General features: G+C 48.1%; 5 protein-coding genes across 9 annotated transcripts; 3 read left to right on the top strand and 2 right to left on the bottom strand.

Annotated features, from left to right (window-relative positions):
* Positions 1-26,266: 26,266 nt before the first annotated feature.
* KEL (Kell metallo-endopeptidase (Kell blood group)) lies at positions 26,267-64,272 on the top strand. The gene is given in 21 exon segments (XM_029233890.1): positions 26,267-26,336; positions 26,339-26,404; positions 39,570-39,649; positions 39,872-40,016; positions 40,310-40,486; positions 42,300-42,424; positions 42,724-42,870; positions 45,753-45,812; positions 45,906-46,094; positions 46,326-46,474; positions 48,085-48,214; positions 55,415-55,525; positions 56,635-56,733; positions 56,977-57,054; positions 57,497-57,597; positions 57,759-57,869; positions 58,003-58,070; positions 58,296-58,465; positions 58,819-58,914; positions 59,632-60,043; positions 64,260-64,272. Coding segments are annotated over 20 exon segments (2,319 nt in total). The 5' UTR covers positions 26,267-26,281; the 3' UTR covers positions 59,794-60,043; positions 64,260-64,272.
* LLCFC1 (LLLL and CFNLAS motif containing 1) lies at positions 60,468-61,330 on the bottom strand. The gene is made up of 2 exons (XM_029233077.1): positions 61,189-61,330; positions 60,468-60,646 (listed from the first exon to the last, which is right to left on the bottom strand). Exons 1-2 carry the CDS (start codon positions 61,328-61,330, stop codon positions 60,468-60,470), a joined length of 321 nt encoding a protein of 106 aa, XP_029088910.1.
* Positions 64,273-65,519: 1,247 nt separating the features above from the next.
* On the top strand, positions 65,520-92,789 carry LOC114901688 (transient receptor potential cation channel subfamily V member 5-like). The gene is made up of 15 exons (XM_029233754.1): positions 65,520-65,649; positions 67,635-67,732; positions 67,873-67,995; positions 68,466-68,603; positions 68,891-68,989; positions 69,141-69,316; positions 69,693-69,839; positions 71,765-71,977; positions 83,474-83,560; positions 83,672-83,748; positions 83,997-84,162; positions 84,366-84,432; positions 86,165-86,433; positions 90,809-90,915; positions 91,692-92,789. The coding sequence occupies exons 1-15, from the start codon at positions 65,522-65,524 to the stop codon at positions 91,990-91,992; spliced, it is 2,196 nt and encodes a 731-aa protein (XP_029089587.1). The 5' UTR covers positions 65,520-65,521; the 3' UTR covers positions 91,993-92,789.
* An 8,960-nt stretch (positions 92,790-101,749) lies between these two features.
* Positions 101,750-120,136, top strand: LOC114902043 (transient receptor potential cation channel subfamily V member 6-like). 2 transcript variants are annotated; one of them, XM_029234396.1, is made up of 15 exons: positions 101,750-101,955; positions 113,667-113,764; positions 113,926-114,048; positions 114,382-114,519; positions 114,807-114,905; positions 115,055-115,230; positions 115,716-115,862; positions 115,974-116,186; positions 116,490-116,576; positions 116,678-116,754; positions 117,001-117,166; positions 117,530-117,596; positions 117,947-118,215; positions 119,244-119,350; positions 119,657-120,136. In XM_029234396.1, the coding sequence occupies exons 1-15, from the start codon at positions 101,750-101,752 to the stop codon at positions 119,916-119,918; spliced, it is 2,235 nt and encodes a 744-aa protein (XP_029090229.1). In that variant the 3' UTR covers positions 119,919-120,136. The 2 variants fall into 2 exon arrangements, with proteins under 2 accessions (XP_029090229.1, XP_029090230.1); XM_029234397.1 differs by lacking the exon at positions 101,750-101,955 and adding an exon at positions 106,179-106,491 and having other exon boundaries at positions 119,657-119,926.
* Positions 120,137-120,347: 211 nt separating this feature from the next.
* On the bottom strand, positions 120,348-135,964 carry EPHB6 (EPH receptor B6). 4 transcript variants are annotated; one of them, XM_029234392.1, is made up of 19 exons: positions 134,814-134,958; positions 129,161-129,263; positions 127,859-127,931; positions 127,382-127,580; positions 126,903-126,967; positions 125,927-126,680; positions 125,123-125,278; positions 124,413-124,751; positions 124,194-124,318; positions 123,847-124,009; positions 123,509-123,623; positions 123,218-123,270; positions 122,912-123,031; positions 122,547-122,794; positions 122,124-122,297; positions 121,518-121,667; positions 121,104-121,309; positions 120,825-120,980; positions 120,348-120,707 (listed from the first exon to the last, which is right to left on the bottom strand). In XM_029234392.1, the coding sequence occupies exons 4-19, from the start codon at positions 127,479-127,481 to the stop codon at positions 120,599-120,601; spliced, it is 3,033 nt and encodes a 1,010-aa protein (XP_029090225.1). In that variant the 5' UTR covers positions 127,482-127,580; positions 127,859-127,931; positions 129,161-129,263; positions 134,814-134,958; the 3' UTR covers positions 120,348-120,598. The 4 variants fall into 4 exon arrangements, with proteins under 4 accessions (XP_029090225.1, XP_029090228.1, XP_029090226.1 ...); XM_029234395.1 differs by lacking the exons at positions 129,161-129,263; positions 134,814-134,958 and adding an exon at positions 135,796-135,964; XM_029234393.1 differs by lacking the exon at positions 129,161-129,263 and having other exon boundaries at positions 134,814-134,959.
* Between the last annotated feature and the right edge of the window lie 4,427 nt (positions 135,965-140,391).

Genomic DNA, 140,391 nt, shown 5'->3' with positions numbered 1-140,391 from the left:
ATTACACCAGGTTGAATTTCAAATGGGTCAAAGGTTTAAATGCAAAAAATAAACCATAAACTTAGCATAAGAAATAAAAGAATGTTTATAGGAATGGACAAGACTTTTCTAAGTGTGACATAAAATGAAGTAAAAAAAAGAAAAGATTGACAAATCTGACTTATTAAGGATTTAAAAAAATATGGTTAGTACCACTCAAAACAAAGTAAATAGACAATGACAAACCAAGAAGTATATCTGCAACTCATATCATAGAAGGTTAATTTGCCTAATATATAAAGAACTCCTACAAATCAATAAGAAGAAAAACAGTAATCTACTAGAAAAAATAGGCACAAGATAAGAACATGCAAGAAAAACCTCATCTTTACTCATAAAGGTGTAATGCAAATTAAAACTACTTTGAGATACCGTTTCCACTTATTAAATTGGCACATATCAAAGTTTTATAACACACTGTGGGAATATAGGTAATGTAAAATGAAATAACCTGCATACAGGACAATTTTGTAATATCTGTCAAAGTTAAAAATCTACCCTTGACCTAGCAATTCCTCTTCTAGGAATTGTCATTCACATATTCTGGCATGAGGACATGACGTCTGTATTTGATTATTAAATGCATCATTGGTTGTAAAAGCAATGATTGAAAACAAATATTGATCAGTAGGGAAACAGTAAAATAAACAATGGCACATCCATATGGTGGGATAATCCGGAGCCACTGAAAAAGGAAAAGGAGAAAGAGGGATTCCTCATGTATGGATATGTGATAATCTGCAAGATATGTAGCCAGGCATAGGGCATGTGTTTAATATACTGCCATTTGCACAAAAAAGAAAAATGTGTTTGTATGTATTTGCATATATGTGCTTAAAATACTTCTATACATGTGCACTAGAACACTGATAACATTGGCTGCCTGTGAGGGAGAGGGAATCAAGTGGTTGGGGACAGATGGGGAGAAAAATGTTTCAAAATATTTTTTGAATTTTGAACCATGTGAATATATTCTACTTTGATGCTTTAATATTTGAATATGGTTATATCTTCCTTTGATATTCTGGCACTTAAAAAATGCTGTGTTTGGGATATTCTAGAGTCCTAGTTCTCTATGTGCTAATTTATATGTATAGTAAAATCTTATTCATCCAAAATTTAACTGTAGAATCACCTCCCCTTTCTAGATTCTGGCTGCGATCAGGAAATAGCAAAAATAAGCCATCGAGCAGGCAAAATAGATGTCCAAGTCCACGTACAAAATAAAGTTTAGGCACGTCCCTCACCAGAAATCTGTTAGGATTCCTTCATTCTATTTATTTAACTTATTTCTTGGAGACAGTTATATCAAGCTTGATCACATGATTTACTCATGCAAAGTAGATAGGAAGGGGCAGGGTCTACTGAACGCACCGAGAGTGTGTCAGCTCACATTCTGAGATGCATGTTGGGAGGAAAAAACTCTACAAAGCCAATCCCAGGATTTAAGACAGCAACATATGGGTTCATTCTGTACAGGAACAACCTCAGAGATCATATCTGTATGACTGTGACCTTCTAATGGTGGTCATGAGGGGCCGAATCACATTCAGGTATGCTCAGTAGGATGTGTTGAGACTGGTTTTCATACCTGATATTTAAATGAAATAGAAAAGCTTTCAATGATAAAGAGTTTAAAACTTAGGCTCTCTGGAAAATAAAATGATAATTTTCAGACCGGTGGTGTTTTGGAGTATATTGTTTAAAATGCCTAACTGAAGATGTCATCAAAATGGCAGAATAACCAGTCAGAGATTCCTTTTTCTAATGAACACAAGAGAATTCCAACACAAAGTCTCAACAAATGAAAACATCGATATCTAAAATTCACAGTGGATAGGCAAAAATGAGTCAAGAACAGTATTCTAGCACCATAAAACAGTTGCATAATACATGAGAGCCCAGAAGAAATTCTAACTTCTCTGTAATGGAATGACTTCAAAAATCATGAACAAAATACAAAGAATGGAAACTTGTTAGCAAAGAAATGAGAGGAGTTGTAGCAGTTGTGAAACCAGGGCAGGTTAGAGTAAAAGAAGCAGTAACATAATGATTAACTATCATAGGATAATTAAGAATGTTACTTTGACCCAGCTATCCCTTTTTAGGAATTGTTCTTCTAGATATACTTAGACATGGGTGCAGAGATATATACACAAGGATTTGTGTACCCTTGTTGGAAACATATGTTTCCTTTGCTTTGAACTAATGAAACTAGAAGGAACTTAACCACTAACTGAAAAGGGACAGGTTAAATAAATTATGTTTTATCTACACAATAAAATTCTATGTAGTCATTAAACAGGGAATACTATATGTACTGATGTATAAAATTGAGCACTTTAAAATAAAAAGGCAAGTTGCAGAATATTATGTAAAGCATTATTATGTTAAAAATATTTTCTCTGTGTGTGTGTGTGTATCCTTGTACTTGTGTGTTAGGATATGAATGGGAAAAAGGCTTAGAAAGATACATACCACACTGTTATAGCAGTTGATTGGAGATTTGGGAGGGATGGGCAACAGGCCAGAAACTTTTACATTTTATGTTGCACATGGCAATATTATTTGATTTTTTAAAATTATTTTTTAAGTGTTTAGAAAGAAGAATGTTGTTAACTCTTAAAAGTCCAACTGATGGCATAGACGAAGAAATTAAACCCAAACTGTAATTGGATTAAGATGAAGTAATAAACAGTGACTGAACTTGAGAATGGTATATAATGGTATATAATGGTATATAATGATTTGTCTTGCGTTAAAAGGAATTCCTGAATAGGTGGTTTTAAATCAGTAAAAGTTGTTATCATGAATGTTATCATGTTATCATGTTATCATGTTATCATGTTATCATGAATAGGGATTGTTTTGTCTGCCTACAACTCCTCCCTCGTTTTTCTGAGGCAGCACCTCTTTCTCGTGGGAAATACTTTCCCCTTTGCAAAAAACATTTGGCTTAAAGAATATTCAATTTTCTTTCCAACTCCATGCTCCCCACCACAATATATAGGCCAAAAGGCAGATATCAAACCCCAACTGAACCAATCATATAACCACCACCTCACCCCAATTATAATTGATCATGCATGTATCTACCTGACTCAGGCAAAACCAATCACAGCTCTTTCTCATCATTTTTCAAACTGGACTTGGAGGAGAAGAGTCATTCCTGCTTTGACGGTGGGAATTAAGGGACATGCATCCTTGGAACAGTAACTACCCCTGTGGAGGAGGCCAGGCTGCAGTAGTAGATCATGGAGCCAATATTAGAAAGAAGCTATGAAGAGAGATGGAGAGGAAAGTAATCCAGCTATAACAACTGCCCTGCATTCCTTCTTGCCGTCATGTGGGGAAAAAATTCTCCTTTTTGATAAGTTGGTTCAAGTTGGGTTTCTGTCTTTCACAACCAAAAACGTACTGGCTAATAGAAAAAAAAAAAGATGAACCAACTAATACATTTATTTGCTTCCACCTTCATTTCAATGACAGTGTAAAGATACGTGAATCTAAAAAGGAGCTGATTCATATTCAAAAGATTACAGATTAGGATAAGTATAACTTTTAGAATCTAAATCATAAAATCCTGGCATAGGGCAGTATTTATAAATTCTTAAAGAATATTCCTCCAAAGGCCATTTTTCTAGTTGAGTGATCAATCATTCGAGAAAAAAAATGTAGAATGAATATTCACAGGTTCAAAGACTAGAGAGAGATTTTGTGTCCACGTCTCATCTCTAAATAAATTTAGAAGTTATTTTCAGCAGCTTACTGTGTGAGAAAACCGTGTTGAAAGAGTTAATTGAAAACTCTGACAACTGCTAGGTGAATATTATGATCAGGATAATGCTGGACTCAAAAGAATATATGAGATCAAAAAGCGGAATGAACGAAACACACATTTAGACACGGCGAAATTAGTGCAAAGCTTCATGTCAGAGAACAGAGTCCAAAGTTCCTGTTTCCGGTGTTTAATATGAATAGAGATAAGAATGTTTTTGTTACTTAACCTTGTAGAATTGAGTTAAATAAAACTATCTTCAACCCATTTTAGAAAATAGTACATATAAATGCTGTCTATGTATAAAAAGGCATAATTGTTAAAGCAAAACAGAATAACAAGTAGGGAACGGAGAAGAACAATTCAGTAGAGTGGATTTCAAACTTAACTACTATTTCTCAAAAAGATAAAATTCACTTCTCAAGAAAAATCTCATTCTATATTTAAAAACAAAGCCAATTTATAAAGTTTAAAAATAGAAGATGAACTAAGACATCACTACTAAATTATGGGGAAAGTATAAATGGCATTTCGATATACTAGAAGACAATGGATACATTATTAATCATAATAGTCACTGTATAACATAATGAAAATGCACAATAAAAAAAGAACACTTAATTTTACATTCAGTCGAGGTAGCATTAAAACATATGAATGAAAACTTGTTTATTTTTTAATTTAATTGATTAATTTTTGGCTTCATTGGGTCTTTATTGCTGCACACGGGCTTTCTTTAGTTGTGGCGAGCGGGGTCTACTGTTCGTTGTGGTGCGCGGGCTTCTCATTGCGGTGGCTTCTCTTGTTGCGGAGCACGGGCTCTAGGCATGCAGGCTTCAGTAGTTGTGGCATGTGGGCTCAGTAGTTGTGGCGCACGGGCTTAGTTACTCCGCAGCATATGGGATCTTCTGGGACCAGGAGATCCTGGACCAGGGATCAAACCTGTACCCCTGCCTTGGCAGGCAGATTCTTAACCACTGCGCCACCAGGAAAGTGCCTGAGAACTTGTTGAAAATGGAGGAAAGTATGGCAGCTGTCAGAACTCTCCTTGCAGCCCTACAAGTCCATGGACTACTTGAGGAGAGCTCCAGCTGCTGGGCTGTGAAATCCATCCCTGTGGGAGGCTATGCCACCCACAGGCTGCTCCCATGGGATCTAAGGCACACCCATCCCTGGAGACAAGGGATTTCTCTGACTGACACTTCAGCTTGAGGACTCCCCAGTGATTTCCCAAGCCTCCTTAGTCTCTTGTGGCACCCACCCTATCTCCTTCTTCCCTTCACTCCAGGTCAGACTTGCATTGTGCTCGATGGAGTCTCCCAGCCTTCTCTGGCTCCCTTCCCATATTCTCTCCCAGGCATTTCCCCGATAAACATTTGCCTAGTTAATCTGCTTCTCTGCTAGCCCAGACTAACCCAGAGAGAGTGACAAAATAATGCATTTGTGGTGAGAGTGTACAGTGTCAGGACGAGAGTGACCTCAGCAAGTTCAGGTAGCAGGCATGCTGGAACCTTCACATGTTAGTTGTGGCAAGAGAAGGAAGCGAGGATTAGATTTAACGGTCTAGTGACTTTCCAAGGTGGGTAGATCCCAGGGGCAAACATGGATTCTGGGGAGGCAGAGTTCAGTACTTTGAGAAGGTCCCAAATAGGGCCTCAAATGCAGGAAGTGTCAGCACCAGGCAGTAACCAGGGACACATAAGTGTGGTTGGCTCGTCTGTTCATGGAGAGCTGAGGGTTCAGGGAACAGAATCAAGCTTCCCAGGGAACAGCAGTGGTTGAGGTGGAGCTGAGATCCAGTCCTAGTGGAGATTACAACCAGAAATGGATACAGAAGTTCTTTGGCACCAGTCATTGTAGAGGTCACAGTAGGAAAGTGTTGACCCAGGAGGCTCATCCAGCCACCACAGATCAGCTGTTAAGGAGCACTCATCACACTCTCATCAAACTCTCGTACTCATAGTACAAGGACCTGTATGTAGTTCTTGTTGGTTAGTATTACCTCAAAGAGTGGTGATTCTTAGGGGTGGGAAAGGCAGGGATGGACAACACCAACATGGTAAAATAATAAATGAAAATATTGAAGACTTGGATGATCCAATTATTCAGGCAACTTAAATGCTTATGAAATTAGGTGAGAAAAATGCAAACTATACTTGTATATACTGTCACCCCCCCAAAATCATAATTATAAGTCATAGAGGTGTTTTTATTTTTTTATTATTTATTTTTAAACATCTTTATCGGGGTATAATTGCTTTACAATGTTGTGTTAGTTTCTGCTTTATAACAAAGTGAATCAGCTATACATATACATATGTTCCCATATCTCTTCCCTCTTACGTCTCCCTCCCACCCTCCCGATGCCACCCCTCTAGGTGGTCACAAATCACTGAGCTGATCTCCCTGTGCTATGCGGCTGCTTCCCACTAGCTATCTATTTTACATTTGGTAGTGTATATATGTCCATGCCACTCTCTCACTTCGTCCCAGCCCACCCCTCCCCTTCCCACTGTCCTCAAGTCCATTCTCTACGTCTGCATCTTTATTCCTGTCCTGCCCCTAGGTTCTTCAGAACTTTTTTTTTTTTAGGTTCCATATATATGTGTTAGCATACGGTATTTGTTTTTCTCTTTCTGACTTACTTCACTCTGTATGACAGACTCTATATAGAGGTGTTTTTAAAATACCAGCCACCAACCTTCTAACAGCAGGAATTCTGCTAACACATTCTGTAACTATAACCCATTTGAAGAAGAAATGAATAATAAAAATATTAACAAGTTGTTTAATTTCTTGGTATATGAAAAATACTTTTTAAAAAATTGGCTTAGGAAAGAAATTAAGAATGCAATAAAAAACTATTTTAAAGTAATAATAAACATAGTTCTGCATATCAAAATGTTTTGGGATGTGGCCAGAACAGTGTTTAGAAGAAAATGTACTCATTTAAATGTCTTTAATAAGAAATTAAAAAAAAAAAGATATTAATGAAAAAACTGCTACATTGCAAAATTCTAGAATAGAACAAAGTATTCATTTAAAGCAAAATAGGAAAATAATGTAAAAGTGTAAATGAATAATATGAAAAATAACTGGTATAAATCATTCATAAAATTAAGAGCTGGTTGTTTGAAGAGGAGAAGAAAATTAATAGACATCTGATAAATGTAATTAAAAAGACATAGAATAATTCTGGTGCATAAAGGGATCTGGATAGATATCCATACATCTCCCGTTGCATCTCTTGGATTATCCGCAACATCTGCCGGTTAAAAACATCGAAGTACACACACATACACATGCACACACAGATGCAAAATCCCGACGTTCCCCCAATTGATCTTCTTTGCTGGCTTCTTCTTTTTCTGGCCATCAAATATTAGAGAGGCCCGTGCTCTGACCTCTTAGATTGATGCCTAGGTGATGTCCTCTGGTCTCTTGGCTTTAAAGATAGCCTTTTTTTTTTTTTAGATTCTACAATGAACATTTTACTTGTTTTATAACATATCCAACTATCCATCCTTCTACCTATGCAACAATCCATTTTCTTTTTGGATGTGTTTCAGAGCAAATTTTAGACATTTGCATAGTTACCCCCTATATTCTTCAGCAAACTTATCATTATGAAGGTAGTCTTTTTAAATTCAAACTTCCAGTTTGTTATCTCTATCCTTGAGCTTTCCGTTGATCTCTAGATGTTTATATTTAGTTTCCTACTCAACATCTCGACTTCAGTGCCTAATAAGATTTCTACATGCACCCACCCACGGTTTGTTTCTCCCTCAGTGTTCTTTCCCTTAGGAAATGACACCATGATTCATCAAGCTATTCAGGTATCAAACTTAGGCATTATGCTTGATACGTCTCTCTCTCTCATCTCATCACACATGGAATCCATCAACTCGTTTTGTTGGCACTATCTTAGAATACATCTCGATTTCAACTGCTTCTTACCGCCTTCATTGCTATCACTTTAATCCGTATCTTCATCATCTCTTAATCTGGATTTTGCAATGATTCTAACAGTCTCCTGCTTCTGTTCAACACCACCTCCCCCAGGAGACTGGGTGATTCTTTAAAAACTTTCTAGTGTCTTCCCATCACACATAAAGGAAAGTTCAAAGTCTTCCCTCCAGTTGTACAGCTGACTCCTTGACTCCTCTGCTCGAACGCCAGATTACATTATCAAAAATGGAACTTCATCACCACCACCCTCCATCTCTCTCCACCCCCGTTCCTGTTTTATTTTTCCTCACAGTTACAGCTACCTAAAACAGCTATAGCAGTTATAGCTACCTAAAACTGCAGCATTTATTTGTGTATTATTGTTCATGGTCTGCCAGTCTCTCCCTCTGGGTGCCAGAACACTGCACATACCCTTGCCCTGCCCCACCTTTATTACTTTTTTTTTTTTTTAATCTAGAAACAGCAATTTCCCAAAACAGGCAGAAAGGTGGAGTGGAAATCCAGAAGGTAGTGCATGTTCTGAGGCTGTGAGAAGCCCATGTGTCATGGTCAGAGGCAGGTACAATGAGCACAGTAGTTTCACCGTGCGCTAATGATTAGAGTTTTAACGCAAAATTGAGAAGCTATGACCTCAGTTGAAAACAGGCGTAATAATGAATACCTGGTAGAGATATAGACAAGGCCTGGAAGTGCTACATGCTATCCATAAATATGAGAATTGGAGTTGAAGGTCCCTGGACTTGGATTTTCTTTCTAGTTGCTGGGTGGTGCTAAGAATGGATACTTTATTTCTCTAAGTGCATCTTAAGGTATCAGCAAAGCATGCTAGCTTTAATCCACCTTTCAGGGAAGAAGCTTATATCAAAGAAAGAATTAAAGAGTTATGACTTCTCACTACTCCAGGGACAGTGTATGGAAGTGCTGGGAGAGAAGTTTGGGGATCATCTTGACAGTCTGTGAGACCTCAAGGAAATTGGCTGCACTTTTAAGTGGATGTCAGGAAGCTCGGGAGTAGTAGCCTGGACAGAGGTCACCCAGAGACATCCACAGTCAAGTAGGCTCTGGATCATCTCTTTTCAGGAGAACCACAAGGTGTGGTTCTGACCTTATCAAGAATGGTTGGCCATTCCAGGCTCAGTTAACTCACTAGTCTTTTAAATATAGATTGTAAAAATCCAGTAACACTCTTACATTTCAAACATAGCATTGGCACCAAAAGCTAAACTGCTGTACTAAAATCAAGTTACATCCGCCAGTTCTATATTTATGGACCACAGGCTTTAGAAAATGTAGAGGACAATCTGGAAAGCAAAGTAAGAAAATTTCATTTCAGAATAGCACTTGGTTGGGAGACTCCAGTCCCCAAGAAAGAATTGTCCTGGAGACCCCTTACCAAGATAGTCACGCAAGTAGATCTAGAGCATGGTTGGAGGCAAAATACACATTTTATTATTGTCATATGATAAATCTGAAAACCTTTTTTGTTCAGTTAAGAAGGAAAAACCACCTGGGACTAGACTTACAAGAATCTGGTGTTAGGAATGCAAATGATGGGATGAAGATATTTTTCTCTCTCCACTTTTAACTCCATCTCCTGAATATAAGCTCTATTTCCACATAGGCTTCCTGCAGCTCTACAGCTAAATACCTTCTCCTTTACACTAGGCAGACCTGGATGGTAGTAGAAGGAAGAGAACTTCTAACAAACATGAGTCTTGGGTTTCTTAAAACTGGACCAAAATAGGTCCTATGCCCACTCTTGGACCAATCTTTGGCCAGAAGGATGCCTGGCACTGTTTGATTATAACTGAACTAATTACCTTGATGAGGCATTGGAGAGAGAGAGAGACAGAGACAGAGAGAGAGAGAGAGAGAGAGAGAGAGAGAGAGAGAGAGTGTGTGTGTGTGTGTGTGTGTGTGTGTGTGTGTGTGTGTGTGTGAAATTATTCTGATTGCCTTAGGTCAAATAGTATGGTGGTGGAGTCAATTTCACCTAAACTGCATTTACCCTGGGATACGAGTAGAATAGGTATTGGGGAATTCATTGGGGTTATTACTGGATCCTAGATTTCAAAAGAGTTTTGTCGTTTTTGTGCTTTTTTGGTTTTCACATTGGCTGTAATGAACATGTATTTTGTAATAAAAAAGAAATAAAAAATAAAATTAGAAATAAAGAGAATCTATAGCAATGGAGAAAGTGTTGAAAGTTTAGTCACACTGAATACAATTGAAAAGGTCAGTGAAATGAATGACTTGTTAATAAAAATACAATATATCAATACTGAATCAAGAAATAAGGAATAAGAAGAACTGAAGGGGACAATGAGAAAGTTATCAAAGAGGCACCCTTCCTTCCTTCACCTCCCCTGTTCACCAGAATTTGAAAATTTTCAAAAAGTAAATAATCCCTTTTGGCAAAACATGGTATTATAACTGTGGTGGACATTTGCCATGTTTGTGCCTGACAAGTATGTTTTGAACACCTTCCTATCTTGGGGGAGTTTCCCATAGTATAAATCCCTCTTTTCCAGGGTAGAACTTGGACCATGCTCTCTCAGACTCTCCTGCAGTCAGGCACAGGCTATGATCTTGACTTTGCCAATCAGAGACACCTGCACCAGATATCGGTTGTAAAGTGAATTAATAGGAGAAAGTACGGAGTGTGGATCAACTTTGGGCAAATGTAGTGTCAGAGCTTCTGCTGTCTGTTCCCCAGAATCACTCATGGGGGCTACAGGGTCTGGGCAGCAGGAGGGGTACTTTGGCCAGAGCATGATGTGATTCTAGTGTTTTTGCTGCATAGGCTCTGATTCTATCTCTCTGCCTATCTCAGATATCCAAATTCTTTGAATCGATTCCCTTTCTGACTACACTGTCTAAAACAGATTCTGTTGCTTGTAATAAAGAAGCAAACTGTTTATTCTATGGGACAATTTTGGACCTATCTTACAACTTGACAATCATTTTAATGTTAAATTTTATATTTTAAGATACCCGAAGATTCACAATCAGTTGTATGAAATAATATTGAGAAATCCATGTACCCTTTACTCAGTTTCCCCCAGTGGTAATGTCTTGCAAAACTATAGTACAATTTCACAGTCAAGATATTGACATTGGTATGACATTGATACAGTCAACATACAGAACACATCCATCACCACGAGCATCCTTCATGTTCCCCTTTTATAGCTATGCCCACTTCCATTCTACCCCTACCCTCCTTAACCCCTGGCAACCACTAATTTTTTCTTTTCTATAATTTTGGCATGTAAAGTATGTTACATAAATGGAATAATATAGTATATAATCTTTTGGGATTGACTTTTTCTCACTCAGCATAATCCTTTGGAGATTTATCCAGAATGCTGTATGTATTGATAGTTTGTTACTTTTTATTGCTGAGTAGCATTCCATGGTATAGGTCACTATAGTTTGTTTCATCATCCACCAATTGAAGGACATCGGAGTTGTTTCCAGTTTGTCTGTTATGAGTAAAGCAGCTACAGATATTTGTGTACAGGTTTTGTGTGAGTGTAAGCTTTTATTTCTTTGGGATACATGCCCAGGAGTGCAAGTGGTGTGTCGTATAGTAGTTGCATATTTAGTTTTTTAAGAAATTGCCAATTGTTACCTAGAATAGCTATACTATTTTACATTCCCATGAGCAATGTATGAATGATTCAATTTCTCTGCATACTCGCTAGATTTAGGTTGCCACTGTATGTTTTAGCCATTCTGATATGTAGTAGTGATAGCTCATTTAAGTTTTAATTTGCATTTCTCAAATGACTGATGATGTTGAACATTTTTCAGTGTGTTTATTTGTCATCTTTGTATCCTCTTTGGAGAAGTACCCCTCCATGTCTACTGCCCATTTTCTAATTGGCTTGTTTATTTTTATAGTGTTGAGTTTTGAGAGGTTTTTAAATACGTATGTGTATATATATATACACACACGTATGTATTTTTTTAGATGCTAGTCTTTTGCTAGATATGTGGTTTGCAAATATTTTTTCCCAGTCTGTAGGCTGTCTTTCTTTAAATGTTTTTTTAATATAAATTTATTTATTTATGGCTGCATTGGGTCTTCGTTGCTTTGCGTGGGCTTTCTCTAGTTGTGGCGAGCGGGAGCTACTCTTCATTGAGGTGCCTGGGCTTCTCACTGCAATGGCTTCTCTTGTTTTGGAGCACGGGCTCTAGGCGTGCGGGCTTCAGTAGTTGCAGCGCGTGGGCTCAGTAGTTGTGGCTTGTGGGCTCTAGAGCGCAGGCTCAGTAGTTGTGGCGCATGGGCTTAGTTGCTCCGTGGCATGTGGGATCTTCCCGGGCCAGGGCTCGAACCCATGTCCTCTGAATTGGCAGGCGGATTCTTAACCACTGCACCACCAGGGAAGTCCCTGTAAGCTGTCTTTCCATCGTCTTAACAAGGTTTGTCGAACAGCAAAAATTTTAAATTTTGATGAAGTCAAATTCATTAATTCTTCCTTTTATGGATTGTGCTTTTGATCCGAAGGGCTGAGAACCAGGAGTGCCAGTGTGTCTAAGGGCAGGAGAAGATCGATGTCCCAGCTCAAGCAAAGACAGCAAATTTGCCCTTCCTCCACCTTTGTGTTCTATTTGGGCATACAGCAGATTAGATGATACCCGCACTCTTTGGTGAGGGTAATCTTTATTTCCCTCCAGCTTCATTAAAATATAATTAACATATAACATTGTGTAAGTTTAAGGTGTACAATGTGATGATTTGATATACATATATAAAAGTGAAATGAGTACCACGTAAGGTTAATTAACACAACCCTCACCTCATATAACTATTTTGTTTTGTAGTAAGAATGTTTAAATCTACTCTCAGCAACTTTCAAGTATATAATATCGCATTGTTAGCTATAGTCACCGTGCTGTATATTAGATGCCCCACATTTATTCCTATTATAACTGGAAATTTTTACCCTTTGACCAACATCTCCCCATTTCTCCCACCCCTCGTCACTGGCAACCACCATTCTGATCTCTGTTTCTATTAGTTCAGCTTTTTGTTTAGAATCCACATATAAGTGAAATCATACAGTATTTGTATTTCTTTGACTTACTGCACTTAGCATAATACCATCAAGGTCTGTCCATATTCTCACAAATGGCAGGATTTCCCTATTTTTCATAGCAGTATAGTATTCCATATACATTATACCACATTAATATATATTATATATATAACATATATAATTATATATGTGTGTATATACATATACGTGTGTGTGTATGTACATATATATATATATATCACAGTTTCTTTATCCATTCATCCATTGATGGACATTTATGTTGTTTCCATATCTCGGCTATTGTGAATAATGCTGCAAAAGGACGTTGGGGTGCAGGTATCTCTTTGAGATCCTGATTAACATTTCCTTTGGGTATACACCCAGAAATGGGATTGATAGTTCTATTTTTAATTTTTTGAGGAACCTCCATACTGTTTTCCATAGTGGCTGTACCAATTTGCATTCCCACTAACAGTGTACAAGGGGTCCCTTTTCTTTACATCCTTGCCAGCACTTTCCTCTTGTCCTTTTGGTAACAGCCATTCTAATGGGTGTGAGGTGATATCTCACTGTGGTTTTGAATTTCATTTCCCCAATGCTTACTGGTGTAGAGCATCTTCTCATGTACCTGTTGTCCTTTTGTATGACTTCTTTGGAAAAATGTCTATTCCATTCCTCTGCCCATTTTTTAATCAAATTATATATTTCCTTGGTATTAAGCCATATGAGTTCCTTATATATATGGCATCTTAACCCCTATCTGATATACGACTTGAAAACATTTCACCCATTCTGTAGGTTGTCTTTCCTTTCTTTAAAAAAATTAATTAATTAATTAATTAATTTGTTTTTGGCTGCGTTGGGTTTTCATTACTGTGCGTGGGCTTTCTCTAGTTGCGACGAGTGGGGACTACTCTTCGTTGTGGTGCACGGGCTTCTCATTGCAGTGGCTTCTTTTGTTGCAGAGCATGGGCTCTAGGCGCCTGGACTTCAGTAGTTGTGGCACATGGGCTCAGTAGTTGTGGCTCGTGGGCTCTAGAGCACAGGCTCAGTAGCTGTGGCGCATGGGCTTAGTTGCTCCGGGGCATGTGGGATCTTCCCGGACCAGGGCTCGAACCTGTGTCCCCTCATTGGCAGGTGGATTCTTAACCACTGCGCCACCAGGGAAGTCCCTGTCTTTCCATTTTATTGTTTCTGTTGCTGTGCAGAAGCATTTTTGGTTGATACACTCCCACTTGTTTATTTTTTATTTTGTTCCCTGTGTTTTTGGTGAAATACCCACAAAATCATTGCTGAGACCAATGTTAAGAAACTTCTAACCTATATTTTCTTCTGGGAGTTTCACTGTTTCAGGTCACACATTTAAATTTTTAATCCATTTTGAGTTGATTTTTGTGTGTGGTGTGAGATAAGGGTCTAAGTTCATTCTTTTGCATGTGGATATCCCATTTGTTGAAGAGACTATCCTTTCCCCATTATGAATTCTAGGCTCCATTGTCAACGACCAGTTGACTATATATGTGTGGGTTTATTTCTGTGTTCTCTGTTCTGGCCCATTGGTCTTTATGTCTGTCTCTATGCCAGTATCATACTGTTTTTTTGGGGTTTTTTTTTTAAGATTTTATTTTGTGAGAGCAGCTTTAGTTTTAGGTTCACAGCAAAATGGAAAGGAAAGTACAGAGATTTCCCATACGTTCCCTGCCCGCCACTAGCATAGCCTCCTCCATCCTCAACATCCCCCAGCAGAGGGATATGTTACCACTGATGGGTCCACATTGACACATAATCACCCAAAGTCTGTAGTTTCCAAGGGTTCACTCGTTGTACATTATATGCGTTTGGACAAATGTATAATGACATATATTCTCCAGGGTAGTTTCCCTGTCCCCAGATTCCTCTTTGCTCCACCTATTAATCCCACCCTCCTCTCCTGAAATCCCTGGCGACCACTGATCTTTTTACCATCTCCATAGTTTTGCCTTTTCCAGAATGTCATATACCTGGAATCATACAGAATGTAGCCTTTTCAGATAGACTTCTTTCACTTAGTAGTATGCATTTAAGGTTTCTCTATGTCTTTTTGTGACTTGATAGCTCATTTCTTTTTGGCAGTGAATAATAGTCCATTGACTGGATGTACCACAGTTTATCTGTTCTCCTACTGAAGAACATCTTGGTTGCTTCCATGCTTTGGCAATTATGAATAAAGCTGTTATAAATATATGTGTGCAGGTTTCTGTGTGGACATAAGTTTTCAGCTCCTTTGAGTAAATACCAAAGAGCACAATTGCTAGATCATGTAGTAAGAGTAAGTTTAGTTTTATAAGAAACTGACAAACTGTCTCCCAGAGGGACTGCACCATTTTGCATTCCCACCAGCAATGAATGAGAGTTCCTGCTGCTTCACATCCTCACGAGCATTTGGTGTGGTCAGTGTTCTGGGTTTTGGCAATTCTAATAGGCGTGTATTGGTATCTCAGTGTTGTTTTAATTTGCATTTCCCTAATGACATATGATGTGAAGTATCTTTTCAAATGCTTCTTTCCCATTTGTCTATCTTCTATGGTGAAGTATCTTTTAAGATCTTTGAACCATATTTTAATCAGGTTGTTTGTTTTCTTACTGTTGAGTTGTAAGAGTTCTTTGTGTATTTTGGATAACGGTTCTTTGTTGGATGTGTCTTTTGCAAATATTTGCTCCCAGTGTTTAGCCTATCTTTTCATCCCATTGACATTGTCTTGTACAGAAAAGAAGTTTTAAATTTTAATGAAGTCAAGTTTATCAACTGTTTCTCTCATGGATCATGCCTTTGATGTTTTATCTAAAAAGTCATTGTAAGGTCATAGTCTAGGTCATCTAGGTTTTCTCCTATGTTATCTTCTAGGAGTTTTCTAGTTTTTATTTTATTTTATTTCATTTTAATTTATTTTATTTTATATTATTATTTTTTAATAGATCTTTATTGGAGTATAATTGCTTCACAATGTTAGTTTCTGTTGCACAACAAAGCGAATCAGCCATACGCACACACATGTCCCCATATCGCCTCCCTCTTGAGCCTCCCTCCCACCCTCCCCATCGCACCCCTCTAGGTTATCGCAAAGCACCAAACCGATCTCCCTGTGCTATGCGGCTGCTTCCCACCAGCCAACTATTTTACATTCGGTGGTGTATATATGTTGATGCTACTCTCACTTCGCCCTAGCTTTGCCCTCCCACCCCATATCGTCAAGTCCATTCTCTATGCCTACCTCTTTATTCCTGCCCTGCAACTAGGTTCATCAGTACCATTTTTTTTTTTTTTTTAGATTCCATATATATGCATTAGCATACGGTATTTGTTTTTCTCTTTCTGACTTACTTCACTCTCTATGACAGACTCTAGGTCCATCCATCTCACTACAGATAATTCAATTTCATTTCTTTTTAAGGCTGAGTAATATTCCATTGTATATATGTGCCACATCTTCTTTATTCATTCATCTGTCAGTGGACATTTAGGTTGCTTCCATGTCCTGGCTGTTGTACATAGAGCTGCAGTGAACATTGTGGTGCATGTCTCTTTTTGAATTATGGTTTTCTCAGGGTATATGCCCAGTAGTGGGATTGCTGGGTCACAAGGTAGTTCTATTTTTAGTTTTTTAAGGAACCTCCATACTGTTTTCCATAGTGGTTGTATCAATTTACATTCCCACCAACAGTGTAGGAGGGTTCCCTTTTCACCACACCCTTTCCAGAAATTATTGTTTCTGGCTTTTTTGACAATGGCCATTCTGACCGGTGTGAGGTGATACCTCATTGCAGTTTTGATTTGCATTTCTCTAATAATTAGTGATGTTGAGAGTCTTTTCACTTGCCTCTTGGCCATCTGTATATCTTCTTTGGTGAAATGTCTATTTAGGTCTTCTGCCCATGTTTTACCTGGATTGTTTGTTTTTTTGATATTGAGCTCCATGAGCTGTTTGTAAATTTTGGAGATTAATCCTTTGTCAGTTGCTTCTTTTGCAAATATTTTCTCCCATTCTGAGGGTTGTCTTTTCATCTTCTTTATCGTTTCCTTTGCTATGCAAGAGCTTTAAAGTTTCATTAGGTCCCATTTGCTTATTTTTGTTTTTATTTCCATTTCTCTAGGAGCTGGGTCAAAACGGATCTTGCTGTGATTTATGTCAAAGAGTGTTCTTCCCATGTTTTCCTCTAAGAGTTTTATAGTGTCTGGCCTTATATTTAGGTCTCTAATCCATTTTGAGTTTATTTTTGTGTATGGTGTTAGGAAGTGTTCTAATTTCATTCTGTTACATGTAGCTGTCCGGTTTTTCCAGCATCACTTATTGAAGAGGCTGTCTTTTCTCCATTGTATGTTCTTGCCTCCTTTGTTGTAAATTAGGTGCCCATATGTGTGTGGGTTTATCTCTGGGCATTCTATCCTGTACCACTGATCTATATTTCTGTTTTTGTGCTAGTACTGTACTGTCTTGATTACTGTAGCTTTGTGGTATAGTTTGAAGTCAGGGAGCCTGATTCCTCCAACTCCATTTTTCTTTCTCAAGATTGCTTTGGCTATTTGGGGTCGTTTGTGTTTTCATACGAATTGTAAGATTTTTTGTTCTAATTCTGTGAAGAATGCCATTGGTAGTTTGATAGGGATTGCATTGAATTTGTAGATTGCTCTGGGTAGTATAGTCATTTTCACAATATTGATTCTTCCAATCCAAGAACATGGTATATTTCTCTTTTTTATGTCACCTTTGATTTCTTTCATCAGTGTTTTATAGTTTTCTGACTACAAGTCTTTCGCCTCCTTAGGCAGGTTTATTCCTAGGTATTTTATTCTTTTTGTTGCAGTGGTAAATGGGAGTGTTTCCTTAATCTTTCTTTCTGATCTTTCATTGTTGGTGTATAGGAATGCCAGAGATTTCTGTGCATTAATTTTGTATCCTGCAGCCTTACCAAATTCATTGATTAGTTCTAGTAGTTTTCTGGTGGCATCTTTAGGATTGTCTATGTATAGTATCATGTCATCGGAAAATAGTGACAGTTTTACTTCTTCTTTTCCAATTTGTATTCATTTTTATTTCTTTTTCTTCTCTGATTGATGTGGCTAGGACTTCCAAAACTATGTTGAATGAGAGTGGCAAGAGTGGACATCCTTGTCTTGTTCCTGATCCTAGTGGAAATGCTTTCAGTTTTTCACCACTGAGTATGATGCTTGCTGTGTGTTTGTCATATGTGGCCTTTATTATGTTCAGGTAGATTCCCTCTATTCCCATTTTCTGGAGAGTTTTTATCATAAATGGGTGTTGAATTTTGTCAAAAGCTTTTTCTGCATCTATTGAGATGATCATATGGTTTTTATTCCTTAATTTGTTAATGTGGTATATCACATTGATTGATTTGCATATATTGAAGAATCCTTGCATCCCTGGGATAAATCCCACTTAATCATGTTGTATGATCCTTTTAATGTGCTGTTGGATTCTGTTTGCTAGTATTTTGTTCAGGATTTTTGCATCTATGTTCATCAGTGATATTGGTATATAATTTTCTTTTTTTGTGATATCTTTTTCTGGTTTTGGTATCAGGGTCATGGTGGCTTTGTAGCATGAATTTGGGAGTTTTTCTCCCCCTGCAGTCTTTTGGAAGAGTTTGAAAAGTATCGGTGTTAGCTCTTCTCTAAATGTTTGATAGAATTCACCTGTGAAGCCATCTGGTCCTGGACTTTTGTTTGTTGGAAGATTTTTCATTACGGTTTCAATTTCATTACTTGTGATAGGTCTGTTTATATTTTCTAATTCTTCCTGGTTCAGTCTTAGAAAATTGTACCTTTCCAAGAATTTGTCCATTTCTTCGTGGTTGTTAATTTTATTGGCATATAGTTGTTTGTAGTAGTCTTTTATAATCCTTTGTATTTCTGCAGTGTCAGTTGTGATTTCTCCTTTTTCATTTCTAATTTTATTGATTTGCATCCTCTCCCTTTTTTCTTGATGAGTCTGGCTACGGGTTTATTAATTTTGTTTATTTTCTCAAAGAACCAGCTTTTAGTTTTATTGATCTTTGCTATTGTTTTGTTTCTATTTCATTTATTTCTGCTCTGATCTTTATGATTTCTTTCCTTCTACTGACTTTAGGTTTTCTTTGTTCTTTTTTCTCTAGTTGTTTTAAGTGTAGGGTTAGATTGTTTATTTGAAATTTTTCTTGTTTCTTGAGGTGAGATTGAATTGCTATAAGCTTCTCTCTTAGAACTGATTTTGCTGCATCCCATAAGTTTTGGGTCATTGTGCTTTCGTTGTCATTTGTTTCTATGTATTTTTTAATTTCTTCTTTGATTTCTTCAGTGATCTCTTGGTTATTTAGTAGCACAATGTTTAGCTTCCATGTATTTGTGTTTTTTTACAGTTTTTTTCCTGTAATTGATTTCCAGTCTCGTAGCATTGTGGTCAGAAAAGATGCTTGATACGATTTCAATTTTCTTAAATTTTCTGAGGCTTGATTTGTCACCCAAGATGTGATCTATCCAGGAGAATGTTCCATGTGCACTTGAGAAGAAAGTGTATTCTGCCACTTTTGGGTGGAATGTTCTATAAATATCAATTAGATCTATCTGGTCTGTTCTGTCATTTAAAGCTTGTGTTTCCTTGTTTATTTTCTGTTTGGGTGATCTGTCCATTGGTGTAAGTGGGGTGCTAAAGTCCCCTACTATTATTGTGTTACTGTTGATTTCTCCTTTCATGGTTGTTAGTGTTTGCCTTATGTATTGAGGTATTCCTATGTTGGGTACATAAACATTTATAATTATTGTATCTTCTTCTTGCATCGATCCCTTGATAATTATGTAGTGTCCTTCTTTGTCTCTTGTAATTGTCTTTATTTTAAAGTCTATTTTGTCTGGTATGAGAATTGCTACTCCAGCTTTCTTTTGGCTTCCACTGGCATGGAATATCTTTTTCCATCCCCTCACTTTCAGTCTGTATGTGTCTCTAGGTCTGAAGTTGGTCTCTTGTAGACAGCACATATATGGGTCTTGTTTTTGTATCCATTCAGCCAGTCTATGTCTTTTGTTTGGGACATTTAATCCATTTACATTCAAGGTTATTATCGATACGTATGTTCCTATTACCATTTTCTTAATTGTTTTGTGTTTGTGTTTGTGTGTCTTTTTCTTCTCTTGTGTTTCTCCCTTAGAGAAGTTTCTTTAGCCTTTGTTGTAAAGCTGGTTTGGTGCTGCTGAATTCTCTTAGCTTTTGTTTGTCTGAAAAGCTTTTGACTTCTCCATCAAATCTGAATGAGATCCTTGCTGGGTAGAGTAATCTTGGCTGTAGGTTTTTCTCTTTCATCACTTTAAGCATATCCTGACACTCCCTTCTGGCCTGCAGAGTTTCCACTGAAAAATCAGCTGATAACCTTATGGGGATTCCTTTGTATGTTATTTTTTGTTTTTCCCTTGCTGCTTTTAATATTTTTTCTTTGAATTTAATTTTTGTTAGTTTGATTAATATGTGTCTTGGTGCGTTTTTCCTAGGGTTTATCCTCTACGGGACTCTCTGTGCTTCCTGGACTTGGGTGACTATTTCCTTCCCCATGTTAGGGAAGTTTTGACTATAATCTCTTCAGATATTTTCTCAGACCCTTTCTTTTTCTCTTCTTCTTCTGGGACCCCTATAATTCAAATATTGGTGTGTATACTGTTGTCCCAGAGGTCTCTGAGATTGTCTTCAGTTCTTTTCATTCTTTTTTTCTTTATTCTGTTTCTCGGCAGTTATTTCCACCATTTTGTCTTCCAGCTCACTTATTTGTTCTTCTGCCTCTGTTATTCTGTTATTGATTCCTTCTAGTGTATTTTTCATTTCAGTTATTGTGTTGTTCATCTCTGTTTGTTTGTTCTTCAGTTCTTCTAGATCTTTGTTAAACATTTCTTGTATTTTCTCAGTCCGTGTTTTTCCATTCTATTTCTGAGATTCTGGATCATCTTTACTATCATTACTCTGAATTCTTTTTCAGGTAGATTGCCTATTTCCTCTTCATTTATTTAGTCCTGTAGGTTTTTACCTTGCTCCTTCATCTGTGACATATTTTTTTGCAGTCTCATTTTTTATTTTTTTTACGAGTGGTATTGTTTTCCTGTTTTCCTGGTTGTTTGGCATGGTGCTTCCAACGCTGGAGTTTGTAGGCTATTGGGTAGAGCTGGGTCTTAGTGCTGAGATGAGGAACTCTGTGAGACCTCACTCCGATGAATATTCCCTGGGGTCTGAGGTTCTCTGTTAGTCCAGTGGTTTGGACTTGGAGCTCCCACCTCAGGAGCTTCCACTGAACCCTAGGCTCACAAATCAAGATCCCGCAAGCCGCGTGGGGTGGCCAAAAAAAAAAAAGGTAAAAAATAAAATTAGACTACGAAACTAACAGATATGTTAGAAAGAATGTAAAAATAAAAATATAGATGATCAACAACTGGAAGGTACATCAGTACCACAGTAGTAAAAAAGAGGAGGGAAAAAGAAAAAAAATAAAAATGGTGGCAGGGGGAAGGCCTTGGCTGTGGAGAGTTGGGCCTAAGCAAGGGCGAGGTTTGGGTGGTGGGCGGGGCCAATGCTCAGGACCCAGTAGGATGGAAAAGGCCCTGGGGGCTGTGGAGGGTGGGGCTTAGACTCAAGGAACAGAAGGGGCCCAGGCATGCCCCCCACCCCTGGTCTCAGAGGGCAGGGGCCCTCACCTCGGAGCCTAGCAGGCTTCCTGGGCTCAAATGGGTGGGGCAAATGCCCTCTCCTGCTCTCCTGCTCCTCCAGTCTTGGGTCTCGGAGGCCCCCTCCCGCCTGCCTCTCCTGATCTCCCCGGCCTCCCTACTATGCCTCCAAGACCAATGTGACCAGAGGGGGATGGGGAAGGGGAGGCCTTGGAGGGCAGGGAACTGGTGTGGGAGTTCAGCAGGCTCCCCGTGCCCGAGTGGAAGGGGCAATCACCCTCTGTTCCTCTCCCACTCCTCCCAGAGGGCCCCTCCCGCCTGCATCTCCTGATCTCCCCGGCCTCAGGGGCCCCGATCTTCTCTGGCCTCTACTTCTCCTCCCCCCTCGGTCCCCCTGTGTCCTACTGGTTCACTCTGGGGTTCCTCCCATTTCCTTGGGGGTTAGAGTCTTCCACCAGTGGCCGGCAGGCGCCCTAGTTGTGGGGAGATCCTAACTCCACGTCTTCCCACACTGCCATCTTAGTTTTATAGTTTTAAGTTCTATATTTGGGTCTGTGATCAATTTGAGGTAAGCTTTTGTGAAGAGTATAAGGTCTACATCTAGATTTTTTTTTTTTTCGCATCTGGATATACACTAGTTCCAACATGATTTGTTGAAAAGACTTTCTACTATATAGCACAGGGAACTCTGCTTAATATTCTGTAATAACCTAAATGGGAAAAGAATTTGAAAAAGAACAGATACTTGTACACGTATAACTGAATCACTTTGCTGTACACCTGAAACTAACACAACACTGTTAATCAACTATATTCCAATATAAAATAAAAATTAAAAAAAAGAAAAGAGTCTCTTGCTACATTCTGTTGCCTTTGCTCCTTTGTCAAAAATCAATTGATTATATTTATGTGAGTCTATTTCTGGGCTGTTTTCTGTTCCATTGATTTGTCTGTTGTTTCCCCAATATCACATAGTCTTAATTATTGTATCAGTATAGTAAATCTTGAAATTGAATTGTGTCAACCCTCTAACTTTGTTCTTTTCCTTCAATATCGTGTTCATGAGTCTTTTGCTTCTCCATATAAATTTAAAATCAGTTTGTCAATCCACAAATAACTTGCTGGAATTTCGATTGAAATTGCACTGAATCTATGGATCAGTTGGAAAGAAATGACATCTTGACAATTTTGAGATTTCCTATCCATGAACAATAAATATTTTTCCATTTATTTTGTTTGATTTTGTTCATCAAAGTTTTGTAGTTTCCCTCATATAGATCTTATACATATTTTGTTCTGTTTATACCTAGGTATTTATTTTGGGGGGGTACTGATGTAAATGTTATAGTGTTTTTAATTCCAAATTCCACTTGTCCATTGATAGAGTTCGATGCTGGTTTGATTACTGTAGCTTTGCAATATATTTTGAAATCAGGAAGCATGATGCCTCTAGCTTAGTTGTTCTTTCTCAAGATTGCTGTGGTATTCTGGGTCTTTTGTAGTTCCATATGAAATTTAGGATTGTTTGTTCTATTTCTGTAAAAATTGTCTTTGGAATTTTGATAGAGATTGTATCTAATCTGTAGATTGCAGACTATCATGAGAATAGCCATGTTCATTCCAAGGATGCTGTTTCTGGATGAAGAAAAACATCTAATTCTCAAGATGCTCTTGAGATTTGTATAAGAGAAGATAGAGTTTTCTTCCCAGCTTTGAGTCACCATTGATTATCTGGACCTTGAAGCAGCAGTACATGTGCCCAGAGCCTTGCAAAGACAAATACTCTTAAAATCACTTGTTTGTTTGCAGATCAGTTACCTGACCTCTTCTGCCATGCTCTGTATCATAAGAATCTAAGTTTCCCAAGGCCCCCTCCTCTGTGAATTCTAGGAAAATTCAGCCAAGAGGAAGAGGGTGGAAGTGGAGATAAAGCCAGGGTATTTATCCTTCTCTGTCTGCTTCAGCTGGCACTTCAGTGCCACCTGTATCTCCTCTGTGGCTACAGCTCCCCCTGGACAGCTCTGTCTCCTATGGTCCAAGCTTGCTGAGCAGATCCAATATGGCTCCATCTTTGCTGGGTGGCCCCAACTCCAGGTCTCTGGTAACATTCTATCCTTTGTTCCCCCAGCCTTAAGGATTGTAGTAGCTTCTTGATGGTAATTTTGGGGTGGTCTCATTGTCCCCCCACCCATTCTCAATTCTTCCATCATCTGTGTATCCAATTACATGTATCATATTTCCTCTGTCTGAAATATCTACAGTGGTTTCTGTTTTCCTGGGAGGACTCCAACTCTTAAAGGCTCTCATAAAAATAATGCCAAGTTGAACAGTTTGAACAAGGACACCTAGGTCTCTGGGTGAAACAGAAAGCAGTATAGGAATAACATAAGAGATATAAAATCTACTTCCTCTTTTCACATTATGTTAGTTGTTAAGTATAGGGTTGCCCTGTGACACAACCATATGGAAAACCATTCACATTCTAGTCCATGTAATTGGCAGTCCTTAGAGTTGTGCAGTTCACAACATGGTCATCTGTACCTAACAAACTTCGGTGGGTAGATATTGCCCAAAGCTCATTTTTATTGGTTAGTGACATCTAGTTATTTGTAGGACTGGAGTCAACTCTAAGACATAGAAAGAAAGAAAAAACAACAACCCACAGTAGCCTAAATAAAACAGTAATTTTCTCACATATAAAAGTCTGTAGGGATGTAGTTCAGGGCTGGTATAGATGCTCATCTCCACAAAGTCCCTAGCCACCTAGACACTGGATTCCTTCTAGCTCACCAATCTGCCATCTCTCAAGTGTGAACCTCATTCTTATTATCCGTGAGGCATATGCCTTCCAGACAGCAGAATGGAAGAAAGGGCCCAAAAAAGTAGGGGGGAGGGGGCACAGGTAGGCAATGGGAAAATGCCAGATATCCCCTAAGGAGGATTTCAAATAGGTACCACATGTCACTTCTACATAGATACCTTTGGCCAGAACTTTCAGAAGTGAGGGTTGGGTGGACCTAGGTTTTTCCTTCTCTGTTCTCTGCTTATCTTTAAGGGGCAAACAGAGAAACAGTTCCCATAAGTTGATGCTGATGCTCTGGCCTTAAGTCTATAGCGACTTCTAAGGCCCCCAGAGAAGGAAGAAATAGAGACTAAATCAGAAACCTAGACTCACAGGCTTTGAGTACTAGATTTTACAGATATGGGAAATTAGGTAAAAATCACATAACTAGTTAATGAGAAATGTAGGACTGAAAGCCAGGTCTTCTGATTCCTAGTTCAGTGATCTTTTCATGATATGTCATCTCTTGGGGAAGACTGTTCTTTCTTTTCCCTGTGGCATATTACATAGCTGCAAATTCTTGGCAGTTCCTCTCCTCAGGTGATGGAGTTTATTTTTCTATTCCTTGAGTCTGGTCTGGCTTTGAGACTTGCATTGATCAAGAGAATATGGCAGAAGTGATGTTGTATGAATTTCAAGCCTAGGTCTCCAGAGATTTGCAGCTTCCACTCTTGCTTTCTTGGAATCCAGTTGCCATTGGAATGAGCCTGAGCTAGCCTCTGGAGGGGCCCCATGAATGAGATGCCCTGGCTAACAATCCCAGCCAACCACCAAACAGGGAGGGAGGCCATCCTGGACTAGGCAGCCCTGAGCTGCCATTTGAAACCAAACATATAAACGAGTGCAGCTGACACTCCCAACTACCTAATTTGCCAAGCCATAGAATGGAGAGCCAATCCATTTTTTTTTAAGGTACCAGATTTGGGGGTTGTTTATTATAGAGCAATACTGGTATACTTCCTAATAGGTCAATCATATTTTTTGTGTTTTTTAAGGGTTTCACAAAGGGAGACCACACAATGTGTTCCATTCTCTTGTTTTCTGTTCTTCCAAATGGGGAAATTATTGTTCACCAATCCTTTATGCAAAACAGAATACTTACTGAACATTAAACAGGACCAATCCATGCTAAATGTTTTATAACATTAGTATTTTTAAGATAGACTTACTTGAAATAATGCAAAGTATAATTCTCTCAATTTTCACATGATGAGAAAAGTCAAGTTCCTTATCCTTGGTCATGCAGTTAACGCAGTTGGTTTAATAACGGAACTAGACTCAGCAAGGCACGAGCAAAATTGTCTTTATTCTTTCTTACAACTATTCCCACAAAACCTGCTCCAGGAGCTTATTCATCACCACTGGGTGAAATCTTTCACCTCTGGGTGAAATCTTGGGGAAGTCCAGTAGCTTTCCAGTTACTTTAGGTAGTAACAGAATCTCCAATCATTTCTAGGTAATAACGAGGGCGGTCTGATCTACCACCAAAACTCTGAATTTTTGTTGCTTTCAAAATTTTTCCCCTTCCCCAATTTGCACTTGTCTCAGGCTTGACGGCTGCAATAGGAAATGCAGGTCATGGTCAGCATCTCTCCTTCTCCACCGATCTCCTTTCTAACTTGCAACTGCAGTTTTGGTTCCTTCCAGGTTGATGCTTGGGAACGGAGGAGAAGTAAGAGATGGAAAAGGATTCACTTTTAATCTGATTCGGAGCCCTCTAGATGAGGCTGATATCCAAAGTTGTCTCTCTTATGGATTCTTTTGTGGGCTCTTCAGAGTTATTCTCACTAGAAACATCTGCCTCAAGACCTCCAAATGGAATTACGCTTCTCCTGGCTTGCCCTTCATAAATTTGCCTTCATTTTTTCTTCCATAGGCACGTGTCCAGCCTCTTCCTTCTGGGTGGCCTCTCTTCCGGTAGGAAGCCCTGCAGCATGTACATTTCACGTCAGCTCCTGGCCAGCTCCTTTCCACGGGATCCACAGAGCACCGAGTACTGAATGCGCGCATCTGTAGCGGTGCATCTTGTGTCTACGGCAGCGTGCTTTGCTGTGCAGGTACCCAGCCACACTCTCTTGTCTTTATAATTTTCAGGCATAAGTCATTTGCTACTTCCTGGTATCTCAAGTTCTCCAAATCATTCTCTTGAACCTCCTTATTAGGCTCAAAGTGAGTGGTAAACATGATTCATGGTGAGGTGTGAGGGAAAGGAAAACCCACGCTCTCCCCAAACTCTTTTTAAAGAAGACATTCTCCAGTGTACTCAACCTCTCAGCAAATTCTTAGCCTTGTCTGATATTCCATCGAGATCTGAGACAAACTAAAAGTAGAAAAACCAGGTTCAGAATCATTTATTCTTTACTGCACAGATGAACTGATACTATTGTATTGCTTTTGGAAACTCTGAAACAATATAAACAAACACATGCAAGTGATGATAGCTATCATTTGTTCTTGGCCTACAATTTGCAAGGCAGTGTACAAAACACGGCTTCCTTTACTAAGTCCTTATGCTAATCTGTCATAGAAGGTATGATGATTTTGTTTTATAGAAATTAGCAGTACGGGTTCATTAAGAGATTTTCCCCAACATCACATGACTGTATTTGGTAGAACCCAGATTCAAATTAACTCCAGCCTGTCTAGAGCTAAAATGTCTGCTTTATGCTAGATCACATCATTTCTATTGGAAAATATACTGAATATATTTACTGAGGCTATCAGATGAAGAATGGTAGAACCAAGACTGAAAAAGGTGGGTGGAGGAGGTTGGACCACAGGAAAGATGTGGCCCATTGAGATGTCAACCCCACTGATTGCCCTGCTGCTGGGAAGGAAAAAGGGAGAGAAGACCAAAACACTCTGTCTTAATAGTTCCAGGAAAAGGTAGACCTTTGAAAATAAAGGATACAGAAAATTACAATCCAGGAAACGATATTTCCGAGATGATGCTCTATGTGTGCGTATGTGCATGTGTTTAAATAGAAGTAAGCGAATGAATTGAATTTTAGGGGGAAAAAAAGGAAAAGAAAGAGTAAATGGAATAGCATCCCAGGTGGAGATATGACTGTGATTCTCAATTCCAATGCAGAGTAAACTTCCCCTGTTGGGTGACAATACAATTAATCAACAGCTAATGAATGATATGGGTAGCAGATGCTCTAACTTAAGAATCAGGGCATCAGGAAAAAAGATGTGGTATATATGTACACAATTGGGTATTGCTCAGCCATAAAAAAAGAATGAAATCTTGCCATTTGTGACAATATGGATGGACCTACAGCGTATTATGCTGGGTGAAATAAATTCGACAGAGAAAGACAAATACTGTATGATGTCACCTATATGTGGGATCTAAAAAACAAAACAAATGAACAAACATTATGAAACTGAAACAGAGTTATAGATACAGAGAATAAACAGGTGGTTGCCTGAGGGGAGGGGGATGGGAGGAGGAAAAAGATAGGTGAGGGAGATTAAAACGTACAAACTTCCAGTTGCAAAATAAATGAGTCATGCATATGAAATGTACAGTGTGGGGATATAGTCAATAACTATGTAATGTGTTTGCACAGTGACAGATGGGAACTAGACTTATCGTGGTGATCATTTTGAAATGTATAGAAATATTGAATCACTATGTTGTAGAACAGGAACTAACATAGTGTTGTAGGTCAGTTATACTTCAAAAACAAAGTCATTTAAAAAGAGATTGCAGGAGGAGCTTCAAGATGGCAGAAGAGTAAGACGCAGAGATCACCTTCCTCCCCACAGATACATCAGAAATACATCTACATGTGGAACAGCTCCTACAGAACACCTCCTGAACGCCGGCAGAAGACCTCAGACCTCCCAAAGGGCAAGAAACTCCCCACGTACCTGGGTAGGGCAAAAGAAAAAAGAATAAACAGAGACAAAAGAATAGAGACAGGACCTGCACCACTGGGAGGGAGCTGTGAAGGAGGAAAGGTTTCCACACACTAGAAGCCCCTTCGCGGGCAGAGATGGGGGGTGGTAGAGGGGGAAGCTTTGGAACCACAGAGGAGAGCACAGCAACAGGGGTGCGGACGGCAAAGCGGAGACATTCCCGCACAGAGAATCGGTGCCGACCGGCACTCACCAGCCTGAGAGGCTTGTCTGCTCACCCGCCGGGGCAGGCAGGGCTGGGAGCTGAGGCTCGGGCTTCGGTCTTAATCTTAAATGTAAATGGATTAAATGCTCCAACCAAAAGACATAGACTGGCTGAATGGATACAAAAACAAGACCCATATATATGCTGTCTACAAGAGACCTACTTCAGACTTAGGGACACATACAGACTGAAAGTGAGGGGAAGGAAAAAGAAATTGCATGCAAATGGAAACCAAAAGAAAGATGGAGTAGCAATTCTCATATCAGACAAAAAAGACTTTAAAATAAAAACTATTACAAGAGACAAAGAAGGACACTACATAATGATCAAGGGATCAATACAAGAAGAATGTATAACAATTGTAGATAATTATGCACCCAACATAGGAGCACCTCAGTATAAAAGGCAAATGCTAACAACCATAAAACGGGAGAGTAACAGGAACATGGTAATAGTGGGGGACTTTAACACCCCACTTTCACAAATGGATAGATTATCCAAAATGAAAATAAATAAGGAAACACAAGCTTTAAATGATACATTAAACAAGATGGACTTAATTGATGTTTATAGGACATTCCATCCACAAACAACAGAATACACTTTCTTCTCAAGTGCTCATGGAACATATCTTGGGTAACAAATCAAGCCTTGGTATATTTGAGAAAATTGAAATCATATCAAGTATCTTTTCTGGCCACAACGCTATGACACTAGATATCAATTACAGGAAAAAAATCTGTAAAAACTACAAACACATGGAAGCTAAACAATACATTACTTAATAACCATGAGATCACTGAAGAAATCCAAGAAGAAATTAAAAAATACATAGAAACAAATGACAATGAAAACACGACAACCGAAAACCTATGGGGTGCGGCAAAAGCAGTTCTAAGCAGGAAGTTTAGAGCAATACAATCCTACCTTAAGAAGTAAGAAACATCTCAAATAAACCAGCTAACCTTACAGCTAAAACAATTAGAGAAGGAAGAACAAAAAAACCCCAAAGTTAGCAGAAGGAAAGAAATCATAAAGATCAGATCAGAAGTAAATGAAAATGAAATGAAGGAAACGATAGCAAAGATCAATAAAACTAAAAGCTTGTTCTTTGAGATGATAAACAAAATTGATAAACCATTAGCCAGAGTCATCAAGAAAAAAAGGGAGAAAACTCAAATCAATAGAATTAGAAATGAAAAAAGGAGAAGTAACAAATGACACTGCAGAAATACAAAGAATCATGAGAGATTACTACAAGCAACTCTGTGCCAATAAAATGGACAACCTGGAAGAAATGGACAAATTCTTAGGAAAGCACAACCTTCCAAGACTAAACCAGGAAGAAATAGAAAATATGAACAGACCAATCACAAGCACTGAACTTGAAACTGTGATTAAAAATCTTCCAACAAACAAAATCCCAGGACCAGCTGGCTTCACAGGCGAATTCTATCAAACATTTAGAGAAGAGATAACACCTATCCTTCTCAAACTCTTCCAGAATATAGCAGAGGGAGGAACACTCCCAAACTCATTCTACAAGGCCACCATCTCCCTCATACCAAAACCAGACAAAGATGTCACAAAAAAACAAAACTACAGACCAATATCTGTGATGAACATAGATGCAAAAATCCTCAACATAATACTAGCAAACAAAATCCGACAGGAAATTAAAAGAATCATACACCATGATCAAGTGGAGTTTATCCCAGGAATGCAAGGTTTCTTCAGTATATGCAAATCAATCAGTGTGATGCACCATATTAACAAATTGTAGGAGAAAAACCATATGATCATCTCAATAGATGCAGAGAAAGCTTTTGACAAAATTCAGCACCCATTTATGATAAAAAACCCTCCAGAAAGTAGGCATAGAGGGAACTTACCTCAACATAATAAAGGCCATATATGACAAACCCACAGCCAACATCATCCTCAATCGTGAACAACTGAAACCATTTCCACTAAGATCAGGAAGAAGACAAGGTTGCCCACTCTCACCACTATTATTCAACATAGTTTTGAAAGTTTTAGCCACAGCAATCAGAGAAGAAAAAGAAATAAAAGGAATCCAAATCGGAAAAGCAGAAGTAAAGCTGTCACTGTTTGCAGATGACATGATACTATACATAGAGAATCCTAAAGATGCTACCAGAAAACTACTAGAGCTAATCAATGAATTTGGTAAAGTAGCAGGATACAAAATTAATGCACAGAAATCTCTTGCATTCCTATACACTAATAATGAAAAATCTGAAAGTGAAATTAAGAAAACACTCCCATTTACCACTGCAACAAAAAGAATAAAATACCTAGGAATAAACCTACCTAAGGAGACAAAAGACCTGTATGCAGAAAATTATAAGACACTGATAAAAGAAATTAAAGATGATACAAATAGATGGAGAGATATACCATGTTCTTGGATTGGAAGAATCAATATTGTGAAAATGACTCTACTACCCAAAGCAATCTACAGATTTAATGCAATCCCTATCAAACTACCACTGGCATTTTTCACAGAACTAGAACAAAAAATTTCACAATTTGTATGAAAACACAAAAGACCCCTAATAGCCAAAGCAATCTTGAGAAAGAAAAACAGAGCTGGAGGAATCAGGCTCCTGGACTTCAGACTATACTACAAAGCTACAGTAATCAAGACAGTATGGTACTGGCACAAAACCAGAAATATAGATCAATGGAACAGGATAGAAAGCCCAGAGATAAACCCATGCACATATGGTCACCTTATCTTTGATAAAGGAGGCAAGAATATACAGTGGAGAAAACACAGCCTCTTCAATAAGTGGTGCTGGGAATACTGGACAGCTACATGTAAAAGAAAGAAATTAGAACACTCCCTAACACCATACACAAAAATAAACTCAAAATGGATTAGAGACCTAAATATAAGGCCAGACACTATCAAACTCTTAGAGGAAAACATAGGCAAAATACTGTATGACATAAATCACAGCAAGATCCTTTTTGACCCAGCTCCTAGAGAAATGGAAATAAAAAAAAAAACAAAAACAAATGGGACCTAATGAAACTTAAAAGCTTTTGCACAGCAAAGGAAACCATAAACAAGACGAAAAGACAACCCTCAGAATGGAAGAAAATATTTGCAAATGAAGCAACTGACAAAGGATTAATCTTCAAAATGTACAAGCAGCTCAGGCAGCTCAATATCAAAAAAACAAACAACCCAATCCAAAAATGGGCAGAAGACCTAAATAGACATTTCTCCAAAGAAGAGATACAGATTGCCAACAAGCACATGAAAGAATGCTCAACATCACTAATCATTAGAGAAATGCAAATGAAAACTACGCGATATCATCTCACAGCGGTCAGAATGGCCGTCATCAAAAAATCTACAAACAGTAAATGCTGGAGAGGGTGTGGAGAAAAGGGAACCCTCGTACACTGTTGGTGGGAATGTAAATTGATACAGCCACTATGGAGAACAGTATGGAGGTTCCTTAAAAAACTAAAAATAGAACTACCATATGACCCAGCAATCCCACTACTGGGCATATACCCTGAGAAAACCATAATTCAAATAGAGTCATGTACCACAATGTTCATTGCAGCTCTACTTACAACAGCCAGGACATGGAAGCAAGCTAATTGTCTATCGAGAGATGAATGGATAAGGAAGATGTGGCACATATATACAATGGAATATTACTCAGCCATAAAAAGAAACGAAATTGAGTTGTTTGCAGTGAGGTGGATAGACCTAGAGTCTGTCATACAGTGTGAAGTAAGTCAGAGGAAATGCTAACACATATATATGGAATCTAAAAAATAAAAGGTCATGAAGAACCTAGGGGCAAGACGGGAATAAAGACGCAGACCTACTAGACAATGGACTTGAGGACATGGGGAGGGGGAAGGGTAAGCTGGGACAAAGTGAGACAGTGGCATAGACATATATTCACTACCAAATGTAAAATAGGTAGCTAGTAGGAGGCAGTCGCATAGCACAGGGAGATCAGCTCGGTGCTTTGTGACCACCTAGAGGGGTGGGATAGGGAGGGTGGGAGGGAGACGCAAGAGGGAAGAGATATGAGAATATATGTATATGTATAGCTGATTCACTTTGTTATAAAGCAGAAACTAACACACCATTGTAAAGCAATTATACTCCAATAAAGATGTTAAGAAAGAAAAAAAGAGATTGGGTTTGTGGTTACCAGAGGCGGGGGTGGGGGCGTGGGGGAGGGAAAATTGGAGGAAGGCAGTCAAAAGGTAAAAACTTCCAGTTATAAGATAACTAGGGATGTGATGTACAACACGATAAATATGATTAACACTGTTGTATATTACATAAAATGCAATATTTGAAAGTTGTTGGGAGAATCAATCCTGACAGTTCTCATCACAAGGAAAAATTTTGTTTCCGTATTTCTTTAATTTTGTATCTATATGAGATACAAAATTAAAGAAATAAGATACTAAACTTACTGTGATAATCGTTTCATGATGTATTTCAGTCAAATCATTACGCCGTACACCCTAAACTTGTATAGTGTTGTATGTCAGTTATATCTCAATAAAACTGGAAGAAAAACAAAAGAAAACAAAACTGAATCCGGGCATCAGGCCAGGCAAAGGTGATTCTTTGGACACCAAAGAGAACACACACAGCTAGCTGATTGCTATCTATGCAGATTTCCCCAGGCTCTGAAGTTAGATATTCTTTTGTGTTGTCCCAGCCTATCAATAAGTAATGTTGTGGTTGGACCAGCTCTTGTGGTTCTTATTATGATGTAATAATGTTTAGCATCTTTATTGCTAAAGATGGCCTTTAGCAATAACCATCAGGAAGCTCTGAAAAACATAACGTTTTATTACTTACAAGACCTGGAAATTGCACAGCACACCCAGGGCTACACAGCAAGGTCGAGGCTAGAGAGAGAGAACGCAAGGCCCTGGGGTTCTGCTTTTATTGGGGTTGAGGGTGAGGACCTAGGGTTTTGTGGCTCGCTCTTTGTTGGTGAATTTAAAACATAAGAGCAGGAATTTAAAGCACGGGAAGAGGAAAAAAACAAGTAGCCCAAATGGTGGGTTACTGAAATCAACCAGGATCTCTAATACAAAGCAGCCTCAGTGGGGGAGGCAGCCTGGCCCTTTATCTATGGCTGGTGATATTTGGCTTTGAAGTGGACGTCTCTTTGAAATGGACACCTAGGCGATCTAAGCTTAAGTCAGGCACCTGCATTACAAAAAAAGAAAAAAAACCAAAAACCACCTGTCAGGGCTTACCTACGGATACTCTTTTCTGGAGCCTAGTTTCCTTGCCAACCCCTGGCGGCTTCATTCTATCTCTAGTTCTTGAACTCAACACATCTTACCAATGACTTAGCCTTGATTTTGGAGTTTTTCTATTCATGGTTTCCAAAGGACTTCCACCACCTGTAATCCCCATTTATGGTCCACCTGGGGTATTATCCAGCCAGTGTCGGAGATTGAGAATAAACTCTGAGGGGTGGAGCTGGATTATAGGACCTTTCCTGATTCTGCAGGGAATTGAAGTTCCAAGGCATGAGTGTAAGCCAAAATCCTCACAGTGTGTACAAACTTAAATCTGCGTAAAGAAGCTCAGGCGTCAACTGTGAAGGATGTGTGCTAGGCCTAAAAGAGGGGACAGAGCCGAGAGTCAGCAGGAGAACCAGGAAGAAGTTAAGTGGTCAAGTTCAATATTAAATTGGTAAGAGTTTTGGAAAAATTTTTTTCTGCAAAAGTAGGGTGGCGTTATGACATTTGCATGAGTGGACAGGCTGGTGTAAAGGTTCATAGATGAGGGGATGCTGTAAGGTCCGCTGGCCCGGGTGAAATTAGGCCCGGGGCGTAAGAGAAAACATCGACCAGTATGAGGTAGGAGAGGCATTGGGACGTAACGACCTCACCTGTTCTGGGAAGAGACTCTAACTTCCTGTCCAGAAAACAATGGGGCTGACGGGAAGGGAAAATGGGCTTACGCCCCACAACAGACCAACCAACGCCTGGCCCTGCTGTATCCTCACCAAATAAGGAATTACCCTGTATAGCAAACCACCCCCTCCCCTTGCAAGCCGCCTTCTGCTTTTACCCCAATAAAAATTCCCCTCATCCAGTACTGGACGCGACTTCTCTGGCCCCTTTCTCTCGGACCAGTGAACCTCGCCCGGGACCGCTCCCTAATAAAGCTCACTTGAAGCTTTCCTTTGTTTCGCGGTGCCGTTTTGTTAAGATCCGACCTTACAGATGCCACATTGCCACATGTCCTGAGATGCCCTGCAGTGCCTGAGGGCAGATGAAACAAAGGCCACCATTTGTGTGACGTAAAGATCTGTGGGGTTTCCTCACATAGAAGGCTGAACCATTTGGGTTCCTGCCATTTCTTTTCTGTGTAGATTTTTGCTGGTCTCACCTAGGGTGCTAATATTTCTGCTACCACACAGGTGAACCAAACCCCTCACACTAGCTGGAGAGTATGTAAGGTTTTCAGTGAAGTAGGTGCGATGGTTTGGATTCATTATTTAGCAAATAATCACTACTCTTCCCCTCCTATGAGGAAAGTATTCTTTTCCTGGTCCATTGATGTTGGCTTCGGCCATGTGATTAACTTTGACCGATGGAACACTGGTAAACATGGTTAAAAACTGAGTCTTAATTACTTGCATGGTTTGGCTTCAGTCTTGCCCTCTGGTGATTCTTTATGGGAAAACATGACTTGCTTAGCTTCTGCCCCTTCAGCCTGGGCCCTGGAAGAAACACACATGCGACAGACCTGCAGGAACCTAATGCCTAGATCCACGCCCACCCAGATGCAGCCCAAAGCACAAACGAACACAGCTTACATCAGTGGAACAGCTGGCAACACACAGATCTTTGATCATGAGAATAAATGCTCGTTTTTGCAACCACTGAGTTTTGAGTGATGCGTTACAAGGCGTTATTATGGCATTATTTGACGAAGACAGTAGACTTAGCAAGAGCTTATGCAAATTCTTTTTGAGGACACATACATTGAATTGATACCTGTGTCCATTAGAGTCTCTTGCTTCCAGAGTATTGCCCTGGACACCTGTTGGATTGGGAAGAAGAGAGTGGTGGCTTGGAAAAAGAATACTAAGAAAAGTAAAGAACAAGTATCCTCCTTTTGAGACGTGTTGATGTACACATTTGAAACTTCAGTCTTTGGGGCATTACTTTCAAGTTTTTGCCATATTCAATACCAACCGAACTATTGCTGTTAAATATATTTTTGGTTGATTTACTAATTTAATTGAACAGGGATTGTGTATTTTAGTCTTATATCTATAAAAGAAAAAGTATATATGCAAATTAAAATATTGAGAGCTTTCCATCACTTGCAGCTGAAACTGTTTCAAAAGTCATAAATTATTCTTTCTCAAGCGTGATCCCCACCTCTCAATATGGCTTCTTTTGAAAGAGCAGTTAGAATGCCCCCAGACTGACCCAGGAATCTCTTTCTTCCTCATCTTGTCAATCCCCAGCATTGCCTGTGACACCAAGGCCTCCTCTGGCTCATTCAGAACCATGTTTATTGCCCTTAGGAGGTAGCTTCTTAGTTGTTGCCACCGAAGTCAAGTGATCTTAGATGTATACACCTGAGAGTACCACCATATGTAGATAAACGGCCCATTCTTGATTTTGATACCTTAACCAGCTGTAGATGGTAGCTGATTGTGGACAGACAACAAAGGCCACATCTTCAAAAGGGGAAATTAGATGTTTGAGTGTTTGGAGAATAACAGCCCCCAAGGCAGTCACAGAACAAGGTCAAGCCATGAAAGATAGTTTAAAGAGTTTAGACAAAGGAAGACTAACTAGGAAGAGACTTCCAGAAACTGAATCTTAATGACCAAGAGGTCCAATTGGTAAGGCTGTGGTTCCATTCCCAGCTCTGATCGATACTGGCTTTATAACTTTGGGTAGGTTTACTGCACTTCCATGTAGCTCAGTTTTCTCCTCTGTAAACTGGGGAAAATAGATCTTATCTCCTTCATAGAATTACCGTGAAGACTGAATGGAAAAATATAGGTAAACAAAGCATTTATTGTAGTCCCTGCACCATAGGAAGTAGTCAGTAAAAATGTTGTTGTAAATATTGCTCTTGTTATTTGGACATCATTATGGTATCAGACAGAAGGTCCTGGGATTAGAATGGACTGGACAGGACAGCGAGAGCAACCAGGAGGCAGTGTCTGCGAAGATAAGTGTGTGTCTGCTCCCTGAGCCTGGGGTTGATTGTGAGCTGAGGCTGCCTCGGGGCTGCGTGGAGGTGCTTGGTGGGACTGGGAATGGCTGCGGTGGTGGAGATGACGCTGCAGACCAGGACGGGGGAGATAAGGGGCCTCCTACTCCAGAGGCAGCAACCGGAACAGAGGTTACTCTGCCTTTAGGTGGCAGCAGGGTAGGGAGGGGTGGCCTGGCGGCTGTATCTCCACGGTTGGCTCAGAGCCTAAGCCCAGGCCAGGGGGGCTGTTTACAGGGCTGATGTCCCACAGCGCACTTGTGCCTCAACCTGCTCTTATCCAATCTGAATTGGCCCTGTTATCATTTTCCTAGAGAAACTTCAGCCCAGAGGACTTGGTTGGTGGAAAAGGAGTGGGGAAGGGGAGTGGCTGTGAAGGAAGCTAGAAGTCCATGGGTAGAGGGCTGGACTTTTGGAGAAGGGAATAGAGAAGGTACGATGGATTTGTATCCAAACAGACCGGAAACCTCTAAAATCCTGAATCATCATTTTGCTCTCAGCCCTTAACCAACTGGCGTCACTATTCTCCTGGACATCCAGAAATAAACTCGGAAGCTCATTTGTGGCGGATAGACACTGTTATACACCACCCCCCTTCAATCGGTTTCCATGATTTTATTTTCCTCTATAAGTGTTTTCTTTCCATATATTCCCCTCCCTCTGCCCTCACCCTGGGCCAAGCAGCACTTCATCACTCCTGTACCACCGAAGCAGCACCGTTTCTCTTGTCTTCTATCTAATCAATCCAGATCCCCAGGACCACACCAGCCTTTTGCAGATATTATTTTCATTATGTCACACTCTTCCTCAAATCCCTCAGTCCCTTTTTATTCTAACGTGTGAAGTTGTGCCGTTTCTTCACCGACTCTCACGATGCTTTACTATATGCCGCCCATCAGCACAGGAACTTTATTCCTCTTCTCCAGCCGCAGAGCCGTCCTTACCCCATCCCAGCAAGTGCACCATAGCACAGGGCTGATGGGGAAATACTGTCAAGGTATCGTTAGTGTGACTATCCTAGTAAGTTCCATTTCGCCTGAGATGGGGAAACAAGGGACAGAGGTGAAATACTTTCTTTCGGAGATGTGCTAAGACCCCAGGTGAGGACTCAGTATGATGTGGGAAAGAGAATCTCTGGCTGGGAATGCAGTTCATTCCTACAAGTGTTTATGAAACATCTTAGGTGGGTGTGAAGGAAAAAGGGACATTGTCCCTGCTACCAGAGAGTTTGCAGTCAACAGGGAGATGAAGATACAAGCCACCTGAGTAATAGAACTAGAGGGTCAGTCATGCCTCTGTCGACTGAAAAAAAAATGCACAACCTACAAGTTGAGAATTATGTTTTACTTAATGGACTTAGTGAGGACTTAAGCCCGGGTTACAGCCTCTCAGCTCTCAGGGGCTGTTCCAAAGAGGTAAGGGAGGAGCCAGGATATATAGGAGTTTTACTGCTAATTAAAGAAAAACCAGACATCTCAAGTTAATGAGTTTAGTGCCTTTCTGTGTACGGAAGATGCAAGAGCCTGGACTTATAGAAATTATTCCTTTCATATGCACTTTACTATCTAGGACCAGGATCCTGGTTTTCCCCATCCTGAGTCCTCTCAGCATGCACCATTGGGGCGGCTACAGTAGCTAATGGCTTTATGGCTGTAACATCCTTTGTTTACTAAGATGACAGGCAACGTTCTTTGTCCACACTTTATTCTTTGTAGAAGGTATGAGACCCTGTGAGATATTCAAAGGCAAATTCCATCCTCATTTTCCAAACCACAAAACTTACCTGCCTGAGAGTTTAAGTGGCTTGTTCATTGTCACAGGGCTAGTCATTAGCAGATCTCCTGGTTTGTTGGGCTTTTTCGTGGACTGCTCTGCCTGCAACCAGCAGGGCTCTGACACACCAGGGAAGACATCAGGCATGCTTGGGAGCAGGGGGAATGGGCGTGGAGCAGGGAGACCTCCCAGGGAAGGTGGCATTTGACCTGAGAATTGAAGGACTCAAGAGGTTTCAATCATAGAAGAAAGGAGAGAAGAAAGAATATTTCAGAAATAAAGCAGCTCTGTGAGCAGAGGCACAGAGCAGGGCCAGAGGAGCCACCCAGGGCAAGACTGCCTGGGGAGTGAAGTCTCCCTCCCTCCGTCTCCTCTGAGAGGCTGAGATAAAGGAGGAGGAGAGGCTGGGGTGTCTCCTGACTGATAAACAGGCTCCACCCAGAGGCCAATAGCTTGTGAGTGGGCACAGGGGCGCCAGGTGGCAGAAGCGCCCTTTCTCCAGGGAAAAGGAACTGGGGTGGGGTAGGAGGGAGGCCGTTTCCTGAATCCCCGTCCTCAGACTCAGCACCTAGAGCAGGACCAGGAAGGATTCTGGGAGCCAGAGAAAAGGCCAGACAGACGGCAAGTCCCCTGGAGAAAGCCATTCCCTTTTGGAGTCAGATGCCTAGGGTGGGAGGTGCGGCTGGATGGTGTGTGTGAGTGCCCTGCCTGCCCCTGGAGAGGAGGGATGTGAGGCTTGGAGGACAGGACCGGTGAAGGAGAGGGAGGTGACGGGCGAGGGAGGGAGGGAGGTTAGGGATACCTTTAGGGGAGAGGTTCCTTCTGAAGCACTTCTGGGAGCACTGCCCTGGCATGCAGACACACAAGTGTGTGTGTGTGTGTGTGTGTGTGTGTGTGTGTGTGTGTGTGTGTGCGTGCGCGTGTGTGCATGGGGGAGTAGGTGGGCAGGGGGAGGTGTCCAAATGGCCTGATATAACTCTCTTTAATGTCCCCCCTTCCTGAACCAGCTTCTCTGTCCTCCCTCCTCCTCATTCAGTTCAGGAGGGTGGAGACGAGTTGGGGAGAGCCATGGGGTCTGAGCCAGCGAGCGGAGCGGGGACCCGCAGGAGACGGGAGGTAAGTGACCTCTGTGACCTGTGCGGGGCAGATTTATGACAACCCTGCCAGCTCCCAGGGGTCCAAAGAGGGCTGGGTTTGGGATAATGAGGGGTGTTATCTCCATACAAAGGGGCCCTAGCACTAACTGTCCCTTCTTTCTCCTCTCCCCTCCCTTTCCCCACCCCTCTCCCAATATCCTCTCTCCATCTTGTGGTTTTCACCTCCTGGCTCTCTGCGCAGAGATCTCCAGAAGAGGGGCTGCCCGCTGTACACAGCAGACAGTGGGCGATGGCCAGGCGAGCGCTAATGACAGTCCTGCTTTTCAGTCTAATCCTTGGTGGTTCTCTGCTGCTTTGGGGCTACGTTTTCCAGGGCTGTGGTCCTGGTAAGCGAGATCCTAGGTCTCCCACGACCCACTCAGCCCTCCCTCATTCTTGGACCCCATCCATCCATCCATCACCCTGAGGCTCTGTGTCCATTAACTGACACTCATCCCGACCCTCCGGGGCCCCGGGTTCCCGACCTCTTCCCCCCTGAATCACGCTCCTGGCCGCCAGTCAGACCATTTCCTCCTCACCAGGGTCTCTGTCCCTTTCCCTCCCCAGACATTCCTTTGCTTAGCCCCTTGGGGGAGCCCTCATCACTTTCTCTTTCCCAGCTCTGAGCTTTTCCCCACAGCCCACTGTGAGACGCCTGTGTGTCGGGACCTCCTGAGTCTTTACCTGGCCTCTGGAAACACCAGTGTGGCCCCCTGCACTGATTTCTTTAGCTTTGCCTGTGGAAACACCAACAGGACCACTAGTTCTTTTCAGGCTCTTGCAAAGGAGAACAAGCGCCGACTTCAGAGAATACTGGGTAAGGAAATCAGGGTGGAAGATTCTCTTGCCATGGGTGCCACTGAGCCTAGAATGATCACAACTGTTCCAAGCCTGTGTGCCTGTGGAACACCTGGCTTGCACCATCCTCCATTGGCTCTCAGGGAACTGTTAGGTTTGCTTCTCCATCACCGTACATTTCACCGCAGGTACCACCTCTCTTCCATCTCTTCTTGTCCCTCCCTTCATCTTTTCTTTACCTAATCCCTATCCTCTCTCCTTTCCCATTTATCCACGATTGCTCCATTCTCTCCAAGTTCTCCCTTTCACCAAGTTCCATCTTCTGTGTTATCTCCCTTAAATTTTCAATTTCTACCCTATGCCAGGTGTCTTCCCGCACTGGCATCTCCTCAACACCTGTTGCACTTTAATCTTTCTCTCCATCACTCTCATTGTCCAGCCCTCAGACCCTTCTTGTCTCCTAATGCGCCCTTGTCAGTGTTATCCTCTCCCTCCCATCACTTCCCAGACCCCCCTCTTTTCACCATTATCTCCTGTTCTCCCTGAAACCTTGGACCATGGTGTGCAAGTTGAACTGGAAGAAGCTGAACTGGGATGATGGAGATGACTGATTGGAGATGATGGTGGGAGGAAAGAAGTGGCGTAGTGGGTGAGAAGTGACGGAGGGGTCTTTATTGGGTTGTGTGTAAGGGAATGAATATAGATGGGCACAAAAGAGATGCTGGAGGGAGAGGAGGACCAAGTTAAAAAGGCTGGAGGTAAGAAGATTCCTGTAGATGGTGGCTGTGTTGAAAAGAACTGAGAGGAAAACTGTGAGGGAGGAACCAAGGCCACATAGGAAGTAGGAAGTTGGTCCCAGGAAGTTGGTGGATGGTGGCGAGGATTTGGGAGTAAGCATGTAACAAAAGGAATGCATTTCCTGCATATGGGAACCCAGAGAACCTGTTGACGGTATCAATTGGAATCTGGAAGAAATAAATGTATCCCTTTGCCCTCCTTCTTTTGATGGGAAAAAAGTGGAGGTGGGTATTCCCTGCATGGTAGAGGGGTACGCTTTCACTTAAGGTATGGAGATGAAAAGAAAAAATACACTTCGGACAAATTCTGCTGCCCATAATAGAATGAAAGGATGCCAGGGGGACTGAGGGAGAGGTGTTAGATATTAGAAGGTGGAGGATTCAAGTGGGTTTGTGTTTGGGTTATTGTCCTGTGTTTGTTTGTTTGTTTCCTGGGATCAAAGAGGGGAGAGTCCAGACGAGGGGAGCCTGCCCCTATGTTTTCTCTTTGCTAAACATTTCCTCATGCACTTTCCTCTCTCTGATCCCTCAGAAGTCCTCTGATTTCCCCAATATTTCTAATTCCTTCATTCATCTCCCTCCTGCCTCTCATTTCTACTTTCTCCTTTTTCCATACTCTACTTATTCCATTTCTTTTTTCCTCCCCCGTCTTTTCGTCTTTATTTCCTTTCTCACCTTTCTTCCTTTTTTTTTGGCCGCGCTGCTCAGCTTGTGGGATGTGGGATCTCAGTTCCCCGACCAGGGATGGAACCCGGGCCCTCGGCAGTGAGAGTGTGGAATCCTAACCACTGGCCCGCCAGGGAATTCCCTCACCTCTCCTTTATCCTCCTCGTTGTCTTGTCCGTGCTCCCGTTCCCAGCTCTTTTTCTTCCATCAAGTTGATCCAGCTCATCCCATCTTCCCAGTTTTCCTCATCCCTCTCTTTCTCCCCTTCCCTCCTTATCCCTGGAAGTCTTCCCTTTCCTATAACCTTTCTGTCTCCCACCTTCCCGGCTGGTGCCCCACTCCTTTAATTCTCCCACACTTCCTTTCTAGAAGCCCCAGGTTCCTGGCGCCTGGACTCGGGGGAGGAGAAAGCCTTCCAGTTCTACAGCTCGTGCATGGACACAGGTGCCATTGAGGGTGCAGGGGCTGGTCCCCTCAGACAAGTTATTGAGGAGGTGAGACCCGGGGCATCAACCTTTCTGGATGCATAACACGCAAGACCAACATATGCTCGAGGCTGCCGTGTTTTCCCCCTAGAGGATGGGTCTCTTTCCTAGGGATTTGGGAGGGAGATGGAAATGGCAATGGCCTGTGGATGTATTAGGACCTTGGGTGAGGGTAGGGAAAGAGGGATAGAGGTGGAGCCCTAAAGGGGTTAAGGGACTCAGAGTAGAGGTCAGGAAGTAGCAATGGCGGTGGTGGGGTTGGTCTCGGAGACTGTCCCTGTGCTGAGCCCTCTCTCTCTCCTTCCCAGCTTGGAGGCTGGCCAGTCTCCGGTGATTGGACTCCCTTAGACTTTAACCGAACTCTGAGCCTTCTAATGAGTCAACATGGTCACTTCCCATTCTTCAGAGCCTATTTGCGACCTCTTCCCACCCCTCCGTACACGCCGGTCATCCAGGTGAGGGAGGCACTGGCAGAAAATGTAGTAAAACCTGGGCCTGGCTCACATTTCCTCGGAGAGGAAAAATGTGCAATCCAGGGAAGAGACTTATCTTTAGGGAAATTATTGATGTGAGAACCAGGGACTTTAGGTGAGATTAGGGAAAGGAGCAGCAGGGCAGTTCTGGGAAGACAGAAGTAGTCTTGGTCTTCCTTGTAGCTTCTTGGAATCACCCCCAGGGTCTCTCAACTAGTTCCCCTGTCTCCAGTATTGCCCTCCTATGATTTAGCTTTCATTTTCCCCAGAGGGACCTTTCTAAACCAAGAGCTAATTATGCTGTTGTCTCTGTTTAAATGCCTTAAATGGCTCACTAGGTCATCAGGATCTGGTTCTTAACCCTTAGCAAAGCCTTGCAAGTATGACCCTTACAAACTCCTCCAGCCTTATCTCCTCCTTACACCCCAAGCCATGCTCCCTCGCTTACAGCTCCAAGGATATTCGGTTCTTTGCATACATGGCTTCCTTTGCCTGCAACGCTACACCTCAGTTCGCACACTCAGCCTGGAAAACCCATACATAGTTTTCAACTTTTGGCCTTGATTACTATCCCTTCCAGGAAATCTTCACTGAAACCCCGGCTGAGATGTAGGTGAACCCCTCTGTTCTCCCATTTCCTGTCATCTCAGCATTTAGTGCTGTGTTGAAGACTGAGCCTCTTGAGAACAGGCCCACGGTTTATTCAGCTCAGGTCCTCGGGACCTAGCACAGGGCCAGGCATCTAGAGGCCCACACCAGGTGTTTGCTGAGCAGGTAAAAAAAAAATTAAAGCCTTGGACGCATCGGTATTGTGGTAGGCCATGTGACCCTATATATTTGGCCCCTACTCTGAAAAATGCCACGAAATTATATGAGGATGAATATACAAGACCTGATAATGCACATGAGGCATTCTCAAATCCATTTCTAAAGGGTGTGCTGAGGAGTTTAACTGGTGTGGCCTTTGGAAATTGGTTAAGACCTGAAATGGTTAAGGAGAAGCTCAAAGGAGGGAGAGTGTGGGCTGAGTCCTGAAGCCTGGTTGATTCGTACAGCTGACGGTGAAGCTAAAGGGCCTTATAAGGGCTGCGGGGCAGTCCTGAGCTAAGGGAAGAGCCTGGAATGGTGTGACACCTCTGTGGGGTCAGCAAGGAGGCTGGTCTGTTGAACAGAGGATTCGCGGGTAGGGGTGGGGTGCAGAGGAAGGTAAAAGTAACGCTGAAGACGTGAAGTCGAGACTGATTATTCCCGGCCTACGACACTGGACTGAGGTGATAACTTTTGACATAATAGAAAACAATGAGCTACAAAGGCCTTTCAAATATGATGGTTGTACATAGAGCCCAAGTACAGTCAGTGGTTTTCGAGGTCAGCCTAGAGGTGCTCAGGCAGCTAGATGAGCCACGTTGATTCTGAACTAAGATGATTGTGGCAGAAATGGAAAGTGAGGCCAGGCATGAGGATGTAGGCAGCTACCTACATCCTCATCCTAGTGGTGATGGATGGTCCATGGTGATTCGACTGGTGACTGACCGAATATCAATAAGAGAAATGGAGAAACTAGACAATGACTCCACAGTGTTGGTTTGGTGTGAATGGGAGGAGGGTGGTTCCCATCACCTTGAGACTGAATGGTCTCTAAGGGGAAATACAGGTAGAGAGAGTGAACTACAGAGGGAGCACCCCAATGAGGTGGTGCTGGAGAAGAGTAAGAACGGTCAGGAGGTGGGGGTCAGACCAGCTCAGCTGAGCCACAAAGCACAGGGGAGAGACCAGCTCAGGAGGGAGGGGTTATCTTTGATTCCAGAGACTTCTGAGCTTAGAAAATAAGGAATGAAAAGACACCATTGGAAACCTTCTAGACATAGCATCAAAATGGTCATGGAGATGGACTCCGATTTTATGGAGTTAGGAGGAAGGTAAGGAAGTTGAAGCAAAGGCATAGATGACTTTTAGTTCTTTAAAGTTTGGACAGAAAATGTGACAAAGGAGTCAAGTGAAAGCTTTATTCAAGATAGCAGAAAAGTATATAGCTCCAGGGGGGAGTAGGATATTGAAGTCGGAGAAGTAAAACAAAAAACGTGGGAGCAAAGATCTTCGGGATAGAAACAAGGACACATCGATGTCAGAAGTAGGGTGAAGCACGTGAGGGTAGTGGGCTACTTGCCTGGGGCGCAGAATTTAAGAGGGTACCCAAACTCACTAATCAAGATAAATAGTATTTCAATAAATATTTTTTTAAATGTCAAAATCAACGCAAAAATCCATGATGAACAAAATATCAAATTTTTGTTCATCGTGGATTTTTTTTTTTTGAAAAAACAATGGATCAAAACTCTATTGTGGACTTTTGGGGAAACATCTACAATTCAAAAAAAATGATCAAAAATACATTGTGGATTTTTGGGGAAAATACATGATGAGCAAAGTTTTGCTATTTTATTCTGTGGGGATTTTTAGCGTTAATTTAGATTTTTTAAATTTCAGTTAAGATATTATCGATCTTGATTACTGAGTTTTCAGTACCTCTCAACTTTTGCACTTGAGATGGGTATCTCACTCCCTTTACCCTAGACCTGGCCCTGGCACAGACAATGATTCCCTACAGGACATGGGTTATTATGCTTCTCTCTTGCTGAGCACCCCCAAACTAGTTGAAGTACCTTCTTTGCACATTTGCACATCTGTACTCTTCCCCCATGTCCCTCGCCCCCAGTACCTGGCTTTCCTTGCTCTCTGGCTCCTCCTCTGTGCCCCCTTTAGTCCATCTCCTGGGGCCATCTTCCTGGTAAATCCCCATCTCCCCACACCTGTCCTCTCCTTCCTCCACATTCCCCACTTCTCTCAGTCTCTCTTGTGTCCAGATAGACCAGCCAGAGTTTGACGTTCCCCTCAAGCAAAAGCAGGAGATGAACTATGCCCAGGTAAGATGGCACTGGGGACCAAGGTCCTGACCTCTTGTGCTAGAGAAAGGCAGAGGCTGACGGTGGCTGTGACTGAGGTTGCGTCTCCCCCAGATCCTGCGGGAATACCTGACTTACCTGAATCGCCTGGGAACCTTGCTGGGAGGAGACCCAAACAAGGTGGGAGAACACGCCTCCTTTTCCATCTCCATTAACTCACAGCTGTACCAGTTTCTGAGGCCCCCGGAGCAGCAGCAGGCACAGGGAAAGCTCTTCCAGATGGTCACGATTGACCAACTGCAGGTACCTTGAACCAGGGACTGGATGAAGATGGGCCTGAGGGTCTCGCTCCCAAACTTTCTTGACCTTCTTGTCTTCTTCCTCCTTATTTCCTTAATTCCATTCCATCCCTAACTTTCCTGGCTCCATCCTTTCCCTCAACACCCCCACCCACACTCCCTTTCCTACCTGAGGGAGGGGATGCCCCCTCTCCTCCTTTCCTGTCCCCCCAAGCCTCCGTATCCCTCCTTTAAGGAAATGGCCCCTGCCATCGATTGGTTGTCCTGCTTGCAAGCGACATTCGCACCAGTGTCCCTGAGCCCCTCTCATCCCGTCGCAGTCCATGACCTGGAGTATTTGAAAAACATGTCGCAACTGGTTGAAAAGCAGCTGTCGAAGCACAGGTTTGCCCCACGTGGGAGGGTGATGGAAAGAGGGTCCGAGGACCGGAGGTCTCAGGGACAAAGAAGACTGGAGAATGCAGGCTAGTAAGGGCCTCGCAGAAAGATGGGAGGGATCTGGGGCCATATGGGGGCAGAGAGGGGGTGGGATGGACGGCCCAGGAGGACATGGTGGAAACAGGAAGAGGGGCTCGGGGGGCATGGGGTAGGGAAACACACACGAAATGAGGGATCCAGGTATCTGACAAGACATGGGGTTTGCTGGGAGTAGCACCCAGCCTGTGAAGAAACTCTGAGCTGTGGGAGATGCTCCAAGGCCAGTTGCTGGGGACAGCTGGGCATTTATGTCTTGTCAGCAGCTGAGGGGTGTGGGTGGGAGGAGAAGGTACGTGGGATGAGTAGATGGAGGAGGTGAAGGCTGGGAAGAACCTGGGGGAGAGGCTGTTTCTCATCTGTAGTGAGAGGATTCTGGGGCCCTTGTGGGAAAGATCAGGGCGTCGAGGAAGGTGGGAGGAGGGAGGGTGAGGCTCTGTGTTGGGCTCACTGCTGTCCCTGATACTGTGTGGCCACCACTTGAAGGCAGTGGCTTCCTTCCAGGGCCTTGGGCTCAAATCCCATCTTCATGGTAACTCAGTGGCAGCAACGTCTAGAAATTCTTTCAGGGAGAAGCAAACAACCAATCACGCAGGTGCGATTTGTATCCTATGTAAGGATACAAATCAAACCCGGTGAGAGAGTTGCCAGCCAGGCAGAGAAAGGTCCTGGATCCCAGCTTTGTTGCTCTTAGAAGATGCATCTTAAGATGAGCTGAGGTTTCTTGGTTGTGGAAGTAGCTCAATCTGTTTGGTTGAATCTAAGTCCAGCCTTCATCTAGCCCAGATCCTTCCCCCACCCCCACCCCCGCTGTGACTTGAGAGGTCCGCCTCTTCATCTGGTTCTTTCTTCTATCATTCTCCACCCCAGCCCAACCCACATCAAGAAAAGCCTTCTTAAAACAGACAAAAGTTTTGAACGGTGGTTGCCAGGGGCTGAAGGGTGGGGAAGTAGGGAGAGGTTGGGGAAAGGGTACCAGCCTTCTGTTGTAAGGTGAACAAAGTCTCAGGATCTAATGTACAACATGGTGACTCTAGTTGATAACATTTAATTTTGCGTCCGCTGTATTTTACTTTGTAGAGATTGTGGTTTTTTACAAGTGAAAGGTTTGGGGCAACCCCGTGTCAAGCGAGTCTGTGGGCACCATTTTTCCAATAGCATTTGCTCACTTCATGTCTCTGGGTCATATCTGGGTGATTCTCGCAACATTTCACCCTTTTTCAGTATTATTTTAATTGTTAAAGTGATCTGTGATCAGTGAACTTTGATGATACTTTAATCGTTTTGGAATTTTTTTAGCAATAAAGTATTTTTAAACTAGGGTAAAAAAAAAAAGATAGAAAAGCCTTTTTTTTTTTTGAAAAGCCCTTCTTGACATGTTCACACGTGAAGCAGTTATTCTCTATTAATACAGAGAAGGGCTTCCCCGAGAGTATCAAGGTGACCTATCCAAGGGGAAGCTTTTCTGGTGTTTTCCCCAGAGCCCGGGGGTATATTGTGGGTCTCTTTTCTCTCCACAGGGACTTTCTGCAGAGCCACATGATCTTGGGTCTGGTGGGGACCCTTTCTCCAGCCCTGGACAGTAAATTCCAAGAGGCACGTAGACTGCTGAGCCAGAAACTGGGGGAGCTGACGGGACGACCACCCACGGTGAGGAGGGGAGGGGAGGAATTCTCCCGGATGGGGGGCTAAAGGAGCATCTGTCATTTGGGGGGATAAACGTGGGCATAGCCCCCTCAGGGAGGGGCATGAAGATAGATGCCCCAGGGTCTGGCTCTCCTGGAGGCACTCAGGGCTTACACTGAGAGCTGAGGCACCAGGGACCAGACCCTTAGGCACACGTCTGGCTACCTCCAGGGCCTTTTGCTGATTGTTAAAGTCTAGATCTAAAGCTCTAAAGTGATCAAGGCCTGCTTTTCTTTTGTCATGACCCCTAGACTATTTGCCTGGTTATCCTGAGCGCTGTGATTTGAGGGGCCGGACATACAGCCTAGGGTTCACTGGAGTAAGAGGCAGGGACCTTCCCTTTGTCTCGGTGACTCCAGTGTTCCATGTCCAAAGGTGCTTCACGAGGAGCTCATCTCTGACATCCCGAGGGTTCTGTCGGCCACACCGTGGGCTTCGTGGTGCAGATCCCAACATATCAGAGGAGGGAGCTGTACCAAACGTGCTCTACTAACCAAAGTCTACTCTGTCCATACTCAGTTACTGAGAACTTTGAAATCCTAGGTCGACACATCCAATCCCAAGAGGAGGCGTCTAGAACATAAGATGCCCTCCATCCTCAGGCAAGCCCTCAGGGTAGTCTTGAAAATCACTGGGTTTCTTTTCTTAGTAATTTGTGGACCATTTCTCTGCCTTGGAGAAACTCATGGCTTTGGCAACCTGAAATATCTGTGGAATTCAGAGAAGGGAATTGTAAACGCAGGGACTGGAATGTAGTTATTGCCTATTGAGACTTTCAAATGTGCTAGATATTTTTCTAAGCCCTTCAGATACATGAGCTGATTTGATCCTCACAACAATTCCGTGAGATGGGCAGACCGTTCTGTCCCTGTTTTATTGATGGGTAAATTGAGACCCAAAGGTTAAGGGGCTTGCTCGGGGTAATATACCTAGTAAGTTGTGAGAGCTGGGATTCGAACTCTGGAAGTCTGGCTCCAGAGTCTGTGTGCTTAATCATTGTTTAAAAAAAAAAAAGAAAGAAAGAAAACCCAAAAAACTTTCTGGAATTTTCACTCAGGTAGGCTAGTCCCCAAGAACCTGTGGCTCAGCCTTTCCCTTGACTCAGATGAGACAGAGCCCCAACCCCTCTTAGTTAGGGTTGCTACAAAATCCCTGGCACCAGACAGCCTCCGGGAAATCCCAGAACCATGGCCTGGTGGCGCTTCTTGAAAGGTGTAAGAATGCCAACATTGAAATTCACACTTAAAAAACTTAGAAGGCTTATGAATTGCTAAAGTCACCACCCTTTATACACATATATATCCTTTATATACATATCATAAACAGCGTTATGTATCTAATAGGATATATAATTGTCCTTGGGCTTAAAAGCTGAATCAAACCCTACCAACAAATAGTTCTGTGACTTGGTGAAGCCCTTTCACCTGTCTGGAACAGTACCAGGTATGACACATATTAATAATAAAAGCTGAAATACATGGAGTAGTTACTCTGTGTCAGGCATTGCTTATTTTATTTACTACTCCCAGAACCACTCTGAGGTCCTCAGAAAGGACATGTAATGTTCCCAAGACCACACAGCTCCTAAGTGAAGGAACACACTCCAAAACAGGTCTGTCTGACCCGGGAGGCCATATTTTTAACCACAAACTGTGCAGGATTGAGAAATAGTGGGTGGTAACAAAAAATGCTTTGGCAAATTCTTTCTATAAAGGTCAAGATAGTAAATATTTTTGGCTTTGTGGTCTATGTGATCTGTGTTGCAACCACTCAACTCTGTCCTTGTAACACAAAAGCAGTCATACGCTAAGTAAATGAATGGGTGTCACTGGGTTCTGAGAAAACTCTGGTTTAGATACTCTTGGAATTCCTAAGAGGGAGAGATGAGGGTGGGTTTAAATGATCAGTGGGATATCTGAACGGGAGGTAGGACGGAAGCAGTGTCTAGGGAGAAGAACGGGTTTTCCGGCGGAGACAGGGATATCGTTTCATTGCAACAAGGCATGGGGCAGGCTGGCTAAGGCTTGGTGCAGTGTGAGGGATCCTCCTGGTGGCTTTGGCTGAGTAGAGGTGATGGGGCTTGCAGGCAAGGCTGTCCTACTGCTGCTGGAGCCTGGCCTGGGGGGTTTGAGAATCAGCCTGGGAGCCAGCACACCTGGAACAGAGAAAGCAAATAGGATAAGAGTAGGGAGGAAATCAGAGAGGGGAGGAGGGGATTTTCCTGGGCCTGGTAGGTCACTGTAAGGACCTGGGTTTTTCTCTGCATGTAACAGGGGCCTATAGAAGGAGTTATCTGTTTTATGTTTTAAAAGATCATATTCTGAAGGTAAGCAGCAGTGTTTCCTGACGGGTGTGTGGTGTGAGAGTGAAAGTGGAGTCAAAGATACCACCAAGGTTTTGGCCTTGATTTGATCAAAATTTGTATTTCTATCCAATGGTTGTTAATTACAGATGTCTAACCATATTCTTCTGAACGAATTCTAATGGATAATGCCCTTATTCAGAAGGACTGTTAGGTCTCATTATCTGACCATATTTTATTTATGACTTTTGAATATATCGTCAATGAACCTGGCTGTTAAGCCAGGTCTTCCTCTTATTAAACTTGAGAAGTTGAGTTTGGGGAATTAAAAGCAGAACCTCACATTTTTGCCCGTTAAATGTGAACTGTTTACATTCAGCGCAACATCCCAATTTATTCAGGTAATTTTAGCCTTTGTTTCAATGATCTGTTATTTCTGCCTCAGGTCATTCATGGTTTTATTTATTGCATCTTCATCTAGATTACTGGTAAAATTCTGCAGAGGGAAGAGCATTGGGTCAGGTTATTGAAGACCTAGCGTAGAGTCGTCAGTTCATTTATGCACCAAATGTTAATTGAGTCCCTATTATATGCCAGACACTTCTCTAGGCCCTTGGGAATCTTCATGAACAAAATAGACAAAAATCCTTGCCCTCAAACACTTATATTCTAATGGAGGCAGAATGACAGTAAGCTGAAAAAAACATATTGGATGGTATTAAGTGTTATGAAAAAATAAAACAGGAAAGGGAGAGAGGCATACTAGGTGAGGACGTGCTACGATGTCCAGCGGGGTGGTCGGGGAAGCTCATACTAACTTGGAGTCAGTAATCACTGATGTTCCCTTATGGACCAGTCAGTCAGAATCCACTCAAGTCACACTGTCATTTAACGTGGATTTCTCCATCGATTTCACAAAGATGTAAGTTTTGGTTTTACCAACTGCTATCTTGAAATCAAAATCATGCCAACAGAGTGGGGCAGAACTTTAGAATTTACAGAGCACGTTCCACGTAGTGTTTCCCCTGCTCTCCCAAGTAGCTTTGTGAGGAAAACGGAACAGGAAGGCAGAACAGGCATTAGGCTCATTTTTATAGCTGGCGTAACTGAAGTATGAGGGTTTAAGTTAATAATCCACAGTTAGTAAATACTGAATTCTCTGTACAGAGGGAGCACTGCGGTGGTCCTTGAGGCTGAATCTGGCCCATAGGTGTGTGTTGTTGGCCTTTGAAGCTTTTTATAAACTGTTAGGTGATGGCACAGCAAGACTCAGAGTTCCAGCCTTTTTTGTTGTTGTCAATGTGAAGCTCTGGCAACACAGAGCTAGCCGTCTCCAGGGGCGACAAATGACTGGAACTGAGTGATGCAGCCAGCAGGGCTGCGTCCCTCTCTCCAGTCTGCCGTACCCCTTGTCCTGGGGCTCTGACGTTGGACTGCTGCTCTCACTTAGGTTACCTCATGGCCCCTGTTTGAGTTTGTGACTCCAGATCTACTGTTTATCCTAATTTAATGATCCTTTAAAAGTGATGACATTTCAAAAGGGTTTTGATATTATTCGTCCTCAGTGGTGCTATGCTGGCCCTCAGGAGTTACACATTATTTTCCAAGTGTTCAAAAATAGTCGGTTTAATGATTCATTCTAGAATTTTGTTTAGAAATTAACATTAAGGATTCCTGACTCACCTGTAATCTCTAAAATCTACCTTCCCCTTACTGAAAATTGTGCAAAAATTTGCTTCTCTCCAGACTCTTGGAATTTTTCCTGATTTTTATCATGTCTGTCATTACTCATGGTTCTAAGCTTGTATCTGCAACTTTTTTTCTTTCTTTTTTAAAAGATTTTTTTCTTCAAGTATAGTTGATTTAGAGTGTTGTGTTAACTTCTGCTGTGTAGCAAAGCGATTCAGTTATACATATATATCCATTCTTTTTCATATCCTTTTCCATTATGGTTTATCACAGGGTTTTTTGGGTTTTTAAAATTTATTTATTTATTTATTTATTTATTTATTTTTGGCTGTGTTGGGTCTTCGTTTCTGTGCGAGGGCTTTCTCTAGTTGCGGCGAGCGGGGACCACTCTTCATTGCGGTGCACGGGCCTCTCACTATCGCGGCCTCTCTTGTTGTGGAGCACAGGCTCCAGAAGCGCAGGCTCAGTAGTTGTGGCTCACGGGCCCAATTGCTCCACGGCATGTGGGATCTTCCCAGACCAGGGCTCGAACCCGTGTCCCCTGCATTGGCAGGCAGATTCTCAACCACTGCGCCACCAGGGAAGCCCCTATCACAGGGCTTTGAATATAGTTCCCTGCGCTCTACGGTAGGACCTTGTTGTTTATCCATCCTGTATATAATAGTTTGCATCTGCTAATCCCACACTCCCACTCCATCCCTCCCACATTCCCACTCCCGCAACATTTTTCTGTTCCTTAAAATTAATCTTTTGAGCCTCATTATCCTGGGTTTGAAGTATTTCTTCTATCCTTTATATTTTAGCAATGATTTTTTTTCTTTTTCTCTATTTTCAATCAATGTGGTATACTCTGTCACTCCACGTCTTGAGAGACAGCTCAGATACTCATAACCCCCAGCAGGTGAATAGACAACCTGCCAACCTCCACTCCTGAGACTTATGTTCATTTATAGATTCTGGAAGTTATTTTCCCGCACATAGAACATATGACTCAGCACAAGTGTGACCAAAAGAATCCCAGAGTGGCACAGGGTGAGCAGTGGGTGGTCCGAGGTGGTGTCCACACTCTCCAGGAACCAGGTCAGGGCCTGCCGTGGCCTGGGCTATGGGCAACAGCATGGAACAGGCAAAGGCTTTTGGAGAGAAGGGCAGGCACCAGCCAAAGGGATCAGGAAACAACTCAAGAACCAGGAGGTGTAGAAAGGGCAGGCAGGTCCACACTACCAAGCTCAAGGCTGATGTGTTTGCTCCTGTCCTGGGTGCAGCCCTCCACCCCCGGCAGCAGTCTGATGAAAGGCAGCCTCAGAGCCGAGCTTGTCATCGGGGGCCTGCAGCACCTGCCCTTGACCCAGGCATTGCTATCAGACCGAGGTTGCCTTTCTATTTGTATTTCACATTTGTGAGTTTCAGAGCTCCAAGTAATACACTATGGAAAGTGTCTGAGTCCCTTCTCCTCAAGAGGAGAAGGTCCTTAATAGGTCTCATGGTGAGGGGACAGACAAGAACGCACAGATGTGGGCACCCGGGTCTGGAGCAACCTCCAAAATGATAAACATTCTAATAGGCAGGCCTGGGAGTGTCTTCGATGACAGAAGTGCTGGCCTTCCTTTCTCTTTCCTCATTTGTCGGAAGCCCCATAAACTCTCTCCAGCCTTAGGACCGGAATGCGTGGTGGCAGCCTAACTGCCTGACCTGCCAGGACGTCTGGGGAAATAAATAAGTTACAGGAATGAAGTCTTATGACTTCAGCCCACTCAGCCCAAATTAGCATGTTAGCCGGTTTTTCCTAAGTCACAGCTCAGCTTTCCCTTAGGCCAGCTTCCTGAATTTGTTTCTCACCTGCCCTGCGTCATCTCTGGGCCTATGCTTGGTCGTCTCTTCAAAGCCATCCACCCCAACGTCTTTCTTTTATGTTTCTTAGTCTTTCCATCCTGCTGTTAACACATTATTTGACCGGGGGATTTTTGCAGAAACTAACGCCTGTGGCAGTAATATGTGTCTGGTCAAACATGTGTTAAAAAACACCCCAGTTGCCAAGGCCCTCTTTGAGTTTTTATTTTTTTTATTTTTTAATAAATTTATGTATTTATTTTTGGCCACGTGGGGTCTTCATTGCTGCATGCGGGCTTTCTCTAGTTGCGGTGAGCGGGGGCTGCTCTTCGTTGTGGTGCGCGGGCTTCTCATTGCCGTGGCTTCTCTTGTTGCGGAGCACGGGCTCTAGGTGCACGGGCTTCAGTAGTTGCGGCACGCGGACTCGGTAGTTGTGGCTCACGGGCTCTAGAGCACAGGCTCAGTAGTTGTGGTGCACAGGCTTAGTTGCTCCGTGGCATGTGGGATCTTCCCGGACCAGGGCTCGAACCTGTGTCCCCTGCATTGGCAGGCGGATTCTTAACCACTGTGCCACCAGGGAAGTCCCCTCTTTTGATTTTTTGTCTAACCGTTTCTCTGCCTTTGAAGTTGAAGACGTCCATCCTCTCATCCTATATCCTTTTCCCTGATTTGGCAGAAAGTGTCTTAGTGCTCTGAATTCGTATATTTAGTCTTTTCTTTTTTCCTCTTCTCCCACCAAACAATATGGTATCTAAAACCCAATTTTACTCTGATAACTTCCTTCTTTATAAGACAAGGTCTTACCATATGATCCTCAATAACCATTTGGAGAGTGGGGTAGGAAGGCAGGAGGTAGGGAGACTCTTCCTTCTTCAATTTCTTTTTTAAGTAAAGAAGCTTGGGAGGATGGGAGTCTCCGCCGGGCTCTGTGCGTGGTGGGTGGGGACAGGGTGGCAGGCGTGGTGGGCGGGGACAGGGTGGCAGGCAGACCTGCTAAAGTGAGAGGGTTGGCTCTAGTCCTGTCCTTCCCAGGAGCCTTTCAGTCATCCAGAAGGATGCCTCGCAGTGGCCTGGCTTTCAAATTCAATAGGCAATAAACAAGGAGAGTTTGCCCAACCCAGGCTCATGAGACTAATCCCGGAGGAGACGTGAGCCCCTCTTTGCTAAGCAGCATGACCCCATGTGTGTCACCAAAAGGGGTTATAGAGTAAAGGGAGACAAACCCAGAAAGTCCAGCAAAGAGAGCGTGCTCTGGGGGTGAAGGTCTAGGTGAGACTGGCCTGGGAAAGTGGATGAGGAAGACGCCTTGGCGGGAGCCATTCATTCCAGCTTTGTCTCTGTAGCCTGCCCACCCTCGCTGGATGACGTGTGTGGAGAAGACAGCAGCCTTCTTCAAGCCTACGCTGGCAGCCTTGTTTGTCCGTGAGGCCTTCGGCCCCAGCACCCGAAGTGCTGTACGTGAGGGCCCTTCCCCAGCCCACGTCCTTCCGCCCCTTCCCCGCCAACCCACCCTCTCCTAGTTCTAGCGACTTTGCTCTTCTCAATGGTCTCTGTGGTCAGAGAACCAGCCAGTTAGAGAACCCAGAGAGGGACACACTGCATCCCTAGGGTCTGCATGGTTTAGCTCTGAGACACGAAGTCCGCACGACACACACTGACCTGGGCAAGTCGCCCAGCTTTCCTGCTCATGTGTTTCTTCAACCATAAAATGAGAAAATTGAACTGCATGACCTCTAAGCCTACCCCTTGTTTACCTATGATTTTTTTTAACAACACGTGAAATGACATCAGAATGGAATGCTGTCATCTTCGGAAGTGCCAATAAATAACTACTGAACACTTTTCAGTGCCTACCATGTGCCTGATACTCTTATAAGCACTTTGCACCAACTACTTTAATTCCTACTATTATTATAATTTTAAAGCAGAGAGAACTGAAGCACAGAGGGGTTAAGAAACTTGCCCAAGATCACACAGCTACCAAATAGCAGAGTTAGGATTTGAACTCAGGCTCCCAGTGTCGTCATCCATTTTCCTCCATTAAGAAAGGAAATACACACGGTGGTAGATGGCTGAGGAAGCAGTCAGTACACAGTCAGGGTGTGAAGCTGGGCAGGCTTCAGCTTGTTGCGAAGCTGAGGAACCCTGGAAGATGGAGAGAGGAAAAGCAGGCTGTAAGAAACAGGCTGTGAGGACGAGGGCCCTCGAGAGCAGAGAAGGGGATGGTGGTCCACCTCCTCCCGCCACTTTCTGAGACGATTGCCTGGCCGAGAGAAAGGACAGTGTCACGGAAAGGAGCTGTCTACCCCGTCAAGTGTCAGGAGTGACCAGTTCCCGCCTTCCCCTCCTGTGCTTGGTACCTCCTTCACATCCCCACAGCTCTCCGTACCCTGAGTTTTTGGTCACCTAGTAGGTAGCACTTTCCACTTTCTCTGTCTGAGACCTTCCTCCTTCTGGCAGCCCCTCAGGGTCGAGGCCCCTTCCTAGACGCCCAGTGGGCAGGGCCCAGCACTGAGGATGAACTTGATCCTGTTTCTTTCTCCCTGCTCCGTCCTGCCCACAGGCAATGGAATTATTCACTGCAATCAAGGATGCCCTCATCGCTCGCTTCCAAGTGCTTCCTTGGATGGATGAAGAGACCCGGGCAAAGGTCCAGGACAAGGTAAGGCCAGGAGAAGGAGACAGTGTGGGAACGTGTAGTAGGTGTGAACTGAGTGTTGGATCAAGAGATCACAGGGCCTGGAGGAGCGTGCTCAAGGCCAAGGGCACAAGTATAAACACCAATATGCCGCACACACATCTTGGGGGCACTACCAGAGGAAGGGACGGGGCAGTGAGCAGGAGAGATTCCTTCTGATAACACTTGGGGCAGCTAGGTTCCTTCCACCTTTGTGTCTCTTCCCAGGTCACCCAGCTGCAGGTGAAGATGGGGGCCCCGGAATGGGCCTTGAAGCCAGACCCAGCCAGACAAGAATACAACGATGTGGGTTCCTGCCCTTGCCAGTTACTCTTTAACCCTCAACTTCTTCACCCACCCTGATCCACCAGAGTGGCAGACAGTCATTTTCCCTAGTTGATCCTAAGAAACCCCTTCCCTGCCCTGGTGCTGCTGGGGCCTGATGGGTGGATAGCCGCACTATGGATCTTGCCAACAGAAGAGTAGAATCTTTGCAGGTCACGTTGAGCGTGTGTGTGCACTTGCATCCATGCATTTGTGTGACTTGCCTGAGTATTTGTGTGCTGGTACGTGTGAAGCCTGTTTGTACCACGCAGGCACTGGTGTCATGGCGCTGGTTTTCCACCATTCCGGGGATGTCCGTGCATCAGGGCTTATCTCTCTGGGTTCAGATGTCCGCATCAGGGTATATCAGTGTGCATCTACATTTGTCTCCGTGTATTCGAGTTGCCTCCTGCCTCCCCCCCAGATACAACTTGGACCCAGCTTCCTGCAGTCCTTCCTGAGCTGTGTCCGATCCCGCCGAGCTAGAATCATCCGGAGTTTCCTGCAGCCTTTCCCCAACCACAGGTATGAGGGAGAGGGAGACACAGACACCGCATCCCAAAGATAGCCGTCCAAAATTAGCAGGAAAGAAAGCCAGAGGCTCAGGGGAACAGGAACAGTGACAGTATTTGGGAAGGACGGCATGTAAATGATAGAGCTGGTATTCATATGTACTCTTTCCACAGGTGGCAGGTGCTCCCCTGGGGCGTAAATGCCTACTATTCAATACCTGACCATGTGGTGGTCTTCCCAGCCGGACTCCTCCAACCCCCGTTTTTCCACCCTGGCTACCCCAGGTATGGGCCATTCTAAGTTTCCCAAGAGCAATGGACCAATGTTATGATGAATGATGGATGCGACTTATGGTTGGAGAATTGGGGCCAAAAACTTGGAAGGATTCTGAGGGTAAGACAAGCCCTTGCTCCCTAGAGCTGTGAACTTTGGCGCTGCCGGCAGCGTTATGGCCCATGAGCTGCTGCACATCTTCTACCAGCTCCGTGAGTAACAGCGGGCCATTGGGAGATGGGGCCATCGGGAACCCAGGTGAAGGCCCCAAAGGCATCCTAGAGGGGGAGAAGGGAGGCTGTGCGAGGGTTCCGGGGGTGGGTGCAGTTCTGAAGCCTTTGCAGTGCTCCTGGGAGCCAGCCCAGTTTGTGGTACCCCCATGTCTTCAGCCCTGCATCACGCCTCACCGTTTCATTCCCTTGCCCCATTTTCAACAGTATTCCCTGGGGGCTGCCCAGCCTGTGACACCCATGCCCTACAGGGGGCGCTAGTGTGCCTGGAGCGCCACTATGCTGCCTTTCCATTACCCAACGGGACCTTCTTCAATGGCTCCCGCACATTCCTGGAGGATGCTGCAGACATGGGGGGACTGGCCATTGCACTGCAGGTAACTCACATCCCAAGGGCTGCGATCTATTTTTACCAGCAGAATAGACAGCCTGTCCCCAGTTTTTCCTTCCACCATCCCTCAGGCAAACATAGCAAAACTTTCTGCCCTTCACATCCCCACTGAACAGGTGGCAACTTGAGGACCCCCTCCGACTCCATAGAGCCCTCTTTTCTAGATCCATAGATCTCACGGCAAGTACCTTTTCTCCTGGCTCAGAGCAGTGTGTCAGTGCAGAACTTGGAAAGAAGGACCATGAACTGGTTTTGGATATTGCGTGTAGGGCATCAGATTTCCAGATGGCCACGGGTCTAGAGCCTAAGGGTGACTCTCCATCCCACTCCCATATCCAGGCATACAGCAAGAGGCTATTATGGTACCGTGGGGAGACCACCCTGCCCAACCTGAACCTCAGCCCCTGGCAACTCTTCTTCCGAAGCTATGCCCAGGTAGGCAGCCGACACCTCCCACCAGGGCTTAGTCCATGTCAGATGAACACCCTATTGTTAACACTCAGATACTGTTAAGCATCTTCCCCCAATGCCACCAACCCTCTGTTGCACAAATCCCCGATGTCATCCTTTCACACATGTCCCCTTGGGACCATCCCTTCATCCTGCTATAAATTCTTCTACCAAATTCAGCAGTGCCTTCAAAAAAAGGAAAACAACTCTATTCCCAAATCCCTCCTTGAGATGAGCCCAACTTTTAGCTTCTCTCATTTCTTCTGGAAACACAGATCCCTTCAAAAAGAGCCTTAACAGACTATCTGTAGACCACATTCCTCCTCGGAGACCTCGCCACGCAGTGGGGTCCCCACCTGACATAAGCCCCGCTAAGTGCCATCTTCTCCCTCGGCAGAGAGTACCCCCAATTCCTCAGGATACTTAAAGACCCACACAGTGTTCTTACAGCAGACCCACCTCTAGGGCACTTACAAATGGTATGATTGCACAGACCAGCCCTCCCCAGATACCCACTGCCAGATTACATGACCCGCAAATGGCAAATATCTTCCTTTCTCCATGTGGCCCTCGGAGCATTGCTATCCCTGCTTTTATCTTTGCTGTCCCTAGTTACCACCTGGTCACCAGGTCTGCCGTGTCCTGCTGGCCCTGATACCCTGCTTTTCTCCTTACCCTGTATGGACCTCTCTTTCTCCCCAGGTGATGTGTAGGGACCCCAGCACCCAGGATCCTCAGGACACTCACAGCCCTCCTACCCTTCGAATCCACGGGCCCCTAAGCAACAGCCCAGCCTTCGCCAGACACTTCCACTGTCCCCATGGCACCCTCATGAACCCCTCCAGCCGCTGCCAACTCTGGTAACCCAGCTGGCTCCCAAAGAGACCTCAGTACAGGTGTATCAGCATCTCCCTGCCCCATCCCTGGAATCAGGACAATACCTCCTCTCCCCTTCTGTTCCAAAAATAAAAGCCGGCCCTTGGCTTCTGCCTGTCACTTAAGAACACTTTCCTGCTATGTCCGATGCCTAGAAGTCAGAAAAAATCAGAGGAGAAACCGCCAAGCAGAGTTCCAAGGACGTGAGACAAGGAAAGAACCAGTGAATGAGCTAAAGGTCGGTGGAAACCGATTAGAGACAAAATTAAGCTGCCCCCACTTGTTTCCAGGATTTGATTGTTATTACTTTCATTGTTGCTGCCTCCCTACCCCTAATCTGTTGTCCTGAGCAAAGCCAGGAGAGGCTGGGGGAGAGAGAAGGGCAGGGGTCCGGTGTCTCCGCTCTTGGAGATGGCCCTCAGAGGGTGGGGAGGGAGGTGGGCAGGGGCCATGGGCCGCTGAGAGGCCAGCACGGGGTCTCTCTGATGCTGCGTCCCGAGGGGGAGCGTCGTGGGCAAGAGCCAGGAAGCCGCATGTACGTCACCCTCGGGAGAAGCGCTCCGGAGCCCCACGGGGAGGCGGTCAGTAAGCTACCGTGAAGCGGAGGCAGATGTCCAGGTCCTCGTCCAGGAATCAGGCCACCGCCTCCGCCTCCAGGTCCCTCATAGGAAAACCACGGTGCCGGCCAGGTTAAAGCAGAAGGCGAGGTCGAGCAGGCGGCCACGGCTTGCCACCGCCTCTGACGTCTGCTCGTCCTCTTGCTGGGTCATGTCCACTGCCTGCCACAGCTCGCCCACCGAGGAGGCCACAAAGTGCTCTGCAAACTGTTCTCCATCTTGGTCTGAAACAGGGGACGGGGGACAGCATGAAAGGACTGTTTCTGATGCCCCCCCCCCGGCCCCTGCCCCTGGCCCGCCTTGGAAAGAGGAAGGCATTGGGGAACCTGGGAGCCCAACTGCCCACACCCTTTTCCTTGACCACAGAGGCGATGCTCCATCTGGGGGGTCTCTTCTGGTCTGTGTGCAGCCATAGCCCCAGCTCAAGGGCACACACTCCCCACTGCCAATTCAAACTGCCTCCTCCAAGGTGTTACCTCATTTGGGGAGTGAGGGACCAACGTAGAGAAGGGTGAACTTCCAAGACCCTCTTCCCGTATTCACAGGGTCCCATGCACATCAGCTGGCCCCGGCACACCCTGAGTATGGCCCTGGCGAGGAACCATGGCTCTAGGCCCTTTACAGGGCACTCACACTGCAGTAGTAGGGCCTGGGGTGACCGCCCGTAACCCAGACCTATCTCAGCTTTCCCTCTGGCCTGACCAGTGATCTGACTCCAAAGAGATCTGGTCCCCGGCTTCAGGCATCGTCCCCCTTCTTCACCTACCTGTAGAGGGTATTTTCTCTTTCTGACTCCTCTCGTCCAGGTCTGGGCTCCCTTTCTGAGGCTTCATCCCCTTGACCCACAGCAGCAGCAGGATGGATGCCAGGAATGTTGCCCTGCAGAGCTGGGAGCCCAGGGAAGTCATGGGCCTTCCCTAGTCCCCAGTGCCCGGCAGGACCCCCTCCTCCCTCCCCTGTCCGTTGTCCTGGCGCTTACCCCTTCCCAGCACCGTTTTCTCCCCTTCCCTTCCGTAAGACCTCTGATGTCATGAGCTCTGTGACATCACAGTCGTGGGCCTGACCCTCATCCCGTCCTCTTGGAGAGTTCCGTTGGCAGGCAAGAGCGTGGAGAGTGGCTAGCAGGGGGCAACTGAGGCGTCCAGGATGACCACAGTGGGCCATTCTGTGCAGAGCCACAGCAATGACTTAAGAGTTTGTGGGGTCCTTTCATGTCCATTATATCATTAGATCCACATAGTAACCAGGACTCAAAGTCACGGTATTGCCATACCCATTATATAGATGAGGAAACTGAGGTTCACAAAAGAAATGATTCGCCCACTGAAGATCACACAGATAATAAGGTGCAGAGCAGGGCTCTTGGCTGATTCTTTAGATTCTAAATATCACACCTTCCCACTCCTCTGTACAGCCTTTCTCAAAGGAAAGCGACTTGCATAAACTGAGACCCAGACCGGATGTCGAAATGGGGATCTTCAAGTCCTGGGCTGTGCGTGAAACTCAGCTCCGTCAGAAATGAAGGAGGGGGAGGGCGTAGGTGGAGGAGGGGATGGGTACCTGCTCTGGGTGTGAGAGAGACAGAGAGCAGAGTGCCTTGGACCCAAGTGGAAACCTTTCTCTCACTCATCGTCCTCTCCCGGACTTCCCTCTATCCTAGCCATTGCCGTCTTGTACTGGTAGACTGAACACCGTCTTCCCTCATTCCACATCCTCCTGTACTCAGACACAGAGGAAAAGTTGTTAGAGACCCAGTGTCTAAACTCCATCTCTAAAGGGTGGGAGGAGTTACAGTCTTCAGAGAAAAATCAGTGTGGCAGACAGAGGCAAGGATCCCAAGTAACGGATCTCAAGAGACCTGCCTTCACGTCCCAGTGCCTGCCCCTGCCCATGACCCTGGTGAGCACAGACCTTTTGGTAATGGGCTGTGGCTTATTAGCTTCTGCTTCCTGGAGCAGAGAGATGGGGAGACAGGATGAAGCCCCACCCTGAAAAACCAGAGACAGATACTGGCCATGAGTGACAGGAGGGGGTGCCAGGACAGGTGGGAGGGGGGTCTTAGACACGCTGGAACTATCACCACCAGCTCACACCGCTCCTGGCGTCCATGTACCCCGCACCTGAAGGAACCGCCAAGTGCAGGGGTGAGGATGTGCGCAGAAACACGTACCCTTCCTGAAAGAGGGGATTGCAGAAATGGAAGGGCCCGTGGAGCTTCCCTCCCACGGATGCCGCCCACACCGTCAGACAGGCTTATCGGGAGACTGTCCCAGACAGCCGACACAGCCTCCTGTTTACTTCCTGGTGATCCAAGCCAGGTGACAGGGTGACTGGGGAGCGGTACAGGAGGTCACTTGATGATGGGAGAGGCAAGATTCAAGTAAGCAGGTGACCCTGTTCACCTGTCCCTTGCACTCATTGACCTGCAGGTTCAGGAAATGATGCTTGAATGGAAAAAAATCACTAACAACCTCCTGGCTATTTGGGGGAGGAGCCTCTTGGTTCAAGGCTAAATGAGAAGCCATCTCCGGCTCTGTGAGTTTGCCTGGGGAGGGTAGTTGGGCGTCGGGGTGTCTTACGGGGGCGGCTGGAGAGGAAAGAACCGGGTGGCACCGCTACCACTGCCCCCATTCCCTCACCACCCGCCTGCCTGATGCCCTGTGCTGAGGAGATAAATCCTTGTAGGAAACCAGGAACCCCTTCACATTTTTTTCTTATTACAAAAGTATGTTAAAAAATTATGAAAAATGAAAAAGGCAAATAATTCCACCATCCAATGACAATTCCTCTTCATCTTTTAAAGGATGGTATTCAGATTCTTCCCCTACATGGCTGTGGGCAGGTGGGGTGGGAGGGTATGACCTAAACATTGAAATCTGGGTTTATATGTTTTCCTCCTTCTCATCCCATCAGAAAAAGAGATCTGGCTCCCTTGGCACCAAGGGTCTCTGGGATAAGACAGGGAAGTCGGGGCCCTGGACCAGCTCTTACATACTCGTGCTAGACCCCGAGGCATCATCTTGCAGGGGAGCTGCTACCTGAGGGAGAGAGCTTGTAGGACTCCTTGCCTGCAGAAAGCTGCCAGAGAATGAGGACGGATGAGAGGAGAGAAGGGAGAAGAGGGTGGCGATGCAGGACGTGACAAAGGGTATGGGGGGATGGGGAGGGAAGCCAGAGGACAGAAGAGGAGAGAACTCCTTAAAGATGAGGAAGGCCATTTCTGAATCTCAATCCTACCAGGTAGGACAGGAGGGACAGCTTGGTCCCCTTCAGGCAGCTTGTTCCTGCCCCTCTTGTTGGAGAGGACAGTGCAGGCAAAGGAGCGCAAGTGGGAGGGGGAGACCCAGAGGTGGAGGCCCGCGCATGGAGGGGGCCCCCCTTTCCTCCTCCGGGACCCGAGGACCATGCCCTTGGTGGCCAGCCCTGCACACCTGCTCTGTGCGGCTCTGACCGGGCCCTCCCGCCTCCACTCCCTCCAGGACTAGCATTAGGGCTTGAGTGTTTCCCGGGCAGGTGTTCCTTTCCTCTGCCGGCCTCTTATCAGCACATCTACACCCCCAGCTCACCCTTATCGCTCCCTCCATCTCCTTAGACTGCAAGTCCCAAGGCTTCAGAGGTCATTGCAATCCCACACTGCTCCAACCCCCAGCAAAGCAGAAAATGTCCCACAAGGTGACCCCTCCCCCTTCCCAGCCGGCATCTCCCCCCTTCTTGAGGGAGAGCGTGCTTCCTCGTCTTGGGCACCTCCTTTTCTTATTTTCCTTTCAATTTTCGTCCCTCTCCAAAGGTAATTTTGTCCATCCTTCAGTCTCTAGAGACGTGCTCTCTTTCTTACAGCAAAAGAAAGGAGAGGTCCCTGTTCCTGAAGACCTCCAAGGTGGAGGGTCCCCGGCCTGTCTCCACCCAAGCCTCTCATCTTTATAGGCAGAAGGCTCCCAAGAAGCCACGAGGTCTGATGGGTGATTGGGACCTAAGGTTCCACCCTGCAAGCCAGCTCCAGCTTTGCCACCAGCCGTGGGTAATCACACGCACATCTCCCTGCTCTGTCTTCTCATTTAGGAAACAGAGAACCTTCAGCCTGTTCCCAGGTACCTCGCAGACCTACTGAATGACTGCAATTCAATAACGTGGATATACCTCTTGGAAAACAACAGGAAGAAAAGTGGAAACTGTCGTACCATAAAATAATTGAACACTGTCTTGTCTTTATACGCATACTCCTCCTGTTGACTTACTCCCGGAGAGAGTCCCAAGATTTCCTCCAAGTTCCTGCTGTTCCGCCTCTGCGGGGGTGCAGGGCTCTCTGGGGTCTCCTCTGACTGGAAGGGAGGAGCTGGGAGGGAAGAGGGGTCATGGGGCTGTGCCAGGAGGGGGCTGAGCCAGGAAACCTCCTTTGAGGCAGGGCTGCAGGGCTGCAGGGTAGAGGGCAGAGGTGACCGCAGCTCAGACAAGCAGGTCTGGGGGCTTTTGAGCTTATCTATGGAAGAAGAATCAACTGTCCTTGAGCTGTTATGATTGTGCTTTACAGACACTTCCATGAGAGCATGTAAGTGTTACCCGATTTTCCAGATTAGAAGGTTAGAAGACTGAGGCTCACCTAACTGCTTTGCAAGGACTCAGAGCCAGCATTCAAACCTGGACCTGCCTGATTGCGGAGCTGGAGGGCTTTGCTTCTGTACTCTCTTGCACCCAAGGTAATTGCTCACTGGCTTGTGGGACCCACCTTTAGGCTCCCAGTCCAGATTCCTGGGCCACACCCCTCTCCTGTCCCGGTCTCAGCCGCCCTAGCCCACTGATAGGAACAAAGTCCTTCCCCCTCCCCTCCCAGCTCTGGGGCAGGCTCTGTGCCCCAGGGCTCTCTCTAGAAAGAGCTCCTCCCCTCCAGGTAAAGCCTCTCTCTCTCCCAGCAGGGCCCCCAGTCCCCTCAGTGCACGTGCACACATCCCCACAGCCCACAGCGCACACAGGACACCCTGGAGATACACTCGCTCTCCATCCCAGCCCCTGCCTGCTCGCCCCCACTTCAGCTGCTACTGAGTCCTAGACCCGCTCCCTTGAACCACATCCCCGTAACTTGCTGGTGCCCGAAAGGAGAAAACATGGGGCCCCCTCCACCCAAGGCCAGGGGACTCTGGATCCAACTCCAGAAACTTCTGACCTCCTGGCTGGCGGGACAGCAAGACTGGGACCAGCATCTGGACGAGGCCTACATGCTGCAACAGAAGAGGTAGGCTGCCCCTCCTCTCCCTGAGCCTCAAACCCTCTGCCCACTTAGGTCTGTCTCCCCGCCAGAGCACTCCAGAGTTCAGTGCCAGCCACCGGGATGGGCCCAGCGCACCTGTCACCAAAGCCCGACTCCTCTGTCAGTGCCGGCGGGGTGTGTGGCATTGGGCCACAGGCAAGAGGGGGCGGAATGATGCCAGGGCTCTCGCCTGGTGGAGAAGGGGAGCGGGGGACCTAGAGGGACCAGGCAGGAGAAACCAGGAGGTATGGCAGGTGGGTGCGGACTGGTGGGGAGCAAGGTGCTGGGGAAGCGCCGAGATCCTGTAGGTTTTAGGACACTTGTTGGTTGAAGAGAGAGTGCGGAATTACTGCTAACGGGAAGGAGAGGTGATGACGTGCGAACAGGGGAGGAGAGCTCTGGTCTGTGTAACACCTGGAGCTGGCCAGCTACCGGGGAAACCCAGGTGACACTGGGGAGGCCCAGAGGGGACTCAGAGTCCATCCATCTTTTACTGAGTCTCCTGGGTGCAGGGCTGTGCTAGGTCCCGAGGAGACAGAGATCGAATAAGGCCTGGGCCTGTTCCTAGAGCAGTTCAGGCAGGACTGGTGCCCCGAGGGCCAGAGCATTTCATGGCCAGCCCTGAGGTCCAGATCCTGGAAGACTAGCCGGGGCAGGGACCCATCTTGAAGGCAGGCCTCTGCCTCGGGGTGTTCGGGGGACTTGTCTCTCGTCGGAGAGTCACCGTTAGCAGATCTGGGGGCAGCCAGGGCTGGACTCACGGGCAGTGGCTTCTCCAGGCCAGAGGCCTGAGCACCAAGGCTGTGAGCAGAGCTCTCAGCACAGGGGTGGACCCTGCAGTCCTGGCCCTGGTCGCTCTGAGCTGGACACGCTCACACAGAGGGTCTAGGTGAGATGGTGGAGGGAGCTGGCCCTCACTGCCGGGTCCCCCTGGAGAGCACTTCCCCGAGGGGCAGAGCTGAGCTCTACCTTGAAATCAAAACTTCTCCTTCCAATAAAAAGCTTCTTTCCCCTGGCTCCTGGGACCATTGGAAGAGAGGAACTGGGGGCTGGGGGACATCACAGGAACCACCGGTCAGTCTGTTTTCCTGCCCTTCACCTCTCCCTGCCCGACCCTCTACCTACCATCCTGTGTTCACCTTCAGAGCCAACACATACTTGCCCAGCAGGAATCGGCTTCAGCTTTATCTCTTGTTTGGCTCACCCAGGTGGGGGAGAAACAAAGATTAACCGGCAGAGGTACCACAGGATGGATATCTCCACAGGCTCCTCCCACCCACCCCGAGATGCACATGCTCAGAGAAGCTCACAGCTGCGCCCTTCTTCAGTTACAAGCAGCGTGTTTAGATGCTTGTGTCTAAGCGTAACCATAGGAGGGATAGATCCTTCATAGCCCACCTCAAAACTCTCCCTCCCCGCAGCAAGAGTGTGTATCCAAACAGCCCCCAGGAGAGTCAGAACTTCGGCAGCTCCCAAGGCTCCTAGCTCTAAGAGCTGGCCTGTCTCTCAGCCCCCTTCTGGTCTCTCAAACTCCCCTTGGCTAAAGAGAGCTGCTTCAGCAGGCCTGGGAGCAGGGATGAAATCGGGCAGAAATTCCCTTTCCCCCACCTGCTCTAGATCCCCAAGTTCCCGAAACGTTTACTCAGCTTAGACCAACTTGGCCAAGCCCACCAGGACCACTCCTTCCGTGGCCCGAGCCCTCCTCCCTCAGCCACGCCACCCCTCTTTCAGCTGAGCCACGAGGCCCCCCACGTGGGAAGAAGTGGCACGATGTGACCACACGGGGACCCTGAGACAGGCTTTTGCCCCAGGCTGACCCTCAGCTAGAGTCCAGGAAGCAACGCTGCAATGGGTCACTGCACGTGTTGTGGGACCCGTGTCTGTCCTAGGCACACACTGTCTCTGTTCCTCTCTGCCCTTGACCTCTCTGCCATTCTGTCTCTTCCTGACTCTTGTTCTTCCTCTCCCAGGATTCGAGAGTCTCCTCTGCTTCGGGCAGCCAAGGACAACGACCTGTGTGTCCTGAAGAAACTTCTGCTGGACCGAACGTGTGACTTTCGGCAACGAGGTGGGATGAGAGTTTGATGTGATGGCGATGGGGCAGAAGCCCCTGCCCCTCCCCTACCCAGGGCTCTGAGGGTCCCTGCAAAGGGGCCTTGGAGCGTGTCTCTGGGAAGTGTTTGATGCTCGTGTTTCCCTCCACTCTAGGAGCCCTGGGGGAGACGGCGCTGCATGTGGCGGCCCTCTATGACAACCTGGAGGCCGCCATGGTGCTGATGGAGGCTGCCCCGGAGCTGGTCAAGGAGCCCACCATCTGTGAGCCGTTTGTAGGTGAGGAGCCTGAATGGGTTTTCAAGGTGGACACAGGTAGGAGAAGGTCTGAAGTCATCTCTTAAAATGAGCCTCAGAGGGTAGGTCGGGGAAGGAGTGATGGAGGTTCAGGAAGGTCTCCCTTGAGTTGGAAGGAAGGCAAAGGTCCTGGTCTTGGCTTTGGGTATCCGTGACCTTCTTGAGCCATTTATTATTTCCCTTCATCTCCTTTCATGTTCCCTGAAGGACAGAACTCTCTTTCTTTCATAGCAGCACAGTGATTACCTTTATATGCCACCCCCAGTAGTCAAGGTGGGGACAGCTAAGTGAACTGCTGGAGGGATGACTTGTTCTCAGTCTCACACCACTCTGCTGAGTCGAGGGCAGAAATCCATGCAAGGATCTGTCAGGGATCTCCTGTAAGCCAGGTGGATGCTGTGTCTCCAAGAGATCCGGGAACAGACCCCATGACTGAGGGCTCTCTTGTCCAGGTCAGACGGCACTGCACATAGCCGTCATGAACCAGAATGTGAACTTGGTGAAAGCCCTGCTCGCCCACGGGGCCAGCGTCTCTGCAAGGGCGGTAGGCTCAGCCTTCTGCCTCAGTCCCCACAACCTCCTCTACTTTGGTGAGAGCGAGGGCCAGGGCTGGGAGGGTGGGGAGGGGGCCAATAGCAAAGGGAGGGCAGGCTGAGGGGGCTCCATGCCGGGGGAAGCTGGGAGGGGTCCACCCTCCTCAGGCTGAAGGCCAGAGCCAACCCCCGACGCAGGGCCCCCTGCACCGTCCCCGCCTCTGGTTCTGCTGACAAGCGTCCCCAGGCCCAGAGCTGAGACGTGGGGAGGGAGAGGCAGTCCCCTGGAGAGACTGCCCATCCCAGCCTGCACCCTCAAGCCACGGGGCCCTCTGCACCCCCAGGGGAGCACCCTTTGTCCTTTGCGGCCTGCATGGGCAGCGAGGAGACCGTGAGGCTGCTCATTGAGCACGGCGCTGACATCCGGGCCCAGGACTCCCTGGGTGAGAGCCGGGCTGGAGGGGGAGCTGGGTTGCAGAGGAGGGGCCGGGACAGCCCGCAGGTCCACCCGGGCGCGGGAGGGGGGGGTGGGTCATGGGGAGCATCAGGGACTCTAGTCCCGGTGGCCACGTGACAGCCCGTGTCCTCCCCCAGGAAACACAGTGTTGCACATCCTCGTCCTCCAGCCCAGCAAAACCTTTGCCTGCCACATGTACAGCCTGCTGCTGTCCTACGACGGGCGCGGGGACCACCTGCAGTCCCTGGACCTCGTGCCCAATCACCAGGGCCTCACCCCCTTCAAGCTGGCTGGAGTGGAGGGCAACACCACGGTGAGGGACCCGCCCCCAATCCCCCCGTGTCCTTCTCATGACCCTTTTTCCAAAACTCTCCAGAAGGGTGGTGGTCCCTCACCTCCCAACACCGTCCTCAGCCTCAGAAATTCCTGACTCAGGAGGATTCGAGAATCTTACTTGAGAGGATCTGCTGCGGGAACCCAGAGTTCTCCTCCCCTCGCCTGTTCTCTTCTTTCAGATCTTCATAGGGTTTCTGGGAAGGAAAGGGAGCCAAAAAATGACAAGGTTCATGTCAACAGAGCCTTGTCAGTTCTCCCCTGTCCATCAGTCCCAAGGAGTAAGCGACCATGCTGTTGCCCTCGACCTGCTCCTTATACGCTGACCCCCCCACCTCACCCCTGTGTCCACACAGATGTTCCAGCACCTGATGCAGAAGCGGAAGCACATCCAGTGGACGTGCGGGCCGCTGACCTCCACTCTCTACGACCTCACGGAGATCGACTCCTGGGGAGAGGACGTGTCATTTCTAGAGCTTGTGGTCTCCTCCAAGAAGCGAGAGGTATGGATACCATGGAAGATCAGGAGCTGTCGGGTGTCCGTGCAGAGCCTGTCCGTTTGCTGAGATCCTGGGCTCCAGACACTTCCCTGCCCTGTAATAGATGGGGATGAGGACGGACTCCTGGGACCTTTGGGAGGAAATGCCAATCGACACCCCTTTCCTAACTGCACTCTCCCTCTGCTTAGCTCTGGTCCCTTCCACTTACCTTTCTCCTACTAACGTTGCATATGAGGAACTCACCAAATGGAAATTGCTTCCTGTCATTCATTCATTCATTCATTCATTCATCCTTTCGGCATATTGAGCTTCTTGCTGTGTCCCAGCCACTGTACCAGGAATTAAGAATACAGAAATAAATAAAACACAGTTCCTTTCAATCAACTTTGTCAATTGCCCATCCCCGTCCTCAGTAATTGTAATAGGGTACAACATAGAGCATCGTAAGGGTCTGTACCGTGCACAGTGGCAGCAGAATGGAGGTTGGTTTATCTTGGCTTGGATAGACCAGAGAAGATGTCACAGAGGATGTGCTTGAGCTGGGGCTTCATGGAGGAGTTGGGAATCACCAGGAAGATGAAGAAAAAGAGAGCTTTCCAGAGAGGGAAAAACACGTGGGTCATTCAGACAGTACTGGATTGAGTGATATGAGGGAAAGGAAAGTTTGTTGAAGACTTATAGGGGGGAGAAAAATCGTTTGTGTTTTCTGGAACCTCCAAGATGGTGGCAAAATGTAGTTCCCCTTGTGTATCTGCCACCTGACAGTTTCCTAGGAACCTTCTAGAGCCCAACTCAGGTGATCGCTGGTACTGCTGAGCAGAGGAAAAGGTGAGTGGCTGGTTGGTATGAACTTCCTCAGGGCAGGATTTCTTAGGAATTGGAACCCCAGTCCGTCTGGTGGATTGTGCCAACACAAATCCTTGGTCTCTGATTTCAGCTGGTTCTCAATGTTCTGCTACAGGTTTTATTCTTGTCTTGGTCAGCTATTCTATTCCCTCAAAATTCCTTTCTATATAGCCCCTTCTATATCCCTCACTGCCTTCACCTTCAGTTCTATGAGGAGACCCAGATTCGTTCATTATGATGCAAATAGAGGCTCTCTGGCTGGAGCTTCTTCAACTTCCTGCCTTGTCCTGCCCAACAGATCTGGAAACTGCCCACTGTCTCTCTCCTTCCCTCTAGGCTCCATGGAAAAGGTATTCTTTCTGCTAGTGAATACTCCCGCCAGCTACGCTCTGACTTTGCCTTCTCCTACTTACTCAGATGTGTCGTGCTGTCCATCATCCTCTCTCAGAGCATCTGTAACATCTCACTGCCTACTTACATCCGAGCACTAGCCCACCTGGCTGAGATTATGGCCACTCCCCACTCTTTGTGTCCTCTCTTGCTCCTCTCGGGTCCACAATACTTGTAGAGCAAATCTGACTGCCTCCTTGCTTGAACCTTGCAATTGCTTTCCGTTGCATTCAGAAAACAAAGTCCAACTCCTTACTTTGGCATTCACGAGGTGCCGTGATCTGGCCCTTAGCTGCTTCACCCGTGATAACCCCTGCCCACCCCTCCAACAGGTTCTGCCATATCCCCAGCCACACCTCATCTGTCAATGTCTTCTCGCACCTTCCTGCCTTGGCAACTGCTGCTACTTTATGGAATGACCTTGCCTAACTGTCCCTTCACTCAACCATTTACGGCTCACCCTTCAGAGCCTCTGTGGTGCTATAGGTCCTGGTGTTTACTTCTGTCATGGTTTATCTACAGCACTACCATGAGGCCTAGCATACAGTAGAAGCTGACTGGTTGTCCGTAAAAGAAATGACAGACGAACTGAATGCGTGATCATGACCCTGCCCATCTGGGACGCAGTGGGAAACCCGGCGCTGCTTCTCGCTACGGTGGTCACCCCCAGCTGCACTCTTCTTCCATGGCAGGCTCGCCAGATCCTGGAACAGACCCCAGTGAAACAGCTGGTGAGCTTCAAGTGGAGGAAGTATGGGCGGCCATACTTCTGCATCGTGGGGGCCTTGTACGTGCTCTATATGATCTGTTTCACCATGTGCTGCATCCATCGCCCTCTCAAGCCCCGTAGTGGCAACCGCACAAGCTCCCGAGACATCACCATCCTCCAGCAGAAGCTGCTCCAGGTGACTCTTCTCTAAAGGGGATGAAGGGAGCTGGTAGCATGGGGTGATGGCGCTGGGAACCAGAAGCAGCTACCTGGGAAAGATACCACTCACTTGGCTGTGGCAGGGGCAGGTTCCTGATCACCCAGACAGAAATTAGGAGGGAGAGAAGGGGACCAGAGTGGGGGCTCGATGAGTCAGAGTGGGCTTGTCCAGGGAGCGATGGCTTTCTTGTGAACTTTGAAAGAATGCTTGGTATTAAAAACGTCATACTTCTGTAAAATTCCTTGTCATTTACAAAGAGGACCAGACGTTTGTAAGTGTGACCTTCAGCAGAAACCGTGCTGTTGTAAAGGGAAGAAAACTGTGCTCCAGGTCCATTTCTGAGTCTGTTTCTGGTCTGTTAGGGCAACACAGGCATCTTTCTGGCCTGCATTCTCTTCTGAGCACTGTCAGTAGGAGCACACTGGCAACGATGTATCAGCTGTCTGGCCACCTGTCAGGTGTGCTGCAGAAGGATGCCTGGACTGGGTAGCAGGTGGAAGTACATAGTCTCTAGGGTCCCCTCTGCTCTTGTGGGCTTGCCATTCTGTGGGTCACCCTCAGAGACCTGGGGTGAGGATGACTGAGATGTGGAGTAGATGTCAGGCTCTGCTGTTGGAGAGCAAACCCCTTGGCATGACAGAAAGAGCAGACTCTTGTGCATACTTCCGGGCATATCCATTCAGCACTGGGTTCATTTAACAGGTAACCGAAATTCTTGTCCTAGTGACCTGAAAATAGCGGAAAGGGAGTGAAGGCATGTGGGCAGAAAGCAAAAGACAGAGGAGGAAGAATTTCGCCAGGCGAGTAAGAGCTTGATGAGTGGAGACTTACGCCCAGTGCAGGATGGGCCAGCCACAGGTATAGCTCAACCTGGACTTGGAAGAGGGGTAGCTTGGGATAGTTAAGGAGCAAAGAACCTGAGTCAAGTTAGACCAAAGAGAGTGGATGCACAGAGAGAGAACAGGGCGAAGAGCCTCACCGAATCCTCCGGTAGGTCGAGACACTCCATGCTTCTACAATTTCCTCTCGGTAGGTATACAGTGTGCTGTCGTATCCAGAGCCTCTGTCTCTCACAAAGCAGGGTTTGCTGCCTGGAGAAGACAGGCCTGAGTCGGGTGGGGCTGCCTTGTTAGAGGCGGGCAGAGGCGTGCTCAGGGGAGGTTGCGTTCCATGCATCTCAAACTAGACATGAAGGTTGTCCCTGGTGTGGAGACCACACAACAGGAAGTAAGGACATTTAGGAGGGGGCCAGCTGAGACAGGCGAGTGACTAGCAATGGAGGGGATGGGTAAACATGGGGGTGGCTGGACTTTTCCAGCCTTCTTGGTTCTATTTCCTCAGATGCATTCTTTTCCACCCTTCCTTTGTTTCAGACTTACTTGGGGGATTTTCTGGATCTAGAATGTAGGCAGCCTTCTAGCCTAAGAGCTGGGTGATGCTGACCAACTGATCACCACTGAGTCTTCTTCCTATGCGTCTCTTTCTCTTTGGGGCAGGACTAATTATGTACAGACCTGTTCCTTTGACCCAGATAGTCTAAATTATTATTAGGAGATCCCTCCCCTTGCCTCAGGACCAGGTGAAGCATAATTACAGCTAAGTGCACGAACTTTCCTTCTGTTTGCTCTCCTGTTCCTTCCTTGTCCCCTTTGGCATTTTTACCCTTTTGCCTTCCACTTCGATTAAAGCCACTTTGGCCCAAATGGAAGACTCCTGACTTTCAAATATTCTTTTCCTGCTAGGGGAGTGGACTTAAGAATGCTGCCCTAAGAGGTTTGAATAGCAAAGAACATCAGTGAAGGTCTGTGTCTTTTGACGTTACCCCTTGAGCCTTGGTCCTGAGTTGATGGAACCCCTGAGCTGAGCTTCTCTTATTCAGTCGGAAGTCAGTCGGGATGAGATCGGGGGCTCCCAAACACATCACCGCGACTTGAAAGATTCTGCTTTCGTGATGTGCCACGTTTGTTAAATAATGGGAAATTCTTTTTTTCTACATTTTTATTACTTGAAAGTCTTAGAAAAATGAAAATGTACCAATACAGGGTCTTGGCTTGATGAGTGCAGTTGTCGCCACATTAATTAGCCCATGGAGCTTTTTCTTAGTTAAATGAATACTTTTCTATCCAATTATATTAATAAACCTGGACATATGGAACTCTCGGTCACTGTAGGATTTCCTCTTTGGGTCTCGTGGGATCTAGAAAAGTCGCCGGGCTCCACGAGAGTAGCCCAGAACACCATCTCAAGACAGTTGAAATGAAAGAAAATACTCCTTTATTTATATGAGGTGGCACAAGGTACACGAAAGCGGACATATATGAGGGTAAAGTCAGTTTATCTCTGTGCAGTTTTGGAGATAATCTCAGTGTCTTCACTCTTAAGATGCCTCATTGTTCAGCCATAAGAGTTATGCTTTTCCAGGGTTTCCCAAGAACTGTATAATTACTTATTCATTTTCTGTCTCCATTCAGTGTCTCCACTCGGTTTAGGCAGGACACCGTGCTCTGTGGTCCTGGCTTTCTTAGGTTTCCAGGTGAGCAGAAAGTTCAAAGTCTGGGATTAGGCAGTTTAGGTTTGAGTCCTAACTCTGAAACCAAATAGCTGTTTGACCTTGGGCAGATCCTATCTCTTGCTAGATCAGTAGTTTTTAACCAAGACTACACATTAGAAACATGGGAGGCTGGTAAAAGTACGGGTTCCTAAGCTGCCCCACACCTGACACATTAGAAAGACTGAAGCTGAGGTCCAGGCAATGGTACTTTTAAGAAATTCTTTGAGTGATTCTCATTCTTAGCTCGGACTGAGAGCTTCTACTCAGCTTTCCAGTGTGAAGTCGGTCACTCTGAGCATTTAGAGCCCTGATTTGCTGTTCAGCAAGAGGGCGTTGATCTCCCATCATCAGATTTCCTTTTTGTGTCTTGAAGATTCCCTTTATCTCTCCGCTGCCCTTTTCCCAAAATCGCTTTGCTAATTCATTCACTACACAAGTAATTACCAAGAGCCTAGTGGGGCCTGAGCATTGCTGTAGGTGTTGGAAATTCAACCTGGTCTGAGCAAAACGCAAGTAACCTCTGCCCCTTGGGAGCTTACAGACTGGTTGACGTTAATTAAATGAATAGATATCGCAACCTGTGATGGCTACAATTCACATGATTTTTTCCTATGATGAGAAAACAGACAGGGTGCTGAGAGAGCTTATAACGGGCCTGGGCACTCTGGGAGGTCAGAGAAGGCTCCCCTGAGGAAGGTAACTGAGCTAAGATGTGGGTATGAATTAAAGGTGGAAAGTGAGTTCTAGGCAGAGAGGATGCATATACAAAGGCCCTGAGGCAGGAAGACCCTTGCCAGTGTCTAGGAACTGAAGGAAGAGTGGCTAGAGTAGAGGGAGCTGGGGCAGGGGCCTCCAGATGAGGTAGTCCTGGCAGATCTTTCCCCAAACTTTCCCAAATCATACAGGACCTTGCAGGCCATACTGAGGATTTTACTCTTTATCCTAAAGGTAGTGAAAGGCTCAGAAAGATTTTAAACAGGGGAGATGCTTGATAACACTTTTGTTTCAGAAGAATGTCTCTGTTTGTAGGGTGGAGGACAGGTTTGAGGGGGCCTGGGGAGATGTGGGGAGACCAGTTAAGAGACTATTACAGTTCAGCGAGCAAAGATAATGGTGGATTGGCCTCAGGATGTGATGGGGGGACGGAGAGAAGGGGTTGGCATCAGGGGACTTAACAAAGGTAAAATCATCACTACTGCACAGTGGATGGGATGTAGATAGGGAGAGGACGTGGCAGGAGTGACTCATAGGTTCCATTTATTTTAAATCATCCTCTACCTGTCACGGTCAGTGGGTTTGCTTTTTCTACACATGACAATTCCTCATAAGCTCTCGACAGTCCAAGGCACTACTGCTATTTGAAAACCCAGTTGATCTCCAACTCTATACTGCTTTACTCAGGGGTCCTAACCAACTCACTTTGGAAAAAGCACGGCAAATTAAAGACAAGACAGAGGTGAGGAGAAGCAGGGAGCCTGGTAGATAAAAATAACATCTACTGGGTGTTTGTTTTGCACACTTGATGTGCACTTACCAGTGCCTCTGAGATCTTATTAAAATGCAGATTCTAAGAATAAGGCTGGCGTGGGCCCTGAGATTCTGCATTTCTGACTCACGGCTGGGTGATGCTGACATTGTGATGCTGTGGACCACATTTCAGATGACAAAGCATTACACCATTTGATCCTCATAGATACCTTAGTAAGTAAATACAATTATTATTACCATTTTAAAGATGGTGACTCTGAGGTCAAGAGAGGTTTAGTACTTCGGTAAAGACACTCAGCTAGTAAGGGCGGCGCTGGGGTAGGGGTTCTGGTCTGCGTCACTTCAGAACCTTTAATACGAAGCCAGGCATTTCTCCCTCCAGAGTGATGTGCTCAGTTCCAGGCTTCTTCTTTGGAGGATTCACTGCGTGAGGAACTCATGTCTCCAGGCTTTGAGAGCTAGCCAGGGCCTGGCACACTCACCTGTACCTGGGCACACCTGATAGTTCCCTGCCAAGATAAGGAATGCTGACAAGCAGGAGTGGGGATCCAGATCTGGGATTGTCTCCAACCTCTAGCTCCTGAGCTACTGTCTGGGCTCTAGTTCTGACATTAGGCCACGGTTTTGATGTGATTGGCTTTTTGGTGGATAGGGTGCATCCTGCTTCTGTGGGAATGGGTAAAGACTCCTCAGGAACAAGCAGACCTTTCCCAAGTTCATCGTCCTGAGACAACACAGGGGCTAGGACATGGAATAAGCCCTTGGAAAGTAGACTTAGATGGAAACCAGGAGATCTTGCTCTCTTTTTGGCCCAGTGGTTCTCAAGTGGGGGTATGTAGCAGAAACATTTACATCTAAAAAAGGAGATGCTGGGTCCCTGCTCCAAACGAATTGAATTAGAGTCCTCAGGGTTGGCATGGACAAGTGTGTTGTAACAAAGCTTCCCAGCTAATTCTGATGGGTGGCCTGGTTAGGAGCCCCTGCACAATTTAGAGGATGAGAATAACTCTTCATTAGGAACCAGCAGGTCTCTTTCTGGGAGCTTAATTCCTCTGTAAGAATCTTGAGGAAAAAAGAGGGTCCAGGATGGGGTTTGACAATTGTTTCCGGTGCGTTCCCCCTTCCTTGTGGTTACACTTGCTTCCCACCCTTCCCCACAGTGGTACCCAGGCTCAGCTAGGCCCAACCCCTCTCTGGACATTTCCTTCAAGACAGTGAGCTGAGTCAGCTGGTAAGTGAAAACACTCTCTTTTGGCCAATTCTCAGCAAAGTAGGACCTGTCAGCCTCCACAGGGGATCTGGCTGTGGACAACTCCTAAAATCCTAAGAGGTAAAGGATTCCAGTCATTGCTGAATGACATTTATTTATTTATTTATTTATTTTTGCGGTACGCGGGCCTCTCACTGATGCGGCCTCTCCCGTTGCGGAGCACAGGCTCCGGACGCGCAGGCTCAGCGGCCATGGCTCACGGGCCCAGCCGCTCCGCGGCACGTGGGATCTTCCTGGACCGGGGCACGGACCCGTGTCCCCTGCATCGGCAGGCGGACTCTCAACCACTGCGCCACCAGGGAAGCCCTGACATTTATTTTTTAAAGGGGCTGAGGGGAGTATTTTCTCAGTGCATTATTAGCTGAGCCTGCTTACGCAACCTTGAGCTAGGAATCTGGAAATTCCAGACAAGCCCACTTCATTGTCATCCTTTCCGCCATTTGCCTCCTGGCTCCCACCTCCCGATTCCCTTTTACCTCCCTTCTGCAACTCTTGGATCATGCTCAGCGTGCACCTGTCTGTTCACCTGCTCCCTTGTCTCCTTCCTTCTTTCCTTTCTTATGAATGCAGCATATGCTGTGTGTGCATTGTGGACAAAAAAAGAAGTTAGAGGTCCCTGCTCTCAGGAAGCTCTAAGATTCCTGGTGAGACATGGAATGTCCAGACGACTGCAGTGTGCTGGGGAAGGGCTGTAACCAGAGACCGGCACCGTGATCCTGCAGGGGAGACACCTGACCTGGCCTTGGAGGGGCAGGAAAGGAGACCCAGGAGGAATGCTGTGACCTGGGTCTTGAGGTTGAGGGTGAACCAGAAAAACGTGGTGGAGGCAGGCATTCTAAGAAAAGGTCACGGTCCACACGAAGACCTGACTTAACAACGATAATTCAACGTGGCCAGCGCTCACACAGAGCACGGGGACCTAGGGCAGGAGCCAGACCAGCAAGGGTTCTGTATGTCATGCTCAGTAGTCTGAGTCTTATTTTTTATTCTTATCTCACAATGCACACTTCTAAGTAAAAGAACACATGTGCAACCAGCAAGGGCTCTGTACATCACGCTTGGTAGTCTGAGTCTTATCTTTTATTCCTATCTCACTATGAGCACTTCGGAGTAAAAGAATACACGCCCATGATTTAAAAATCAAACGGCAGGTATAATGAGGATCAAGAGTGCGCTGGCTCGCCGGCCTCACCCGTGCCTTACTTCCTGGAGGCAACCAGTGTTTACATCTTTTAAGTTCTTCACCCCTGTTGTCGCCTCTGCACTGCTGAATAATGCGCTTCTATCTCTATTCATTAATTAAATTTAGACATCAGCTATCGAATTTCTACTCTGATAAGGATTTAGAGAATACCCATCACTCCCATCTCCCCCTCATGTTTATTCCAAAGACATGGTGGAACTAGGAAAGGCATTAAACAGAGAAGCCATGGGGTGATATTTGCATTTGAGAAAGGTTAGTCCAAAAGCGAGGTGAGGGGGGATTGGGTGCAGGGTGCTATGGGTTTGCATTAAGGCAGTGGTGCTATGGATTGAGGGCCAGGGCAGCATTTGAAAGAACTGGGAGGCTAAATGAACGGGACCTTGAAAATGAGTGCCTCTGTTAATTCACTTTGTTAAATATACCCTTGATCACGAAACCTTTTCATAAGAACCACAAATCTAGAAAGCTGCAGATCAGTCTCTCCCTGTAGACAGGAAATCTTGAATACAATCCCCAAAGAGTAAACTTCTAAAAAATTCAAAGAAAAACTCATTACCACTTTGAGTTTAGGGTTTAATTCTAGAGGGGCAAGGGTGGTTGATGAAGAGGGCATTCTTATTATCAGTTCAACAGACATAGAAAGTCATTTGTTAAAATTCAATACCCCTGTCCATTTTAATTTTATTTTTGTATTATTTTATTTATTGATTTGGCTGCATTGGGTCTTTGTTTCTGTGCGCGGAATTTCTCTAGTTGCGGCGAGCGGGGACTACTCTTTGTTGCGGTGCATGGGCTTCTCATCGCCGTGGCTTCTCGTTGCAGAGCACGGGCTCTAGGTGTGTGGACTTCCGTAGTTGTAGCACGCTGGTTCAGTAGTTGTGGCTCGCAGGCTTTAGAGTGCAGGCTCAGTAGTTGTGGTGCACGGACTTAGTTGCTCTGCGGCATGTGGGATCTTCCTGGACCAGGGCTCGAACCCGTGTCCCCTGCATTGCAGGCAGATTCTTAACCACTGCGCCACCAGGGAATCCTGCCCCTGTCCATTTTTAACAACACTAAACTCTTTCTCAACTTTGAAAAGAGTATCTATTCCAAATGAGAGCCAACATTACATATGAGTGTGAACTGCTAGAATTCCCCTTGAAATCAAAGAAAAGAAAAATGTTTTAAAAGCCCACTACTATCATTATTTTTTCAGCTTTAATGAGGTGTAATTGACAAATGAAATTGTAAGATGTTTAAAGTGTTCATCGCAGTGATTTGATACAGGTATAAATTGTGGAGGGATTCCTATCTAGTTAATTAACACATCCATCACCTCACATATATACCTTTTTTGTTTTTGGTGAGAATAAGTTCTGCTCTCTTAGCAAATTTCAATTGTATAATACCGTGTAATTAACTATAGTCACCTTGTTTTACCACTAGCTCCTCAGACCTTAGTCGTCTTATAGGTGAAATTTTGTACCCTTTTACCAATCTCTCCTTATTTTGTCCATACCCCCCCATGCCCTGGCAACCACTTTTCTACCCTCTTTTTCTAGGAGTTTGCCCTTTTTTTTTTTTTTTTTTGATTCCACATGTAAGTGATACCATGAGGTATTTGTCTTAATCTGATGGGCTTATTTCACTTAAAATAATGCCCTCAAGCTCCATCCATATTGTTACAAATGACAGGATTTCCTCTTTTCTCATGGCTGAATAATATTCCGTTTTATACATATGTGTGTGTATATATATGTATATCACATCTTCTTTATCCATTATCCATTGATGAACACTTAGGTTGTTCCCATATCTTTGCTACCGTGACTAATGTTACAATTTACATGGGAATGCAGGTGTCTCTTCCGGATTCTGTTTTCATTTCCTTTGGCTGTATACCCAGAAGTGGAATTGCGGGATCATGTGGTAGTCCCATTTTTAATTTTTTGCGGACCCTCTGTTCTGTTTTCTGTAGTGGGTGCACCAGTTTACATTCCCACCAATAGTGTACAGTGATTCCTTTTTCTCTACATCCTTGCCAACACTTGTTATTTCTTGTCTTTTTGATTATAGCCATCCTAATAGGTCTGAGATGATACCTCACTGTGGTTTTGATTTGCATTTCCCTGATGATTAGTGACATTAAGTGCCTTTTCCGTACCTGTCAGCCATCTGTATGTCTTCTTTGGAAAAATGTCTATATTCAGGTCCTCTGCCCATTTTTTAATCGGATTGTTTGGGGTTTTTTTGCTACTGAATTGTATGAACTACGATTATTTTCATTGCAACTTTTGCACATGTATATTACCTTTTGTTTTCCAGAGAGCAATTAAAAAAAAAATAAAACCCTACTAAAGGGTCTGTGTCTTGGAGAGCAGCAAGGAAGGGGGCTCGCAAGAGACTGTGGCGCTCGGCATTCTGCTTTTAAATAGAGGACCTTTGGGGACAGAGTGGCAGAGGCAGCTACTTTAGGGCAGTCAGATCCCAGGTGGAGCAGAGGCAAAAGCCTGGGGTCTCTGGACACCTCTGTTACTCACTGGTGAACTTGAGCAGGGGAACTCCTACTCGTAAAGGAACACGTTGAACAACAAAGGGGTGCTGGTGAGGGGCCGCCCCAGAAGGAGATTACGGTAACCAAAACTGTCCCCAATATTCTCCATTAGTTAGGGTTTTGCCTTTTCGTCTCCTGAGGGAGAAAGCTGATGCCACTCTCTCGCTTTCCTCTAGGGGCACTGTGGTTCCCACAACTCTCCTGGCCAACTAGTGCAGTCCTTTTCTTCTTAGTTGAGTCAAGGAAAAAGGTTGGGGGCAGTTTTCCAGACGTATGCAACCAAGGTCCAAAGTTTTTTTAAAGTTTAAAAATTTTGTACAGACACATATATGGCACAGATGCCGTTATTTTATTTCTATATTTAATGTTATTTTGTTCCTATAGTTAATGAACTTATTATTTATACTACTACCTGATTCTCAAAAGGAGTTGGCCTGTTTTACAGTGAAAGACGGATGCTATAGGAACATTAAGATCACCAGACCCATGATCTGAATTTTAGGATGGAGGAGAGGGGATGCAAAGATAGTTGTTTGAGCTGGGGATAAAAAAAAAAAAAAAAAAAAAAAAAAGAGAGAGAGAGAACTCTGAGCTTCCTTGGAAGCAAGGCAAAAGGGAAACGTCCCACTATATGATAAAATAAAATTTGCCAGTTTCTCAAGAGAGATAAACGTCAGAGAAGTTTACAGAACATCAGTTCTTTAAACAACAACAGCAAAGGAATTGATATCTAGTCACAGATTGTTAGATCATATTGTTTACTAGATACGTAGTCACCAACTCCTTTTCTGGTCTTCCCTGGTCCCATATGATTTACCTGAAACATTTCCACCACCTGTTGGTAAGTCTGGTCCTGTTCTTCCCTAAAGACGGTATCCTTGGCTTCTTCTGAGCTGACACACACCCTCTGAGAGACCACAGGATGCTTGGTGGGTGCCTTCTTTATACCATAGATCACCTTCCACTACATAGCATCTCTTCCTGTTTCAAAAGCTATGCCTCTCACTGGACCAGGGTGTACACTGCTGAAGTAGCCTGCAGAAGGATGCTGAGAGGTTCCAGTTTATCGGCAGGACAGAGATGATTAGCATTTCTCATGCTTAATGAGGGATCACGTCCTTCCCAGCTTAGATCATCCTCAGGGACTGTCAACTCCTGTCTTCGGTGCACAATTCAGAGATGTGACCGTGGAGAATAGAGTTCCCAAAAGTCTAAGGGGTACTCGAATGGGTTGAAGTTGTCTGTATAGTTTCACATGAGAATTACGTACATATGAGCACAGTTTTCTGGAAAGAGGATCTGTGATCTTTATGATATTCTCAGATGGGCTCATAACTTCAAAAAAGTTAAGGAGCATTATTGTAGAATTCTATTGCTGTATCTGGGTAATACTGCAAGCCTTTTCCTGTGAAGTAACATGTGCAGAAGGAGGATGGTTTTTATTCCATCTTGACCTTAGGACTGTACCTTCTACTCCTACTGTCCCGGATAAGGCAGGGCCCTTGCTCAGAACTGAAATCCATATATTGTCTTTAGCCCTTTGCTATATTGCCCAATCATAATAAGACCACAATGAATATATCTACAGCGCTCTGTGGTTTATAAAATACATCCAAATACATCTCATTTGGTCTTCACGAAAACCCTGGGAGGTAAGCATTATAGTTTCCATTTTACAGATGAGAAACCCCAAGCTCAGGGAGTTTAGTGACTGATTCAAGGTTTCACTGGAGCTAACAGGTGCTGGGTCCACACGGGAACCTGAATTCTGTGATGTGTTTATAGTCTACTTGCTGGGAACCGCAACGAGATTGGAAAAGCTGGCCTTTCAGCATAGCTGAAATCAGCCCAAACCACTAATACCTCTTCCTGTTGGTTTAGCCTTCTTAACTTGATGCTGTGAAATGTGACCTCAGCCCCTCAGTACGCACATCATCGTAAATAAATGCTCACAACGTATATATAAGAGGTGACTTACTAGGCGGTTACTCAAGTCGTTAGCATGTGCAACAATGTATATTAAGCCTTGGTTACTTAATACCCTGGTCACACACTGAGCCACAATGGCAGGGCGGGTGTTGATGGTGTTGGTAAGGGGAGCTTTTCATCACCTTGGGTAGAGTTGAGCTGCTTTAGACCACTTACTCAAAAGGACTTGACTCTCAGACCATCAGAAAGCACTTCTTTTGTGTGTGTGTGTGGTACGCGGGCCTCTCACTGCTGTGGCCTCTCCCGCTGCGGAGCACAGGCTCCGGACGCGCAGGCTCAGCGGCCATGGCTCACGGGCCCAGCCGTTCCGCGGCACGTGGGATCCTCCCGGACCGGGGCACGAACCCGCGTCCCCTGCATCGGCAGGCGGACTCTCAACCACTGCGCCACCAGGGAAGCCCCAGAAAACACTTCTTATCCTGAATTTCTCACCGCAGGAGGCCTATGTGACTCAGCAGGATAAAATCCGGCTGGTGGGGGAGCTGATGACGGTCTTCGGGGCTGTGATCATCCTATTCCTAGAGGTGAGGTGCAGCTGTGCTCAGGCGGAGGCCACCCACCTGAGGCCTCAGATTGAACTGAAGTCTATATCGATCATTGTTTTGTTTTGTTTTGTTTTCCTGGCCTTTTCCCAGATCCCGGATATCTTCAGGGTTGGTTTCTCTCGCTATTTTGGACAGACTGTCCTCGGAGGGCCGTTCCATGTCATCACGTGAGTGTCCTTCCTTCCAGCCCCCTGCCTTCCCTTGCCAGAAGTGTCCCAGGTCTCCCAATCCCTCTCCGGGGCCCTCACTTCCAGGGATTTTTCTCTAGCGGTCTTGTGTGTGTGACGGTGTATGTGTTTAGGTATGAAGACTGAGCCTGAGTGTTTGGGTCCCATGTAAGTCAGTGCCATGCTGAAGGGGACCTAGCATATTTCCAGCCCTCCTCTCACTTCCCCCCTCTCTGCTCTCCCCCCAGCATCACCTATGCCTCGCTGGTGCTGGTGACCATGGTGATGCGGCTTTCCAACACCAACGGGGAGGTGGTGCCTATGTCGTTCGCCCTGGTGCTGGGCTGGTGCAGTGTTATGTACTTTGCTCGAGGATTCCAGATGCTGGGTCCCTTCACCATCATGATCCAGAAGGTCAGTGCTTTCCCCAGAGTTTCCTCTGGCTTCAGACATTGGGCCTTTCCCAGACAGAGGGAGGGAGTGGGAGCAGAAAGGAAAATGCTGCTCGGAGTGGACCTGGTGGAACTCCGGTGACTTCCAATCTATCAGAAGTAGCTGCAGAGAGGCAGGTGGAGAAAGGATCCCTCCACCCTCCCTCCCCTCTCTGTTTTCTGTAGATGATTTTCGGAGACCTGTTGCGTTTCTGCTGGCTGATGGCTGTGGTTATTGTGGGATTTGCCTCAGGTAAGAGCATCACTCTCTCCTCCATCAGATCATCGGATTCAGTTCCCCAGAAAGTTCTCTCTTACTCTTGCTCTCAGTTATTTCTCCTTTGCAATCCCTTTTGCTTTTTTCCCCCCTGGTGGAAGGTGATTCAAAAAACACACTTGCATTCTTAGGATCTGGGTCACTCAGGTTGGCCTAGAGAGTAGACTCATGGGCTCTGAATTTCTGGGCCAGTAACATTCATGTTGACTAACTGCCCTGCAAGATCTTTAAAGGAGAGATAGAAAAAGGGCTTTGGAGAGAGAAGAATATTAAACAAGAAAGACTGGCCAGTCGTGAAAGGTGCCATAGGCAAAAAGTCTGGTATTTAACTCTACTATGTTTACACTTCAGAAGAAGAAACGAAAAGCATTCACTAACACGTACGGTGCCCTTTTTTCCCCTATGTGTGGTCAGAGTTGAAAGAAAAGAAAGGGATTTGAAAAAGGAGGTACAGAAAAAGGGTTTGGAGATTGTGAAGAATGAGAAAGGAAAGCAGAAGAGCTGTGAAGAGAGGCTGGAAGAAGAATGCCCAGTGGGGACCCAGTCACGGACCAAGACACAGGGGGAGGGTGCCAGAGAGAGGAGAGGAAACATCCGGAACAGAGCAGACAGAGCAGAGGGAGGGAGAGCACAAACGAATGAGTGGAAGACAGTTCTTAGGGAAAGGAAGGAAGAGGAAGGAAGCACAAAAGGCAACAAGGCTCACCCAGTCCTCCATGTCTGCAGCTGAGCCTCCAGAAGGCAGGTGGATGTACCTGATGACACGTGAAGACCTACAGCCCTAAAGACAACGACTTTCAGTACAAAGGACGCCACGCCTGTCCTGGGCATTCCCCTGCTTAATGGGGGTTCCCACGAAACAGTAGACTGAAAAACTACACCAAGATCTGAACTCTGAGAGGGTCAAACTTTGATAGGCTGCCTGTTTGGAGGATTCCTCATGTACCCTTCCTCCCCACCCTCTACTCCACCTGCAGCTACACTTATGCAAAATGAGGAACTATAACAGAGTCGTTTTCTGTAGATCTCCTAAACCATCTCTTCTTCGTTGTTGCAAAGCCATGCTTTGTCATAGACCCTAGTTCTGCTCTTGGGGTCACCTTATTTATAGTTCCATTCCCCACACAGAGATGGGTCTTTTAGAGGTTCTAACGCTGTAGTGAGTTTCCAGGATGCCCAGTACCATCCAGTAGGCTACACACTGTGCAGGGAAAACTTTTTTATGATGGTCCAAGCTCACCCAGGAAATCTCAGAGTAATGGATGGTTATCTAGAGGATACTGAGATTTTTTTAAAAGGTGCTTTTCTTTTAGCCCTTTCATGTGCTCAGTTCTTTAAAATTGTTGGAGATTCCATGCATTCTTGTAACAACTCGCCTTTTAAATATTTGGTTCTAAAATGTAAAACCCAGTTAGGTGACATATACTATATTGATAGATCGATCGATCGATAGATATTTGCTAAATTCTGAGTATTACTGGTATGGTAAACTTGGTCATAGGACATCTGAGGGTTAGCCAGGTCCACAGGGAAAATGTGACTTATATGTGTAATTCTACATTTATGTGCCTGTGTGCATATGTGTGCTTGTGTGTAAATGTATGGAGAGAGATATACTCTGGAGGTAGGATGAATGCTGACCAGGCCCGTGCTTATTGTGATAACTCCCCATTTCCTGATCTCCGTGCCCTCTTCGTGGGCGGAGCAGCGTTCTTTATCATTTTCCAGACAGAGGACCCATCCAACCTGGGGCAATTCTATGACTATCCCATGGCGCTGTTCAGCACCTTTGAGCTTTTCCTCACCATCATCGACGGGCCTGCCAACTACGATGTGAACTTGCCCTACATGTTCAGCATCGTCTACTTTGCCTTTGCCATCATCGCCACACTGCTTATGCTCAACCTGTTCATTGCCATGATGGGCGACACACACTGGCGGGTGGCCCATGAACAGGACGAGCTCTGGAGGGCCCAGGTGAGTTCATTAGGGTCAGTCTTTTTTTTTTTTTTTTTTGATTTTGATTGGAGTATAGTTGATTTACAATGTTGTATCAGCTTCAGGTGTACAGCATGTTGAATCAGTTATACTTATATCCACTCTTTTTTAGATTCTTTTCCCATATAGGCCATTACAGAGTATCAAGTAGAGTTCCCTGTGCTATATACAGTAGGTCCTTATTAGTTTTCTATTTTATATATAGTAGTGTATTTATGTCAATCCCAATCTTCCAATTTATCCCTCCCCCTCTTGTCCCCTGGTAACCATAAGTTTGTTTTCTACATCTGTGACTCTATTTCTGTTTTGTAGATAAGTTCATTTAGATTCCACATATAAGTGAGATCATATGATGTTTGTCTTTCTGTGTCTGACTTACTTCACTCGGTATGACAATCTCTAGGTCCATCCATGTTGCTGCAAATGCCATTATTTTGTTCTTTTTTATGCCTGGGTAATATTCCATTGTATATATGTACCACATCTTCTTTATCCATTCCTCTGTTGATGGACATTGAGGTTGCTTCCATGTCCTGGCTATTGTTATTAGTGTTAGTCTTTCTAAGGGGCAGGGGATGGAGAGAAAAATCAAAGTGGAATATGCCACGGTAGATGACTCTTAGGAGAGTCACGGAACAACCCTGTGGGGCTGTCACCTCAACAGAGGTACTTCTGGATAGATGGAGGGGACTTTTAGCCAAAAGTCTTTTTTTATCTAAAAGAGTGTAGGATGGTAGGATAGGGTTAGGATCAACACCCAAGAGCACAGAGGAAGGGTAGATTCAGGAGCCAGCCTTGAATCCAGTGGGAACTAGCAACTGTTTTGTTCTTATATGTTCTAGTTTTTAATTTGGACTTATCTTCTATTTGCTTCTATAACTGTTTCTCCATAATCTTTTCCTTATATCATCATAGGCTAATAAAATCTTAGAGTTGGAAGTGCCTTTAGTGGTCCTCTAGTTGAGCTCCTACCCAACATGTACTCATTTATTGGTCAGAGGATCATTCAGTATCTTCTTTAACGCCGATGAGGATCTTATTATCACGTGGATTTGGGTAGAGGTTGGAAGGAGAGAGCTTTTTTATATTTCAAAACTTTTTGTTATTAGAAAATTCCATATTGCATTGAGCTGAAACCTATCTTTCTGTAATTCCACTCTTTGGCCCAAGTTTTTTCTTCTTGTATAATGCAGAATACACTCTCCCGTAGGAGCACCATTCAGATATTTGAAGACAGTCATCATGTACCCCCTCAGACTTTCCATTCATTAGCAGTAATTATTTAGAGCCTGTTCTGTGTTGGAAAATGTCTAGGATCTGGGGACACAGGCATGATGATGTAGTCTGTGCCCTCATGGAGCTTACCATCTGGCTGGGCAGACAAACATTAAATGAATGACTTCACAGAAAACTGTACAATTAGAATAGCAAACGTGTCATAGAGATGTGAAGATGCTAAAAACAGGAGGCAACAGAGGAGTTTGACTGGAAAGTTAGGAAATGCTTTCCTGATGGAGTGACATTTAAGATGAGCCCCTAAACATGGGCAATAATTAGTCAATTAAGAAGAATGAGGGGAAGGGATGGAGGTTAGGATTTGCATCCGTTGGGACTCTTGGCTACAGGGACAGAAAACCAAACTCAAATAGACTTAAAAAAAATTGGGCAGTGGGAAGAGGGTGTGTTGAGCCTCACAACTGGAAAGATTAAGGAATTAAATCAGCTTTAGACATGGCTGGCCAGAGTCTGGATCTCCATTTTATACTCTAGTTTCTGTTCTCTCTTTTGTCCTCTTTTAAGTCAGTCTCTTGCATCATGTCGGTGAGATAGCTTAGAGAAGCTCTAAACTTACAAAGGAATGAGCAGGTGCACTGTGTTCCAAATTCCAAGGGCCCATTCTTATTGTATTCTGTGTGCCTCCCCATGCTGTGGATCTGTAGCTTTTAAAAGAGCATCTCCCCCTGCCGCCCGAACCCATCTCATTGCAACAAGTTTGATCATAGGCGCAGGTGGTGGTGGTGGTGGTGGTGGAGTTTGGGGGAGAATAGACTAATTAACCAGGGCTGTGTGAAGTCCAGTCTACTCTAACTGATGGACTCAGAGTAGAGAAGGAGTGATTCTCTAAATGAAAACTGGGTTCCCTTACCAGAAGGTGGCGGGAGGTGCTGAATGATGGCAGGGAAAGGGAATAGAATGATTGAAAATCCTGAGGTTGGGGACTTGCCTGGTGGCACAGTGGTTAGGAATCGTCCTGCCAATGCAGGGGACGCGGGTTCGAGCCCTGGTCCGGGAAGATCCCACATGCCGTGGAGCAACTAAGCCTGTGCGCCACAACTACTGAGCCTGTGCTTTAGAGCCCGCGAGCCACAACTACTGAGCCCGCGTGCCCAGAGCCCGTGCTCCACAACAAGAGAAGCCACCGCAATGAGAAGCCCACGCACCGCAACAAAGAGTAGCCCCCGCTCGCCGCAACTAGAGAAAGCCCGCACGCAGTAGCGAAGACCCAATGCAGCCAAAAATAAATAAATAAATAAAATAAATTCCTATATTAAAAATAAAGAAGTCATATCTTTAAAAAAGAAAAGAGAAAATCCTGAGGTTGGAGGGAACTCAGCGCAGCTAAGAAACAGAGAGAAGGCCAAGAGAAGTGTGGAGTACCGAGAAAGGTGGGGCGGAAGAAGACAAAGTGGAGAATTGAGCTACTTTAAGGATTCCTAGTTCTTTCAATTAATCAAGTTTCCTGAGCCCAATCCATCCTGACTGACCCTCTGTTCAGACCTACTATATCCTGGGCCTTTCAAAGCTAGAATGGTCCTGATATGATTGGAGGAATGCAGCATGAAGAGGGGTCATGCCTGTCCTTGCTTTGGACACTACACTATAAATAGCACCTAAAATGGCGGCAGGTCTTTTAGAAAATATGCAATGGGTTCTTACTAGGCTTATGATCAACTAGAACCCCCGCATCTTTGTTACATGACTGACTTAGCTAAGCTCCTTCATCGTTTTTCCTGTACTTAACACAGACATTTTAGTCTTTTTTAAAAAATTTTTATTGGAGTATAGTTGATTTACAATGTTGTCAGCTTCAGATGTACAGCAAAGTGAATCAGCTATACATATACATATATCCGTCCCTTTTCTTTTTAGATTCTTTTCCCGTATAGGCCATTACAGAGCACTGAGTAGAGTTCCCTGTGCTATACGGCAGGTTCTTATTAGTTATCTATTTTACATATAGTTGTATGTATATATGTCAGTCCCAATCTCCCTCCCTGCCTTATCCGCTTATCCCCACAAGTTTGTTTTCTACATCCATGACTCTACTTCTGTTATGTAAATAAGTTCATTTGTACCCTTCTTTTTAGATTCCACATATGAGCGATATCATATGATCTTTGTCTTTCTGTGTCTGACTTACTTCACTCAGTATGACAATCTCTTGGTCCGTCCACGTTGCTGCAAATGGCGTTATTTTGTTCTTTTTTATGCCTGAGTAATATTCCATCGTATATATGTACCACATCTTCTTTATCCATTCCTCTGTTGACAGGCATTTAGGTTGCTTCCATGTCCTGGCTTTTGTAAATAGTGCTGCAATGAACATCGGGGTGCATGTGTCTTTTCGAATGATACTTTAGTCTTATACATAAATGTAGGACCTTACATTTGATTTACTTAATTTTCATGTTAGTGGTCTTTGACCAGCATTCCAGCCTGGTGAGATCATTTTTATATTGCTTTGTCATCTTGTATATTACGTATCCCTCCCAGTTTTGTGTCTCAGACATATTTGATAAGCTTGTCTTCTGTGTTTCACCTAGGTAATTAACGAGGGCTGGGCAAAGGACAGAACATGTGACATGCCACTAGAATTTTCCCTGCCCAGTTTGGAGTCATTCACACACCCTTTTCCTTCTTAGCATATGGGTATTTATTGAATTTGCTGTAAATTCCTGAACATCAGCAGCAGCATTTCATCCCCAAGATCATAGAGATTCTGTTTAATCATATTATTTAAATCAAGATAATTGGTTTATGGCTTTCATATGAAAAAGGAAATGAGATTAGTTTGGAGTGACTGATTTTCCAAGAATCTGAATAGTAAAGCAGGGGTCACTGTTTTATTCAAAGCACTCATAAAATATCCTCTGCTTTTATAGCAGGTGATGAGTAAGGCAGGTAGCGTGGCACCTCCCACAGGCTAGGGGATGGGTAGGTGGCTGTCACCTCCACTGATCTCTGGTGTCCTCATCCCACAGGTTCCTTTTGGTTCCCTCTGTCAGTAGCCTCAGGGTTCTCTGAACCTCATGGCTCTTTCTGAGTTCTTCCTCTATCTCTTGGTTCCTCCTAGGTCGTGGCCACCACGGTGATGCTGGAGAGGAAGATGCCTCGCACCCTGTGGCCTCGCTCTGGCGTCTGTGGGTACAAGTACGGGCTGGGGGACCGCTGGTTCCTGCGGTGAGTGACAATGTAGACGTGTGAACTGTCAACCAGTGTGAGGCCGTGGGAACAAGGGTGACCGGTTCCACATTTATGACCCTCCTCTCCATCCTTGAGATCCCAAATTGGACCCAAAGGAGGTGTCATCACTCCGTAAAGTGAGACTGCGTTAGCCTGTTAGGGCGAGGCGGGTGGAGCTGAAGTGGAGGGGTGCAAAGAATGCTGAGAGCTGATGCCAGGCTATGAGTACATAAGGGCAGTAATGTGAATGGCTAAGAATATGAGTCCGTGCTCGAATGTGGGCGTGGGTTACCCAACTTGGTCTAGTCTTGTTTCCACCTGACGCCCACTTCTAGTACATTCTTGAAGCTTCTAGTCTAGCCTTGAAACTAACCTGCTCCTTCGTACTCTACCTTCATCTCCTGACCTGGCTCTCCTCTCTCATTTATCTCCTGAATGGCATCTTCTCATCCTGACGACACGCTTATCTTTTAATTGGCTCTGTTTTCTCTTTCATACTCACCCACATTCCCCCCACCATCACACGCCCACACAAGCCTTACTACCCTCCAAATCCTGAATGCACAGCCTTTTGGGTCTCTCTCCTAGTTATCCTCCATCTCCCTCTACTTCCCTTCATTTGATCCTAGAGGGTCTTCTGGCTTCAACGCTGCTAACTTCCTCCCCCTTTCCTCTCACTCCTGTTTCCCAGCTGTGCCCCGCTCACTTCTGCTTCTCCCCATGGCCCATCTCTCCTCAGCTCAGCTGAGTCCTCTCCCCTTTCCCCTCCTCAGAGTTGAGACCAACCAAGATCAGAATGCTTTGCGAGTACGTCGCTATGTGGAAGCTTTCAAGGGCTCAGACAAGGAGGAAGAACATGAGCATCTTTCTGAGAAACAGCCCTCTGTGGTTGAAAGTGGGATTCTAGCCAGGGCCTCCCTGGCCCTCCCGACTCCCTCCCTGTCCCGGACCACATCTCGAAGCAGCAGCAGTCACCGAGGCTGGGAGATCATTCGTCGCAACACCCTGGGACACTTGAATCTTGGACTGGACCTTGGGGAGGGGGATGGAGAGGAAAGTGTCTATCACATATGATTAGGACCCCTGTTACTCTCCTCCCGACTCCAGGTAGGCCCGGGGTGGGGGGCGGGCAGAGAGAGAGACACTGCCTATGCAAGCATCTGACCTTCATGCCCATTAATCCTAGGAGGGTGGACAGAATAATTCTTAAAGGCCATCCATGCCCTGCCCTTCACATCAGCATCTAGGGATGAGCAAAGGGCCCCACATATCTTCTGTCTTCTTGGAAGTCCCACATCTTGGGAAAAGGGGGTATCTTTTCAAGCAGAGTTAGACTTGGCAACTGAAGACATGAGGTAGGGGTGCTAGGCCAATGAGTGGGTCATCTTCCTTTCCACCCCATGAGGCCCTAGATTGTAAGCTGTGAATCCTCCCTGGTTCCACAGGGCTTCATGTGGGAAGAGCCAGGCATGGCATTGAGGTTGTAGCCTCTCGCCTCTTCTTGTACCCCGTAGGACTCTCTCCCCACCTACCAACCAAACCCCAACGAGAAAACTGCAAGAAAAAAGGCTCTTTATCCTTCCTTTATTTTAAAAAAATGCACTGTGATATACATAACATAAACTTTACTATTTTAACTATTTTTAGGTGTACCATTCAGTGGCATTAAGTACATTCACATTGTCGGGCAACCATCACCACTGTTCATCCAGGGAATTTTTTAAACTGAAACTCTTGTACCCATTAAACATTAACACCCCATTATCCCCTCCCCATGGTGCCTGATAACCAATATTCTACTTTCTGTCTGTGAATTTAACTACTCTAGTTACCTTATATAAGTGGAATCATCCAATATTCGTCCTACTGTACCTGGCTTATTTGATGTAGCATAATGTTTTCAAGATTCATCCATGCTGTAGCATGAGTCAGAATTTCATTCCTTTTAAAGGTCAAATAACATTTCATTGTATGTGTATTCCACGTTGTGTTTGTCCATTCATCCACTGATGGACGATTGGGTTGCTTCCACCTTTGGCTATTGTAATGCTGCTATGAACGTTGGTATACAATTATCTGTTCAAGTTCCTGCTTTCAGTTTCTTTGGGTATATGACGAGAAGCAGGTGGCTAGATCTTATGGCAAGTCTACGTTTAATTTTTTTTGAGGAACTGCCATACTGTTTCCCACAGCAGTTGTACTGTTGTATGTTTCCTCAGGCAAGGCACAGGGTTCCGGTTTCACCACATCTTCACCAACACGTTACTTTCTGTTTCTTTGATAATAGCCATCCTTTTGGTTAGGAAGTGGTATCTCATTGTGGTTTTAATTTGCATTTCCCTGGCGACTAACAGCATTGAACATCTTTTCATGTGCCTATTGGCCATTTGCATATCTTCTTTCTTGGAGAAATGTCTATTCAAGTCCTTTGCCCATTTTTGAATTTTTTGGGGGGTTTTTTTGGTTGTTATTTTTGGGTTGTCTTATCCTTGTTTTTTGAGACTTGGAGTCTGAAGTGCTTGTATCTCATTTGCATCCTGGTGTGTTTTTAAATATGTGAGGTAAATTATTCCTTTCCATGCTTGGATGGCCCCATCATTTGTTTTATGAGACCATCCCTGGCCTGTGCCTCTGGTTGTCTGTTAGCAGCTGTTCATCCTTGCCTCTGGAGGTAACAGGCCCCCAACCATGTTTCCTGCAACAGCCATCCTCCACCCCCATCTCCGTTTGTCCCTGTGCTGAACTGTGGGGTAGACAGCAATAATAGAGCCCGGGCCAACCCTTTCCAGGAAGGAAATTGGAAACTAGGTGTCCAGGGTACCCATTACAGCCTCGCTTTGGCCTCCAGCCCTTCTCGTCCCAGCTCTATCATCACCCTGACCACAATGCCATAACAACTCTTAAGAGGACTGTGGTCTGGAACAGCAAAAAGGTAAGTGGGATTTGCAACACCACAGACAGGTTCATCCAGACTCTCATGCAAGGCACAAATGAGTGCAGAACGGTGAGGGATCACACACACACACACACACACGCATACGCGCACACACACATGCACACACACACGCGCACACACATACGTGTGTGTGCACACACGCGCGCGCGCGCACACACACACACACAGAGGTTGTATGGTTTCTAAGCGTGCTCAGCATGACTCCTCTGATCTTCTTTCACAGTGGAAATTCTCCTTCTCCTGTATAAAGCTAAACTCCCATCTGTGTTCCAGATGCAGTTTTCTTTCTGTCTCTTCAGGCAGCTCTGTCTATCACTGTGTCCTGTAACTCCTCTCATTCTTGTGTCTTCAGCCTCTCTCTCGTTCCCCTAGCAATGCTAGTCAGCAAATAACCATGCTCTGCTCTTTCCCACCTGCAAAGACATTGTAATCGCCCTCCCTCAACTCCCATTTCTCGTTTCAGGTCCTGCCCTATCTTTTTACTCCCTCTTCAGGGCCAAACTTCTTAAGAGAAGAATCTATTGTCTGCTGACCTCACACTGAGTCCTCACCCCATTGTGATCTGACCTTGCCTCTCCGGCTAGCGATCTCATCAAGGTAATCTACCTGTAGCTAACCCCACTGAGCAATCCGAGTCTTGCGCAAACTCTGTAGCGTTCAGATGCTAGTGGACCACTCACCCCTTCCCAGCACATGCCTAGTGCCACGTACGCCTCCTACTTTGCCTGCTTCTCTCCTATCCATCCCTTAAATATTTTTAGTCCACAAGGCTCTCTGTTTTCCTCACCACCTGGGAAGTTCCAGCTGCCTCCGTAGATGGTATTGACACACACACATTCATGATTCCCGACTTCTTACCTTCTCTTTAGATCTGTCTCCTGAGCTCCAGGCATGAACAGCTTGGATGCCTATCTATTAGACAACTCTACCTGGATAGTTTACAGACACCTGGAACTCAGCATGTCCCAAACTGAGCAGCTTTACTTCCTCACCAAACCCACTCCTCCACCAGTGTTTCCAACCAAATAAGTAGGCAAGATTGCCTGAGCTCAAATCTTAGCTGTCATCCTCAACACACCTGTCTCAACTCTCATATGCAGTTAATCTCAAGTCTCATAGATTCTATAAAACATCTCCCTTGAAAAAGAATAACTTTTGAGTAGATGATACACCACATGGTACAAAATTCAAAGAGCACACAAGATATACAGAGAAAAAAGCATTCCTACCTCTGTTCCAGCCCCTCATGGACTCTCACCAGGGACTCTCACAAACAAAAGTTTGTTATCTATTCTTCCAAAAATACTCTATGCATATCTGACCATACCTATGTATATATTCCTCTAAAAACACATATAATATAGTACAATGTATTAGAAAAACACTTCTTGCTTTTTTCATTTAATATGCTTTGAAGACCGTTTCATTTGTCTCTACCTCTCCAGACCCTATCACTATTCTTCCAGAACGAGCACTCATCATGTCCCACCTTAAGTCCAGGAGTGGGTTCCTCTCTGTGCTGTCTGCATGCAGTCTTGGTTTTCTCCAATCTCTCAGTCACACTAGAGCCACATTGATCTTTGTAAGATGCAACTCCTGCCTCAACCTGTGATCGACTGGAAGCCCTTCCATGAGCTGACATCTGGCAACCTCTCCCGGCCTTCTGTTTCACCAAGATGAATTTTTCATTCCTCCTCTATTTTCCTTCCCTTTGGCCTTCACAGTTTCTGGACCTTTCTATCTCTCTGCACCATCCTCCCTTCCATCTTTGTAACTTCTATTCATCCTATTAGTCTCAGCTTAACAATCGTATATCGTGTTTGTGTGTGTTTTGGGGGGTGGGGGGCCCTGACCCATAGGCTAGGTTGGAGTCTGCCTCTTCTGTTTCAAGGCCACCCATAATTTCTTCTTCTTATACACCCTGCACTTTATTGTACTTACTTGTTTAAATGTCTGTTTTCCTTAACAGACTGCAAGCTCCACAAAGGAGAATGTGATGCCCATCTTATTCATCTTTGTATTCCCAGTGCTTCGCGTGATTCCTGGTACAATGCAGTGGGTAATAAATATTCATTAACCAAATCTATGAATGATTGACCTGTTTTTATTCTAATTCTCCTACTGGACATAGTTCAGATTGTTTTGCATTTGTCAAAGGTGGTTAAAAAAAATTACCAGCCTTTGTGTAGACATAATAGGGGTGGAAACACATTGCAAAGGATAAAAAACAATGCAAACATCAGTAATCGTTGGGAAATTTTCTCAGCTTATATATACTTCTGTGTGTGCAAGAGACAGAAAGAGAGACAGAGAAGAAGAGAAAGCGAGTAGGGGGAAAGGAGAGCTTGTGGAATATTATGAAGAAGGGAAAAAAGAGGGAAGGATCCCAGCAGCAGAGCTCACGAAACCGGCCGGCACGTGGTACCCGCTGAAAGATGCACTCAAGGCAACCTACAAGATTCTACATCTGCCCGCAGGAGCCCAAGTGAGAAATGAAAGAAAGACACCCAGGCGTCGCTGCGCAGCACGACAGATGCAGTAAGTGAGCTGGGCGCTGAAGTGTTAAGCTGATAGATGTTTTTGTCCCAGTGACTACAGGGTGGCCGCCACGCTCATTGGATGGCGCGGCAGAGACTGGGACACGCAAACAGAGTAACAGAAATACTGCGGTTCCTGCGTCTGGAAGTCTTCAGGTACCCCCAACGCTTACCGTTCTCCCCTGTCTCCCCCTTCCCTGGTTTCTTCAGAATAGAGAAGCAGAACATTCTGGTTCCCATGCACCTCACCAGCCAGAGGCAAGGAGCTGATGAGAGGTTGTGTTCTTACAGGTATCTCTGGACTTTAAAAATGGGTCACCTCCCAGCTACTTGCAAAGTGTTTGACGGACAAGGTTCTGAGTTCTGGTGACAGTGGTGGTACAGCCTCTGGAGAAAAGCTCTGCCTGCAGCCAAGGGAAGGAAGGGCAGGGCCAGTGTCCCCCCGCCGGTGCTGGCTGGAGAAAGGCCAGCTGAGGTCTGGGGCGCTGCAGCTGAGGGAGGGAGAGAGGCTGAGTGGAGGCCGGGAGCCTCTGTGGGCCCCGAGAGCACAGACGGGGCGGCACATGGGGGCTGGCAAGGCCCCTCCAGCAGCCGAGATCACTCGATGAAAACGGAGAAAGTGCCCTGACTTGGACGTAGGAGCCAGGATCACTGACTTCTCTGGGTTGGGCCCACCTGTTTCTTAAGGCTAATGAGAAAAAAAATGAGAAATATGCCAGGAGAGAAACTACTCTGACACACAGAGTGGCGTCACACCGACAGGGAGGTTGGATCAAAGGGCCCCTCTCTCCGCCCTGGGAGGGCAGCCAGGCGGGAGCCACCTGGGTGGGACTGGACACACCTGCTTCCCATCACCTGCATTGCTTCTTTGTCGTTCGTGGCATCGAGGAGGTGGCAGTTACGGCCACGGGGCCGGAGCGGGGACTGTGCCAGGCCAGGCTGCAGCCAGGGGGTCCCCACTCACCTGTGCGGTAGCAGGCGTCTGTGGGAGGGGTCCGCTGTGTGAGCACAGGTGCCAGTGGTTTGCTTTGCTTCCTTCGGCTGGTTGCTTGCCGGACTCCTTCCCGATCAAACTGTGGGGGCGACTGAGGGGGGCTGGCACGAGTTTCCCGCAGACACCATCGCTGCCACCCTCCCCGCTGCCACCACCTCCGAATTCATTGACCAGGGGTGCCTTGGGTGCTGAGCTAACGTGAGGGCCACTCCGCTGCCTTCTGCCAACTTCTTCATCCCCAGGAGCAGCCCCACTGGACAGCCAGGGCCCTTCGGGGGTGATGGGTACAGGTCAAAACCCAGTGTCCGGTTCCTGCTCTGCGATGGGATTAGCTGATGACTTCTGACTTGTCTACCTGCTGTGATTGTGATCATCAAACAGCAGCACACACAGGAAAGCACGCGAGCTGCCAGCATTTCAGTGACGGAAAGCCTTGTCATTGCAATACCTTTGCCTTCTCCTACTTTTCCTCTTTCAGGCCTTCGCCACTCATCTCTCTCTGGGCCAGGCCTTCAGATTCAGAGATAAGAAGGTAAGGGAGACAGACAGATATATCAGACTCTGGCTCCATGAAGGTCACTGATCTCTGACCCAGGCCTTGGAGACTGTCTTCTGCCCCTGGGTCAGAGCATGTTACCCCACATGGCTGGCTAGTCTCTTCTCCCAGGGATCCTCAGGCCCCAGCCCGCCCCAGCCTCACAGGTCTAGAGGACACAGCTGCCAATTCTTCCTCCTTTTTCCGGAAGCCTCCACTTCTCATCTTCTCTCTCCCTCTGCGAGTAACCTGGTAGGCAAGAAGGGGACGGCTCTCAGGCCCCATCGCTTCGGGCTTCCATCAGTGATCACGCCCCACCCCACCCCGGAGTCCCAGGCCAGCCAGGAGTGGGGGCTCAGGACCAGCAGCTGGGATGGAGAGAGTGACTGCAGGCACGGGGACTCTGCTGCGCGCAGGCCGCACCCTCCCTTCATCCCAACTGCTGGTCCCTGCCGCCCTTCCGCAGGTCCATTCCCCTTTCAGGGGCAGAAGCCGTTCTCTCTGTGCGTGACTGGGTATTGATGTACACCACCCACGTACACGTGATCCCCTGCCACCTTCCCTTGTTCCTCTGTCACCTCTGGGCCCCTCCCTTGCACACTGAGCCCTCCCTTAGCCTTTGGGGCCTAGGAAAGGACAGGCACCCACCAAATATTGGGTTGGCCAAAAAGTTCGTTTGGGTGTCCTGTAAGGTGTTATGGAAGAACCCGAACGAACTTTTTGGCCAGACCAATGGCTTGCAATTTCCTTGGTACAGATCACTCTCCATAAAACACAGTTCAACGTATTCTCTGTGCCAGGTTCTCAGACGGGGAGAGAGAAGAACACGGTGTGATTTAGCCTCTTCCTCTGAGGCTCTGCAAGTAAGAGGCGGAAGACAGCCAGGTCAAGGGACAGTGTGAATTCGGTGCAGTATAGAGGCTATTACTGTGCGTTTGCCACGGGCCAGGCACCTGCCACACCTGCCTCATCTGAGTCCCGTAACAGGCCTGCACGTTAGCTACAGACAGTTACTAAAGCCCAGAGAGGGTGAGTTCCTTGCCGAAGGTCAAGTGCGTATGACTGCTCCTTTCGTAGATGGGAAACTGAGGCTCAGAAGGGGGGACCTTAACTGTACAAGATCGCTTAACTAGTAATTAGCAGAGTTTGAATCCAGAGGTATCTGGCTCCAAGGCCTGTGCTCCTTCCACCACGAGATTCAGGGCCCAGAGACAAGACAGCTCTGACATCTGAAAGTTACTTCCTGGATGTGTTCAATTTCAAACACTCCCGCCCAAGCAAAGATGACAAAGCAAATGACTCTCAGTCATTCATAAGACACTGTTCGGTATATAGAATGTTTAATGTTCTTTATCTTCTTTAATCCTAACAAGAACCCTACAGAATAAATCCTGCAGCAGGATTGTTATCTGCATTTTACAGGCAAGCAGGCTGATTCTCAGAGAGATTCTGTGATTGAGGTCGCAGAGCTCACCAGGGCAGAGCAGGACACCAACCCATGGCTTCTGGGCTCCTGGAGAGACCTAGCCCCATGATGGTTCCCTTGCCCATCTGTACGGACAGATGGACAAATCTAGACCCGGTGGGTAGAGGGCTACCCTCTGCACCAAGTCTGCAGCAAGAACTGCAGGGACATCTTAGCTCGATATTACAGGCACTCATGTACCTCTGACAGTAAACATTTTAGTACATCCATCTGCCACCTTCGATGATGGGCACAACCTTGGCCACAGAATCACACACCGGCACCTCCAACGTACACTCCAGTGGACAGCCCAGGGTTCTGAGGTGTCCCGTACTCTGTCCCGTGCACAAAGATTTTAGGCCTAGCCCCAACTGCATACCGGTTTCTGGACTTCCCTGTAGCTTGGGGACACGTCAAAGTCAGCTCTTGGAGTTGGGAGTCAGCATGTCCTGGAGAAGGGGGAGGGGTCAGGGAAGGGAGCCAGTGGCCTGAGAACTGCCCCTAGGGCAGAGCCTGTGGATGCTGGACTGATACCTCCTGGCCTGTGAGCCAATCTTATCAGGAGCTCACTGCATACCCCGCCAGGGCCCCCATGCAGGTCCCAGCGCCCCTGTGCAGAAGCAGAGCCCGCGGCCACACCCCAGGTGCACGGGGGTCTTACACCCGGGAGGGCACCGGGTCCTGGAAGCCTAGGCAGTGGGGCAGGCGAGTGAGAGAAGGTGCAGAATGGCTAAGGTCGCTTTCTCTATTTCCTTGTGCTTGCCGTTGCCGTGGCTGACCAGGGACCTGCCTACGTGGGGCCGGAACTGATCAGGAGCCAGCTATCTGCAGAACGTAGCGTTTGGCTTCTGTCCCTCTGTTGTTCCCAGCCCGGACGCCACCTCACGGCCCCCTGGTCTGGCCTCTCGCCCCTCGTCTCAGCCTCCCACCGATGCCGTCCCCCTCAGGTATCTGCCTTAGAATCTGCCCGGCCCCTCGAGCCCCAGCCTGGCACTGCCCCGCAGTCCAAGGGGAGACCCACCCCCTCTGCCGGCTGCCTCTCCATCGAGGGCTGAGGAGAAGGCAGAGAGCTCCCCTCAGGTCAGGTCTGCCTCTTGGGCGGGGTCTTTAGGCGGTGGCCCCCAGCTCACCCCCCACCCCTGGGCCGCTCTGACCCCGCTCCCCGACTCTCAGACCCAGCGCGCCTACCTGCTCCCGCTGTCCCTCCCCACCTTCAACTACTGCCGCTGCTTGTATAACAGGTCTGGCATTTCGCTTGGTTTTTATGACAGACGTGGTGGAGTGTTTGGGTGAGCGCCTGGGCTAAATAAATAGAATCTGAGCATTCTTATCATCACCCCGTTTGCTGTTTCACTGAGATTGTTTGCGGGGGGAGAGAAAGAGACTAAAAAGTGCAGGTGGGGGACAAACTGGGGGGAGATTGCCAAGAAAATCTGCCACTGCAGGGCTGCTAGAAAGGCTACGGTTTGCACACCTGCGTTTGGAAAGGGGTTTTCCTTTGGGCTTGGGGGTTTTTAGTTGTTGTTGTTTTGTCTTGTTTTTGAATTTTTATTGGAGTAGAGCTGATTTACACTGTTGTGTTAGTTTCTGCTGTACAGCAAAGTGAGTCAGTTATACATATATCCACTCTTGTTTAGATTCTTTTCCCATATAGGTCATTACAGAGTGTTGAGTGGAGTTCCCTGGGCTATACAGTAGGTTCTTATTAGTTATCTATTTCACGTATAGTACTGTGTATATGTCAGTGCCAATCTCCCATGGGCTTGGATTTTTAATAGCAGTGATCCGATTTGAGATAATGGCTAGATCCTGTCTCTTGAACACCAAACGGTTGGTGTTTCCCTGAGGCTTAGTGGCCTCAAGACTCCCTCCCCACATGCCCGAGCCCAGTGTCCAGGGACATTGCCCAGAGCGGAGTGGAGTTGAGGGGAGAGCCAGCCACACTTGCCTGGTCAGGAGGACCACACACCTGGTCCCCAGCTCTGGCTGGCTGTCCGGAGCCCTGGGGGTCCCCATGGCGGGGGAGCTTCACTCTCTCCCCGCTCAGGACCACAGAGTCCTGCCACGTCTAAGGCTAGAGGATGATTAGAAGCCATGTGTGCCCGTGTTCTCCCTCCCTTCCCTCTCTCCTCTCTGCTTGGTGGAGCATCTGCCCCTGTGATTCAGAGTCAGATCTCACCTGAGGGATAAGAGCCCTTTCTTATAAGGGGTCCCTTCGGACCTCCATCCTCTCTGCATGTGGGAGCTGAGGGGGGCCACCTGGGGGAGCAGAGAGTGTTGAAAGGAACAGGAAATCTTAAAACTTAAGAGTCCTTATTTTTGCAGATCCGGACACTAAAAGGTGATGGGGCCGAGGTCCCACCGTGATTTCTGGCGAAAATGGAGCTGGAACGCAGCTGTTCTGATTACGTATCAGTTGCTCCCTCTATGCCTCTTCCAGAAGCCAGGCTCCCTTGGGCACATTTGGAAATTCCTTTGGGAGCTGTGCACGCTTCAGCAACTGCATTCCTGGTTGACTTCCGGGTCTGCAAGCAGAGTGCCTCTGATCAGGTAAGGTGGGTAAAAGCCCATCGAGGGAGATGGCAGAGCAGAGGGGTCTGGCTGTGTAAGGGAGAAGAAGCCTTTGGGTCTGACTAGGAAGAGAGGGAGGAAAAAGGCTCTAGGAAGCCTGGCCAGCAGGACCAGAGGCTCTGCCCTGGGAAGGCTGTGGACACCCTTCTGCACCCTGCCGTGTCTCCAGAGGGGCTACACTGGGACTACGAGTCCTGACCCCAGCCTGCAGAGACCTGGAGAGAGAGTTAGGGTCGGGTCAGAGCTCCGCGGGGCTCCCTCTAAAGCGTCAAGCCTCTCACAAACCAGGGGAGCCAGTACCTGCTTCTTCCCAAACCAGCACCCACCCCCTTCCCTGTCACCTCCTGGATGGCTGATTTAGGAAACAAGATGTTCAAAATCATTGAGGGGTGGGAGGAGGTTGGAAACCAAGTGAGAGCTCTCAAGGCTGATCAGTCTTTCTGCAGAGGTGGGGAGGGAGGGGGAGAACTGACCGGCGGTGGAGAGAAATAGACCGGGGGGAGGGGGGGATGCTCACATCCATACGGCCATCTGTGCCCTTTTGGCACCTTGTGCAACGGGGTAAAGGTCTAGGAGGGCCAATGCCTGTGAATTTTAAAATCTACAGACAATTACGAGGATGCTAGGCAACAGACACATATGCAAACACAAACAACCCTTCTAAAACATTGCTATGACATATTGATTCAGTTGACATGAAACATGCCCCGCGGAAACGTGTCAGGTAACGTGCACATACCTAGCTGGGGAGGCAGGAGTAGCTGCAAGGCCTCCCCCAGCTCTCTTCACGAAAGCGGAGAGTCGGCAGCTGCTATACAACGTCCCCCTTGGTGCGGCGGCTCAAGGCTGAGGATGGAGAGGTTGTAAGAAGGGGGCAAAGGGATGGAGCTACAGTTAGCAATTGGAATGAAAAGAGGGGATTGGGGACGAAGGTCACGTAGCGGGGAAAAGTGCACGAGGCCTCTGCCACAGTTCAGACCTCCGGACCTGTGCAGGCCGAGGTGACCGTGTGTACACGTGCAACCCCACGTGACTCATGTTTCTTCAGAATCACAGGATGTTTGAGTTGAAAAGGACCTTGGAGGGCTTTTAGCACAAACTACCATCCAGGCGGCCAGAAATCCAGCTCTAGAGTCCGGCTTACCTGGCTCCCGGGAATTTAGACACCGAAGCAGAACACCATCCTGGCTGAGCCCCTGGGCGGAGCTTGTGACGTGCGTGTGTGTGTGTGTGTGTGTGTGTGTGTGTGTGTGTGTGTGTGCATGTGTGTGTGTTCACCCGCCGACCTGTCATCTGCTGTCGTGCAGGCTTTCTGAGCTGGTACACAAGGGCTTGTGAACCCAGTGACTGGACCAAACTCCAGGCTGAGTGAGAGGTGGCTTTAACCTCATTGCCCCAGCCTGGCTCCATCCTTGCAGCCTCTTGGCCTGCCCAGCCAGCGCTGCACTTGACAACCCAGCTAAGGAGAGACCCCGCAGGAGGACGCAGGGAGCAGGGATGGGGGGACACAGTAAGCCGGACAGGGAAACAAACACAGGGGCGGAGGTCAAGAGAAAGAAACCCAGGGTTCCACAGAGAGACCACTCAGAGTCATGGCCACAGACACACACACACCCCATAGCACACACACACATGCACACACACCCCACACTCTCCATCACAGAGACCAAGGGAACAGATACAATTGCAGAGAGACAGAAGCGGTGAGAGGAAAACCAGAGGGAAACACAGAAAGACATGGAACAAACCCAGAAGGACAAAACCAGAAAAAAATTATATGTAAACACTTTTGGTCCCTAAATCAGTTCTCAAGGGAGAGTACTTTGCTCCCTGGGGGACCTCAGGCAATGCCTAAAGCCACTTTTGATGGTCACAGCTGAGCGGAGGGGCAGGGGTGCTGCTCTCACCTGGTGAGTGGCGGCTAAACATCCTGCAATGTGCAGGGCCGCCCCACACTACAGAATTACTTGTTCCAAAGTATCAGTCTGGGAACTTCCCCGGTGGTCCAGTGGCTAAGACTCCACGCTCCCAATGCAGGGGGCCCGGGTTCGATCCCTGGTCGGGGAACTAGATCCCGCGTGCCGCAAGTAAGACCTGGCACAGCCAAATAAAGAAGCGAACAAATAAATAGGTATTAAAAACAAACAAGCTAGATCAGCTGTGCCCAGGCGGAGGAACCATGCCCCCAAGAGAGAACTCAGCATCCGGCAGCTCCGATGTTCCCAATTGGGGCTGGGCTGCAGCCCTCCACACCTATTTTGAGTCTGTTTTCAATTTCCCATCTGCCCTGGTGACCCTGCAAAGGTAGCACCAGGTGGAGAGAGGTGAGAGAGGAAAGGAAAGTTGGCAGTGGCTGCCGTGTCCTCCTGGAGGTCCCCTCCCCGCCATGATGAATACCTCAGCGCCTTATCCTGAATGGGGGTCTTTGCCTGGAGCCCAGCAGGACAGAGAAGGTGGGTGGGTCGGCAGGCAGACACACGCCGGCTTAATGGGCACAAAGGTCCTGGGTTCAAGGTTTGGGTTCCGGCGTCTTCCCCCCACCCAGCCTGAACCCACTGACCCCTGGGTGGGTGCGGAAAGCAGCTAATCTATGGCACTGTTTGCTCAGGCTCCGTGGCCTGGGCTTGGGCCCAACAGCAGGAACGGAAGTGCTGCTGTCTCTTTAGATTTGAGGGTGGCCCTCCTCCCCCCGCCCACAGAGACACCCCACCCCTGCACCTAAGCTTCCCTTCCCCCCTCCACACAGTGCACGGGCGCACACACAGGCACGGACCACACACACACACGCGCGCACACTCCTTGCTGTACCCTCCAGCTCTCTGAATCAGAGACGGTTAGGAAAAAACAGGCTCTTAAGCCTGCGAGTGACCCACACATACCTGTCACTCTACAGGCCCAGGCCATCGGGTCCCTGGCTCGCGCGTGGGCTGGGCAGAAGCCAGGGCCTCCGTTCCTTTCCAGGGGAAAGAGGGATCTTCTTAGGCCTCCCAGCTTGCTCTCATCAGAGTCCTGTGCTGTGGGACCAGGCTGGGCTGTGCTTCCTGTCATCACTCTTCAGTATGACTGTGCAGGTCCCTTCTTTCTGGAACGCTCTTTGCCAGTTGGAATGAGGGAATGCGGTAGGGCAGAAAGATGGGGGTTTAGGCATCCGGGGAGGGGCTGAATCTGGCCTTTGCTCCAATTGGCTCTATGACGTTGGGTGACGGCTTTATGACCTTTACCACTGCGAGCTTCATTTTTTTTCTTCCATTGGAAAAATGATGATAATAATACCTGCCTCACAGGTTCGATGTGAGTTGACGTGGGAAGACTTAGTTAAGGGTCCGGCAGGCAGTACTGGGTGAATAAACGCTGTCTCCGCTGGAGGTTGCCAGAGAAAACATTTGCAATATTTGGGGCATATTTATACTAAAAAGTTCTTTGTTGTTTATCTGAAATTCAAATTGAATTGAGTGTCCTGTATGTTACTTGGCAGCCCACTCTTTATATGTCGTGTTGGGGACAGTCTCTAGAATTCCGGAGTAGGGGTCCGCGAACTCTGTCCAGGAGGCCACATCCTGCCCACAGCGTCATTTTTTTGCCCTAATTCGTGAGCTCAGAATGGATTTTACGTCTTTTAAGGGCTATAAAAACAAAGAGGAATGTGTGTCAGATTCCGTGTGCCTGTATGCAGCTTGCAAGGCCTAGAATATTTACTGTCTGGCCCTTTACAGGACAAGTTGGTGAGGGGAGTGAGAGTTTTCAGTATTTATGTCCCTATTCTGGGCCAGGCGAGAGATTAAGCAAAGTTACGTCTCCAGGACGGGAGGCCCAAAGACCCTGTGAGGAAGGTGTGTTCACTGGGGACCGTGGGCCCCTCAAACCCAGTGCCCTGCCTGATTCCCCCATCCTCCCTCACTGACTCAAGTCTCTCAGGCTAGACTGACCTGTCCAGGCCTATCTATAAAAGGTCACCGGGTGTCCCAAAGTCCAAGGAGGCCTCTCCATTCTCTCAGCAGGCCTCCCCTCCCTGCACTGGCTGGGGGCAGTGGGAGTGACCCAGGTGGAGAGGGAGTTTACCCAGGCCCCTCACAGCAGGCAGACCTGGTGGCCTGTCTCTTTAAATCTCAGGTAATTTGGGAGGAGTGAGGGAGTGTCTGCAGGGCTTCTGCTACTCCCAGGAGGAGCTCCTGCCGGGAGAAGCCCCAGTGGCGGGAGACCCAGCTCTGCCAAGTGTAACAAACTCGGAGGCCTCTGTATCCGGCTGGTGCACCTGGGAGGCCCTAGACGGGACCTCTAGGGGAGAAGGCGGGCCGGCCCTAGGGGCTGCTGATGTGGCCCCAGGGCTGAGTCCAGGCGGGGGTCTGGCCTTGGCCCCAGGCCCCCGAAGGAGCCGGCCCTACACTCCATGGGGTTGCCGCTGCCCAGGGAGAAGGGGCACATTCTCTGCCTGTGGAGAAAGTTCCATAGGTGGTTCCAGAGACAGGAGTCATGGGCTCAGAGGCGAGACGAGCAGAACCTGCTCCAGCAGAAGAGGTAAGCCTCAAAGGGATCCTCCTACACCCCCAGGCTTGCCCCCCCCCCGCACCCCTCTTCCCCCCCCCCCCCCCCCCCCACCCCCCTCCGGCCCCAAGCCCTTTTTGGCACCTCTGTCTGGGCAGACTTCCTCCAGGCCTGACTCCTTGGGAGCATTTGGTCTCAGGGGTCTTGGCCTGTGGGGCTAGCTCCCCAGGACGCCAGGTGGAAGGGGAGGGGGCTGGCATGGGTGACACAGGTGTTTGCTAGGTGTTGACACAGGTGTTTAAGATCCAATCAATTAGGGAAGCCTCTTGTGAGTACTCCCCGGAAGGCCAGGCACCTTGCTGGGCCTGGGAAGGATTATGGCATCATAGACCTGCAGCCTGGAGGTGCTTTATCTCTCTACCCCCTGCCCCTAGAACAGTCTCTCGGACAGAAACACATAGCACATATATGTACACATGTGGGAATGAATGAATGAATGAATGAATGGAGCAGAGAGGGGACTGCAGGCACTAGTAACCACAAAAGAAGACAAAATTTGCTAATCATTCCTGTGCATTTATTGTGTCAGCCGTTGACCCAGGCCCTTCTCTGGGTCAGACTCTTGGGGCAGGTAGAGGGGGATTGGTATGGAGACAACAAAGCTGGGACCCAGCCCTGAAATTTATTACCCTCTGCTGGGGGGAGAGGGGCATGGGTAAGGGGCCCAAATTCCAGATGTGCTCAGAACTCGCTGTCAAATGCAGGTTGAGGAATTTGAGAGGCTCTAGAGTTTGAGCCCGAAGCAAATCTCACTTGTCGCTTCCAGCCCCTGGAAGTGGCCCTAAACTCATCTGATGGTCCTCCCCGTTGGGAACTGGAGAGGAGGGGCAGGGAGAAAGCTTGAGGCCATGCCAGTGTGCGGTTTCTTCTGCAGTCTCTGTGCTCTCCCCACCCGGGGGCTGGCAGGCTAGAAGGAAGTCCTCCTCTTGGGACTTTCCTGGGCTCCTGAGAAGGCAGATACTATGTCTATTTAAAGGGGAAGGTCCGAAGTGTTTGTGTCTGGGAGTCTTTCTCCACCTCCAAGTGCAGGGGTCTGCCTGAGCCTGATGGGGAGGCTGGGGGCTATCTGGAGGCCCTGCGGTTTTCTTTCTTTTGCTCAAGGATTCCGGGTTGGAGATGTGCCCCTTTTTTGAGTTTTGGCTTCCCAGCTCTCACACCAGCTGCCCATCTCTCTCCCCCCAGGCCTGGGAGAGTGGGGGCTGAGCACATGTTTGGCGGATGACATCTTGAGGCAACAGAATGGTATTGTTGTCGGAGACCGGGCCATCACCGGTTCCATTCATCCCTTTCCCACTCTCGGGACCTCGGGGCCTGGGGGAGCCCGGCGGGAGCCCAGAAAGGCCTGGGGGCTTGGAAGTGGTGGCAGAGGCTCCCTGTGTGCCTATGTGTGGCAAAGACAGAGTGAAGGACCCGGGCTGGAGCCCGCGGCTGCTTTCCTTGTCTTTTCTGCCCCTGTTCCTTAGGGACTTCTGGTGGGCTTTCCTCTGGCAGGCCTGGGCTAGGAAGGCCTGATGTCACCACTTGGAGGGATTCTCCCCGCTTCCTGATCTCCCCTGTCTGATTCCACAGTTTTTTGACGCCCCCTCTTCCCGGACACCAGGATCCTGGGATATTGATTCCCCTCTGGGTGGATACTGCCCAGAAGGACCTGAAAGTGCCGGGAAGGGGAGTGTCGAAGGCTGTGCCATCAACCAGCTTAAGGGAAGATTTGTGGGCAGCTAGACACACGTGAGCTGACCATGTGAGTGAGGACAGCGTGACCAGGTGAGAAGGGCCTGTTACCATCCCCCCACCCCCTGGGAATGAGGCAGACCCAGAGTGAGCAGAGGGGGGCTCTGGGTGGGGTTGGGGGTGGAGCATGGTCCAGCGAGAAGGGAGCCATTCAGGTCTCTCCAGGAATATGGGGAACCCAGCATCCCTCTTTCTCTGGTAGACTCTTCTTGGGTCTTCGTCGCCGCTCCCTCTGCTTAAATGGATATCGTTGGGATCCAGGTTGAACCGTCACTTTCTCTCATTTCCTCTGCATCGTCTCTCTCAGCTTTGCATCGTCTTATTTCCTGAGATGCAATGTACTAGACATGGAGTGTAAAACTCTCAGCTAGGTTTGCAGAAATGAACATGACACATTCTCTGCTCTCAAGAAGCTCACGTTCTCGTGGGCAAACTTCTCTTTGGCTTCTTCATCCCATCGCCCAGAACCTGAGCTGGAGGGAGGTCGCCCCAAGTGGCCAGGGCACGCCTCCTCCCCACTCAGGGCTGCTCTTTGCTTCACCTGTGGTCACTGCACCAGCTGCTCTCCCAACTCACCTGCACCGCCAGCAAAATTGGGAAGAGTCATAAAACTAGAAGAACCACATAATTGAGTGGTGAGAGCCTGAGGCTAGGTTCTCAGCCAAGCGTTCTGCCTTAAACTCTGTCTGATCTTCTGGCAAGGATTTGGCTTGGCTGCCTCGGTTTCCTTTGTGGAAAAATGAGAGAATGATTCAGCCTGTGTCACGGGGCTGTAAAGAGCAAACGTGATAGTAAGTGAGATGCTGCTTTGGAAGCTAAAAAGCACATTTAACCCATGGGACTGTTGTGATTAAAAAGGACATAAGGGGGCTTCCCTGGTGGCGCAGTGGTTGAGAGTCTGCCTGCTGATGCAGGGGACGCGGGTTCGTGCCCCAGTCCGGGAAGATCCCACATGCCGCGGAGCGGCTGGGCCCGTGAGCCATGGCCGCCGAGCCTGCACGTCCAGGGCCTGTGCTCCGCAGCGGGAGAGACCACAACAGTGAGAGGCCCGCGTACCGCAAAAAAAAAAAAAAAAAAAAAAAGACATAAGGAAAGTCAAAAGGCAAGTCCCAGTGACGGCAGGAGTTAGAGGGGTTGTGAGCTTCCGCCTATCAGAGCTGGATCCACCCAGGGAACCAGAGTCAGGGCTTCTAGATGGTGTGGCCCTCCCCTGCCCAGCTGGCACGCTTCTCCAGGAGGGGCTGGTGGAGAAACCAGTGGGACCCACACATGTGGCTCCCGTGCCCCCCGTACCTGCTCTGACCCCTCTTCGGATCCTGATTAACACAGAGAATAGGGACAGAGAAATGGCCATCGGGAGTCCCAGCGCTGCCTCTGACTTGTTTGGACAAATCACCTCGGGACTTCAGGCTTCTTTCTCCATCGATTACATGAACAGATTAGACTAGGTTTCTAGGGACTTTCTAGCTCTAAAATGCAGATTTGAATTCTTCTCTAGAAACTCTTGATCCTGCCTTGTTTCCCAGCAACCAAATACAAAACTTCATTCGTGCCTACAGCACCCACGTGTGCAGGTCCACATGTGAGTGCACACACAGACGTGTACGTATCCACAAGAATGGAGGCAGAGAGGACGGGCTGAGGGGACAGAGGGAAAAGGCGAGTGACAGATCCTTGGGGCCCAGAGGGAGCCCTGAGGGAAGATCAATGATTTATTTACTCTATAGAAAGTGTGCTAGGTTTTATGCCAGAAATCCTATAGTAGCATTTCTACCAGTCCATTACTGAACCATACCGTTCAATTTTATAATTGTCAAGCAAAATAAGACATTCTAAATTCCAGAAACACCTTTCATATCGTTATAGTTTCAGATCTGCTCTCTAATTTCTTTTATTAAGTCTTTTATTAAATACTTAATCAGTGGGTGTTTGAAAGGCTTCACCTTTTGTTTCTTAGTTGAGTATTTAATGATTTAAAAGAAAACACACAGAGGGAATTTCTTACTCTACTTAATGTGAAAAATACTTTCCTAAAAAGATTATGAATAATTATACCTCAAGGTCAGGGTTTCGCTACCTTGGCACTTTTGACGTGTTGGGCAGATGATTCTCTGTTACGGGAGGCTGCCTTGTGTAAGAATCTTAGCAGCATCCCTGCCCTCCGCCCGCTAGATGCCAGTAGCACCCCTTCCTGCAGTCATGACAACCAAAAATGCCTCCAGACATTGCCCAGTTCCTTGGGAGGCAGCAGGGGATCACTGCTGGTTAAGGACCACCGCTCTAAATCACTGTTTGTAAGTAAGAGATTCTGGTAGTAATGTTAAGCATTCTACTAAATAAAGTGAGACTCTCCCCTGGGAGGGAGGGAGTATAATTTAACCATTAAAATCAGAAGACATTTTGGCAATATCGTCTCTCCTTCCTGCCGTAGGGAGGTGTCTGGTGAAGATGTGTAGATTTTGCTCCGGATCTAAACGTCTGTGCTGGGTTGCTTTGGAAGAAGCTAGTTTCCCAGCCACGAGAATCTTTGGATGCGTCCGCTCTTGTGCCTTTTTTTATGGGGCACAAGGGTAGGCAGGTGGTTGGAGTGGGGCGGGATCTGCCTTATTGCCAAGAATGCGAGCAAGGGCTTTCTCTGCTGCCCCCTTGTGGCCCTGTGATGCTATTGCAAATCATGCCTCTGCCTGCTTCCCTGGGAACCATTCAGACACTGCCCTCCGTGTTTGCTGGATTCTGGAGTTTGCCACCCAAAGGAGGCCAGGTCTCCATAAACCTGGTTGGGGTTCCCAGATAAAATACAAGACAGAGTTGAATTTGAATTTCAGATAAACAACAAATAAGTTGTTAGTATATGTGTGGCCCACATATTGCATGAGACATACTTATATTAAAAACTTATTTTCTGTGTATCTAAAATTCAACTCTAACCGAGCATCCTCGTGTTTTTACTTGGTAAATCTGGCAAGCCCCATTCGAACAATGTCTCCCTGCCCTTCCCAGGCCAGTAGGGCAGTCAGCAGAGGCCAGAAACAGAACACGTATGGACTGGAGGTTTGTGAGAGACATTTATGGGCATCAGAGATGTGTCAGGACCAAGGGGGACATCTTTGGGGCTGCCACTGACTAGCCTCCTCCCTCACGTCTTAGGAAGCAGGGAGGAGACTCTGCACTTGGGTCAGAAGCCCCCTTGGACTTATTCCTAGCTTTGCCATTAACCTTCAGTCAAAATGGGGCACAAAACTAGAAGCTAATTGGAGGGGGGCAGAGAAAGTTTACAAAGATGAGAAAGTGGCTGACCTCTGACCTCAAGGGCCCCTAGTGTAGAGGAAGAGACAGATGGTAATCACAGAGCACAGTGAAAATGCTAAAATGAAAGGCCAGAGGAGAGGGTGGGAAACTTCCTGCTGTGTGGTGTGTGTGTGTGTGTGTGTTGGGGAATACTGCTTACTTTACAGCATCTATAAAGGGGGGCTTTGGGCAAATTGTTGGGAAAGGTAGTGGTGATGGTAGCGCTGATGGGGGGTGGGGGGGTGGAAGGTGTAACAAACTTGTTTTGCAGCTGTGTGCGCATACCAAGCATACTATTTTTTACTTAGATTATACGTTTGCCTAAGGTTGGCTTAGGGGGCAGCCTGATGGAGATAATAAGGAAGGACAGTAAAGCCAAACCACCTTCTGGCATTGCTACAGTTCACTCCTTCTACAGATAATGGCAATGAGTGTCTGCCGTACGCTGGGCATATTCCCAGGCATGGCGAGCACAGAACAGGGTGATTAGGGCAGGGTGGGGGATTAGAGTCCAGGTGGAAGGAGAGTTGAGTTATAGCACAGGAATGGGGAGGATGGTGTGCCCTGGGGTGGTGAGGCTGAAATGCTGGGTGGAGGGCCAGTGAGAGGAAGAGAGCATGGAAAAGGAGTTGCACAAAGGCTGTAGAGGATTTCTGAGTTTCTTCTCCTGGGTGTTTAAGGAGCCATCAGACTTTTGTGAACTGTGGTTGCATCTGCCGTTTAGAGAGAGCATCTTGGTGGCATCCCGAAGAATGGATTGGGGGAAACAGCGGTGTAGGGAAAGAGGATATTTTGCTAATCCTGGCCTAGAGAATGAGGACGGGCATCAGCAGGAATGAGAGGGCAGGGACTGAACGGAGAGGGATGTTGAATTGGCAGGTGGCTGCCTGCGTGGCCTGACGCGGGGAGCTGGGGCCAGCATTCAGGGAGATGGACGTGTCGTGCTCTTTCCTCCTCTCCTGAGCACCCACTCGCCCCCAGCTCGTGGAGTCGATTTCCTGCTACTGTGGGTTCTTTGGTGTATGAGCTCCTGTTCACATAACTGGCCATCTGTGGGTAAATAGCGTTATTTCATTCACTCCCGTAGAAAGTGGGCCAGGAGAGAAAATTAAATAAAAGGGACCCCATATGTCTTAGTTTGGCTAAGTTTTGATATTACAAAAGGTTTTTATAAAAGGTTTTTATAAAACCTTTTATAAAATAAAGGTTATTATAAAAGGTTTTTTAGTTCGTTGTAGGTGTAAGACTGGAAATTCAAAGAAGATGATTCTTTGCCTAAAACAAGTGAGAAGCAGATAGAAAGTAGGGAGAGACTGTAATGTGATGTAGGGGCCAAAAGGAAAAAAAGGACCCACGGTTGCTTTTCGATTGACCCCCAGATATGCTGTTGTAGGAAGGAAAGTGCCAGAATCAAAGGGCTTTGCCGAGGTCTAAAAAGGCGAGCATCCAGTGGTTGAGAGTCCGCCTGCCGATGCAGGGGACGCGGGTTCGTGCCCCGGTCCGGGAAGATCCCTCATGCCGCGGAGCGGCTGGGCCCGTGAGCCATGGCCGCTGAGCCTGCGCGTCCGGAGCCTGTGCTCCGCAACGGGAGAGGCCACAACAGTGAGAGGCCCGCATACCGCAAAAAAAAAAAAAAAAAAGCGAGCATCACACAACAGGAGGAAGATCTGCCGGCGTCTACGTGTCAGCCTCCTCCGCAAATATGAGGAAGGAATTCCTTGTACCCTTAGTCCATGAAAACAAAGCTTATCTTGGAGAGTAATCTCAAGGCTTTGAGTGAAGCTCAAACAGGGTTCCTCCAGAGGTCAATAGGTCAGGAGGTGAATGAGTATTTTAACTGAAACTCCTCCCTCTATAAGCCAGGTACACAGATCACACACACACACACCCCCTGGTCACAGCACCCAGGGGAAAGGAAAGCAGTTCCTGACATTCTCCCACGCAAGCTAAAGGGGGAAAAAGTTGCTTTGGGTTAACTAATGGGTCAGAGAAAGAGAGATCAGGCAGCGCTTCCCCGCCCCCCCCCACCAACGGCCCCACCTCTCTGGATGAGGACCCTTGGAATTCGTTGCCACGGAGGGGTATGACAGACCTGGCTCCACAAGCGGACCTGCTCCCCTCCCTTGTAGGATCTGGGAGTCTCCTCTCCTCACAGCTGCCAAAGAGAACGATATCCAGGCTCTCGTCAAGCTGCTCAAATATGAAGCCTGCGATGTCCACCAGAAAGGTACGGCGCCTCTCCCCCCGGGTCAGCCCTGTGCACGCGCTCACCCTCCACCAGCCTCCTGCCAGTACAGCCCTGAGACCTTCTGCCGTGGGCCCCCAAGTCTCTCCAGTCCCCATTCCCCTGCTCCAGCAAAGCCATGTGACTCTTTCTGTCAACGTCAGGAGCCCTGGGGGAGACAGCGCTGCACGTGGCGGCCCTCTATGACCACCTGGAGGCCGCCATCGTGCTGATGGAGGCCGCCCCGGAGCTGGTCGACGAGCCCATTACCTCTGAGCTGTATGAAGGTGAGAGGCCAAGGGACTCAGGACGGAGGGAGGAGCGACCAGCTCACTGTTTCAGGGCAGTCCTGGTGGTGGACAATTTGGGGAAACCAAGAGGGAACGTGAGCCCCCCTCCTCTTTACCCCCCTCTTCATGTCCCTTCTTCCTCAGCATCCTTAGTGCGGCTCACTCGAGCGCCACCCCCTGAGATGGAAAGGCCTAGAGTGGGAAGAGGCGGGCAGCAGCTGGATCCCCTGGGAACCCCCACCCCATCCTCCCCGCGAAAGGCTGCCCTGGTGAAGAGGACCCTGTGGAGATATGGGAGACACACCCCATGACAAGAGCTCTCTTGTCCAGGTCAGACGGCACTGCACATGGCCATCATGAACCAGAATGTGAACTTGGTGAAAGCCCTGCTTGCCCACGGGGCCAGCGTCTCTGCAAGGGCGGTAGGCTCAGCGTTCTGCCTCAGTCCCCACAACCTCCTCTACTTTGGTGAGAGCCAGGGCCAGGGCTGGGAGGGTGGGGAGGGGGCCAATAGCAAAGGGAGGGCAGGCTGTGGGGGCTCCATGCCAGGGGAAGCTGGGAGGGGTCCACCCTCCTCAGGCTGAAGGCCAGAGCCAGCCCCCGACGCAGGGCCCCCTGCACCGTCCCCGCCTCTGGTTCTGCTGACAAGCGTCCCCAGGCCCAGGGCTGAGACGTGGGGAGGGAGAGGCAGTCCCCTGGAGAGACTGCCCATCCCAGCCTGCACCCTCAAGCCACGGGGCCCTCTGCACCCCCAGGGGAGCACCCTTTGTCCTTTGCGGCCTGCATGGGCAGCGAGGAGACCGTGAGGCTGCTCATTGAGCACGGCGCTGACATCCGGGCCCAGGACTCCCTGGGTGAGAGCCGGGCTGGAGGGGGAGCTGGGTTGCAGAGGAGGGGCCGGGACAGCCCTCAGGTCCACCCGGGCGCGGGGGGCGGGGGGGTCATGGGGAGCATCAGGGACTCTAGTCCCAGTGGCCACATGACAGCCCGTGTCCTCCCCCAGGAAACACAGTGTTGCACATCCTCGTCCTCCAGCCCAGCAAAACCTTTGCCTGCCACATGTACAGCCTGCTGCTGTCCCACGACAGGCGCAGGGACCACCTGCAGTCCCTGGACCTCGTGCCCAATCACCAGGGCCTCACCCCCTTCAAGCTGGCTGGAGTGGAGGGCAACACCATGGTGAGGGACCTGCCCCCAGTCCCCCCGTGTCTTTCTCCTGACCTTCATCTTACGTTTCTGGCCCTTTGAGGAAATAGATGTCACCAGTTATCCCCGATGCTGAGGTCCCGTTTCCAGCTTGAGTTGGAATTTCTTCTGCAGCCCCTGTCTCTCTTTCTTGCCCACTTTCTCTCCCCTGAGTTGTTGGGGACTTACAGAGTCTAGATCCCACCCTGGAGTGGTCTGAAATGCCCACGTCCTCTTGTCCTTCCAGCCCACAAGCAGCAGCCCTGCATCCTCTCACCTCTTGTTTCCAAGCTCTAGAGGGAGTTACAGGGGAAGAGGATGAACTTGGAGGCTGGCATGAAGATGGGTTCTTTTGCCCGCAAGGCTGTGGTCCTTGAGTAAACAGTGAGCGCCCTTTCAGGGGTGCTGTGCTCTGGACAAGCTTCCCAGCCACACCCTGTGACAGTCCCCTTTGCTTGCTCCTGCACCCCCAACCTTAGATGTTCCAGCACCTGATGCAGAAGCGGAAGCACATCCAGTGGACGTGCGGGCCGCTGACCTCCACTCTCTACGACCTCACGGAGATCGACTCCTCAGGGGAGGAGCAGTCCCTGCTGGAGCTTATCGTCACCTCCAAGAAGCGGGAGGTGCGGGGTACGGGGAGGGGGGAGGAGGGGGTGTGGTCTTCAGGGTAGGGAGCAGCGGGGGAGGGGAGTCAGGGTCTCCGAGCTGCTTGCTCTCCTCTTGTTCTGCTGCAGGCTCGCCAGATCCTGGACCAGACGCCAGTGAAGGAGCTGGTGAACCTCAAGTGGAAGAGATATGGGTGGCCATACTTCTGTGTGCTGGCTGCCATATACCTGCTGTACCTGGTCTGCTTTACCACGTGCTGTGTCTACCGCCCCCTCAATCCCAGGACCCACAACCAAACTGACCCCCGGGACAATACCGTCCTACAGCAGAAGCTACTTCAGGTGACACCCTAGGAGCAGCAGAGCTTCAGGCGGGATCCAGCTCTCTGCCCTTTCTTCCACGTGAATCACGTTCCCGTCTTACCACCCACGTTTCTCCCTCGCTTAAGTCTCAAATACACAGGCGCAAATTCAAAATACATGCACACAGAAACATACCGATGCGCTAAGAGCAGAGTTTGAGAGCGCCAACTGTAACAGGTTAAAAAGAATCTGACTGGTTTGTGACCCTAGACAAGGACGCTGACTTGTACCCAGGGGCAGGCTGGGAAGCCCCGAGTCCTCTGACCACGTCTCTCCCCTCAGGAGGCCTATGTGACCCCCGAGGATCACCTCCGACTGGTGGGGGAGCTGGTGTCCGTCTTCGGAGCTGTGATCATTCTGCTCATAGAGGTGTGTTGTGGTCGGGATCCGGGGGTGAGGCTGTCTGCCGCGGGGATCCAGCCCGAGCCTCAGTCTCCAAGGGCCTTTGTGTCTTCCTGGCCTCTCTCCAGATTCCAGACATCTTCCGCGTGGGGGTCACTCGCTTCTTTGGACAGACCATCCTTGGAGGACCGTTCCATGTGCTCTTGTGAGCCTCCTTCCTCTCACCCCCGTCCCTTTCCTCACCAAGGCTGTAGTTTTACTCCCCAGATCGCTAACCTCTGGAGACCGCCAGTTCCAGAGGCCCCTCTCTTATGTGTGTGTGACCCTGTGTATCGAGCTTACAGAGGTTGAACCTGAGTGTGTGGGCACCATTTCCATCACCCCCTTGCTCTTGGACCCCCAGGATCATCCCAGTCTCGCTCTCATCACCCCCTCTCTGCTCTCCCCCCAGCATCACCTATGCCTGCATGGTGCTGGTGACCATGGTGATGAGGCTCACCAACACCAACGGGGAGGTGGTACCCATGTCCTTCGCCCTGGTGCTGGGCTGGTGCAACGTCATGTACTTTGCCCGAGGATTCCAGATGCTGGGCCCCTTCACCGTCATGATCCAGAAGGTCCGTGCTGCCTCCCGAGCTTTCTAGAGAAAGGTCCTAGAGCAGGGGCTGCAAACATTTCTGTAAAGGGTCAGATAACAGAGGTCTCAGGCTCGGAGAGCCACATATAGTCTGTTTGATTTTCTTCTCCTTTTTTCTCTTCCTCCTTTAAAATTTTTTTCAGTCCTTTAAACATGTAAAATTCTTGTTCAAGGGCCAACCGAAACTGACCAAGTAGATGTGGCCAGTAGGCCAGTTTGCCAACCCTATGGGGGAGGGGTGGAGCTGTTAGACGTCTCAGGGTTAGATCTCTTAGAGGCTGGAAGGGGCATTTGCTCAAGGGATTGATGTGCAGCTGTCCTCCCTTCCCTCCCCTCCGTCTAGATGATTTTTGGCGATCTGATGAGATTCTGCTGGCTGATGGCTGTGGTCATCCTGGGCTTTGCCTCAGGTACATCGTCTCAGATGGGGGCCCTGGGCTGGAGGAAACTAGATAGCACAGAATACCTCTGGATAAACTTGGTGGGGGCGGGGGGGGGAGGTGGGAAGGCAGGCAGAGGTAAGAGGAGGCCATAGGATCTAAGGATGGGCTGTCCCTCGGGAGTGTTAGGGGGCGGTGGCTCTCGGGATCAGGAGGGTGAGCCATATGGAAACTAAGGGAACGAAAGAACCCGAAGTGCAGAGTGAGGCAGGGCTGGGATGGTGGTGTTGGAGAGGAAGGGGAAAACAGCACTGAAGTGGGCAGCAAAGAGCTGGCTACGGTTTATTCACATGTAACTCTCACCCCCTGGGGTGGAGCAGCCTTCTTTATCATCTTCCAGACAGAGGACCCTAACGAGCTGGGCCATTTCTACAGTTACCCCATGGCGTTGTTCAGCACCTTCGAGCTGTTCCTCACCATCATTGATGGCCCTGCCAACTACGCCGTGGATCTGCCCTTCATGTACAGCGTCACCTATGCTGCCTTCGCCATCATTGCCGCTCTTCTCATGCTCAACCTCCTCATCGCTATGATGGGTGACACTCACTGGCGCGTGGCCCACGAGCGGGACGAGCTCTGGAGGGCCCAGGTGAGCGCCTCCTGGTGGCTGGGAGGGTTAGTGCAAGTCATTCCCTTCCTGCCAAGGACGGGGGCCAAACTCAGAGGCCGGGTATTTTGACCCCCAACATAGGTTTGGACGGCTAGTGCACAGTACAGATTATGCAAAGTGCACAGAACTGGATTAGCGGCACGACTGAGCGATACTGGAATAGCTGAAAAGAATGCCTCAGTTTTCTCGAAAAGTCAAATCTGTCTTTTCTAGAATCATCAACAAGAAATGACGCTTAGTAGTGGCTACTACAGCATTCAGTAAATTTTGTTACTGAATAAAAAAGCTGGAGTATCACATCTTTCTGGCAATAGTTGTCTTCAAAATCTGACCCAGAAAAATTGGACCTGTTAAAAGTAATGCCACACAAACTCCCTATATAGCAGAAACTATCTCCAGTCAGGTAATTGATGGGGACAAAAGAACAAATTGGATCAAATCATTTAAAAATACAAAATAATTTATCTCAACAAAAATAATTTCAGCAAAATAAATGGAAATCCCTCAAATCGGATGGCATCTAACTGTGTTGTGTAGAAAATGGAGTTAAAAAAACCCATAAGCTGGCTAAACAGGGTTTGCTGATGAAAATATTTTTTTCCATGCGAATGGACTGATACGAGATTTCTCTGCAGGATGTTTGTGTTTCTAAGTGGCCTTTACAGCTGTAGGGTCAAAATATTCTGTAGCCCTGCGGACCCTTTCTCTTTGCTCTGCCCTCCTTCCTGTCTCCTTGGAGCAAGGTCTCCCCACCTGCTGCAGGGCCAGCCTGGCCCGGATGTCAGGTCACGGGTGAAGTGCTGTAGGGCTCAAGGCCCATCCACTCTCTCCCGCAGAAGAGAGCTGACAAAGCTGACGCTGCCATCCCCACCTCAGGGGTGTTGTCACCTCTGGGAAACCATGAGTTTCCCAGATGTTGCACAACTGTTGTCCCTCTGCCTGGCATCCTCTCCTCTCCTGGTCTGCACCCAGCCTCTGATTTCATCCTCTTCTGTCCCCACACGCAGGTCGTGGCCACCACAGTGATGCTGGAAAAGAAGCTGCCTCGCTGCCTGTGGCCTCGCTCCGGGATCTGCGGGCGCAAGTTCGGGCTGGGGGACCGTTGGTTCCTGCGGTGAGTGACAGCGGGGGCTGGCGTCCCTCTGCTCAACCTCCTGCCCCCAGCGGCCCTGTGCAGGCCTGTGTGCTCCCTAGGCTTCAGGCCTCGCTGGGAGAAAGGGGCCTGCTACGTTCCTGGGCCCTGAAAGCACCCCCAGAGCTGCTGGACTCGACTCTGTGCTGCTTCCCAAGGCCTGGCACCCCCTGTGCCCACTCGGGCTGCAGACAAGGGAAAAGGGCACCAGCAGTAGGGTTGGGCGGAGCCAGGAGACAAGGGCTGGTCCAAGGTCTGCCTCTCCAACTCTTCCTTCCCCGCCGCCAGGGTGGAAGACAGACAGGATCTCAACCGGCAGCGCGTCCGGCGCTACGCGCAGGCCTTCTGCAACCCAGGCTCCGAAGATGACATGGAAGGACGGGAGCTGGGCGGCCCGCACCTGTCCCTTCCTGCCCCCTCGGTGTCTCGAAGTACTTCCCGCAGCAGCATGAACTGGGAGAGGCTGCGGGAAGCAACCCGGAGGAGAGAGGGGAAGGGGATGATGACCATGGCTCTGGAGGATGGGCAGTGTTGGGAGTACCAGATCTGAGTGTCTCCGCCCACACTGGTGCCCTGCAGCATCAAGAAGCAAAGCCTAGACCTCTCATCTGCCAGGTCCAGAGGGTAGAACACAATAAAGGGAAACCAAGGAGCAGGCCCACGCCTCGTGGTAAGCACAGGGCCCGGCGCGAATAAGGACCCAGCTTCACCCACCCTGGCGGCTGCACTGTCTGAGCCAAGCACTTTAAGAAAGGCTTGCTGCCTCGGGCACTGGTCTCCACCCCGGTGTCACAGCTGCAGACAGTGGAGGAGGCTGAGGAAAGGTGTAATGAGGGGATGGGTACCGCCTGGCGGGGAAGCCACCTCCTACCTTCCAATAAAGTCCTTCCTGCTGTCCTTGTGCACCCTCCCCTGCGGTGTGGTCTTCCTGGCCCCGCCTCTCTGCTCCAAGGCCTTCCCACCCCTTCCCTGCAGACCGAGGCCTCACCACACCTCCAACTTGCAAAATCCCTTCTTTCCCTTTAATGTGGGGGAGGGCGGTGGAGGGGCAGAGGACCAGGGAGTGAGGCGTCCCCAGGCTCGGGTTTAGCGTGGCAGGCGGGCGCTTCTCACGGTGGCCAAGGTGGAGACGGGCTCACATCTCCCATGTCCTCCTTGGACCTGCGTCCAGGACTGGGTCACGGGCATTGTCAGTTCACAGCTCTCGGCCCGGGGCTCTCTGCCCGGGGCTCAGACCTCCACAGAGCCCGGCGGCCTCAGGTGCTGCTTCAGGAGCTGGATGTGGTGTAGCATCTTCTTCTGGTGGCCGGCCAGGGTGATGCCCAGGGTTGGCAGGTCTCTGGTGGGGAAGGAGTGGATTAAATCGGGGCCAGTGTCTCCAAGATCCCAGGCGCCGACCCCTGCCCTGGGGCCTGGGCTCCCCTCCCCCACCTCTCCCCCACCTCTCCCTGCTTACTCCAGGCTGAGCTGAGCCACGTCACTGAAGGTGTGGAGGCCAGACTGGGAGAAGCTGTCCTGGTAGCACTCCAGGCCGATGGCCGAGAGCCAGGCCTGGGGGGAGTCCAGAGAGGGAAAGTCCAGGGCCACGGGGCTCAGAAGGGCCTGGGAAGGTCTGAGGGGGAGCAGCAGGCAGGTCAATGTCCCCTCTTCATCCTAGGCCCCTTCGCCTCAGTTTTCTTTTTGGTTTGCCTCATCCCTCCCTGGCTTTCCCACGCCTTAGTCCCAAGCTCCAGACCTGCCCCTGGGGCTCCCGCCGGAGTGCTCTGCTCCCTGCAGAGTGTCTGGCTTGCGGATCATCTTGTCAAACGCAGCCACCAGCTGGTCAAAGTGAGGTCGCTGGGTACGATCCTTCTGCCAAGTGTCCAACATAAGCAGGTGTAGTCCAGGCGGACAGCCTGGAGGCGGGGGCAGCCGGAACTCCTGCTCTATCGCATTTAGTACCTGGGGGTTAGAGGAAGCACAGGGTGCTTGGAGGCTATTGCTAGTGGAAAGGAATGTATTGTCAGGTAACCATGAGGTTGGAAAGGAACTTAAAAGATATGGAAAATGAGAGCCACGAGTGGAGGGCTTCGAATGTGTGAGTCTGTGAAGGCTGGTGGGCTGGAGGAATAGCGGTGGGGAATCGGCAGTGTCTAGGTCAAGAGCTCACCTCCTGGTCACGCATGTCCCAGTAGGGCCGTTCTCCGTAACTCATCACTTCCCACATCACTATCCCGAAGCTCCAGACGTCACTGGATGTTGTATGTTTCCCGTGTGCAATGACCTCTGGGGCTGCCCAGCGAAGCATACAACTTGGGCCCTGAGGGGTGGGGTTGAAAGTAACAACAGCAATAATCAGAGCAGTGGTCCTAGCTATTGATCAACTACTACGTGCTCAGATATGCGTCAAGGGTTTCACATCAAGCCTCTCGTTTAATCCCATAAGGACCCTGTAGCATAGATGCCATTATCTCCATTTTGCAGATGCAAAGGCTGTGCAAAGTCACAGAGCTTGAGGGTGGCGTGTTCACGACTTGTACCCAGCGGCTCTGACACTAGTCAGCATGAGGGAAGGGCAGGAGGTGGTTCTAGGACTCCCAACCTCCCAGTCCCCTTTCTTCCCCAGTGTCCTCAGTCCCTGAAATCCCTCCATCCCACAGCTGAGCTCTGCCCCTTCAGACACTAAGATACACCACCTGAGGCATCCACCGCCCCAGTTCCAGCTCAGCCTCCGGCGCCCCCTGAGGGATGCGGGGCCCCAAGGCTGTGCTCTCACCTGAGGACTGTGGCCAAGACGAGCCACTTTGCACACTAGGTGGCTGTTCACCAGCACACTGTGGGCAGAGAGCGCACGGTGGACAAAGGCGAAGCTGGACAGGTAGTGCATGGCGGCGGCCACGCCCCGCTGCATGGCCACCAGCTGCAGGCTGCTGAACTGGCCCTCCCGCTGCTGTGGGATGGGGGGGGCAGAGGTCAGCCAAGGGGTGGGGGACCTCGGCACATCACGCACAGACACTGGCACCAAAAGGCAAAGGGACCTGGGGATCAGCAAACGGTCTGGGAATGAAGGACGGAGACCCTGGAGGTGGGGCAGCAGGGGAGTGAACGCGTAGACACGGCTCTGCCTCCCGGACAGTTGAGAACTGCCCACCTTCCCGGCCCGAGCCGCCCCCCACACCTTGCCGCCAGCCTGACTGACCCTCAGGAAGCTGTCCAGGGGGCCCAGCTCCATGAGCTCCGTCACCACCATGAGGGGCCGGCTCTTGGTGACCACGCCCTCCAGCCGCAGGACGTTGGGGTGCTGAAACTGGCCCAGCACTGCGGCCTGGCCTAGAAAGGCCATCTGCAGGCTCTCGGCGCCTCCGCTCCACAGGGCCTGGATGGCCACGGCCTGCTCCCGCCGTCCCCGGGGCTGCAGGCGGCCCCGGCGCACCTCCCCGAAGGAGCCTGGGAGAGCAGGTGTAGGCTGGGGGGGGGGTCTCCAGGAAGGACTCAGTGTCCTGCCCTGTTTAGGAGGGACGCTGCTGGGACCCCTTCCGTACCCTCTCTCTGCCTCTGCCATACCTGCTCCAATGACCTCCTCGATCTTCATGTACGTGGGATCGACCTCCCGGGCGAATTCTCGGATGGCCTGGCAGGGGTCCTCGTAGGTGGAGGGATCGACGTAGTACTTCACCCCGAGCCCTGCAGGCACACGGGGTCCATTATGAGGAGGTGTGCAGGCGGGCGGCCCACGCACCCCAGGCACGCTCTCTCACTGCCGAAGACGGTGCCCAGGAGCTGCCCTCAACCCTGGGGGGCCCAGCCTTGCCTGGTGCCCTCCCGGCCCCCATCCCATCCCATCCCATCCCATCCCAGCCACACCCACACCTGGGCTGCTGTACTGCTGCAGCTGCTCCATGTAGCCAGTTCCACGCCGCTTCCTGGGGGACAAACCAGAGTCCTGCGATCACACTCCCTCTCCCATTTCCTCCCCAGTCTGCCCACGAAGGCCAAGGTCCTGCCAGGGATCAGTGGCTCGAAGGAGCCGGGCCCAAGGGCGGGGGCTGGGTGGTGGCGGAGGACACTCACGGGCGCTTCTGCAGGGAACCTCGGGGCCATCAGGGCTTGGGACCGAGCTTTGGAGAGTATGGTGCTGGGTCATGGCGGGGAGAGACTCACCTCTGGAAGACGAGAGCCAGCACGGTGATGGCTGCCAGCAGAAGGAAGGCCAGCGCCCCCAGGATGGACCCAACCACCAAGGATAGTCTCTCAGGAAGCTGGGCGGACAGCTCACCTGGAGAACCAGCCACCCAGAGTCACAGGTGTGGAAGATCTCACACACCGCCCCGCAAGCACCCACTTCCCCACACCCCGTCCCCCCCACAGCCCCGAAGGTCGGTGGGCAGCCACTCTCCTGGCCTGGAGGGTTTGGGGTGAAGGTTCAAGGCCTGGATGGTTCCTGGACCTCTCCTCACTATGCCTTGGGCCGCCCCCGCCCCGTCCAGGCCTCCTCTCACCTTGAGGCAGCGTCTGGAAGTAGACCTTGCCCCCGTACGGGCCGTGGCCTGCGGCCGTCCGTGCCCGCACCTGGAAGCCATAGATGTGGCCGGGGCTCAGCTGGGTCACGGTGGCCGTGTTGGTCTCGCTGGTCAGGGTGAAGGAGTGGGATTCATCTTCTGCCTGGGGGTGACAGCTGCTCACTCCCTGCCAGCTGTGGGGGCCCCTCGCCCCCTGCTCCTACCCACGCCCCTCACAGCCCCTGCGGCAGGGCTCCGAGGCGCCTCCCCTGTCTCCCCACCTCCAGCCCCGCTGCGGAGCACTTCCGGCTCCCACCATCCCCGCCGGGCGCCCCTCTGCTCCCCACCTGGTCATAGTAGCGGAGCTGATAATCCAGGATGTTCCCGTTGGTCTGGTCGGGCTGTGGCCAGGACACGGTGATGCTGCTGGAGGCCCGGCTCACCTGGTGCACAGCAGGGACTGCGGAGGGAACTGGAGTGGGGGGTTAGTGGCGGCCTCCAGGGTCGGGAGAGTGGGAGAGGGTTCTAAGGAGGTGACTGGCAGCTTAGGGGAGGGCAAGGCTCACCTGCGTGGCTGGTGCTGACATTGATGGCTGCAGCCTGGGGAGGGTCGGGGCTGAGCTCCGACACCCCATTGACGGCCTGCACCTCCAAGATGTAGGGCACGTGTGCCCGGAGCCCCCCAACGAGCACGCGGCTCTCAGTCAGGCCCCTCTGGCGGGGGTCGAAATGCACCTCATCCCTGCAGCGGCGACAAGCGCCCTTGCCGCCCGCTCCACACTCCTTGCACACGACGTTGAAGAGCAGGTCCCCGCGTCCCCCCAGCTCCTGAGGCAGGCGCCAGTGCAGCATGAGCGCAGAGCCCTGCACCTCAAACCACAGCTCCTGAGGGGCCGACGGGGGTGCTGGGGAGGGCGTGTGCAGGGCAGGGAAGGGCCCCGAAGAGGGGAGTCGTGGGGCGGGGGTGATTGGGGAAGGAAGGAGGCAGGGGAGGGAGGACGGCCCGGAGGGAGGAGACAGAAAGCAGGGGAAAGCAGAGAAGGCAGATGGGGCGAGAGAGGAAGGAGGTGGGCGAGGTGGGGGAAGGAGGCGGGGAAGAAAAGCAAGGACACAGGAGAAAGAAGTCACTGCAAATGCAAACCAGCTGCCCCTTGTTGCCCTCCAGGCTCAACCCCAGCTGCCCCGTGTTGCCCTCCAGGCTCTCCCTCTCCTGGTCCCACTCCCATCCCACGCCCATCCCTGGGGCCGGGGTCGGGGGAGGAGTGGGGGAACTCACCAGTGCAGGGGGCCTCTGGGGGGTCGGAGCTGGCCCGGTAGAAGCCCTCCAGGCAGGGGCACGCAGGGGCCGCAGGGTCAGGGGCGAGGCTGCGGGCAGGGCACGGTGAGCAGGGGGCATTCCCAGCCGAGGCCTTGTAGGACCCCCTGGGGCAGGCTGAGGGGCAGAGGAGGGTAGAGGCCTCAGGCCCCCCAGTCCATCCCCTCCTGAGCCCCCCACACCCGCACACAGCCATCCTCCCAGGCTTCCGAGATCTATCTCCTCGTCACCCTCTCTCCCCTCTTTCTCTCCCTCAGCCAGACATTACTTCTGCCTTTTTGCTGGCACAGAATTACATTTCCATTGACGGAAAAAGTGAGGTGTGGTAGGGGCTATAGCAGAGCAAGCACCAGATGTAGCCGCCTGGCTCGACTGCATATCCTCCCTCTGCCGCAGGATCATTCTTTACAGCTGTATCCACGGCCTTCTACCTGCCTCCCGGTCACCTGGCCCTGGGGTGAACCACCCCCAGCTAAATGGCAAATGCGGACAAAGGACCCCATTCCAAGACAGCCTAGGAGATTAAGTCCTTTCATCTCCATCCCTTCTTAGGCCTGCAGCCCTAGGATCCCCAGCAATCGCTGTGGAAGGTTCAGATGGGTTGCTGAGAGCAAGGTTGTGCGCTTTAGGAAATAAATCTGGAGAAAACAGGCGTCCTTTCCTAAGATAACTTATTCCTGAGCTTCTGGGGACAAAATGAAGTGTGGGCTCGTTCAGGAGAGGATCCCAAAGGTGGGGGGCAAGTGCAAGGGAGCGGGGTCTCACCTTGGCAGGCCTCGTCTCCGCGAGCAGGCTCGTGCCCGGGCTGGCAGCGGCAGCCCCCGACGGCTACCATCCACTTGCCCTCCCCGTTACAGTGCAGCCTGGGAGGGCTGCCTCCTGCCTGGGCCCCTCCTCCATCCTCCTCGGGCTCTGCGTGCGCCACACAGGTGCCCACGGCCGCCACCAGGGATGCCCCCCCGGCCCCACTGGCCTGCGTCTCAGGAAAGGTGGCGAAGGCGCGGAGCACGGAGGGGCAGGTGTAGGAGAAGAGCCTGACCGCCACGAGGGCCAGGCAGGCCCCGGTGTCCTGGAAGGCCACGTAGAAGCCGCGCTGGGTCAAGGGCCCGAAGCTCCGCTCCTTGACGTTCAGCTGGAGCCCCGCCCGCTGCCCCGCCCCGCGCGGGCCCACCGCCCACGCTGAGGAGGCGGGGAAACTCTCGTCCGCCGCGATCGTGTCCACCTTGGTCCAGCGTTTGAGGTGCCAGGAGGAGATGCTGTCGGAGCGGTCGGGCTCCTCGGCCTGGCGGTAGTAAAGCGTGAAGGTCTCCCGGCAGGTGCCCCCCGCCACGCCCAGGCTGGAGCAGGCCCGCACGGAGAAGTGCAGCCGGATGTGCGCTCTCTGGGCCCCTCGCCGCTCCACAAAGTGTGTCTGCAGCCAGTTGTCCTGCCCGGGGCCGGGAGGGGCCCCGGCCACGTGGCATGCCTCGAAGGTCCGAGTCAGGCGTTGCTGGTCATCCAGAACACTCACTTCGTCCCACTGCAGGGAGGACCACAGAGGGCATTAGCTGCTCCAGGCTGGAAAGGTGCAGGGAGGCGGGGGCGTATCCCTCCAGGTGAAACTTAGCATATTAATGACATGCAAAGCAGCTGAAGATACCCGGAAGTCCTGCTCCTCTGGCGGGCAGGCATCTTGTCAACACAATGGGCGGGGTGGGGGTGGGGGGCGGCGTTGGGTTCAGAATGAAAGTGTGACACTCACCCCACCTGGTGGGTAGGTGAGCCAGCCAATCTCAGATGTCTCTCCAGTGGTGTCCAGCAATACCTCTGCCCAGTGGTAAGAAGGGGCACGCAGTTAGCAGGCCTTCAGCCAGCAGGTCTCACCCCACCCCATTCCCATTAGGAAAAAGAGAGCTGGCCGGTTCCTTGAATTCACTAAGGAGCACAGCTGTCTGTCGGGAGCCTTTCTCTGAAACCCTCCCCCTTCCCTTCCCCCTTCAGGTGTCTTCACCCTTTCCTGCCTTTTCTGAATCTTTCCCACTTCCCATCAGTGCTGGCTCTCCCCTGGCAGGTGTGTGTGTGGGGGGGGGTTCTCCCGTCTCCCCTCCCCCTTCCCTTCCCCCTTCAGGTGTCTTCACCCTTTCCTGCCTTTTCTGAATCTTTCCCACTTCCCATCAGTGCTGGCTCTCCCCTGGCAGGTGTGTGTGGGGGGGGGGTTCTCCCGTCTCCCCTCCCCCTTACCTTCCAGAGCCAGGACTGAGGATACCAGCGCCAGGACCCACAGGCCACACACCATGCCCGCCACCCTGCTCCCTGACGGGGCAGCCCGCTCAGCAGCCATGAGGCATCTGCAGGGCTCCCACCATTGCTCTGGCCACCACCCTGCTCCCAGGTGGGGCTGCTGCTTCGTAAGACTGGGGTCTGCAGCCAAGCTGGCTTCCTAGGGAGACACAAAGGACCAGAGGAGGCCGGTGGGAGGGAATCGCATTGCTTCAGAGTTGGCCCTGGGTCTCCCCCTGTAGCTCGCAAAGTGCCCCAGCACCAAGCATGGGTGAGGGCCGGCAGGAGGCTGACTCTCTCCTGACCTGTGTCAAGTCCACCATCTTAGAGGACCATGTGCCCGGTCACCCACTCCACTCCACAGGTGACCCATCTCTGAGCATCTGTTTCTCGTGGCCCTCCCCTTTAGAGCACCGGGTAGTTCTGGGCCAGTCTTACCCCTTTGCTTCTGGAAGGAGCTCTTCAAGTTCTTTCTCTTCATGTACTCTCCTCCCTTCCTCCTACGGCCACCCTGCATAGAAAATCAGAAGATTCTTCTCATTAAAAGCAGGCGAGTTAGAAGCTACTCCTTCCCTGGGGACACACGGTTCCCCCTGCCCAACACCTCCCAACCCCCATGTCGGATACTCTATAGACATTTCAGAGAGGCAGTGAAGCGAGAGGGACTGAAGAAGGAGAGCTGAGGGGTATGATGGGAGGGAGGGTGTGAGAGCAGATGCAGAAAAGAACATAGGCGGAAAGATTCCATCTGATAAAGGAGCCAGGACAGAGAAGGGATAGAGCTATGTAGGTCTGGCATACCTACATTTTATGAACCAAGGTCCTCTCTCCACAAGGGGCACATTTTTCCTCTGGCTTTCGGAAAACTAAATGTATGCCTCATGTATGTGAAAAGACGCTCCCTAGTTTGCTCACAGTGAAAGGGAGGCATGTTGAAACAACAGTGAAATGCCATTTTGTTCTACGAGATTAACAATGCCTGGGTGGGGAAGGTATGAGAAATAGGCTCTCTTGCATTCATCGCGCATACAGGCTCAAGTTGGTGTATCCTCTTAGAAGGACAGTTGGTGATGTCACTTCATCATGTCACTTAGAAGCAGCTTCACTTCTAAGAATCTGTCCTTCAGATATCGTATACTTGGATCCTTTTGCACAGATGTTCAAACAAGAATATTTATTGCAGCGTTGCTCGTAAGGGAAAAGACTGTAAAGTAACTGTTCAGCAATAGGAAGATGGTTAAAAAATTATGGCACAACCTTCAGAAGGAATAAGGGCTAGTGTTTATATACTGATATGAAAATAATTTCCAAGTGAAAGTACATAGTCCATTGCAGAGCCATATACAGTATGCTCCCGATTGATGGGTAACTTAAGAAGGACCTACATATACATATGTATGTAAGGATCTTTAAGAAAGGTAGACAAAACCTGGGAAGAAGGGGAGAGGGAGAGGATGGGGGCTAATGCAAGAGACACTTACATATCCCCTTAAATTTTTATATATTAAAAATCTTGCATACGTATTATTTTTCAATGAAATCATTAAAATTTCATTCAAATCCATAAATAATAACTGGTTAATAAAATGAATCAAAATAGTGTTCATGCTCTCAAAATGATTTCACGCTTTTATGTAAAACATTCCCGAGCCTTAAGAAGCACAGCGCTGCGGCTCACAAGCACATGCCCAGGAGCCCTGGCTGCCTCCAGGGTCACGGTGAAGACGAGCAGGCTCAGACCTTTCTTTGCTGGTTGGTCTAAGGTTAGTGGTGAGCTACGTCTCTCCTTGTGACTGAGTCTCAAAAGTCTGTGAGTTGCATGGACAGTAGAGGTCATTTATTTCTGTTGAGAAGAAAACAACAGGCATGTTTCTCAAAAGACACGAGTTTGAGAGTAAAAAAAAAAAGTCAATCGGAAGTTGGAACCTAAAAATTACACATTTCACACTGAAGCTGAAACTAAGCAATTAAACTATATTTAATTTTGATAAATATGAGAATCATGATTTGATTTCTGTTCATCTAATTTTTTCAGTTTATGCTGGCTATGCTGTAAGCTGAAGCCATCAGTGTTATCTCCAGGTGGTTTTCATGAAAAGACACCATTTCTGCATCTGCAGGGGCAGACATGGATGTCTGCCAAGTAGCCACTGAAATTTACCTTTCATGCCTCTAGAACCCTATATGAGAAACAGAGAGTTCAATTTATAGCCTATGGAGGCAAGGAAGGACCATTTGCCAAATCTTCACGTTGTATATCTTAAACTTACACACTATTATATGTCAATTGTATCTCAGTAAAGCTGGGGGGGAAAAGAAGCATTTCCATAGGGCAAATGATTCCTAAAAAACAGAGGTTCTTTGCAAATACTGTCCCAAATGCTACTAGAATCATTCACATATAAATGTTTCAAGAAGAACCGGGAGATGGTAAAGTAAAAAGCACTGTCCCATCATCAACGGCTGTTTAAAGACTACCCTAAAGTAATTCATGTTGTAGACATACACCCCACCCCAACTCTCAGTGACTTAATTTGGAGGCATGCTTGACACACCAGAGCAGACCAGATTCTGTCTGAAGAAACTTATTTACAACCTTCGGTCTTCTGGATCCGAACCAAAAAGAGGTCCTCATCAAACAGCAGAAGTACACTTCTGGGTACTTGAAGGTCCTCAACCATTTCTCTGAGAAATGGTCACAGAGTCTTTAGAAAGGCTGTTATCAAGAACTGAAAATGCCAACAGAACGTCTTTAAACAATGAAGGCTATGACACCATTTGCCCAGCAGACGGTCTTTAAAATAGCCTCTTTCCGTTAGAACATGGATGGGTTCTGGAATCTGTACAAAGAAGAAACTATAAGTACCATGTCTTCTTAAACTTATAACTAGACAAATCATCATGGAGAAGGAATAATGAACACTTTGGAATATCCCAGTGAATTGTTTTTGAGAGACAGCAAAACATGAGAGAAAAGGATGCCCTGCAGATCATATCAGCTGTGCAGTATGGAACAGTCTAGAAGATGAATGGCCAAGCATTTGCTCTGAGGACCCACAATACAAGTAACACGGTGGCTTGTGGCTACAATAGGGCGTGTGCACATAGCCTTAGTATGCATCTTGATGACAACATGAAGCTAGCCTCTCTCCGGAAGATCCAGAGAAGAGCAGAAGCAATGATAAAACACGCTAAATCCATTCGGTTTCTGTTGTCAAGAGGAATCAGGAAGAATAAAGTGGAGACATCACATGTAGATTGCCACAAGTAATTTTTTGAAATTTTACAAAGAACAAAGACATTCATTAAAAAGAAATGGTTGAGGACCTTCAAGTACCCAGAAGTGTACTTTTGCTGTTTGATGAGGACCTCTTTTAGATCCGGATCCAGAAGACTGAAGGTTAAAAATAAGTTTCCTCAGAAAAAAACTGTTGCTGAGTGAGACTAGGAAGTTAGGTCAGTTCTTACGTATCAAACAAAGTAGATAAATCCAAGTCTTTTATTTTTTAATGTATAAAAAGAAACTGAGTGTACCTCTATGGTAAGGATAAAAATAAGGATAGAGGGAACTTTATTAAGACATGGAAGAAATTGCTGTCAACTAATTCCTGCCACTGCAGATTCTTTTGAAACAAGATTCAAAGGCGGAAATATAAGTGACAAGATCACGCAGCTCCATCCCATGCCTAGAATACAAAACAAGCAGGACTCAGAACTTGATTTTCAAAGGTGCCTTCAATTGAGGCTGAGGACGAGGACATCTTTCCGCATTTGGTCCAGGAGTGCGCCCTGGGAGCAGCCAATCACATCCCTGCTGCCACACAGACGGAGACAGGCCTCCGTAAGGCCAGGCCCCTCACCCTCCTCCCTGTGGCCTGCTTGAGATTCCTCTATCTCCTCCAGCTCATGAAAGGAATCGGTCACGGTTTAGAAATCCTCTAACCCTTGAAAAGGCAGAAAACTGATCTCCATCAGGAAAACATTCACATTTCAGATGTGTATTGGTTTTAAAAATATAAAACACCAGGAGCAGCAGAAATGTGGATGTAAAATGATAGCTCAGAAAATGAGACTGATGAGACAAAGTTTCTTGTGATAAAAATTGCATTCTATGACCAGATTGTTTTTTTTCTCAGTTCCTCTTCTGGTTATACCATTTTATATCTTTTTGATACAGTAGGGACACGAGAGCCACAAGCTTGCTACATTTCTTTAGTTTACAAAAACATGACAGTTTCATAGGCATCAGGATTGTATTTTGTTTTCACAAAATGGCAAAGATTAAAGATGTGTAGAATCTTAGCTTCTAAATCATAGCTTATGAGTTCTGTTATCTATAAAAGTGAAAGATTTAAAAATAAATGAGTAAATCTGTAAGAATTTAAGAAGTTTACTGCGCTCAAATTAAAATGCTAAATATGATAATTTATGAACAAACCAAGCTGACTTAAATATAATTTATGCACCTCGATCCATAAAGCGAATTTTTAAAAATTAAATAATCTAAGCCCAGTGAGCTCGGAGGAAGGTATGGCAAAAGATATATTGGGCCAGTAAAATTGGTTACTGTAGGAGCATGGGGGAGCAGTTATTAACTGTCTCTTGTACATACTTGAATTGTTTTTCTTGTTACAATGAGCATATCTTATTTTTATAATTAAAATCTCATAATTAGAATCTAGACAAAAAAGGAAAATATTTATAAAACTTAGACTAGTATAGCATGTTTACAATTTATCCTCCCTGCCCTGTGCCCTCTAAGTTTCAAAACATCGAGAAATTTTCATCTGTAAGAAGAAAGCAGAGAGGGAGAGGAAGTAGGACCTGGCAATGAATGAGTGAAATAATGTCAACAATAAAAGCAAAATAACTTCTATCCCTGGATAGCCTTTAAGCTTATCTCCCAAGAAGTTCAAACTGTCCCACTGATTATGCCATGCTTTTCTTACAGGATGTCAAGCATCCTGTAAGCAAAGGCCTGCAACTTCAAAGAGAAAGAGGAGGACCGAGAGGGCTATACACTCGGAACGCACATGGGGCATCACCGCAAAGTGAGCCCCGAAAGGGAAGCAGAGCAGCCTGCAAGGGCCAGCAGGGCAAGGGAAGGTCCCAAGGGCAAAGAGGCCAATGGTTTTAAGTGGCTGGTGTGTCTCACACCTGTTAGCTGCAGGGTCAGCGTGGGAGGGGTCAGCACCACAGGCCCTGTCGTCTGTCCTGTTCTGCAGCTGTTAAACGCCCAGGAAATTCCAGTATAATCCTTGCCCAGCTTAATGCTGCTGCCTCTACCCCTTAATCTCTACCTTGGTCTCGGTAGGTCTCTTTGAGATCTGGCCACCCGCCCTGAAAAGGATCCCAGAGGCCTTTAAGGAGGCATCCAGAGCAGACAGTGAGAGGTAGCTTTCCTCTGGCGCTTCTAGCCCCTGCTGCCCTGGCTGGAGAAGCCAATGTGCAGATTGGCTAGGACACACTGGCTAGCACACTGTCCCAGCAGAGGACGGTGCTATGTCCCTGGAGGCCTCCAGCCCCGGAGAATGTCCCCCAGAGCACGCAGAGGCAGACAAATGTGCCTCCCACTCCCCGGCTGGCTGTGGAGCTGGGGGAGGCTTTTAAGATGCAGGCGGTGTCTGGGTCTAGCCAGACAGCCACTTAGAACGAGCCACTCTGGCTGTGCATGATGGGGGGACATGCGTGGTCCTGGTAAAGGGCCTCAGGGAGGGTGTTGGAGCAGTTGCTGCATATACAGGAGAGATGAGTAAGTGGAAGATTGTGGAAGAAAGCCCATGAGTGCCAGGACCGGTGCCCGTGAGAGCAAGTGTGAGAGTGTGTAAGGGAGAGTGTATATAAGGTGCCATGGGAGGGGAGCAGGAGAGTATGCGCTGTGTGTGTGTGTGTGTGTGTGTGTGTGTGTGTGTGTGTGTGTGTGTGTGGCAGCAGGCACATCCCTGCAGATCCCGAGTGGTCCTCACGCTGCTGGCATATGCCCATGAGCCCTTCCCCCTCACCCTGGGTCTGTCCCTACTCCACCCCTAGTTGTCAACCTCTCTCTGCCCCGGGAGTTGTTCCTGTGGAAACACCTGGGCTGGGAGAGGAAGGTACGCAGGGAAGTAGAGAAAGGGAAACCTCAGGCTCAAAGCTCCCCAAACCCCAGCATCCCCATTCCACCTGGTGGGGACACAAGGCCAAGGGCCCAGCTCTGGAGATGGTGATCTGCTGGGAGAGCATCTAGCCCTGCCCGGAGGAGGGATGGTCCTGCCGTTCCTCTGCTCAGCCCATCACTGCCTGTTGCTCCCTGGCATTCTGATGACAGAGAGGCCCTTGCCTGCCATCTTCTCGTGCCCTGAAGGAACCGACAGACTCTAAAGGAGTCCTCTTCCCCAGGTCACTAGGCAGGTACGTACATAGGAGCCCGCACCCTAATCTTCCTGCAATAAAAAATGTGCATTGCCCTGAAAGAGCCAAGCGGCCCCTCTGAACAGCACCTGGCAAGTCTCAGAGCCCCAGTGCCCATCACTTGGGCACTTTCCCTGGACTGCCAGCTTCCCACAGCTCCTTTCCCACTAAACGGGCATCTCTCCTTCTAGAGCCTGAGTCAAGTTCCCTGGGCGGGCACAGGGCCCGGGGTTAACTGACTGGGAACAGGCCCAGCCACTTCTCTCCCTGGGCACTGCCAGGGACATTACAACATCGGCTATGCTGGGCCCCTGCCAGCTCCCCCAGGGATGGGAGGAGAGAGAGTGCCAGACAGCCAAGACTGGTGGGTCAGGGTGTCGGGCAGGCAGGGCCACGCACCCACATGTAAAGCGAGCGGGTGGAGCTGGGGCAGCAGCAAGCAGTAGACTTTGGCTGTAATTTAGGGGTCAGGGCTGCAGACCAGGAACCAAGCCTTCCCTCCACTCCAGGGCTTCTGGGTGGTGATGGGGCCGCGGGAGCAGGATAGGCTGTGGGGAGCTGAGGGCAGGTGTGCGATCCACCTCCTTGCCCCTCCCAGCTCCGCCGGGATTGGAGACATGCCCCTGGAGTCGGAGGGGTGGGCAATCCTCTTCAGCAGGCTGGGAGCCCGGCCTCTTCCAGGACCCCTAGATCAGGAACCCCTATATCAGAGCCAACCGAGTGTCTCTGGAAACACCGTGGGGGATCGCAGCAGCAGGCTTATCGGGGTGTCACTGACGGCTCGTTACAGGCGGGGGTGGGGTGGGAGCCAGGCTGGCTGGGTCCGCACCCCTCCCGAAGCCCGCTCTCGCTTTGGGGACGGAGACTCAGCACTCCCCCACGAGGACCTCCGGATCTGCAGAGGCCCAGTCTGGAGGGCCCCTTTACTTCTGCAAACCCGAATTCCTGTCCCCAGGCACGCAGGCCCCCGGCCCCCCACGCCGCCTGCGACCCCCGGGCTCACCTTCGCGCCGGCCGCAGGCTCAGCAGGTCTGCGCCCCTCGAGGCCCCGCGCTGGAGCCGGGGCTCCGGGCGCTCACCGGGGCCGCCCGCCTCTCCGCTCGGGTGCAGGGACCAACCTTCTCCGCGGCGCGGGTCCGCGCGGCGGCAGGGGCTGCTCCGGAGGCGGGGCGCCGGGGACCGTGAGGGGCCCGCGTCGCGCTCGCCGGCGCCGCGCTGGGTTGCGGGTCCCGCCGCCCGCTGCTCTGCTCCCGAGCGGCGGCTGAAGCGAGCGCAGCCCGGCCCGCCCCCTCCGCGTCCCTCCCCGCCCGGCCCGCCCCCTCTCCGGCCCCTTCGGCCGCCTCCCTCTCCCCTCTTCCGGGGAACCCAGCCCGCCCTCTCGGCCTCGGCGGCGAGTACGCGGCGACCACTTCGCGGCCCCGGCGCGCGGGGCTCGCCCGGGGCCTGCCCGTCCGCCGGGCCAGGGGACGTGGGCGCGGAGGATGGCGTGCGGGCCGGGCCGGGCCGGGGGTGGCGGCCCGCCGGGCGGCCGGGAGCTCCGTTTAAAGCCCCCGGCGCGGGTGCGGGCTCCGGCGCTCGGAGAGCTGCGCCACTGGTACCCAGGGCAGGGCAGGGCAGGGGCACCCGCGCCCCCTCGCCCCCCCTGCTTTTCTGCTTCAACTCCAGGAACTAAACCCGCTGTTTTAGTTCCCACTCAGATTTGAACTAAGGTGGGCGTGAGCTGAGAAAAAGAGAAAAGAAGGAGAAGGGGGTGGAGGGAAAGACAAACTGAGAATTTAGAGGGTGCGGAGGTGGGCTGGGGGTGGATAGGCAGTCAGGGTACGAAAGGGGCTCGGATCTAGCCTTCAGCTGTGCTCCGCGTTGGAGACGCTGGATCTTGCTCAGCTGGGGCTTCTGACTCCACCCGCCCTCCCTCCATCCTCTCCGAAGGGCAGGGAAGCCTGGGTCTCAAAGGGGAAGCCCCGAGGTCGGTGCCAGGAACTTACACTGCCGGGCAAGTCGCTGGACCTCTGGGTGCCTCTTGCCTCGCCCGCTCCCCAGAGAGAAATTCCCCACACGGATGAGAGGCGGTGGAAGGTACTCGCAGCGGGTGCCTGGAAGGGTTGAGGAACGGAGGGAGCGCCGCGAGGAAAAAAGGTTTCTGCCCACCCGTAGCCTCCTCTCAAACCCGGGACAGGATTGGGGTTCTATTGTTCCGGTCCTAACAGCACTGAGCTGAGGCCTTGCTGCGAAGTGTTGCTACCACCTGCTGGCTCTTTCAAAGAACACAAGTATCAGGGGGAGTCTGGCTTATTCCCCGACCCCCAGCTCCCCATATTACCCTGTCCCACATCCTTCTACGTTCTTCATTTATTCACGACACCTTTATTAAAGTACTAGCTGCAAATGGGCTGGTCAAAACTGGTACTTAAGGAGCATTCAGAAATCCTGGAAAATTGTGAAAAAGGTCTAGGAGCCAACAAGCACAATAAACAGAGCAATGAAACTCATTAGGAGGCACCTGGGAGAAACAGGCTTTAATGAATTGGCTGAATGAGTGATATAAAGACAGACAAAGGCGACTGAACTAGTCCCCACTGGGCAAGGGGCTTGTTTACTCTCAATATCTGAGTCAATTAATAAGCCTAATGCTGTTGAGGGATTCTGCGTTTGGACATCCAAATAATAAGTCCACTCACATTGGTGAGTTTATCTGTTTCTTCTCTTTGCTCTGAAACTCAGTGGTAGAGAATTGCCTTCATTTCCAAATCAGTTCTCCCCAAGACCTTGAAAGACTTTTGTGGAGAAACCTGGCTTTATACGCAATATTATATAACTCATGATCCTAGATACAGTAATAATTTGATTGTCAGAAAGCTATGGGTATATTGGAAACGTTTTTAAAAAGCGTATGATTAAATTATGTTAAAAATAAAAGTATCAATCAAACCAAAACATAGAAGTAACTTTATAAAACCCAGAAGTTCTAACAGAAATTTGCAATTCATCATATATTGACATTATAGCAACAAATATCTCTATTCCTTTCTATTGTCTGACATAGCTCATTTTTTATACCACCCATTAGGTGCCTATAATATGAAATTAAGTTTTTGTTGTCTGAGGCTTATGTAATTAGTTTTTCTTCTTTTGTTAATATTTGAGAGGGATCTGGTCTTCAAAGAAAGCTCCCTTGTACCCTGGAGGCAAAGAGGTTTAAATTTGTGAGGACAATTTGCCCTGTATCATAATCTCCTATGTGTTATCAAACTAAATTTTAACAGCAGGTGGATAGCACAGAATGCATTAAGTGATGCTGCCATCTGCAGCTATGAGAAAACAAAGTAATAAGATCCTTCTTAAAGTTGGACATAAATCCTTTCTAAAATTTGTTCAGCGCCTGGCACACATTAGGTGCTTAGAAGTGTTTTAGAATAAGTGAATAAAAAAATCATAGTATTTAAATTTGCTCTGTGCTGAAGGGCAGGACCTAATAAAGTCTGTAGCTCACAGAAGTCATTATGTTGGGACACAACCATCTACAATGTAAATTTGGAGCCAAAGAGAGTGGCATGGACGTATATACACTACCAAACGTCAAATAGATAGCTAGTGGGAAGCAGCCGCATAGCACAGGGAGATCAGCTCAGTGCTTTGTGACCACCTAGAGGGGTGGGATAGGGAGGATGGGCGGGAGGGAGATGCAAGAAGGAAGAGATATGGGAACATATGTATATGTATAACTGATTCACTTTGTTATAAAGCAGAAACTAACACACCATTGTAAAGCAATTATACTCCAATAAAGATGTAAAAAAAAAAAAAGATCCTGAGTAGAAAACTCCAGGTGATTTGAGATGGCTTTTTAACTGGTTCTGGTTTTCGTTTGTTTTGCTTTTCTGTTTTTGCCTCCTTCTTGGGTTTTTCTCTCTCCAACATCTGTCACTCCCCAAGGATGTGCAATTTTCTTCTTTTTTATTTCCCTTTAGAATGGCTAATGCAAGCTAATGTTATTATAAACAAAGAGCTTTATAAGTAATTTCAGTGATAAGAATTCTAGTAAAAAGCAATAAAGCAACTTGCTGAGCCCCCAGATCTCTTATTCCAAGACATGAGTGATAGCTCCAGATGCACAAGCTCACAGGGTCCCTGGCATGTCCCTGAACTGTCTCCAGGCTCGTGGCCTCTAGGGGCAGTCTTCCCAAAAGCTGGAGTGTGGTCTCCAAACATTTTGGCCTATAAAAATGTCAAATGCCCAATTTTTTTTTTTTTTTTCTGTTTAGAAACTTCTAGAGTAAACCTACAAGACTGGTTTGTTTGAAAGACAAACCTAGTTTGCAACTGACTTGTACACCAGTGGTGACTGATAACCCGAATGCTCATTGGATGTGAGTGATCTTCAAAGTTTACCCAACAGAGTCTTACACTTTTGCATTACTTTAACCAAACGATAATAAAAAGACATTCAGAGGTATTAGTGCACAGAGAGAAAGAGAAAGGCTCTTCTCTCCTAATAGGATGTTTAATCAGTTAGAGATTGATGTCAGCTGTATGTAAGGGACAAATCGAGGAATTCAGGGATGCTGTGGCAGCCCCAGGTCAACAAGACTTAGGTTTCTGCCCCTCCACCTTTAGCGTGAAGCCTTGTTCTCAGGTTGTCGGCCCATCAGCCAGGGCTCCAATTATAAGGTCTATCAGTTTCAGTCAAGAAATAGAAGATGGGCACAGGATACAGGGCATAGTTTCAGCTGAGTTAAGACTCTTTGAAGATCCTTCCTGGGGGCTTTACCCAGTGACTTCTCCTTGTATATTATTGGCCAGAGAATACACGTGCACCAAATAAAATTAAAGATCTGTTAGTGAGAGAGGAGAAGGGAAAGAATGTTAGACAAGCAACCAGCAGCCTCCACCGCAAATGAGCTGAGATGATCACAATTACCTACTTTTCCTGCAACCTATGAAGACGGAGGCTTTTCGTAAGACATCCTTGCAGCCCAGCCCTCCAGGCCATCATCTTTAATACATATTTTTAAAGTTCAAAGATGATTCCTAGGAAGTTAATGGAATGAATGGAATGCTGGGCGCCTCCTTCTACTAGAATAACTATGACACCATCTCAACAGAAAAATCCTCTGCAGTTACTCATATAAACCAGAAGAGTTGAAAACATTCCAGATTTTAATAAGAGTTTGGGCAATACCCACGTGCGGGACAGGGTTGACAAGTGTGCCACACCACTCTGCCCCTTCCCTCTGTCTATGCTGTGTCTTCTCCCTTTGGATCCAGACAGGGTGCGATGATCTACAACACGGAGCAGATGATCCCATGGTCCACTCTCCCAGTCACATGCAGTCTTGTCCTCTAGCTCTGGTCCCAGACCGTGTTCTCTGAAAACATCCACATTCCCCCCGCCCCCCACCAAAAAGTAGGAAGGGTGACCTGCATTGCTGCACGCTCGCTCTGCCACTAGCTCTAGATGTGGCTGGAGCATTTCCTCGTTCTCAGGCTGCTGGATGTTCCCTTGTCTTAGACAATAGTTCTCCCTCTCCGTTCATATGGGATTCTGGAGTCTATCCCATCAGACCTTTAAGCACCAGTAACAAAAGGAGCAAGTCGGTATTAATAATTAGTAAACAACAACAAAACTTGAGATCTTTTAAAAATCTGAGGCCAAGTGAAAAAGGAGTAATGATGTAAGAGTTTAAAGAAAAGGTTTTCACTTTATATTCTTAGTGAGTTAAAAGCAGATACGGAAACTATTTTTAAAGGTTGGGATGAAAAGGGAGTGTGAAAAAAAAAAAAAGAAAAGCACAATAGCCAAAATAAAATCTCAGTCATGCAGAAAGAAAAAAATTGACTTAAGACTCCAGGAAAAACAAACCAGTGAAATATAACATGAACCTGGGAAGGCATTCCATGTGAGACGTAAATAGATTATTTTTTAAATAACAGAGAAGATAAAACATCTGAAAAATACAAAAGGGGAATTCTAACCTTAAAATGACAGTAATATCAGAATGAGAAGACAGATTAAAAACACAAGAGAGGGCTTCCCTGGTGGTGCAGTGGTTGAGAGTCTGCCTGCCGATGCAGGGGACATAGGTTCGTGCCTCGGTCCGGGAAGATCCCACATGCCGCGGAGCGGCTGGGCCCATGAGCCATGGCCGCTGAGCCTGCACGTCCAGAGCCTGTGCTCCGCAACGGGAGAGGCCACAGCAGTGAGAGGCCCGCGTACTGCAAAAAAAAAAAAAAAAACACAAGAGAAGAAAAATTAACGAAATTTATTTCAGTATCTGGCACAGGCTAAGTACTTTTTTTTTTTTAATAAATTCATTTATTTTATTTTTAGCTGCATTGGGTCTTCGTTGCTGTGCGCGGGCTTTTCTCTGGTTGTGGCGAGCAGGGGCTACTCTTCATTGCAGTGTGCGGGCTTCTCATTGCGGTGTCTTCACTTGTTGTGGAGCATGGGCTCTAGGTGTGCGGGCTTCAGTATTTATAGCACGTGGGCTCATTTACTGTGTCTCTCAGGCTCTAGAGCGCAGGCTCAGTAGTTGTGGCACACGGGTTTAGCTGCTCCACAGCATGTGGGATTTTCCTGGACC

Source organism: Monodon monoceros, unplaced genomic scaffold (assembly GCF_005190385.1).
Source record: "Monodon monoceros isolate NGI ecotype Baffin Bay Population unplaced genomic scaffold, NGI_Narwhal_1 Super_Scaffold_2, whole genome shotgun sequence".
NCBI classification, from domain to species: domain Eukaryota; kingdom Metazoa; phylum Chordata; class Mammalia; order Artiodactyla; family Monodontidae; genus Monodon; species Monodon monoceros.
Note: the sequence above shows the minus strand (reverse complement) of the source record. Positions and strands in the feature narration are given on the sequence as shown.

What these genes read in the sequence shown, in the direction of transcription:
- LOC114901688 (XM_029233754.1), top strand. Translation starts at nt 65,522, where the DNA reads ATGGGGCCCCCTCCACCCAAGGCCAGGGGACTCTGGATCCAACTCCAG. An exon ending in TGATCATCCTATTCCTAGAG is followed by an intron (nt 83,561 to 83,671) that starts GTGAGGTGCAGC and finishes GCCTTTTCCCAG; the next exon opens with ATCCCGGATATCTTCAGGGT. An exon ending in TCACCATCATGATCCAGAAG is followed by an intron (nt 84,163 to 84,365) that starts GTCAGTGCTTTC and finishes TGTTTTCTGTAG; the next exon opens with ATGATTTTCGGAGACCTGTT.
- LLCFC1 (XM_029233077.1), bottom strand. Translation starts at nt 61,330, where the DNA reads ATGACTTCCCTGGGCTCCCAGCTCTGCAGGGCAACATTCCTGGCATCC. An exon ending in AGAGAAAATACCCTCTACAG is followed by an intron (nt 60,647 to 61,188) that starts GTAGGTGAAGAA and finishes CCCCTGTTTCAG; the next exon opens with ACCAAGATGGAGAACAGTTT.
- LOC114902043 (XM_029234396.1), top strand. Translation starts at nt 101,750, where the DNA reads ATGGGGCCGAGGTCCCACCGTGATTTCTGGCGAAAATGGAGCTGGAAC. An exon ending in GAGTGGAGGGCAACACCATG is followed by an intron (nt 115,231 to 115,715) that starts GTGAGGGACCTG and finishes CCCCAACCTTAG; the next exon opens with ATGTTCCAGCACCTGATGCA. An exon ending in TCACCTCCAAGAAGCGGGAG is followed by an intron (nt 115,863 to 115,973) that starts GTGCGGGGTACG and finishes GTTCTGCTGCAG; the next exon opens with GCTCGCCAGATCCTGGACCA.
- EPHB6 (XM_029234395.1), bottom strand. Translation starts at nt 127,481, where the DNA reads ATGGCTGCTGAGCGGGCTGCCCCGTCAGGGAGCAGGGTGGCGGGCATG. An exon ending in CGAGGAGGTCATTGGAGCAG is followed by an intron (nt 122,795 to 122,911) that starts GTATGGCAGAGG and finishes CTGCTCTCCCAG; the next exon opens with GCTCCTTCGGGGAGGTGCGC. An exon ending in GTGGCTCAGCTCAGCCTGGA is followed by an intron (nt 120,708 to 120,824) that starts GTAAGCAGGGAG and finishes CTTCCCCACCAG; the next exon opens with AGACCTGCCAACCCTGGGCA.